The sequence below is a fragment of the Lutra lutra genome, chromosome 2 (assembly GCF_902655055.1).
Source record: "Lutra lutra chromosome 2, mLutLut1.2, whole genome shotgun sequence".
NCBI lineage: Eukaryota > Metazoa > Chordata > Mammalia > Carnivora > Mustelidae > Lutra > Lutra lutra.
The window spans coordinates 174,618,464-174,757,491 of NC_062279.1; the positions used below are offsets into that span (position 1 = coordinate 174,618,464).

The window sequence follows — 139,028 nt, forward strand, 5'->3', positions numbered from 1 at the left end:
CCTGCTGGTCAGACTGCCCGGCGGCCAAGGTTTACTCAGATCCCTTCCCTCGCCACTTCTGGGAAGGAGGCGCCTCGCATCTCGTAGGATGCTGATTCCTGTCATGACGGACCAGTTCGGGCCTCCGCCCAGATTCCTGGGAGGAGAAGCACGACACCCACGCCCTCCAGACATATTTTCCAGAGCTGCTCCTGCCAAATTCGGGAACTGGGTTGTCTGTGCTGAGAGTTTGCAACATACAAGTTCCGTGTATGAGGAGTAAAATTACTGTATGGACGCTGCCCGTTTTTAATGAGGAAGGCAGCTCTGTTCCCTTTTTCCTCTCCCACGTGATCTTAAGTCTCAGATCTGAAAAAAGAAAAGCGGTCTGGACTTTTTTGTGTGTGTTCCTCATGGAGAATTACATCAGGTCACATAATCTGTAGTTGAAGTCAAAGACCATTTTTAAATACGTCATGAGGAACGTGATTAGGAGTTTATAAAGACGCATTAAAATACCTCATAGATGATGGGTTTTTTTTTTTTTTTTGAAGTTTTATTTAAGTAATCTCTACACTCAACATGGGGCTCCAACTCACCACCAGATCAAGAGTCCCATGCTCCTCCGAATGAGACAGCCACGCACCCCAAGATGATGGTTTTCTTTTTAAAAAAATATTTTATTTGAGAGATAGAGAAAGCAAGAGTGGGAAGGAGGGGGGAAGCAGACTCCCCGCCGAGCGGGTAGCCCCATGCCAGCTGATTCCACGACTCAGGATCATGACCCGATGGGAAGGCAGACGCCCAACCTACTGAGCCATCCAAGCGCCCGGAGATGATGGTTTTCTTGACAGGATCATGACAACTTCAAGAAAGCTGTTGAATATTGATTAAACCGTTTGCTGTTGAGTTGTAAAAAGTGTGATATGTTATGTGGGTGTTGTACATTCTAAGCAGGTAAATTCATTAGTCCAACAAATATTTAGTGCCTGTTGTGTGTTAGACTTTATCCTCGAGAGCAAAAATGTAAAATGGATTAAGGCCCAATTCCTTCTTCCAAAGCTCACAGTTTAGTGTGAGAAATACGTGAACAAATAATCGCAATACATGTGACAAATACTGTGTGCTATAGTAGGGTTATCTTTTTGAACTTGGCATATACATAGATTTAAATTACCTATTAGTTAGCTTTGTAATAAAAACCACTTTTCTGTTATTCTTCTCCTTGTTTTGAATTAAACATTTTTTTCTACCTAGAATTCATTTCACACTCTTAGTATTTTGATAACCAAATCGTTTAAACAGTATAATTGCAGAAATTAAATCAAAATATCAATACTAGTTTTGGATCTAGGACAACAGTTCTCAAAATGTACTGACAATCCCTGAGACCACTTCAAGGAATCCAGGAAGTCAAAACATTTTCATAATAATACCTATTATTTATTTTTTTACTCTCATCTTCTCAGGAGTATACAGTGGAATTTTCCAGAGGCTGTATGACATGTGATATCATAACAGATCAATGCAGACATTATAGATTTATAAAAATGCAAAACAATACAGTCTTCTAATTTTTAATTTGGAAATACAGTAACTTTTCATTAAAATATATGGTTAATGTTAGTGTCATAGAGTTATTATTGTCAACGTTAAGGAATTTATGTATGACTTGTCAGTTTTCATTTCTAATAATGTAAATGCCAATATCTATAATCAACATGAAAAAGCTTTTTGGGGCCTTCAAATTTTAAATGTGTTAAGGAGTTCTGGGAACAAAAAGCTTGAGAACTGCTTGATATAGACCAATTATTTTCAAATTATGTTTCTTGGAGCTCTAAGTTTCTCTGGTGGTGTCACTCTGTGAGAAAGAGAATGAGTGGATGAGTGGAAGGTTAAAACAGACAGGGCTCTGAGACTCTAAATCAGAGCAGTTCTACTTTTATCTGTTTAATCTGCTTTATATATAAATTTTTTATTAATTATTGTTATGAACATATAATGTATTATTTGCCCCAGGGGTACAGGTCTGTGAATCATCAGGCTTACACAGTTCACAGCACTCATCATAGCCCATACCCTCCCCAATGTCCATAACCCAACCACCCTCTCCATACTATATATCAATTTTTTTATGTATGGTTTCAATTTATACATGGGCTCCTCTTCAAACTTAAAAAACATTGTTTCATTGGATAAGTATTTCTCTCCAAGTATTTCCAACGTGCTAGTCACTAGGAATATAATTGAGTAAAGAATGATACATTCCCTTCCTTCATAAATTTAATTCTATGGGGAAACATCAATCAATCACACAGATAAATGTAAAATTACAACTTTATTAAGGTGGGATATATATAGTCTTACGAGAGTATACAATAGGACTATTAAACATAGTATTAGGGATGCTTCCTCAAGTTGTGATAATTGAACACTTAAAGGAAATATGGGAATTAACTGGGGGGGAATGAAGAGGGTAGTTATAGGAATAAATAGAGTGAATGTGAAGAGAGCAATTCAGAACTAATTACAGTAATTAAGAATTAGAAATAGCATATCCAGGGTAGTAGCCATGGAGATTCAGAGCAATGAACAGATTCAAGAGATGATTGGGAAATAAAAGCAGTAAGACTTTGATAATGTTCTCCAACACTCCCCCCACCCCCAACACCCACCAAGGGTGACACTATCCTGATTTCTGACAGTTTATTTTAGTTTTGCCCTGCACAGATATATTTAAGGAAATCAATTTCCAGCTCAACTTCCACAGGTGCTCTTTCCCCAAATTGATATGCCTAATAACAGTCCATTTTATAAAAGAAAGGCTTAACTTTCACCCAAGTAAAACCTTACTACCATCCATTACAGAGGGGTAAACTTCTCCTGAGTACCAAAGAAGTAAACTGGATTATTGTTTGGGGGAAGTCCCCTAAGGTGATCAGTAAAGACACCTCAAATCCATCTTTCTTCATTTTATACTCATTTTTGCTAAGGCTGAAGTCCAGAGTTAGAAACAGGACATGTTGGTCTATGTTGGGATGTTCTGAATTCCAAACAGAAGATGCCATATAAATTAGTGACCTTGATTCTTTAAAAAGCAACTTGAGTATTGGGGTGTCTGGGTGATTCAGTCAGTTAAGTGTCTGACTCTTGGTTTTGGCTCAGGTCTTGATCTCAAGGTTGAGACAGAGCTTTTGCATCGTGCTGAGCATGGAGTTTGCTTGAGATTCTTTACCCCTCCCTCTTCCTGTGCTCCTCCCCGGCTTCTCATCAGCCCCCCAACACCCCCAACTCTCGAGCATGTGTTCTCTCTCTCTCTCTCTCTCTCATACATAAATAAAATCTTTTAAAAAGCAACTTGAGTATTTTGCAGGACTACTACATTTTTCTAAAGATATTGAATAAAACTGAAATGGAGAAAATTTACAAGATTACTCAGTAAAGTAATTTAATTATATCAAATCTTGAGATGTTTTTCACTTATAGTCTTCATTTATACAATGTTTAATACTTTTTATTAACAAAATTAAACTTATACCTAGGACCATATTAATGTTAACTTAAAAGGTGTGGAGCATGACTGAAGTCAGAGCCACTCTCCAAAATTTCCACGCGGTTGAATCACATGGATTCTGGCATTCTGGACAGCAGCTGGGTTTGTGGTTGTTTTCATGCTTTGGAGCTATCCAGTTTTGTGTACAAGTCTTGCAAATTCTCTTGTAGTTTTTGCATTGTGATCTGGCTGTCATTAGGTGTCTTTTCCCCAAAATTGCATTAAAACAAATGGAGGTAATTTTGAATGTGGAATAGAGATTCCACTTGGTTTGTTCACTGATGGAGTCAAGTGAGTTTAGGTGAAAAGGTACAAATCAAGGCTTGGTTAGATCCCATTCTGCCTCCTTGTATATTTTGGCCAAATAGAGTGAAAAGAATAAATGACACCAATGGTATGGTTAGTTGGGCAAGAGACTGAAATAGAAGAAATATATATGAACCTTTATTAGGGTTCATATTGCAATGCAATATGAATGCAAAGATTGCTTTGCATTCTTCTTTTTTTTTTTTTTTGCATTGTACATCTAAAAGGGAAAAAATGTGCAAGACCATACATTGTTTTTCAAAATTCTTTTAGGAATATACAAGCAGCAAAGTTGGAAATTACAGGTCTAGGACATAACAATGGGAGTGGGTGGTTGCAGCTGTGTGGAAAACAAGATGGCTGGAAGAGAGGTTAGGGGACTTAGTAGTGGAAGAATTGTCTACCTGGATATTGATATCCCCAAGGGTCACAACAGGAAAAGTGCTGAAAAGGCAGGCACAAAGTTCAGTGCTAAACGAGTTGTCCAGGAGTCTATGACTTTGGAAGATGAGTATCATATGGAATGCTTTGCCAGTAGGAACTTACAAAGAGTTGGAAAGTTTTAAGGAAAGTTTTAAGGAGGAGAGAGGGATAGTCTGGCAGCCAAAATGAGAAACTGGGATGAAGCTCCCTCTTCCTCAACATTCTTTGGCTTTATGGGTCTGGAAAAGACAACAGCTCCCATTTGAGAGGGCAGTGGGAGAGTCAGTGTGCATAAAGAGATGACAAGTTTGGTGAAGGGGATGTTCAGAGAAAAACAGTGAAGGTATGGGGCTTTTGCTGCTTATAGCCTTTGAGTTTAGGATGTTTGAGGCATAAGGAAGGGTATAAAATTGAATCAGCTAAGGGTGATGGCTTAGTGATGACCTTGGGAGTCTTGGACTTCTAGTGAACACCATGTAGGATGTGACTGGATTAATCATGATAGGCTCTGAGACCAATTATCATAGTGAGGCCATGAGCATAGGGAGAGTACAGGAAGGCAGAGTTGAGGGCACCTTTGCAAAAACATGTGGATCTCAATAGGTCTTCCTTTCAGACACGAGGATAGTGGGATTGAGGTCAACAAAGAGGTGACCCCAGTATGGGGAAGAGAGGGGGCTCTGGGTATTAACAATTCTGTAGATAATCTTTTCTCCCATCTCAATAAAACAATATGAACATCTCCATCACCCAAGACTCAGCTCCCACTCAAGTAACTGCCCCATTGCTCTGCCCCCATTCATTGTAAAACTCCTCCAAAGAACCGCTTGCACTTCTCTCCTTCTGTACCCCCAGTTCTTTCTTTAGCTACTACAGATGGGCTTTCATCCCCCTCGCTCCATCAAAACATCTTTCAGCAAGTTCACCAATGAATCCTTTCTGCTAAAATGTTCAATTCGCCGTTCCCATGATTTGACTTATCAGACATGGTTTCCTTCTTTCACTGGATGTTCCTTCCCGGTGCGGTTGGTTCCTCTTTCTCAATCAGAGCTCTAAATATTGCAGTACCTGGAGTCCCAGTCCTGGGATTTCTTCTTTTCTGTCTTACTATCTCTTTTTTTTTTTTTTAAAGATTTTATTTATTTATTTGAGAGAGAGAGACAGTGAGAGAGAGCATGAGCGAGGAGAAGGTCAGAGGGAGAAGCAGACTCCCCATGGAGCTGGGAGCCCGATGTGGGACTCGATCCCGGGACCCGGGGATCATGACCTGAGCCGAAGGCAGTTGTCCAACCAACTGAGCCACCCAGGCGTCCCTGTCTTACTATCTCTTTAAGTAACTTTATCCAGTCCCCAAAATTCGAGTATTACCTGTATTCTGTTGGCTTTTAATTTTTCTCTCTCTTAGTGATGGAACCTTACTTAGCTCTACACGTCTCTTACTTAACCTATTCAAGAGCTCCATTTGCATATGTCGTATGCACCTTAAAATCATCACAGCCAACACATGAGTATTGTTTTTCCTCTGTGGTAGCAACTGCCAGATGACTCCAATAGCCACACTTCACTTATTTGGTAATAGAATTCCCAAATTTTAACTGGGCGGATATTTTCCAGGATGAACATCAATGACATCTAGCCTTTTTTTTTTTTTTAAAAGATTTTAATTATTTGATACAGAGAGAGAGATCACAAGTAGACAGAGAGGCAGGCAGAGAGAGGGGGAAGCAGGCTCCCCACCAAGCAGACAGCCCAATGCGGGGCTCAATCCCAGGACCTGAGCTGAAGGTAGAGGCTTTAACCCACTGAGCCACCCAGGCACCCCAACATCTAGCCTCCTTTGGGTATGGTCATGTTACCAAGTTCTGGCTAACGGAATGTGAATGGAAGGGAGATGAACAACTTCTAGGACAAACCCTTAAATGAACAGGTAGGCCCTCCATGTTTCGTTCACCACCTCCCCTCAGGCTGGAGCACTGACCCAGTAAGTATTGTGGTGACCTTTGACAATGCAGAGGACAACACCGGGTGGACAACAGCAGTTTGAGAAACACTGCTCTACGGGTCAGTGGAGCAAGTTAGTTTGAGTTCTGAATACCTAAAGCAAGCTTTCAGCCCTACACTGCTTATATTTTTGAACTGTTACCTGAAAGAGAACTTAAGTCGATCTGGGTTAAGCCACTGGAGTCTGTCTCCTTATTCCAGCAAGTTAACCTGTATCCTAACTGATTGCTCCCAATCTGCTCCTTCTCATTGGCCATTTTCCTTACCATCAACTTTTCCCATCTCAATTTCAATCATCAACCATCCAGTGGCTAAGACCCCAAAACTAGACTTAAGTCTTGTTTTCTCTCTTCCCTTCCATTCACTATCAGGCCATCCACGTGGCCAGTTGGCTTTACCTCCAACATATATTGCAAATCTGATCTCTTCTTCTAATTCACGTTACCACAACTGTTTGCCAAAGAGATTAGCACCTCTTCTCTGGACCACAGTGCCTTCCTAGCTTCCTACCTTCCTTCTTGATGCACACAGTTCATCTTCCATATAGCAGCCAGAGTGAGATTTTAAAACCATAAATCAAATCATGTATCTCTCATCCTCTGTCCCAAGGGCTTTTATACTCATAATAAAACTCGAATTCCTTATTTTGGAGTTCAAGATCCTCTAAGATGTAGACATACCTCATTTCTTTGAGAGAGAGAGAGATCTTGCATAAGTGCATGAGTTGGGGCGGGGGCAGAGGGAGAGGAACAGGGAAAGGGAGACTGCATGCTGAGACTGAGCCCAAGGCTGGGCTCAATCTCATGGCCCTGAGATCATGACCTGAGCCAAACTCAAGAGTTGGTCGCTTAAGCGACTGAGCCACCCAAGCACCTCTCTAGACCATACTTCTGATCTCAACTTGTACAGGTCATTTGGTCTTATTCTGGTCCCTTGAAAATGCCAATTATGCTTCAGTCTCATGTCCTTCGTACTTTTTTTCTCTTGGAAAACTGCCCAGATCTTTACATATCTGCATCATCAAATCTCACCCCAAATATCATCTCTCTCTCTTTTTTAAAAAGACTTTATTTGGGGCGCCTGGGTGGCTCAGTGGGTTAAGCCACTGCCTTCGGCTCAGGACATGGTCTCAGGGTCCTGGGATGGAGTCCCGTGTTGGGCTCTCTGCTCAGCGGGGAGCCTGCTTCCCTCTCTCTCTCTGCCTGCCTCTCTGCCTACTTGTGATCTCTCTCTGTCAAATAAATAAAATCTTTAAAAAAAAAGTATTTATTTATTTGAGAGGGAGAGTATGAGTGGGGTGGGGAGGAACAGAAGGAGAGGGAGAGGCAGACTCCCTGCTGAGCAGGGAGCCTGATGCGGAGCTCGATCCCAGGACCGAAGGGACTGAGCCACCCAGGCGCCCCTTCAAATATCATCTCTTCAGAAAGCTCTTTCACCATTATTTTTTAACTTCACTTTAGCAGTTAGTTCCTGAAATATTAGCTTATTTGTTAGCTTTTGTATTTGTCTTTCCCTGGTAAATACTATATAAACTTCCTGAGGACAGGGACTAAAAACAAATGGCCTTATCACCACAAGAATTCTTGTTTTCTGAGACCATTAAGTCTATTATGTGAAGAATTAATATTTATCCTATTAACATTGTGATCCAAGTCCTTGCAAAGTAATAATCCTAACTTTATTCCTTATTTTAACAGTGGTGTTTTTGTTCCCTTGGCATGCTTTATTATTTCTTTTCCTTCCTCCTCTCCTTTTTCTTTGTTTCTTTTTTCTTTCTTTCTCCTTCCTTCTTTCATCTTCTCCTTCTTCTTCTTCTTTTTTTAACATAGAGCCTTCTCATGAACTGAACAGGCTTCTTTTATGGCCATCCATGAAGAAGGATATCTCCCTTCCTCATCCCCGTAAGAAAAAATTAAGAAAATAAAAAAGCATTATTTTTAAGCATTAGGAAAAACTGTGAAATATCACTATTAAAAATAACTCTACTGCAGGAGAATATAAGATTTCACTTAGTTCCCTGCCCATATATAGAAGTCAGCTAGTATAAAGGAAATTGATCTATGCTTTTGTTTAGTTTTTCATCTCTAGAACTAAAAACAAGCTTTAGCACTCTTTTTCAAAAGATTTGTTGATTTTAGAGAGAGACTGTGGGGGGCAGAGGGGCAGAGAGAGAAAGAGAATCTTGAGCAGACTCCCCACTGATCCCAGAGCCTGAGGTGGGGCTAGACAGGGCTTGCAGGGGGGCTGGACCTAAGCTTGATCTTACCACCCAGAGAGCATGACCTGAACAGAAATCAAGAGTCAGACATTTGGGGCGCCTGGGTGGCTCAGTGGGTTAAGCCGCTGCCTTCGGCTCAGGTCATGATCCCAGGTCCTGGGTTCGAGCCCCACATTGGGCTTACTGCTCAGCAGGGAGCCTGCTTCCTCCTCTCTCTCTGCCTGCCTCTCTGCTTACTTGTGATTTCTCTCTGTCAAATAAATAAATAAAATCTTAAAAAAAAAAAAAAAGAGTCAGACATTTGACCAACTGATGCACCCAGGTGCCCCAAGGCATAGCATTCTTAATGCCAAGAGTTCTTACCCTTAGCTGCTATTGGAATTACCTATAGATGCTTAGGTCAAACCCTATACCACGATCTCTGAGGTGTGGGGCCAAAGCACCACGTTTTTAAAGCTTTCAAAGTGCTGCCAACGTTGAGAACTATTAAGTCTAATTAGTTTGCTCTTTAGCTTTTACTGCAATGGATTTATTCACCTATTAGTCAAAATGTATTTGCTTTCCAGTTTACCTTTCAAGGATTTTAAAATATTGATTGGACACTGACATTCTATTTAACGTTTTAATCTTTTTTTTTAAAGATTTTATTTATTTGACAGAGAGACAGTGAGAGAGGGAACACAAACAGGGGGAGTGGGAGAGGGAGAAGAAGGCTTCTCACTGAGAAGGGAGCCCGATGCAGGACTTGATCCCAGGACCCTGGGATCACGACCTGAGCCAAAAGCAGACGCTTAACTGACTGAACCACCCAGGGGTCCCTAATGTTTTAATCTTTAATGCTTTTCTTATGCCAGACTCTGGCCTAAATGTGCCATTGTCCATTCTTAGTAGTGTGAATTCTTTCCAACAGAAATTCAATGGAAGTGCCCCCCTAAATACCTAGTATCTGTACAACTTAAGGTTTTGAAAAGGGACTGTGTGTGTGTGTGTGTGTGTGTGTTGGGATGGTGAGGGCCTTTATATACAGTATTTATTTAGGACTTAACATTTTTACAAACATTTCATTTGATATTTACTTCAGCATTCTGTAAAGTGGTACCATATTTGATAAGTAAATGAGGAAACTAATGCTCCGAAGTAAGTAGGCAGTCCAATGGTTACATAATTTGTTTTCCTTAGTACAGGCTACTCAAAATACCATTAGTCATTTAGTTGCCAAAAACTAATATTCACACAGTTTCACAAGAAGGGAACTAACATATTGAATGTAAAAGTAGAAATATAACCTGGGGCACCTGGTAGTTCAGTTAAGCATCTGGCTCTTGGTAATGATATTGGAGTCATGAGATCAAGCCCGCCATGAGGCTCCCTGCTCAGTCCACAGTTCTGCTGGAAATTTTCTCTCTCCCTCTCCCTCTGCCCCTCCCTACTCTCTCTCAAATAAATACATCTTAAAAAATAATAATAATAACCCAGACTTCTTTTAAGCCAACTATTGAAGAGATTTGCAAAAAATGTAAAACATGCCAGTCTTCCAAGTTTTCATTTTGGAAAATGGTTTTTTCACAAAAACCTTCATGTTAACATGTATTGGGTATATTGTTATTTTAAAATACTTAATGCTTTCAAATGTTCTGTTTTAATTTTGGATACAGTATATATTGATAGATAAAACAATGCATATAAACAAAAATTCTTTGGGGGTCTCCAAACCAGAAAGTGTGAGAATCACTATAAGCTATATGCTATAAACTATATGCTATCTTTTAGATGTAAGAAAAGCTAAAGGTCTGAATGAATTACTTACCTTAAGCCCAGCTCACACAAAGCTACTTGAACACTTTTCCTCCAAAGCTCAACACTATTAGCAATGCTAAATATTTTTACTGCACATGAGACAATTATTATAATTACATGACTACAGGTCATGGATCTCAGGGTCCTGGGATCAAATCCTGCATCAACTCTCCGCTCAGCTGGGAATCTGCTTCTCTCTCTGTGCTCCACCCCCTTCAAATAAACAAATATTAAAAAACAACAACAAAAACAGCAAAATAGTAGACTTTTTCCATAATGCTGAATCTTCTATGTAGTACTTGTCCTCTTTGAGAAACTGTGCTCAGTTCTTCAAAATGAATAGAGGCAATGCAATTCAAATCCATTCATCATCAAAACATAGCCTGAGTGTCTGAGGTTATGAGCAGTATGGGAACTAAATATTTAAGAAGTAAGAAGGCCTCTAGTATTACAGGGGTTATATTTTTTTCTCATTCCTAAACTTCCTGGAAATAAGCAGAGTGTTATAAAAGGGAATATGGTTTTTTAAAAGATTTATTATTTTAGAGGGGGCAAGGCAGAGGGAGAGGGAGAGAGAATCCCAAGTAGACTCCCCACCAGCGCAGAGCCCAAAGCACAGCTCAGTCCCACATCCCCGAGATCATGACTTGAATGGAAATCAAGAGCTGGATACTCAACCGACTAAGCCCCCCAGGCACCCCAGGAATATTCTTTCTTGACATGATAGTTGCTTTATTCTTAAAACTACACATAGGTGCACCTGGATGGCTCAGTGGGTTAAGCCTCTGCCTTTGGTTCAGGTCAAGATCTCAGGGTCTCTGGATTGAACCCCCCGCATGAGGCTCTGCTCGGCAGGGAGCCTGCTTCCCCTTCTCTCTCTGCCTGCCTCTCTGCCTACTTGTGATCTCTCTCTGTCAAATAAATAAATAAAATCTTTAAAAAAAAAAAAGCTACACATATTATTCTTCATCCCTATCTATTCCCTGCTTCCCAAACATCTTCTACCTCCCCTTCACAAGACGTCTTAATCTGGCATCTGATGGTTTAAAATGTTTTCTGTAACATAATTCTGAATAACACACATTTTATTTGGGGGGGGTGTTTTTTTTTTTTTTTTTTTACAGATTTTTAAAATTTATTTATTTGACAGAGAGAGAGATCACAAGCAGGCAGAGAGGCAGGCAGAGAGAGAAGGGGAAGCAGGCTCCCTCCTGAGCAGAGAGTCCGATGTGGGGCTCGATCCCAGGACCCTGAGATCATGACCTGAGCTGAAGGCAGAGGCTTAACACACTGAGCCACCCAGGCACCCCTGAATAATACCCATTTTATTTTTTTATTTTTTTTTTTAAAGATTTTATTTATTTATTTGACAGAGAGAGACCACAAGTAGACAGAGAGGCAGGCAGAGAGAGAGAGAGAGAGGGAGGCAGGCTCCCTGCCGAGCAGAGAGCCCGACGCGGGACTCGATCCCAGGACCCTGAGATCATGACCCGAGCTGAAGGCAGCGGCTTAACCCACTGAGCCACCCAGGCGCCCAATAATACCCATTTTAAAGCAGAAATAAATACACTGTCGAAAAGTTTATTGAACTGACATAGTCTATTTGTATGAGAAAAGATATGCAAAGTTAAGTTGCCCAGGGGAAAAGATCACTTTGATAACTCCAGTTTTTAAAAATGTGAGAGCATCATAATCTCAGTTGGTGTTTATGGAACTTCTTGGTGGTGAGAAAAATCGACTCTTATAAACAGATTTGGAACTGAGACAACTATCAGATGAAATGGCAGGAAGCAAAAAAACTTATGAGAATTCTACTTTCTGAGAGGAAAACTAATATTGCAGAACCATTTAATGAAAACTTAGTTTTACAGAGGTTCAGGTATATATTGACATTCATGACAAATTTTAGATTGAAATCATTAATAATCTCCAGAAAATTGTATGTCTCACACATTTTGCTATTTTAAAGAACACTTAAGTATCACACAGACACTGACCCATGCCAGGGCAATTTTACCATTTTTACGTGTATGTGGGGATTAATGATCTTTGGTATCTGGGTGCATTCCAGGTCACAAGACAAAAAACAGATCTTTACTTGTGTGTGTGTTCGTACAGTTACACATCTTGCTCCCTTGAAGTAACATAGGCCTGCTCAAATACATAATTAACATTATTGAATATTATTCCTTCAAAGCATAGGTCTATTAACACTGTATTCTAGGAAGAAATTAAAAAATAAAAAAGTAAAGAAATGTAATTGTGATCTAATCTCCTAGAGATTCTCAGAATCCCTACTTCTGAATATTGGCCCCACTGCTATTACATACATATTTTTCTTGTAACTTAAAGTTCTCTCTGTGGAAGGTCTTCGGTTAGGGGTAAAAAGTCTTACAAAGAAACCGTTTAATAAAGGATGTAAACGTTCTACTAAGCAAAAGATTCATTTCCCCCCAAAAAAACAAAACAGTTACTAATGTTTTCTATTTATTCATTAATAAAAAGTGCATAGTACAAGCCCTTTATCCCAGTCCAAGTACTCAGTAAAAGATTACAATAAACCCTGGATGGCACAGACATGATTTGTTTGGCATGATTTAAACACTGAAAAACAGCAATTCATACTTAGTACATCACATGACCACTTTCGCTTTTAACAAAGTAATCATTAGACATGGTAACAAATACATATGCTCTTCATTTAGAAATATCATGTTAAGACTACATCTACTATTGCAACAACAAAAATTTAAACTTATGTGTAAACTCTTCGTTTCTCCTCAAGTTGCTGTTTTGTGTCTTAAGCTGATAAGCTGGTCAAATTTTAGCATGTTTATTTAGAGTGACAGGCTTTAATTCAGAGTGATACATTTCCAAGGTTCCTTTGAAAAGAATTCAGTCATTCTATAAACACTATCACATCACATACCACGATGACACTAAAAGTAACCATGGACTAGCTGAACCTAATAGTTACTTTAGAAAATCTCTGCAAGTTTATTTAAAATATGACTTGCTGGCCATGGGATAGTGCTTGGATAGATACATGATAAACTCTTTTACTATACACGGTTCCAATGTTAACTTTTTCCATATGGAAAGCAAGAAAACTTTATTTTGCATAAGGGACATTACATGACTCTAAAACAAAATAAACTTAACGTTATTTGTGGAACATTTAAGAGCCCAAAGTGATTAAAATATGAAGCTTTATCTTTTCTTTCTCCAGATTATTTAAAAATGAATGTAGCCACAGTTCCGGTGAATGTAAGCCAAGTAATGAGTAAGAGTGTGCTCAATAAAAAGGCCACATGTAGAAGCTTTAAGAATTAAATAGAGTAATATAAATTACTAGTTGGGTTAACAGGAATACTTTATAAGCAGTAGTATGCGGTCTTTCTCAGAAATGCAGAGAAATTTTACAAGCAAAAAAACCCCAAAACTAAGTATTTCTCTAGGAACTTTTGTTCCTAATTAGATGGTCCATATAGAAAAGGTTAATATACTAGATGTACTGTCAATTAAGTGTATGTGACAGAAATGAAGAACCAGGAATAAGAATCTAGATTTGTAGGTCTCTAGCCAACTAACACTAGACACACACTGTTTCCTCATCAAGGCCAACTGGCTTCAACCAAAGCCAATTCTCAATTACTTGTGAGCCACAGATTCAGTGAATGCATCAGCATCTCTGCCAGAGGTTGGCTTTCTAGCAGCTTAGAGAACAGACTGCTAGGATGTAGGTGCAAGCCTTCAAAGTCCAGGGGCCAAGGGCAGAAAAAGGAATGCTTATAGAGATTTAACTCCAACCTATGCCATCCCTGCCCTTTCCGCATTGAATACTCTAACAGCTATAAAGCTGAGAACGCTTCCAGTAGGCCACAGCAAGAGGAAGATTTAAATCTATGGTGCTCCCTTATCTAAGATTTGACTTACCTGTGTTATGATACCCCTCAATTAGCACAAGTAATTAAGAATAGATGATATTATGTCAAGAAGTTGAGCTCAAAGCTAAGATCCACAGAAGGAATGCAAGCAGTCAATACTGGATTATATAATGAAATGAAGCCCTTAAAAAGTTTATGGCCTAAAATGTAATCATAATAAAGGGGGAAAAATACCCTAGGAGCATCACACAATTTTATCAGAGACTCTATTAAACAGTACAATGATATAGAGAAGTTTATTAATTCATACATGTAATTTCTCAGATCGATACAGTGAAAAGCTAGACTGATCTGGGGGGGAAATCCTTACATCGATAGCAAAATATCTTCTAGCCCCCATAAACCATCTGTAATCACTTGCTAAGAAAAAAATTCCATAACCACATAGGTCATGCCAGACTTGTATTTATGCCATTTGTATTCATTTTCTTTCAAACTGAGCAAAACAATGCAACCTTTTACTTTTTATACATTTCAAAATTTTACTTATAATAATGTTCCTCCCCACCCCAATCCATCTTATTACTAAAAAAGAATGAGATAAGGGGTGAGAAAAAAGATCCTTGATTGCTTTTTCATTTTCCTCTTTTTCCCTTGGAGTAAACCATCAAATATTTTCTGAAGTCAGAAAGGTAACAAAAGACTCAATTTTTTCTTCACAGAAAAAAATAGGCTAAATAAGTAAACAGCATTAAAATGTCAGCAACCAAATAGGCCCCAATACAGCTTTCAGAGTTCCATTTAACAGGGAAGTGTTAGAACAGAAACGGTTCCTGAGAGGCACCCATTTAACAAATAAATTATAGCTTAAATTATTACTGTATAGAATATACCTGGCAAAGGCAGAAAGCGTTAACCTTTTTCCTCCTTTCATGAACCTCGTAAGGCTATAATGGACTGTAAATCACCCACCATATTTAAATCATGCTTATTTAAAGTTCTCCTAATATTAGACATTTTTGTGGGAATAGAAAACTTAGTAAACAACTATTTCATTTCTTCTCCCCTCTTTTTTCTAGCCACATAAGCCAGTTGTAGTGGATAACATAGGTCTGCAAAATATTCCAAAGGCTGCCACAGTCTCAAGAACTAGAAAAAACTGCCACCCACAAATAAACTATTAAGGTAAATGTAAATACAGTGTGGTTCTAATTTTTTTCATACAATCTCAGAGAACACCAAGTAACTTTATAAATACCTTATGAAAAAAAAGCAATTTTAAAAACCTATCAAAACTATTTAAAATATTTAAAGGCAGGATCTCAAATTTCCTTCAATCAGGCCAGAAATCATCACAAAAAAATTATGATCACAGTTACAAACAGAATGAGTGGAATGTTTAAGTTTAGGATAACCAAAAAAGCCCATGTAAATTTTTTAATATAATCATTTACTCAAATATACTGTAAAAAGGAATGGTGATAACACAGGAAGCAAAAATAAGCTTGCGAGTGAAATTTCTAGAAGCTCATGAAAACAATACCATCCCATATTGCAGATGCAAAAGGAAAAACAGTCTAATGGGGTTAAGAGTACTCTGGTCATCTTCGTTCATTTGGTCGTGCAAGGTGTTAACTATTTTCACTTCCCATATCACAAAGTTAGTCCACAGGAGGGGCTGGTGGATCTTGTCCCTGGCATTAGAAAGACAGAAATTATGGAACCAACTTCTTGAATCCCAGTGCAACCGATCTAGCACATAGTAAGAACTGAAGGCATGACCCCCACCCTCCAATCCCTAATCATATACTTATTTGGACTTTTCATGTTGCTGTTACACCAGGGAACGCTAGATTAACACTATAATTCACCAACGTTTGTCTCACTCCTCCCTGTGGTATGGAAGAAAAGGAAACTATGTAACAGTAAAATGATTTGGATGACACTGCTCTCCCTGATAGCTCCAGAGGTGACATTTACACCAATAAAGATGGCACCATCCCTCTGGCTCAAGGTGACCGAGCACATTACAAAGTGAGGTAGAGACTCTTGCTTCTCCCTACCGAAGGTCAATAAGGAAGCATGTGGCCCCTGTTGCTACTGGCAGGCATTCTGTGACCACAAAGGGAGCCCACTTTGGAGAGAAGCTGATGGTTGAAGAAAGAAAGTAGGTCTTTGATGATACTGTTTTTGGTTTTGTTTTTTTAAGATTTTATCTATTTATTTGACAGATCACAAGTAGACAGAGAGGCAGGCAGAGAGGGAAGGGGAAGTAGGCCCCCTGCTGAGCAGAGAGACTGATGTGAGGCTCGGGATCCCAGGACCCTGAGATCATGACCTGAGCAGAAGGCAGAGGCTTAACCCACTGAGCCACCCAGGCGCCCCCTCTGGTGATGTTGTTAAACAATCCAAACACTAACCCTACCTCTCTGGATAGCCTGATGCGTGAACCAATAGAGCCACTTGTTTAAACCAGGCAGAGCTGGTCACTGTTACTTGCAAGAGAAAGTATGTGAACTGGAAGGGAAAGTTCAGAGCTTTTAGGAATCTTCAGGGAGATGCCATTTATTTATTCTGACACGTTACAGGAGGTGCTGGTGGAGGCTGGTCAATTTTCTACTTGAAATTAGTATGTTTTCTTGCTTACTCCTAGGGCAGTGGGCCTACTAGCCAAGAACTGCTGAATGATGAAATAAGGTTTTGGGGCTGTCATCTTAAATTTCTGTCCCTTTCGATGGCTTCTAGGCTGGCTTAAGTTGGATTTCTTTAGCTGCAAATGTTGAGGAAGTTGCTCTCTGATATGAAAGTAATAAAACTATACCTAGAAAGTAAGAAAAAATACCAAGGAGAAAGCATCTTACCAGGATAACATATAAGCTATTCTATGGATACCTTCTTCTCCAAAAGAAACAAAGAAAAAAAAAATTTAAGGCTTTTTATATAGAGCTAATGATGCCTTCTTTCTTAAAGTCGACATGGCTATGTATCTAAATGTTCCTTTCCTAAACAAACCAAAGCACTGACCAATTATCATTCCACATTGGCTTTCTCTCACGTAAGGAGTTAGTTTAACTCAACTTCTAACATTAGCAATACAAGATTGTGGAAAAAAAAGAAGTTATTTTAGGAATTCCACATGGTGAAGATTGGAGAAGGGAATCAGTGGGATAATTTGGTGTTCAACAAGTGAATTCACCATGTAAATATCTTTAAAGAAGTAATATCCAAGACAAATAGAAAAGAAAAAACATAAATACCCATTCTCCAAACGATTAAAAGGAATCTTTCCATGAAGTTTCTGTTAAAGACAGCACCAAAAACTCCCTGTTGGGTCACTTTATTTATCATTTTTTATTTAGAAGGTTCTAAAAATGGTAGTTATCAGGACTATCAAGATTTGCTAACATGAATGATCCTACCTCTCCTTCGTCAGTTCAGTTGACCTATTATGCAGAAATAGAAGAGTTTAAGAGAAATTGGATGGGAAAACAAGAGGAAAAGGGGATTTCACCAGACAGGCTCAGGACCTCTATTGTATTTAATAGCTAAGAAAGAAGGGGAGAAAATGAAGTAGAGGGAAAAACATTTGAACTGTAGCTAATGAGAGAATTTAGGAAGCTGAAGGGACTGTGAGGAACTGGGGAGTGGAAGACTGAGATTTGAGAAATATTGCTGTGGTTTATTACAAACTGGATTTTTTTTTAATATTTAGAAAGACTGGAATGCGAGTGAAGATTGGAATGTGTTTTAAAATTCTCTTTGGGCTACTGGTCTGTGCTTTGCTACATAACTCCTTGAAGACTAAGCTATTTGGTGTTGCAAGATTTATAAGGACCCCACGGCAAGAACTTACTCCGTGAGTTAAATCTTCCTTTTCCTAATTCTGGTATTTCAGTCAAAACAAATTCCTCCCATTTCCAGGCCATACCCCTCCCCTATCCAAATGAATTTCTAATCCACAACACTTACATTATGAGGACTGGTTGGCTTGCCCGTTAGGTTGGATCCTCTTAGATTAGGAGGTCTCAGTAGAAACAAGATCACTGCAATAACCATCCAGGCCATCAAGATCATGGTAATACTGATGCCGTTATCACCAGAGGGCCCTGGTACTAAAGACAAACAAAAAATATATTTGCAAAAAAAACTGTAGCGTGGTTATAACATTGTTAGATAATATAAAAGGAAATTCTAATGTTTAAATGCCAATTTCAAAAATTGTATCAATATTAAAAATTGTATAAATAATTCTAAGAAGACAATTATGAAATACATCTTCAACTTCCCTTTCCTCTTGTGAGAAAATCTAAATGGTTAATGGTATAAAACAGTCATAGGACAAAACCTGTATTACATAAGGATTTTAATAGTCTAGTGGTTCTTAACATTTTGGTGTGATAGAATTCTTTGAGCATTTAGAAAAATTACGAATTCTTTCTACTCTAAGAACTCATGTATACACATTCAATTTTGCATATAATTTGGAAGGTTCATGAACGCACAAAACCACCAATCCCTAGATACATCGAGATCTACAAAACCCAGATTAAGACCACCTGATGTACAGTAAAAACACTCTACTTCAGGACGGGAAAATTCCACATTTTAATTATAGAAGCAGCATGAAAAAATAACAGAGTATAAGGAAAAGGGATTATCTGGGTTGTATAATATATAAATGAATTTCATGATATTCCCAAAGAGATAATAATTTGGCCTTTTTTGCAAAAAGAAGTTGGATTCAGATCTAGATATTCTAAAGTCTATGCATTTATCAAGATAAAAGAAAAATGTCAGGGCTGTGTGTGTTGGTCTCTCCCAGCCGCCTGAGGCATCCGTATCTTATTTAATCCATTATAACAAGTACCTAGCCTAGTGGTTGGCCCACAGTTTGAGCTTAACAAATTTCTGATAAATAAAACAAACTTATCGTTGAGGTACATTAGAGAACTCAGTTGTCAAAAATGAAAATTAAAGATTAGATTTCTAAAGAAAAACAGGATATCTACATGGTTACTAAAATAGCTTATCAGGACTGTAACTGTTTAGTTTAGTCTACCCGCCTGGAGATAAAGAAGAAATCCGGACAAGACACTGAAACTAAGCTGATGCACGAAATTGGGGTACATGGGCCCAGGTCTCACTCCCAAGCAAGGGAAGGGATGGGTAGCCTTACTGAGGCCGAGAGTTAAGTGACCAAAAGGAACAACAGCCAAGCAATTGCTCGGTTGGCCCAGGCTGGAGAGGAATGTGGCCTCTTGACCAAGCCCCCATCACTTCCCCAGAAACAGAAAACACAGGACTCCAGGTCACCAAAACTGTGTTATCACACAATGCATTAGTATTTTTTTCCTCTGTATCATACCCATTCCTTTCTTTGTTCTCTCCAACTATATTAAACGTGCCTCCCTCGTAACTAAGACAATTTCTCCACTTGGCTTTAGATCACATCTCTCTTGCAGAGATCTTATCCATTACCCACTCTTATGTATTCAACACCGCTCCCCGTTGCAGCCATCCTGTAAATCACTTAAACACATCAACTTTCCCCACTTGGGGGAAAAAAATCCCTCCCTCAAACCCTTTCCTTGCCCAGCTATCAAAGCTAACAGCTTAAGAAATGACTACATTTCACTACCTCCCATTCACCCTTCAGGTGGGTACCCACCTCCATCCTGGAAACAGCTCTTCAAAAGGTCGCCTATACATCTCCATGCTGCTAAGTCTCATGGATAATTATAGAGCTCATTTTCCATGACCATTCTCTCCTTTTTAAAACACTTTCTTCCTTTGTCTTGCCTGACTACTGCCTAGTTTTCTTTCTTACACTTACGACTTCATATATGCTTATTCTCCTCTTCCTGGCTTTTATTTATTTATTTTTATTATTTTTTTAAGATTTTATTTATTTGACAGAGAGAGAGAGAGAGAGAACAAGTAGGGGGAGCAGCAGGCAGAGGGAGAGGGAGAAGCAGAGTCCCCGCTGAGCAGGGAGCCAGATGCGGGGCTCGATCCCAGGACCCTGAGATCATGACCTTTCATGACTAGAGATACTAGGAATCTGAACTGACTTGGACTTGCTGAAATATTCAGAAACAGAGATGAATGGAGTCACTGAAGGCTTTCTGTGATTATTTGCAGTCCCTTATGACAAGACACTTCATAAAGTCTCAAAACGGGTATGCTACTCAAATTCCCTCAGACTACATACATGCAGTGAATGCAAACAACTATAAGGAACAGCTTTTAAAAAAACGTTTTTTTTAAAGTTTTAGTTTTATTTAAGTAACGTCTACATCCAAGATGGGGCTTGAAAGTCACTATCCGGAGATGAAGAGTTACATGCTCTTCTGACTGAGCCAGCCAGAAGCCCTAAGGAGCAGCTATTTTAAAGTCAGTAAAGAGAGGTGGATAGGCTCTGGCCACTGTGTGTGTGTGTTTTTGTTTGTTTGTTTGTTTGAAGTCAGTTTTCTTTTTTTCCCCCCCTTTTTTGGAGATTATTTATTTATTTATTTGACAGAGAGAGAGATCACAAGTAGGCAGAGAGGCAGGCAGAGAGAGAGAGGGGGAAGCAGGCTCCCTGCTGAGCAGAGAGCCCGATGCAGGGCTAGATCCCAGGACCTTGGGATCATGACCTGAGCCGAAGGCAGAGGCTTTAACCCACTGAGCCACCCAGGTGCCCTACCACTGTGGTTTTTATTGTGATAACTCTTTGGCACTTACAAATATCAGGGGCACAATCACATGGGAGTTACAAAATCTGTTCCCTTACTGTCTAGAAACTTTGTCTTAAGAGAGTAAATGCTTTTTACTCTATGGTCTGGAAAGACATGAAATAAAAAAATGTAAAAGGACTCCACATGAAAGTACAGCATTCTATTTTGCTTAAAGTTTAAGTCTTTAGTTACAAGCAAATGTATTACAAATAGCTTACAAATGGAATATTCACAATAAAGCCATTAACTTAGCTGGATACCAGGAAGATGAAAGAGTAAAGAGGGAAGCTCTAAGAGCTGGTAGATCCCAAAGGATTATTTCTATAAACTGATACAGGTTTCCAGTGGAAAAGTAGAAAAAGAACAACAGTGAATGTGGCACAGTAGCACCAGGAGGTTTTCACTCCATAATTTAGGGGTTGTACAGAATAATTACACTATCTCCAGCACAGCTACCTGTTTTCAAGTTGATTTACTCCAGAATCACGTTAGTGATAGAGCCGGTTTCCATATAACGCTTTATCTGAAAGGCAGTCTTTTGGAAGAGCGAGCAGACTTGCTCTGTACTGCTCTAGACAGCAAAACTATAGGTGAACACCACAATGAAGCGGAGGTTAGCTCAATATAAAGAATCATGCGGCAACTGAATCTGCTAACACATTGCAGCTAAATTCTGCTACCACACAAAGTCATGAGCTCCATATTCAATTAAATCATCTCAAATACATGCAATATGATACCATGGCAGGCACAATGGGTACTGTGATCTAATAAGAAATACAGATTTGGTTTTCATTCCAGTTCCTGGCAAAGAAGTCCTAAAACCCTTGGAATTTCCTGAGAGACAGGAGAGAAATGTCATTTGTTGTTACTAATAATAAACTTGAGTCTATGCTAATGAGGTGACCTTGATGGGCCTCTTGAGAGCTTCAGGATGGGGTCTGCTTGCCAGAGTTGGACCATATAGTTGGAAAGCTGGAACTTTCAGCTCTACTCCTTAACCTCCAGAGAGGAGAGGAGCCGGAGACTGAGTTAATCGCCAATGACAAATGATTTAGTCATTCACGTCTACAGAATGGAATCTCCATAAAAACTCTAAACAATGGGGTTCAGAGAGCTTCCTAATTGGTGAATACTTAGGAGTGCTGGGAAAGTGGCACACCCAGAGAAAACAGGGAAACTCTGCACCCCTCCACCACATACCTTGCCCTGTGCAACCCTTCTGTCTGACTGTTCTTGAGTTGTACCCTTTATGATACACTTGTAATATAAGTAAACTGTTTTCCTGAGTTCTGTGAGCCATTCTAGCAAATTACTGAAAATGAGAAGGGACTGTGGGGACTCTTAATTAATATATATTTTATGAAAACAGCAAAAACTCACTGGAGAAAATTTAGAATACAAAGAAAAGTAATTCTATTGCCCACAGGAAACAACTGCATAAACTGCTTAAAAATACAGCTTTCAGGCAGGATTTCCACCAAATGCTGAAGGAAGCAGTGGAGAAAAACTGGCCAATATAACTAAATTGATACTTAAGCTCTAAAGTTTTGTCTTTATAGGTAGATTAAGAAATGAAATCTCACTCAAAGAAATAAAGAGTTTATTTGGTTTAAGGGGTGGCTGGCTCGAGCATGGTAAATACCACAAATGTAATACATACTTGTTTTTCCATAAGGAGTTCAATAAGATTATTTTCAACTAGAAGAACAGGTTTTAACTTAACCTGCTAGGGAAAAATTTTGAGCTGCTTGTCAGAGGGCATAGTGTAGATTAATGAATGCTACTGAAAAAATACCACAAAGAAATCAAGACTGGAGGAACCACCACCCAGTATCCCAACAATCTAACACAAAGTCCGCACATGACCATTACCTTCTTGTTCAGAGGCTGCACCAGTGGACGATGATCTGACAAAATTTCTACTTTGGGCGAAGCACTGTACTAGCTCCTATTTCTCTAAGTTGTTGTATTTACAGAATTTAATGGGCCATCCGGTTTACACAGCAGCAACAATAGTTAATAATGCAATTAAAGTCCTTTTATAATAGCACTTACTGTATTTAGTGTCAGATACAAAATAAAGTGGAGCTCAGCTTCAAGAATAGTAAGTATAAGCAACAAGCCTATTAATAAATGTGATTTGGTAATACGCCAAAAGCCTTAAAATGTACATAAAATGTAGCAGGGGGAGTTAAAATGTTGGGATTTGGAATGGGATCACACTTTAGTTGTTATCAACTTAAAATAGACTCTTTTATGTTGTTTTATGTAAGCATCATGGTAACCACAAAACAAAAACCTATAGTAAATACACAGAAGATAAAGAGAAAGAAATATAAGCATAACACTAAAGAAAGTCCTCAAACCACAAAGGAAGAAAGCAAGAGAAGAAAGGAACAGAAAGGAACTATAAAAACAGCCAGAAAACAATGAACACAGTGGCAAGTATATATACCCATCACTAATTATTTTAACTGTAAGCAAACTAAATTCTCCAATCAAAAGACAAAGAGTGGTGGGGTGCCTGGCTGGCTCCGTCAGCATGTGACTTTTGATCTCAGGGTCATGAATTTGAGCCCCATGTTGGGTGCAGAGCTTACTTGGAGGGGAAAAAAAAGCACAGAGTGGCTGAATGGATTAAAAAAAACAAGACCTATCTATATGCTGCCTATAAGAGACTCACTTCAAATGTAATGACATACACAGGCTGAAAATGAAGGCACGGAAAAAGATATTCCATGCAAACAGAAACCAAAAGAAAGCTGGAGTAGCTATACTCATATCAGATAAAATAATTTTAATACAAAGACTGTAAGAGACAAATAAGGGCATTACATAACGAAGGGGTAAATCCACTAGGAGGATATGACATTTGCAAATATTTATAGGAACACCTAATATATAAAGCAAATATTAACAGACCTAAATGGAGAAACAGACAGCAATACAGTAATAGTAGGAGACTTTAATACCTCACTTACATCAGTGGACAGATCACCTAGACAGGAAATCAATATGGAAACATCAGCCTTAAATGACACACCAGACTAGATGGACTTAACTGTCCAGCCAAAAGCAACACAATACACACTCTTCCCAAGTGTACACAGAACATTCTCTAGAACAAATCAGATGTTGACCACACTGAAATCATACTAAGCATCTTTCCAACCACAGCAACAGAGAACTAGAAGTCAATTATACAAAGAAAGTTGGAAAATTCACCAATATATAGAGATTAAACACACTACTGAACAGTCAGTAGATTAAAGAAGAACAAAAATTTTTAAAGACAATATTCACCCACTTTTATTTTATTTGTTTATTATTTTTTAAAGTAGGCTCCACACCCAACATGTGGCTTGAATTCAGGACCCTAAGATCAAAAGTTACATGCTCTACCAACTGAACCAGCTAGGTGCCCCAGAAAAAATTTTTTATAGAATCCAAAAATATCCCAAATCAAACAAACATGGAAATATAACACCCAAATTCAGGGGATGCAGCAAAAGCAGTTCTAAGTGGGAAGTTCAGAGTGATAAATGTCTACCTCAAGAAATAAGAAACGTCTCAGTTTAATTTTACACCCCAAAAGCTAGAGAAAAAAAAAAAGAACAAATGAAGCCCAGAGTCAGTAGATATAAGGAAATACCAAAGACTAGAGTAGAAATAAATGATACATAAATTAAAAAGGTAACAGAAAAGATCAATACTGAGTCTCTGAAAAGATAAAACTGACAAACCTTTAGTCAGACTAACCAGAAAAAAGAGGGACAGGACTCAGCTAAAATCAGAAATGAAAGAGGAGATGTTACAACTGACAGTACAGAAATATAAAGGATGAAAACAGACTAGTATGAATCATCATATACCATATTCTTGGTATATAATCATATACCAAGAAATGAATAAATTCCTAGAAACATGCAGCCTACGATAAAACAGAAAATCTGAACAGACTGATAACTAGTAAGGAGAAGAATCAGTAATGAAAACCTCCCAATAAACCAAAGTCCAGGACCAGATGGCTTCACTGATGAGTTCTACCAAACTTTTTTTTTTTTTAAGATTTTATTTATTTATTTGGCAGAGAGAGCCAGAGAGCACAAGCAGGCAGAGCAGCAGAGGGAAAGGGAGAAGCAGGCTCCTCACCGAGGAGGGAGCCCGATGCAGGGCTTGATCCCAGGACCCTGGGATCATGACCTGAGCCGAAGGCAGACGCTTCACCAACTGCGCCACCCAGGCACCCCAAACTAAAAGACTTCTGCACAGCAAAGAAAGCAATCAACAAAATAAAAAGGTAACCTACCTGATACAAGAAAATATTTGCTCTTTAAAAAAAGATGGGGGTGCCTGGATGGTACAGTCAGTTAAGCATTCAGCTCAGGTTGTGATCTCAGGGTCATGAGATCGAGCCCTGCATCGGGTTCCACGCTCAGCACAGAGTCTGCTTTGGACTCTCCCTTTCTCTCTGCTCCTTCCCACTGAGCTCATGCTCAATGTCTAAAATAAATCTTTTTTAAAAAAATTATTTTATTTATTTGATGGAGAGAGAGATTACAAGTAGGCAGAGAGGCAGGAAGAGAGAGAGGAGGAAGCAGGCTCCCTGCCAAGCAGAGAGCCCAATGCGGGGCTCGATCCCAGGACCCTGGAACATGACCTGAGCCGAAGGCAGAGGCTTAACCCACTGAGTCACCCAGGCGCCCCTAAAATAAATCTTTTTTTTTTCAAGATTTTATTTATTTAACAGAGATCACAAGTAGGCAGAGAGGCAGGCAGAGAGAGGAGGAAGCAGGCTCCTCGCTAAGCAGAGAGCCCGATGCGGGGCTCGATCCCAGGACCCTGGGATCATGACCTGAGCCGAAGGCAGAGGCTTTAACCCACTGAGCCACCCAGGCGCCCCCTAAAATAAATCTTAAAAAAAAAAAAAAAAGAAAGAAAATATTTGCAAATCATAGAAGTATTCAAATATTTGAATATTTTTTGTGTTAATATTTTGTGTTAATATTCAAAATATATAAAGAACCTATATAACTCAATAGCAAAAAACAATCTGGTTAAAAAATCATCAGAAGACTTGAATAGGCATTTTCCCAAAGAAGACGCAGATGGCCAACAGATCAAAATCACTAATCATCAGGAAATGCAAACAAAAGCATAATGAGTTATCATCTCATACCGGTTAGAAAGTCTATCACCCAAAAGACAGGAAATAAATGTTGGTGAGGCTATAGAGAAAAAGAGCCCTTGTGCACTGTGGGTAGGAAGGTAAACTGGTGCAGCCACTATGAAAGACAGTATGTAGTTTTCTCAAAAAATTTAAACAACAATTACCATTATAAGATCCAGCAATTCTACTTCTTGGTTTTTTACAAAGAAAATGAAAACATAATTCAAAAAGATATATGCACACCTATGTTCAATGTAGTACTATTTACAAGAACTAAGAGCTGGAAACAATCAAGTGTCCATCAAGGAATGAACGGATAAAGAACTTGCAGTGTACATATACAAGAGAATATTTTTCAGCCACAAAAACAATGAAATTTTGACATTGTGACAACATGGATGGATGTGAAATAAGGAGGACAGAGAAAGACAAATGCCGTATTATCTCACTTATATGTGGAATCTAACAAAACAAAACAAGCTCACAGACACAAAGAAACTACTGGTGATTGCCAGAGGGAGGTGAAGGGTGGGAGAAAGTGAAGTGGAAGGAGAAGGTAAAAAAACAACTTAAAAATGTGCATACAGGGGCGCCTGGGTGGCTCAGTGGGTTAGGCCGCTGCCTTCGGCTCAGGTCATGATCTCAGGGTCCTGGGATCGAGCCCCGCATCGGGCTCTCTGCTCAGCAGGGAGCCTGCTTCCTCCTCTCTCTCTGCCTGCCTCTCTGCCTGCTTGTGATCTCTCTCTGTCAAATAAATAAATAAAATCTTTAAAAAAAAAAAAATGTGCAAAGGATGCTTGTTCAACTATTATTTGTAATAGCAAAAAATATACCAGCAGCTTAAAATTTCAATGAAAGGAAATAATTTAAACACTGGTATATACCCGGGCGCTTGGGTGGCTAAGTCAGTTAAGCATCCAACTCTTGATTTCGGCTCAGGTCATGAGGTCACGGTCATGAGCTCAAGGCCCAAGTCTGGTTCCACACTCAGCAGGGATTCTGCTTGAGATTATCTAGCCCTCTCCCTCTGACCCCTCCCCGGCTTGTATGCACAAGCTCGTATTCTAAAATAAATAAATAAATAAATAAATATATATATATATATATATATATATATATATATATATATATTTTTTTTTTTTTTTTTTTTTAAACAAACAGAGGGGCGCCTGGGTGGCTCAGTGGGTTAAAGCCTCTGCCTTTGGCTCAGGTCATGATCCCGGGGTCCTGGGATCGAGCCCCCATCAGGCTCTCTGCTCAGCAAGGAGCCTGCTTCCACCTCGCTGTCTCTCTGCCCGCCTCTCTGCCTAATTGTGATCTCTGCCTGTCAGATAAATAAATAAAATCTTTAAACAAACAAACATACAAACACTGGTATATCCCCATAAAGTATTATTATTTAGTCAGTTACTATTTTTTAAGATAAATATATACTGATATGTTTATAATACAGTAGTGAAAACACACACAAAGTGATTCCATTTTCCCAAGTGTTTTAAAATTAATTGTACCAGGTTTCAGCCTCCCATTAATGTCACACTTCTGTTCTTAGTCAAATTATTATGGCCTACTGTGACAGTATGGCCTATTATGACAGAACTGGCTTAAATGTTAGTTATTAGTTCCCCTCAAGTCATTTGTGTCCTGAAAAAAAAAGATGTCTCACCTAATAGCCAGTCTAGGGGCACCTGGGTGGCTCAGTCGGTTGAGCCTTCAACTCTGGGTTTTAGCTCCCATGGGTTGTGAGATCGAGCCTCAAGTTGGCTTCGTGCTCAGTGGGGAATTTTCCTTTCCTTTCTATTCCTTTCCTTTCTCTCTCCCTCTGCCCCTCCCCCTATTTGTGTGCACCCTCTCACTCTAAAATAAATCTTAAAAAAAAAAAAAAAAAGTCACCAAGTCTCTCTGCTATATTCACAATGCAGGATCCATCTTCCTGCTCACATCTCACTTTATATACCAACACTGACATAAAGCTACACTGAGAAACCTCCCAACTGCCTATGCTCTCTTGAAAATGCCAATGTCAGAACCAAAAGGCCCCAAGTTTCCAAACCATAGGAAAGAATGGCTTCCTCCCTTCATTCAGAGGTTCCCAAAGCTGCCAATAGATGCAAAGAGATTATAGAGAAAGGGTGAGGGGTTTGTGCTAGCAGCCTTGATGGTCTGGTAGGACCAGCCAAAAGTGTGCTGTTACACGTATGTTTGCCAAGAAAAAGGTCTGAAAGGTTTTGCACCAAGTTGTCAATACTGGTTATCTTTTAGTATTCTGGAAGTCTTTTCTTATCTATGATTTTAAAATTTTCTTCAATGACCAGAGTTTGTTTTCGAGGCAAAAAAAATTTTTAATTAAAAAACGAAATATTTAAGTAGGAAATACATTACTGAGAACCATTTCCTTAAACAGTAAACTGTAAGAAATTCTGACAAATATTCACAGTTCTCTGTCCTCTAATTCTGCCCCCAATGCTAAGGTTCTTCCTGTCCCATCATTACTTACATTCCTGAAGACATTCCGTGTCTGTGCAGTAGGACTGGGACTGCCTCAACTATAATGAATAAGAAGAAAGGAAAGTTAGCCATTGGACTTAACCAAAAAGGGATAATCTTTATTAGAAAAGTCATGTTTTATTTTTTAATGAATGTTACCATACTAGATATACTGTACCAGCAGAATCAAATACTAACATAGACCACACTGAAGAGCAGTCCAGCTTTGGGGGCCTTTTTTCTACTAAAAATCATTTTCAAATACACTGTGATCTAGTGCAGTTCACTTATCTAAATTAAGGAATTTTTTTAAAAAGCACCTCTGACAGGGGCACCTGGGTGGCTCAGTGGGTTAGGCCTCTGCCTTCGGCTCAGGTCATGATCTCAGGGTCCTGGGATTGAGCCCCACGTCGGGCTCTCTGCTCGGTGGGGAGCCTGCTTAACTCTCTCTCTCTCTCTCTATCTGCCTGCCTCTCTGCCTACTTGTAATCTCTGTCAAATAAATAAATAAAATCTTAAAAAAAAAAAAAAAAGCACCTGTGACAGAGACTCCTATTGCACGTTAATAGACTTCCCAAAGGAGAAGCTATAAACTGTAGAGGAAGACGACTAGAAAGAGAGTAAACTCTGTTAGATTTTTTTCTCACTGAAAATTAGAAGCAGATTGAGAAAAAAACAGATTCTATTTGTAGAAAATGTATCTTTGAAAGGGAGCAATCTATTTTTCTCCCTTTTTGCTTGTATTTGCATAGGCAGTGGCTGAATAAATAAGAAACTAATAAAAATGGATACCACAGGGGTTGAGAAGGGACGGAGGAGCAGACTCTGACAGAGATGAAAGCTGAAGTTTCCAATGTCTCTTTTTCCACAATTTAATTTGGGAACCATGTGCTTATCAATTTTCAAAAAATGTAAAAAGAAAAAAACGATCGTAAACATACATCATCCTTTTATGTTCACCCTATGCTGAGACATTTTAGGATGTTTAGAAACGATAATATGATAAGCCTTAAAATAGAGATGACTATATAGTAAAGAGAACGAGAAGCATAGAATTTTTCAAATCAGCCTTGTTATTTTGTAATAATACCCTTTCTGCATTACAGCAATAACTCAAGACTTGCAGTTGCTGGGGGAAAAGCAACAACAGAGTCTTTGCGCTTAGCCGGTTAAGTATGAGCTCTGCAGAAAGACCTGGTCTTTAAGTCTGGATCTGCAACCTTCTAGAGTTTCAAGGTCTTGTGAAAGGTCTTTAATACTTCTAAACTTGAGTTTCCTCATCTGGTAAATCAGGTATACTGCTACCTATATTTGAGTACTAGTGAGAATTAAAACAGATAATGCATGTGAAATGTAGTAACAACCCAAGGAATGTTAGTGATTATTACGACTGTGCCACACCAATTACAACCTCATCTAAGCAATTACTGCAATTAACTACACAAATCATTTTGTAATTTGTTCTCTAAGAGGACCGGACTTGCTTTGGTGTGTACCTCTAGAAGTCGTCCTACTTGAACTAAAATGGGAAAACAGATCATAATGTAAAAATATGCTGTATATCCTAACCCTAAATATGAAAGGAATTAATCAAAAAACTCTTCAAAAATTATACATACTATGGCCATTATCAAAAAGACAAAAAACAACAAGTGTTGATGAGGACATGGAGAAAAGGGAGCCCTTATGCAATGCTGGTAGGAATGTAATTTGGTGCAAGCCACTATGGAAAACAGTATGGAAGTTCCTCAAAAAATTAAAAATAGAATCACCATATGATTCAGCAATTCCACTTCTGGGTATTTATCTAAAGAAAAGGAAAGTTCTAGTTTGAAAATATATGCACCCCCCCACTTCACTGCAGCATTACTTACAATAGCCAAGACATAGAAGCAAGCTAAATGTCCACGAGTGTACAAATGGGTAAGGAAAACGTGGTAAACATACACAATGGGATATTACTCTGCCATCTGCAACAACAAGGATGGACTGGGAAGACATCAGGCTAAGTGACGGAAGTCACAAAGAAAAACATAAATACTATATGATCTCATTTATTGTGGAATATAAAAACAGAAAGCAAACAGAGTTTATGGATATAGAGACCAGATTATTATTTTGCCCGGATCCATCACAGAAATCACTGTGTGTGGCAGCCCTGGACTGAGGAAATGTATTTCTTAAGTAACAAGACCTGAATGTTAAAACGATTCCCTGATCCATGGGCTACAGACTCCATGGTGTGTTAGGAGGCATGAAAGCAACATTCACCTTGTTGGAGATCATCATCACAGCTCTTGAGTAACCAGGTACGTTGTCCAGGAGCAGTAATAATTTGAAAGGAATCTCTTTTTTTCTGAGCAATAAGTCTCAGCGGGTTTAAAATATTCAGTAAACCATGCTGTAAACAGATGTGCTGTCATGCAGGCTTTGTTGTTCCATTTACAGAGCACAGCAGAACAGAATCAGAATAATTCTTAAGAACCCCAGAATTCGGGGAACAGTGAGCACTTGACTTCAACTTGAAGTGACCACCTACATTAGCCTCTAATAAGACAGTCAACTTGTCCTCTGAAGCCAAGTATTGACATCTCCTCTCTGGCTAAGAAAGTACTAAATGGGGTCTTCTTCCAGTAGAAGCTGTTTCATCTTCGTTGAAAATCTAGTGTTAGGGACGCGTGGGTGGCTCGGTCGTTAAGCGTCCGCCTTCCGCTCAGGTCATGATCCCAGGGTCCTGGGATGGAGTCCCGCATTGGGCTCCCTACTCAGTGGGAAGCCTGCTTCTCTCTCTCTTTCCCTGCTTGTGTTCCTTCTGTTGCTGTCTCTTCTATCAAATAAATAAATAAATAAATAAAATCTTTTAAAAAAGGAAAAAAGAAAATCTAGTGTTTGGTATGGTCACCTTCATGACTATCTCAGCTAGATCTGGTTAACTTCTGGGTAACTTGGGTAACTTGCTGCAGCTTCAACAGCAACACTAGGGGCTTTACCTGGCACTTTTTGTTATGGAGATGACCTCTTTCCTTAAAACTCATGAATAACCCATTAGCTTCCAACTTTTTCTTCTGCAGCTTCTTTACCTCTCTCAGACTTCATGGAATTGAAGAGATTTAGGCTCTTGCTCTGGATTGGGCTTTGGCTTAAGGGAAGGTGGTGGCTGGTTGTTCTTCTATCCAGACCACTCAAACTTTACCATTATCAGCAATAAGGCTGTTTTGCTTTCTCATCGTTCATGTGTTCGCTGGAATAGAAGTTTTAGTTTTCCTTCAAGAACTTTTCTTTTGGGGCACCTGGGTGGCTCAGTGGGTTAAAGCCTCTGCCTTCGGCTCAGGTCATGATCCCAGGATCCTGGGTTCGAGCCCCACATCGGGCTCTCTGCTCAGCAGGGAACCTGTTTCCCCCTCTTTCTCTCTGCCTGCCTCTCTGCCTACTTGTGGTCTCTGTCAAATAAATAAATAAAATCTTAAAAAAAAAAAAGGAACTTTTCTTTTGCATTCACAGCTTGGCTAACTGGTACAAGAGGCCTAGCTTTCAGCCCATCTCCGGTTTTGACATGCCTTTCTCACTAAGCTTAATCATTTCTAGTTTTTAAATTAAAGTATGAGATGTGGGACTCTTCCTTTCACTTGAACACTTAGAGGGTTATTCACTGACCCAATTTCAACACTGCAGTGTCTCAGGAAATAACGAGGACAGAGGAGAAGTAGAGAGATGGGGGTAGGGGAATAGCCAGTTGGTGGAGTGGTCACGACACACAACATTTATGGATTAAGTCTGCCATCTTATATGGGTGCAGTTCATGGTGCCCCCAAATCAATTATAATAGTAACATCAAAGACCACCAACATAAATAGTAATAATGATAAGGTTTGAAATATTACAAGAATTACCCGAATGTGACAGAGAGACACGAAGTGAGCAAATGTAGATAGAAAAATGGTACTGATAAGACTTGGCTCAATGCAGGGTTGCTACAAACCTTCAGTCTGTAAAAAAATGCAGTATGTGAAAAGTGCAATGAAGTACAATTAAAATAGGTACACCTGTAGTTTAACTGAAACATAGCCACACTCATTCGTCTACAGATACTTTCACTACAATAGCTGAGGTGAGTATAAAGACAGCAAGCCTGAAATATTTACTGCCTTGCCCTTAAATCACTGAACCTAGAAAATAACACATGGGATAAGAGGAAAAAAACAAATATTTCTGTGTAGCTATATAAAAATGTCCATTTAGAAATGTGAGATGCTCATGAATTACATCTACCTTATAATAATAACACAACAGGGGCACCTGGGTGGCTCAGTGGGTTAAGCCTCTGCCTTCAGCTCAGGTCATGATCTCAGGGTCCTGGGATCGAGCGGGGAGCCTGCTTCCTCCTCTCTCTCTGCCTGACTTTCTGCCTACTTGTGATCTCTGTCAAATAAATAAATAAAATCTTGAAAAAAAATAATACAACAATCATTTGTTCACTTACTCATTCAAAATATTTAACGAATGCCTACTATATGCCATGTTGAGTTCTAGGTACTGAGGATATGGTATGAAAAAGGCAAAGTTTCTACTGTTATGGATCATAACAGTCTTGGGGGGAAAATCAGACAACTGACAAATAAATATATCATAAAAATGTCAGAGAGCCTTGCAGAGAACAAAAACAGGATGGCATTATATCTAAATCCGGCAGCAAGACAGAGGCAGTGACTCTTAAGGGGGTATCTACATGATAGTGAAGGTCAAGGGGATGAGCATTCTGGGCATTCCAGGCAAAGTGAACAACAAGAATGGTGATGAGGGGGGGCACCTGGGTGGCTCAGTGGGTTAAAGTAAAGCCTCTGCTTTCGGCTCAGGTCATGATCCCAGGGTCCTGGGATCGAGCCCCACATCGGGCTCTCTGCTCAGCGGGGAGCCTGCTTCCCCTTCTCCCCCTCTCTGCCTGCTTGTGATCTCTGTCAAATAAATAAATAAAATCTTAAAAAAAAAAAAAAAAAAGAAGCGTTCACTAACTCATTCCAGCTCACCTAGGAGGGGTTGGGCTGGCAAAGCAGTCACCAGATTACATTCTGGGCAGATGCTTTGAGAGTACCACCCCAGAATGGGATTGCTTAGAAAAAAAAAAAAAAGAATGGTGATGAGGAACCAACCACAAAGCTAGTGTGGCCAGAGCATAAGAGCCATGCTACTTATTAGCTTTTGTATTTAACCCCAGAACCAAATGCTCTCTACACTCAAATCATCACAGTATGCTACTGATGTCATTTGTCTGACTGCCCCCAAGTTGGAGACATATACCAATATACAACAGATACCTACATCATTCAACAGTGTGCAATTGCAGTACTTTCTCAATACTCAGTACATTTCTCATTACTCTCTCATATCTGAGATATATTTAAATAAAAATATTTTTATATGTTAAAATTTATAAATTATTACTCTTAAAGTGACTTATTATCATTTAAATAACATAATTTATATATTACAATAAAACATTAAGAATACTTAGAAATTAATGTGGATTAACTCACTGCCCCATGTATGCTTTTCTAGTCTTAAAATATGCACACTTTCACATAATCACAATTATGACAACAAATATTAGAAACTTGTATGTACTAAGAACTTTAACTTGTCTTCTTTAATCCTCAACCAAGGGCCGGAGGCAGGTTCTATTTTTGCTATTTTATGAATGGATGAAACCTGAGTTTGTGGAAGGTTAGCTACTTAGTGTGAACTCCAAATTATAAATTTTTTTTTCCAAAGTCTAAATTCTTTTTTTTAAGATTTTATCTACCTATTTGAAAGAGAGAGAGAGAGAGAGCATTAGAGAGAGAAAGTACCAGTGGGGGGCAGAGGGAGAGGGAGAAGCAGGCTCCCCGTCAGCAAGGGGCCTGATGTGGGGCTAGATTCCAGGACCCAGGGATCATGGCCTAAGCTGAAGGCAGAGTTGATTTAGTTGATTTAGTTTAACCAACTGAGCCACCCAGGCACCCTAAAGTCTAAATTCTTAACACAATTTCATTCTACTTCACAATGTACAAAATTCTGTGTCATAATTTTAGTTAACATATCATTACATTCTCTCAAGCACAATTCTGAATAGTTACAAAATACTTCCGTGAACTGATGTACTATATAACTGATCTGAAGCAAATTCAGATTAAAATGAAAATAACCATAGGTATAGTTAATTAGTCTCTAAGACCAACATAGCCAACGTTTCCCTTCTGCACTAAAAGAGATTGCTCTGGAGGCGCTGGCTGGCTGAGTCCATACAGCAAGTGACTCTTGATCATGAGGTCATGAGTTTGAGTCCCGTGGAGATTTCTCAAAAAAAAAAAAAAAAAAAAAAAAAAAAAGTGCCACAGGAAGAAAGAGCAGGCCTCCCTTTGGGACTATGATTAAAAATAGTAATGTACAGGGCGCCTGGGTGGCTCAGTTGGTTAAGCAACTGCCTTCGGCTCAGGTCATGATCCTGGAGTCCCAGGATCAAGTCCCACACCGGGCTCCTTGCTCGGCGGGGAGTCTGCTTCTCCTGCTGACCTCTCTACTCATGTTCTCTCTCTCTCTCTCAAATAAATAAATAAAATCTTAAAAAAAAAATAGTAATGTACAGGGCGCCTGGGTGGCTCAGTGCGTTAAAGCCTCTGCCTTTAGCTCAGGCCATGATCTCAGGGTCCTGGGATCGAGCCCCACATCAGGCTCTCTGCTCTGCAGGGAGCCTGCTTCCCCCTCTCTCTCTGCCTGCCTCTCTGCCTACTTGTGATCTCTCCCTGTCAAAGAAATATTAAAATCTTTAAAAAAAATGTAATGTACAATTTGTCCCGCTATATAAAAGTTTCTAAAAAATTAATTCACATATAATTGGTAAAAAGAGAATTTCTGCCAGTTTAATGTGGAAGCTATGTTGGTTCATAAGAAGTGATTTTTCCTAGGCAAAGGCAGCCAGAAGAGTGGGAGTCAAATGCTCTTCAGCAAGAAAGGATAAACCCTGTGGCTTATGCTGTGCAGACAGGAGCTCCCTGAGCTTTAAGAAAAAAATGAGTGCCTGTGGGCATGTGCACAAGCTCACACACACATACCCAAGAATGAGAAGAATTTATTCACTGGGAGCCTGGCTGAGTGCCGTGAATCTTTGGAACATTACACCAAGAGCTGTGGTGGAATCCTGCTCTTCTGACCAGTCTTCTTTGAGTTTGTGGTGACACTCTCCATGTTCACAAGGAGGCAATGCTGTAGGCTCTGAATAATGAATGAGGTGCCAAAGAATCATGACCACATTCCTAGTCCAGCACTTAGCTGCTTCCAAAACAGGGTTTTGGAATATATTTATATCTATACCTATGTCTATAACCAGTGTTCAGATTCAAACACCTATGATGAATACATTACAGTCTTTAAAAAATTCAAAAACCATGAATTTAGTACAACAAGAGAATCTCACTGTTTTGATGGAATTCTGTTTAAACAAAGGCCTAATTTACAATACATCTCAGTTTTCTTTTGACTTATTTGAAGAACATAGTGGTACTATTGATGCTAATTTTGGCTACTCCAAAAGGAAACTATTTGTGAAAGCAAATAGAAGGAAACCAAGGATAATATGTGAAGGAAATAGAAATGCCAGTATCTATAGGATGGTCACAGACTTCAATTATTTTCTGTACTACAATGAGGGGGATGAGGAGGGAACCACGTGTGGATTATCTATAGCCAATAGTTGCTGTCCTGGTATACTTTCATGTTAACATTGATCCCAGGATCCCAGAAAAGAATTAAAAGTAGATTTAGATCTCTCCACCTAACTAGGATGGTCATGGAAAGTTCTTGAAGTGAGTTAGCTTCAAAATCACAGACATCACAGTTATGAATACAATAAATATATTTCTTCACTGGGGAAAAAAGCGGAAAACAGGGATTAAGAGAGACTGAAAGAGGAGCATCTGGGTGGCTGTCGGGAAGTGTCTGTCTTTGGCTCAGATCATGATCTTTGGGTCCTTGGTTCCAGCCCTGCATTGGCTCCCTGCTCAGCGGGAAACCTGCTTCCCTCTCTCCCACTGCTTGTGTTCCCTCTCTCGCTCTCTCTGTGTCAAATAAATAAAAATCTTAAAAAAAAAAAGAAAGAAAGAAAGGAAGAAACTGAAAGAATAAAAAAGATACCTGGCACACAGATTTCATGTTAGGGAACATTAAAGAATCTAAAATAGTTGTTAGGATATCCCAGAAGCCTAATAGAATACCTTCGCTGTTGGAGGTCTATGAGAAAAATGTAGATCAAAGAGAAGATTCTAATGACAAAAAGCAGGTAAGTGGATCTTCTATGAGCAATCTTACTTTGGAAAAAAATTATTGAAAAGAATTACAAAGAACAGTCTCTTTTTTGGAGTTATCAAAATGTACCTGTTACGGAGACTTGGATGTACCCCAACTTCATAGGCTGAAGCCCTAAATCCCCAATGTGATGGTATTTGGAAGCGGGGCCTTTGGGAGGTAATTAGGTTTAAAGGAGGTTATAAGGGTGAAGCCTCCATCATGGGATTAGTGCCCTAGAAGAAGAGGCTAGAGCCCTTGTTCTCTCCATGCTATGTGAGGATACAGCAAGAAGGCAACTGTCTGCCAACCAAGTAGAGTTATCACCAGACACCACATCTGTGTGCACTTGATCTTGGACTTTCCAGACTCCAGAACTGTAAGAAATAAATGTTTGCTGTTCAAGTCACCTGTTTGTAGTATTCTGCTATAGTTGCCCAAACTAAGTACCTAAACAAGAAGTTATTTACTATTTTCCTATGTCTGCTCAGGAACCACACACATACTGGAAGTCCCCTCCCATCGGATGGACAGGAGCTGCCTATGCACTGGTAAATAGAAGAGTGGTTAAAAGTGAAGCTTTACTTGAAGTCAGAGATATTCAGGTTCAAATTCTATGTCTGTTACTTTCTATAAAGTTTCAAACTATAAAAGACGTAAATATGACCTACTGATGTTACTGGGTTACTTCGTTACTGTCCCAGATATGCCAAAGAATTAGAGACCTCAGACCAGAATGGGGAGACAGAGTTTACTGAGGATACTAAGTATAGCACATTTTCAAGAGAGAAAGCAAGCAAGAGTGGCAATGGCTCCAAGAAGCTCTAGCTGCATTAAGCCTGCTTTCTGTATATGGCTTGGCTTTGACTGGCATTTTTGACTGACAGCTGGTGGTTATATAACATTTTGGCTTCTGAGCATCCGCCTACCCATGATGCATTCTGTTATAACTCTATTTACTTATGTCTTCCATATTCTTGAGTTTCTAATGAGTATTTGCCTGGACCTTAGGGCAAGCTATACCTTCTGTGTGCCTGCTCAGCTCCTGGAGGTTCTCTTGTCGCTTCTGGGCCAGCTCCATGGCTAGGCCTCTCCTGCTCTGTTAGCCCGTGGAGGTGGCTGTGAAGGTGTGGCTGTTAATCCTTAGGGATGGCTGCAAGGGTGTGGCCACCATGGGCTTTCTCCCTCCTTGCTCAGACCTAACTACCCTAACTACCTTCCTAACATTATGAACCTTAAGGCATCATGAGGATTAAATGATATAATTAAACATATATAAAGTAAAATACGTATATAAAAAACCCAGTTCATGGCCCATAGGATAATGTTTTTAGATCACAGCATCACAGGCAAGAGAGAAATGTCCTTTTACTATACAACAGGGCTGCTTGTTTGTGAAATAAGCATGCTCAAATTCATCACTACTATTTTTTAAAAAAAATGAAACTCTAAAACCAACAACAAAGTACTTTCAAAGCAATGACTAAACAGTTGGGTCAATGTCTTCTCTAGCCAGACCTCACCACGGCTCGCAGTTGTAAGGTTGGCTTGAAAATATCCACGCAGGGAGATTCCTGTGGCTTTCCTCAAAGTATCAATACAGAACACTTCCTACATCCTAGTGGGGCTCAGTAATGTTCTAGTGGTTCTTAGGGAAAGAGCAGTGACCAAAATGGGCAAAAGCCTACCATACAATAACTCTTTTTTAACATTACACATGCATTTGTAATACAGTTTATCCTTGAACACAGTGAGTAGGGATGTTGGCCCCCTGTCAAAAATGCGTGTATAAGTTTTAACTCCCCCAAAACTTAACTATTAATACACTACTGCTGACTGAAAGCCTTACCCGTAACAGTTGATTAACACATATTGTGTATGCTATCTGTATCATATACTGTATTCTTATAACAAAGCAAGCTAGAGAAAAAGAAAACGTTAAAATAATGACAAGAGAAAACACAGTATGGTACTGTATCTATCAAAAAAAAACCCGTGGGTATATGTGGACCCGCACAGTACAAACCCCTGTTGTTCAAGGATCAACTGCATATATGTATGTGTATATAATCTTACAAAACAACCCTCTCCATGTTATCTTGCTATGTTTTTTTGCCATATTCAACAATCAGTCACAAATCTTCTTTTAAAAGATTTATTTATTTTAGAGCACACATGCGTCGGGGGGAGGGACGGTGAGAGGGTGAGAAAAAGAGAGAGAAGCAGACTCCCTGCTAAGTGTGGGGCTCAATCCCATGACCTTGAGATCATGACCTGAGCTGAAACCAAGAGTAAGACACTTAACCAACTGAGCCACCCAGGTGTTCCTAGTCACAAATCTTTTAATGTCCAAAACCAGCTCTATATTACTTTTAATGTTGCACAGTATTCCATTTAATTACATCATTTCCCAATTTATACATGAATGTTCCTATAAATACATTCTTACTCACTTAATTAATCTCTTTAGGATAAGGAGAGAAATTGTTAGAATAAAGGTATACACATTTTAAGTTTTCATACACATTATCCAATTACAGGAGGGGTACTTTAAAGAAATGACAAAATACAAAAAAAGAATATTCAATTCAAATATTTCTATATAATCACACCACTGCAGAAGTCCAATGTTTCAACTGGGAGATCATCTAAAACCTAGTATTTTGATCATACTTAGTTCTTTTTTTTTTTCCAGGATTTTATTTATTTATTTGAGAGAGCATGAGCAGAGGGAGGGGAAGAGGGAGAAGCAAACTCTCCAGTGAGCAGAGAACACATTGCAGGGCTCCATCCCAGGACTCCCTGATCACACTAAGTATCATCTCTACATATTTTCCTATAACATTAACAAAAATAACTTGTGGCAACCACAATAATCCATGCACCTTTCAAGCTTGAAGACTTCAAATAGCTGGGTTAAAGGGAAGTCTGAATATTTTGAAAATATTTTTTTAAATGTCTAAACACTAATAGGTTGGGTTTCTTTGCCCAAATGATATACATATACTTTCTCCAAGCCTACAAAATACCTTCTGATTTTGAGTTTAATTAATTTATTGAACCAAAATCAATACACAACTTAAAGCCACAGACAAGGGAACAGGGAAATTCATATGCTATACCCTGATGGTACAAGGGATTTTGATTTTATACCTATATAAGGATAGTTAGATAGATATGTATATCTGTAAAGATATATAAATGCATAAGATATGTGACTGGGAAGTCCACAAACTAAATGCAACCTCTGGCCAAGCAAGCAATAGTGACCACGGAGTCAGAGCTGAGGGTTAGGCCACAGGAAGTTGCCAAAGTCAAAAGATTTAGACTTTTTGCTCTATTTTTCTATATTATTTCAAGTATTCAGAATTTTAATATTTACCTCTTACTTGTGTTTCTGAAAGAGAAAATTCTAATACCATTACACTGTTAAAAATGTTGAAATCTTAAACCTTAATGTGCTAGTATTTGGAGGTAGGGCCTTTCAGAGGTGATTAGATCATAAGGATGGAGCCCTTATGAATAGGACTGATGTCCTTTTTTTCTTCACTTTTTTTTTTTTTATTTGAGAGAGAGAGAGTGCACATGAGCACTGGAAAGGGGAGGGTCAGAGGGAGAAGCAGACTCCCCACTGAGCGGCGAGCCTGACGCAGGCTTGATCCTGGGACACTGGGATCATGACATGAGCCGAAAACAGACACTTAACCAACTGAGCCATCCAGGCACCCACAACGGATGTTCTTTTAAAAGAGACCCCAGAGGGGCGCCTGGGTGGCTCAGTGGGTTAAAGCCTCTGCCTTTGGCTCAGGTCATGATCTCAGCGTCCGGGGATCGAGCCCCACATCAGGCTCTCTGCTCAGCAGGGAGCCTGCTTCCTCCTCTCTCTCTGCCTGCCTCTGTGCCTGCTTGTGATCTCTGTCTGTCAAATAAATAAACAAAATCTTTAAAAAAATAATAATAAAAGAGACCCCAGAATACTCTTGCACTCTCTCTACCATGGGAAGATGCAACCAGAAAATAGGTCTGCAAGCAGTAAGAGGGCTCTCACCAGTACCCAACGATGCTGGCATCTAATCTTGGAACTTCCAAGTCTCCAAAACTGTTAAGGATAAACTGCTGTTGTTTATAAGCCACCCAGGCTATAGTATTGCTGTAGAAAACTTTTAAACTAAGACATTTGCTAACATGAAAAGATATACAAAGTAAGAAAAAAACAGTTGCAGAAATGTATGTGTACTATGGATCCCTCCTATGTAAAACAAATTTCTAGAATGGTGTATGTAGCAAACTGTATTTTCCAAAACCATCCATACCCTTATTTCCAGTCAGATATGATCTTCCAGATCTTTCTACTTCCTATTAAGAGGTGGAGGGTCTTAACTAAGAAATTGATTAACATTAATTAAAATTAATCAAAATTAACTCAAAATGGGTTAAAGACTTGAATGTAAGATCTGAAACCATAAAAACCCTAGAAGAAAGCACAGGCAGTAAGCTCCTTGATACGAGTATTAGTGGTATATTTTTGATCTGACTCCAAAAGCAAAGGCAACAAAACCAAAAGTAAATAAGTGGAACTATGTCAAACTAAAAATCTTCTGCACAACTAAGGAAACCATCAACAAAATGAAAAGGCAACCTACTAAGTGGAAGAAAATATTTGCAAATCATCTGTCTGATAAGGGATTAATAGCCAAAATATTTTTTATTTTATTTTTTTTTAAAGATTTTATTTATTTATTTGACAGAGATCACAAGTAGGCAGAGAAGCAGGCAGAGAGAGATAGGAGGAAGCAGACTCTCTGCTGAGCAGAGAGCCCGATGCGGGGCTCGATCCCAGGACCCTGGGATCATGACCTGAGCCGAAGGCAGAGGCTTTAACCCACTGAGCCACCCAGGCACCCCCAAAATATTTTTTTTAAAACTCCTACAACTCAATAGCAAAAAAAAAAATTAAAAAATCTGATTTAAAAATTCTAAATAGACATTTACCCTAAGACGACATACAGATGAAACAAGTACATGAAAAGATGTTCAACATCACTAATTATCAGGGAACTGCAAATCAAAACTACAGTGAGACATCACCTCACACCTGTTAGAATATCCATTACCAAAAAGACAAGAAATAACAGGCATTAGTGGGACTTGTGCACTACTGGTGGGAATATAAATTGGTGCAGCCACTATAGAAAATGATGTAACTTTTCTCAAAAAAAAAAAAAAAAAAAAAAAAGTAAGACAGGAACTATTGCTACATGATCCAGCAATTCCACTTTCAGGTATTTATCTGAAGAAAATGAAAACACTTATTTGAAAAGATCTACGCATACCCATGTGCATTCTGCCACATTATTTTCAAGAGCCAAAATATGGAAACAACCTAAGTGTCTACTGATGGATAAAGATGGTGTGTACACACACACACACATACACACACACACAGAGGAATAATATTCAGCCATAGAAAGAATGAAATCTTGCCATTTGTGACAACCCAGATGGACTCTGAGGACACATGCTAAGTGACATAACTCAGAGGAGACAAATACTGTATAATCTGTCTTATATGCAGAATTTAAAATGACAAACCAAATAAATACAGAGAACAGTCTGGTGGATGCCAGAGGTGGGTGGTAGAGGGCAGGCAAAATGGCTACAGGGGTCAAAACTTCTTTGTATCTACATATGACGATAGACGTTAACTAGACTTACTGTGGTGATCATTTAGTAATATATAAATATCAAATCATTTTGTTGTATACCTGAAATTAAATGTTATTTGTCAATTATACTTGAAAAAAAAAAAGGAGGTGGAGTCCATTTCCTCTCCTCTTGAACCTGAGCAGGCTTGTTGACCATTCTATCAAAAGTATAACAGGGGCGCCTGGGTAGCTGAGTCAACTGAATGACCAACTCTTGACTTTGGCTCAGGTCATGATCTCCGGACTGTGGGATCAAGCCCCACACTGGGCTCTGTGCTCGGTGCAGGGAGTGTGCTTGACGTTCTCTATCTCCCTCTGCCCCTCCCCCACAGCGCTTGCCTGCACACACTTGCTCGCCCTCCCTCCCTCTCAAATAAATAAATAAATTAAAAAAAAAAAAAAAAAAAGATGCCGCACCTGGGTGGCTTCGTCAGTTAAGGATCTGACTTCCACTCAGGTCATGATCTCAGGTTCCTGGGATGGAGACCCACTACGGGCTCCCTGCTCAGCAGGGAGTCTTCCTGTCCCTCTCCCTCTGCCCCCTCCCCCACTCGTACTTTCTTTCTCTTAAATAAGTTTTTTTTTTAAAAGAAAAGTATAACAACAAAAAAATTTAATAAAGAGGGCTTCTGGCTGGCTTAGTCGGTAGAGCATGTGACTCTTGATTTCAGGGTGGAGAATTCGAGCCCCACATTGGGCACGGAGCCTACTTAAAATGAAAATTTTTAAAAAGGGGCAGCTGGGTGGCTTAGTCAGTCTGGCATCTGCCTTTGGCTCAGGTCATAACCCCAGGGTCCTAGGATTGAGCCCCACATCAAACTAGCTGCTTAGTGGGGAGCCTGCTGCTCTCTCTGCTACCACTCTGCCTACTTGGGCGCGCTCTCTCTCTGTGAAACAAAAAAATAAAATCTTGAAAAAATTTTTTTAAAAAAGTATAACAGAAGTGCTGTATGCAACTTTTTAGGCCAAGTCGTAAAAAGCATCCAGATGCTGGGGTGCCTAACTGCCTCAGACAGTAGAACATGCGACTCTTAATCTTGGGGTTGTGAATTTGAGCCCCATGTTGAGTGTAAAGATTACTTAAGGAAATTTAAAAAAAAAAAGTATCCACCTGTTGCCTGGTTCTCTCCCTCCCACATCTTCCCTTGGGATGGATACTCAACCTTGGAACCAAGCCACCGTGCTGCGAGGAAGCCAAGCAACCACACGAAAAAGCCATCCAAGTAGGTGTTCCAGCTGACAGCACTAGATAGGGTTTCCGTCATCTACCAGTATCAGCTGCCAGACAGTAAGTAAGTGAGCCTCCACATACTTCCTGCTCCCAGCCTCTGAGTCTTAACAGCTAAGAACCCAGACATGATGCAGCACATGAGCTATCCCCACGATGCTGTGTGTGAACTTCAGACAGACTGTCTGTCAGCTTAATAAAAGGTTCTTTTATGCTGCTAAGTTCTGGAGTAATTTGTTCTGCAGACATACAACTGGAATAATATAAAAGAATCAGTGACTAGTTCATATTCAGTAAAGAAGCAATGAGGGGTGGGAGAATATAGGGAGATTTTTACTTTCTCTTTCAACACTTAGTATACTGCTTGAATTATTGAATTAAATATACTGACATGTTGGGCGCCTGGGTGGCTCAGTGGGTTAAGCTGCTGCCTCGGCTCGGGTCATGATCTCAGGGTCCTGGGATCGAGTACCGCATCGGGCTCTCTGCTCAGCGGGGAGCCTGCTTCCCTCTCTCTCTCTCTGCCTGCCTCTCTGTCTACTTGTGATCTCTCTCTGTCAAAATTAAAAAAAAAAAAAAAAAAAAGAAAAAATTAAAAAAAAAAAAGAAAAAAAAATAAATATACTGACATGCAATCACCATTTTACCTTTTAAATAAAACATAACCTCACTTCCTAATTGGTAAAGTGAATTATACCTCTAATCACAGGAGGACTAACTAGTCTTCCAGTGTCTGGATGATACTGATAGAAAGTATTAAGATTTGAAAGAAAAAAGTCAAAAAAATTTCCTTTTTTGACTAAAATAAAACTCAAAAGTTAATCAGATGATTTAAAAGGCTTTGTAGCCACATGAAAATGGTAGATATCAGTATTAAATTGGGGAAATATATATATATACAAATACACACACACACACCACAGTATCTAAATATATATTTGTTAAAAAGATCTGGGAAAGTGCACCCCAAATTCATTTAGGGAAGTCAAGAATAAGCCACATACAGAGATGTGAGTGACAAGTTTAGTCTTACTTTTAATGCACTGATTTTTTTTTTTTTGGAAGAACATATTCATATATTATTTCAGTAACTAAATATTTTACAATTTAAGTTTACAATTAAATAAGAAAAAGATACTATCGGTAGCCATATTTGCTAGGTGGAGAAGTTTCTCAAGAAATTTTTCAGGCATACATATTATTCTTCTGGGAAAGAGGCCAATCAATCTTGATGCAACTTATTTAAGTACAGTGAACATTAGCCACAATTTACAGGGTCTTTGGGCCTATTAAGAGAAATCTGACCAAGGATCTCCCAGATCACATGCTCATAGTATTTTAATATGAAAATAAAGTTAAGTAAATTAAAAATGTAGAAGTTTCAGTTATACTGTTTAGACCCGAAATATAAAGCTTGACAAACCAAAAAAAAGGGATTATGTGTATTCCAAATCTTAGGTTACAACACAGAACAGGAAAAACACAGAGCATAATCCAAGTTCACATTACTAAATCTGTTCTCTCTTTCTGGAACTTCTATAATTAATAGAAGAAACTTTATGCCAAGAGGCAGCTAGTCAAGGAGAAGAGAAGGAGGGGTCGAAAGGGAGCAGAAGAGGGTGCAGCCGGAATAATTCTGCAAAAGGCTTCAATGAGAAGAATGGAAAAAGTCCCTCTGCAGGCCATTTTTATTGTTTTAAGGAAGTAGTAGTCATTAAAAAAAAACAACAAAAAAACACTATACCCAAAAACAACTAAATATAGTTGTTATAAGGATTTTTTTTTTTTAATACTAACCTCACAAGGGACAAAAAAATACCAGATAACTTAAAAAAATGATTTATGGGGCACCTGGGTGGCTGAGCTGATTAAGCGTCCGACTTGATTTTGGCTCAGGTCACCATCTCAGAGTCATAAGACCGAGCCCCGTACTGGGCTCCATACTCAACATGGGGGTCTTCTTGTTCCTCTCCCTCTGCTCCTCCTCCTGCTAGTTTTTTCTGTCCCTCTCAAATCAATCAATCAATGGAATCTTTTAAAAAATGATTTATAATTAGATTACAATTTTATGTGGGCATCTTTCTAAACATGTAGTAGTATTCTACTATCATATCAACAAAAACCCATATTCATCACTGGGCATATTCCCATATTAAATCAAGTAATGAAACAGAAAAACTTGATATAGATGTCTGATTTTAATTGCAAGAAACTCACTGTATATTCTTATCCCCTTCTTTGAGTCTTATCAGCCAGTATTTGATGAGTAAAGCACTAACTAGAATAGGCTAGAAATAGACTAAAATCTCTGATAATGCCTCTATTTGTTAATGTTTCTGAACATTCCTAAGACTAATAGAAACATACATGCACCCAGCAAAATACAACTATTATGAACATGTGTGTAACTCAATGATGTAATTAAATCACTGGAAGGAGACATGCCAAGTGAGAAAGCAAAGCTTTGTCATGAGCACCCCAAAATGGGCATTCTTTGTACTGCAGTCTTACCAACCTTACACTTAAATTCTGTTTACAATGTATCATCTAAAACACTCCTATAACACAGTCAGAAATACAGTCACTTGCTTTAAGGTCTATAGTGCAGACAGACAATAAAATGAATGAAAATCATACTTATGTTCTTTGTACTAATACAGCTTAGCAGTTAAAGAATCAAAACTTACATAAGCACTGATGAGGCAAGGCAACAGTTAAGAATTTGAATTGCTGCTTGTGTCCGTTTTGCCGTAAGAAACATTTAAGTGTCTTCTATTTTTTTCCTAAGGTTTTATTTATTTGAGAGAGAAACGGAGAGCATGAAGCGGGGCGGCAGAGGGAGAGGGACAAGCAGACTCCCTGCTGAGCGGGGAGCCCAGGGCAGTGCTCAATCCCAGGACCTGGATATCACGACCTGAGTGGAAGTCAGATGTTTAACTGAGGGAGTCACCCAGGTGCCACTAGCTTTTTCTATTTTTATATATATATTTTTAAATACTGATGAGAAAAAAAAATCTACCAATTTAGAAATCAAAGAATGTAAGAAGAGAAAAAAGTCTTATTAGAATTATTGGAAAGCAGGGCACCTGGGTGGCTCAGTGGGTTAAGCCTTCTGCCTTCAGCTCAGGTCATGATCTCAGGGTCCTGGGATCAAACCCCACATCTAGCTCTCTGCTCAGGAGGGAGCCTGATTCTCCTTCTCTCTCTGCCTGCCTCTCTGCCTACTTGTGATCTCTCTCTGTCAAATAAATAAAATCTTTAAAAAAATAAAATAAAATAGAAAATGAGAGATAAATTAAATTAAATTAAATTAAATAAAAAAAGAATTATTGGAAAGCTAAACATCATAGAATATATTTTCTTTTCGAATAATGTAACAGTGCATTCAAAAATTTTATTCCTTAGTGAAAAAAGTCTGTCTTAATTATTGTATATTATTTTACTGCTTATAATGTCTCTGAAGTAGCTTACAAAGTTTTATTTTTAGGGGCGCCTGGGTGGCTCAGTCGGTTAAGCCGCTAATTCTTAATTCTGGCTCAAGTCATGATCTCAGGGTCATGGGCTCGAGCCCCACATCAGGCTCTGAGCTCAGCAGGAAGTCTGCTAAAGACTCTCTCTCTCTCTCCCCCTGCTTCTCCCACGGCAGCAGCTCTCTTTCAAATAAATAAATAAATAAATAAATAAATGTTTTATTTTTAAGATTAATTATTTGATTAGGTAATGCATTCACATAGTTTTAAAATGTGAAATACAGTGAAGAATCTCCCTTACTGCTTTCTCCTACCGCACCCCCGCCCCCAACAGGGCCCTTGATCACAAATACAGTATATTTAAAGGTGCTTAAAGGAGACCACCAGGCAGCAGAACTGTGCACGGCACTACAGAAACCACCCAGGGCCTAGAGCTGAACTGCCAGGGTTGAATATGCCTCCGCCACTCTCTGGTCAGCTCTAACACCTGGGAAAAGTGACTTAACCTCTCTGTGCCTCAGCTTCCTCATTTGCAAAAGGCAAATTTACATCAGAGACTTTCTATGGGTACTAGTAGCTAGACTAGCTTCAAATTCTCCTTAGCGAAACCATTATTATAAGCCCAAGGTAAATCCCTTGGAAACCATTTCTACATATTTACAAACATATTATACTGACATACACACACACCTCCCATACACACACTCATACTCCAATGTGCAAAGGCATCTCTATGGCTTTCACTATCACTTCTCAGATACTTCTAAAATATGTTTCTTCTTGTATTTGTAATAGTTTGTGTGCTCTCTCCCCCAATAAAGCAATTCCCATCCCCCCGCCACCCACTTCCCCTCCCACAGAGGCAACCACTTTCAACTTTTAGGTGATTATTTTATATTTATCTCCATGTCTTTATATATGAATACACGTTGTTGCTTCTTGATTTTTCAGGTTTTTTTAAGATTTTATTTATTTATTTGGCAAAGAGAGAGAGATCACAAGTAGGCAGAGAGGCAGGCAGAGAGCGAGGGGGAAGCAGGTTCCTGGTTGAGCAGAGAGCCCGATGTAGGGCTCAATCCCAGGACCCTGAGATCATGACCTGAGCTGAAGGCAGAGTCTCAACTCCCTGAGCCACCCAGGCGCCCCTTGATTTTTCAGTTTTAAACAATATCCATTGATTCACCAGTATAAAATATGAAAGACCAGGATGTTGCACTGGAAGTGAGAGAAATGTCTGGATTCTGGATATATTTTCAAGGTTGAGACAAAAGGATTGTTTCTGCATTAGCTCTGAGGCTGAAAGAGTAAACATTGACACAAAAGGTATGGCTTAAGCAACCAGAACAATGGAGTGAATAGAGAAGTCAAGAAAGTTTAAGCTTGGGGGCAAGAAAAAAAGTTTGGTAATGTGCATATTAACAGTAAGACACTCACTACTTATCTAGATGGAGATGCTGCATCAACACTTGGACATAAAAAGTTCTGGAATTCGGGAGAAAGCAGCGTCTTGGCTGCTCTTGTTCTACGGCACGACTTTGGCTCTTTCTTGTTTTGGCAATCACCCTCCCTTTGATCCTATTCATTTTCTGTGCCAGGCTCTCCTGTGTGAGCCACATGATTTCCTTTTAATACGTCTTTTTCTGCTTAACTCAGCCAGAACTTCTATAACCTATAATAAAGAACCTTAACTGATATTGTTACTAAACTAGGGAAAGCAGTTAGCTTAAATTGTGAATGAATAGAACTTTATTGAAATAGAAAGGAAATAATGATAAAATCTTAACTGCTCCTAAGCTGAATACCTCCCTTGGCAAAGCCCATCTATTCCCCCAAAACAGCAAAACTAAACTGCAGACCAGCATCCAACTAATAAGCTAACCATAAACGCTCACTGGAATCCTCAAGTTTCAGGGTGCCTGGGTGGTTCAGTGGGTTAAGCCTCTGCCTTCAGCTCAGGTCATGAGCTCAGGGTCCTGGGATGGAGCCCTGCATCGGGCTCTCTGCTTAGCGGGGAGCCTGCTTCCCCGGCTCTCTCTGCCTGCCTCTCTGCCTACTTGTGATCTTTCTCTGTCAGATAAATAAATAAAATCTTAAAAAAAAAAAAAAAAAAAAAAAAAGAATCCTGAAGTTTCCCCAGGTTTTTACTTGCTATCAGCACTTTAATCCTTAGGAATTGGTAATACTCTAACCTACAAGAAAATCCAATTTGATTATATGAGGTAAAAAATAACAAAAATTCCAAATTAGTACCTAAAATTAATAAGATATTACCTATTGCAAAGATGAAGTAAATGTCCATTTTTAGAAAGATGAAAATAAATTTCTGCTCTATCATCATACTGTAATACCTTATTATTATATCCATGAGTTTCCTGAACATGTAGACATCTAAATCATGGTGGTTATAACTAATACAGAAAAATTATACCCTCGGATAAACTGCTTTTAAAATAAAGGCTGGGGCCAGGGTGCCTGGGTGGCTCAGGGGGTTGGGCCTCTGCCTTCGGCTCGGGTCATGATCTCAGGGTCCTGGGATCGAGCCCCGCATCGGGCTCTCTGCTCAGCGGGGAGCCTGCTTGCCCCCTCTCTCTCTCTGCCTGCCTCTCTGCCTGCTTGTGATCTCTGTCTCTGTCAAATAAATAAATAAAATCTTTAAAAAAATAATAATAAAATAAAATAAAGGCTGGGGAGTTAGACTTCCAGAGTAATAAGATAAATATACTAAAAAGTATAAGAGTAGAAGAAACAGAATGAGTGAGAGGTAGAAAAGCCTAGTATGTTATAAGCTGACAACACTTGAATGAAAAAAAGTTTTCATTAAATAACCTTCTTCTGATTATAAGATATATTATCACAGAAAATACAGAAAACTATTTTTTTTAAAAATCCTCAGTTTATATTCTACAATCCAGAGATAAACAATGTTAACATATTGACATATTTTCTTCAAGCCTTTTTTTCCTGTGTACACATATATATGGTATATGTGGGTACAGAAAAGCAAGACCGTACTAAATGCCATTTCTTTTCTTTTCTTTTCTTTTCTTTTCAACATTTTATTTATTTATTTGACAGAGACAGAGATCACAAGTAGGCAGAGGCTGGCAGAGAGAGGGGAGGAAGCAGGCTCCCTGCCAAGCAGAGAGCCTGATGCCGGGCTCGATCCCAGGACTCTGGTATCATGACCTGAGCCGAAGGCAGAGGCTTTAACCCACTGAGCCACCTAGGCGCCCCCTAAATGCCATTTCTGTATCTTGCTTTTATCCACTCCATATATGAATTTCCCTTATGTTATTATATATTCTTTTTTTTTTTTAAATAAAGATTTTATTTATTTATTTGACAGAGAGAGATCACAAGTAGACAGAGAGGCAGGCAGAGAGAGAGGGAGAGAGGGAAGCAGGCTCCCTGCCGAGCAGAGAGCCCGATGCGGGACTCGATCCCAGGACCCTGAGATCATGACCTGAGCCGAAGGCAGCGGCTTAACCCACTGAGCCACCCAGGCGCCTTGTTATATATTCTTTAAAGAAGTAATTATTTTGGGGGCGCCTGGGTGGCTCAGTGGGTTGGGCCGCTGCCTTCGGCTCAGGTCATGATCCCAGGTCCTGGGTTCGAGCCCCACGTCGGGCTTTCTGCTCAGCAGGGAGCCTGCTTCCTCTCTCTCTGCCTGCCTCTCTGCCTACTTGTGATTTCTCTCTGTCAAATAAATAAATAAAATCTTTAAAAAAAAAAAAAAGAAGTAATTATTTTGGGCCGCCTGGGTGGCTCAATGGGTTAAGTAAGCCTCTGCCTTCGGCTCAGGTCATGATCTCAGGGTCTTGGGATCCGATAGGGCTCTCTGCTCAGCAGGGAGCCTGCTTCCCCCACCCCCTCTCTGCCTGCCTCTCTGCCTACTTGTGATTTCTCTCTCTGTCAAATAAATAAATAAAATATTTAAAAATAAATAAATAAAGACATAATTATTTCAAACATCTGTATAAGATTCCATCATATGAACATACAAGATATAACCACTGCCCTCCTGGTAGGCAGTTAGGTGTGTTTTTAACTATTCACTATCAGAAATAATGCTACACTAAAGACTATTACACATTACTGAATTTAGAGAAGTTAGACCTTATTTCTGAATTTCTGAAATTAGAGATCTTATTTCAAAAGATACTCTTTCAGAAAAAAACATTTTGAGGAAGCACTTAATAGCTACTAGGTAGTAGATGGAACTAGAGGGTATTATGCTGAGTGAAATAAGTCAATCAGAGAAAGACAATTATCATATGATATCTCTGATATGAGGAATTTGGGGGATCATGGGGGAAGGGAGGGAAAAATGAAACAAGATGGGACTGGGGAGGGAAACAACCATAAGAGACTCTTAATCTCAGGAAACAAACTGAGGGCTGTTGGGGGGTGGGGGAGAGGGGGAGGGTGGCTGGGTGATGGACACTGAAGAAGGTATGTGCTATGGTGATTGCAGTGAATTGTGATTCACAAACCTGTACCCCTGAACTAAATAATATAAGTTAATAAAATAAAAAACAAAATAGCTACAAGGTAGATATGGCCCCCAAATGCTGCCTGATTAGGAGTTAAATAAAAGAAATAAAAATTATAAAGCACAATTCAAATAAAACAAATGTCTATCAAGCCTAATCTGCAAGTTTCCTTATTGAATCAAATGAGTTTCTCCTCCCTTCTGGCATCTTCAACTCTGCTTATCAGCATGTTATACACCAGCAGATCACCCATCCAGGATCACCCATCACTGATTTATAGCATGTGAAAATATGCAGCACAGACTAAAAACTGTAAACTTTTAAAGGTTTGTAAAATCTAAAATCTATATTCACATAAAGTACTTTCCGCTAGGATTGCTATAAACAATGTTCCATCAAGCATGAATGTATGCATTAAAGATAAAACAAAGCAAAAGCTAAGTATGGTTTCCTTGGCAGTCTACTAAAGAGGACAGAAATGTACAAGGAATCATAAAAAGTAGGGCTTAGTTTTAGCTATCTCTAAGAACAAAACAAAACAAAAAAAAAAACCCCAGCAGAGCTAAGAGGAAAAAGCACGATACTATGTTAACAATAAAAATACTATACTAAGAAAAAAAAGAGGTAGTAATTCTTATTAAAAACTGATCTCCTGGGAAAATTTACCAGTTAAATTCAAGTTATTTTTTTGTTCCTAGTATCACAGTAATTTGGAAAAAAAAAATGCCTTATGTTTAAATTTAGACATAAAAACTATCAGCTATGTAACATCATGAATAGGAGAATATATTTTAAATATTCTCTCCTCAGACTCATCTATTTTCACATCAAGTTATCAGAGATATGATTCTGCTGTTTTATCTCTATAGCCACGAGTCTAATTTATAAGTTCTTATTTTATTGATTTCCCTCTAAGACATTCTTTAGGATCATAAGTCCCAGCACATGCTGACTCTAAGAGGAATATCACTCACAAAAATCACACTTCTGATCACTATATATAGACACTGAGTCAGCAGAAAATCTGCTTACTAACCACCAAAAACTCAAATATTTGAACAAATGTTTATTCCTGGCTTTATTAACTGGTTTAGGATAATATACCTCTGTACAAGAGTATTCTAGAACAATAAAATGTTGTCTGACATAATAATAATATATCTTACTGCTAATAATAGTTAATTTCTTCTTTTGCACATAAAAAGTATAAAGTATAATACATTAAAAGTCCTGTATTTAAGGGACGCCTGGGTGGCTCAGTTGGTTGAGCGGCTGCCTTCGGCTCAGGTCATGATCCCAGCGTCCTGGGATCGAGTCCCACATCGGGCTCCTTGCTTGGCGGGGAGCCTGCTTCTCCCTCTGCCTCTGCCTGCCATTCTGTCTGTCTGTGCTTGCTCTCTCTCCCTCTCTCTCTGACAAATAAATAAAAAAAAAAAAAAAAAAAAAAAAAGTCCTGTATTTAAGATTCTAGAGACTTAGGAAAGTCTTAAAAACCCTATAAATTCAAACCTCACAACAATCAATTCAATGAGACTATCTAAAGCTTGTTTGTTCAGAACCTGCCTCTATAGAATAACTGATTTGGATTTGGAAATGTATATAGAGATTTTTATTGTTATGTCATTTTTAGAGTAGGATCTGAACCATGTCACAATAGGAACTGTGACTTCATATAGCAATTTCTCAAGTAAACAAGCTCCATATAGATAAAGACCATATTCCTTAATACAGAACAGAAAAGGTTATACAGACGTTTTACTTACCTATGACGGTGATACCACCAACATAAATCTACCATAAACAGATAACAATCTGTTTTTATCTCTAATAAAAGAATTGCTGGCAGGCACTTTGACCATTATAACTTAAACTGCTGTGGAATTTTAACTATGAAATAATTTTAGTGACCATCAAATGAAAATTCTCTAATAACCCATGCCCACAAAAATAGGACAGAAGGGGTACACAGTTCAATTCTGAATAGGACTATCCCATTCATCTCACCAGATTGATCAGCCTTCTCATTGCATGTTCATGAGAGCAAACACATTCACAGGGATCGAATCCACCTTCTGCCATGATTGCCCAGCTTGATTTAACTCGACTGTTTAAATCTAGGAGCAAGAAAAAAAAGTGTAAGACAACTACTGAGCTTTACTCTTTCTGTTGAGCTATGAAAAATTCATATTATTGTACAGACTCATAGTAATTCTCTTAAATTAAGGCTAGTTTACTTATTAATGACCTACATTTACAAATTTATACTAACATATAAATTATGAATTAATTATATAAATTATGAATTTATAGAAACAACTGCCTACCCCTTCTACCATCAGACTGATTTCCTACAAATTTAACTACCTTCAGATGCTCTATCCTGGCTCTCTTGTGTGGCAGATGATGCTAGAATCCTACTCTGCTTACTTCTTTAACTTTGTTAGCTACAGTACTGCCATAGACCAAATGCTTATGCCACCCCTTAAAATCCTTATTGTTAAAAAGGAGACAGCAGGCCCAAAAATGGGAGTCACTCATGCTAAAGCCCATGTCAGCAAACCAAGACCTAATCACCCAATCTAATTGCAGTTTCAACTCTAAGAACCATAACCTTTAGCCAATCAGCACGAAATTACCCAGTCAGCATTAGTGAGCTAACCCATCCATACATCCCTACCATTCCCCTTGGGAAGGTGATCTTGCCTAAAACAATATATTCTTTGCTAATAATTTCCTTTTTCCACCCCCTTTCTGCCTTTAAAAACCTTTTCTACAGCTTGGTGGAGCTCCTTTCTATTTGTTAGATGGGATGCTGCCCAGCTCATGAATTGTCGAATAAGGCCAATTTGATCTTTAAATTTACTGCTTAAGTTTTGTTATTTAACAAATTTGGTGAAAGCGGCAGGATCATGTGAGACTTCTGACAGCTTTGGGGACAACAAGAAACACAGGTGTGGTACCCCATGAACTGTTCGAGTTCTCTTTTTTCCTAGCCATTTCTGGGGGCCACTGGGAATTGGGAAGTTCTTGTCAGTTTTGAGCTCTGCTATCTTTGTGTTGAACTTCTAACCAACCAGCTCTTTTTAGTCTCGGGCTTAGTGGGTCAGTTTGAGCTGACATACAGTTCCATCTGGAAGCTGAGTCCCTACCTCTTGGTTCAGTCCCACAATTCCCCAGTTGTTTGGAATACCTTTCCTCAGTTTCGGTCACAGTACCCACTTACTGGGATATGGTGGTTTAGTCCTTTCCTCAGTTCCAACCCACAGTCCCACTTATTGGAGTCTGCTGGTTGAATGCATGTTGAGAACTGGTGATGGTATGCAAGGCCTTTTCTTAGCCAGTCCACAGTAACACCTTTTGGTTGCTGCTGGTATGTTAGGGTGCATGTTCATTTGTCTTATTTTGTCTAGATAAAGGGTTATAGCTAAAAGAATCTCAGAAGAAGAAAAAAAGCCACAAAAGCTGGTGGGCACCAGAAGAACACTTATGAGCTGTTAAGAGTATCCATCACGCAACTCAAAAACTCCCGCATTAAGTGGGTCACTGAACAGGTTAGGTTGACACTAGGCCACCTCCAACCTCAAGAAAATTCCTGTGCAATGAGTGAACTGTAACGCTGCACAATTCCCAACCCAGAGGCACATCCCCCTCAACTCCCAAGAAACCCAAATGCTTACTTCTGGCACCCCTGCTTATTTTATGCCTAAGATATATTGACAAAGTGGCAAAATCTTACTAAGCTCTATTATGTCCTCACAACCGGGCTTGGTAACCATCAGACTGGCAGCCCCAAAATGAAGCCAGACAGAAATGTGGATTACACCCCATTTACAGTTAGATATGCTGCACAGAAAGGCACATTAAATTCTAATTGTGGCTAGGGTCCTACCAAACTTCCTCAAAGGAATTACAATGTCCATTACAAGAAACATTCCAATTAGATAAGATCATTTAAGAAGGGCACTTAAAAGCAAGGCTTCAAATCAAACAGAATGGGATGACTATTTTAAACGGTATGCAAGAGACTTCAAAATTCCAAAATATCTTCATTAGAAGATTTGCTGTAAAAGGCTAGTGAAAAACTAAAGTTGTAAAAGGTACCTAGCAAAAAGCTTTCATTCTTACCACTTTCTCGTATGTTCCTTTATTTGAGGACTCATTCTAGTACTTCTCTTTCTAAGGGGGGTTATTTGATATGGCCAGAAATGTTTGCTATTTGTCCTAGGCGAAAACCAACAAGAAACCTAAAAGAATTTTTGAGTAGCTCTGGGACCAGCCATTGGCCAGACTGAAAGCTGATACACACATCCTGATAAGAATATTTTTTTAGGCCTCCTCCCATAAGCTAAAAATGAAACTAGGTACCGAGAAGGAAAGAAAAAAATCTTCTGAAGCCTTTGTAAAAGTATTTAGTTTAAAAAAAAAAAAAAAAAAAAAAGGCAATCAGATGGGTGGACCCACCTATGACGTCATTCAAATTATAACCCGATTCTTTGAGGAATTGAGAGCAACTGTCTGCATTTTACAAATCTTGGCAAAATTAGAAATGCAGCCCTAGAGGCAATTCAAAGTTCACCTATTCCTTTTATTACCAATTCCAAAACCTCTATTTATCTCAAAAGGCTTAATGACCTTACAAAACCAAAGTCTCAGAGCAACCTGCATTCTTCCCCTGTGCCTTTGAGATGTAAATATTGACTCCTATCTAGACCACCCCAATTCCTAAGACTGAAACTAAAAGCAGTGTGTATGTGAGGGGTTGGGGGGAGTTAAAATTCAAATTGCAAATGAGCCTCTCTCGTCCAAACTCTAGGCCAAGCCTCCTTAAGCTTTCCTGTCTCCCATCCAAGTACTAACCAGGCCCGACACTGCTTAGCTTCCAAGATCAGACAAGATCTGGCACATTCAGGGTGGTATGCCTGTCTCTACAAATACAAATCTTTTTTTTTTTCTTTTCTTTCTTTAGTAATCTCTACACCCAACGTGGGGTTGGAACTCTGACCTTAAGGATCAAGAGTTGCATGCTCTTCCTACTGAGCCAGCCAGGTGCCCCAAGAAATAGAAGTCCTGAAAGTCTTCTCCACGGGGCGCCTGGGTGGCTCAGGTGGTAGCGAAGGTATCCATTGATCTCCAGTTTTGAGTTCGACCTCCATGCTAGGCGTAGAGCTTACTTTAAAAAAGAACTGTTTAATTGGCTTAAAAACAAGTGCTTATGAAGTATTTCTAAACCTCAGAAATATAACAGACATGAACCCAAATGTTTTTCAAATTCACATGATGTAGGATAACTTTCAGTATAAAAGCTAGTTTAAGTATGTTGGTTAAACTAAAACAAGACATGTCTTTTGGGTTATCAGATCAAATACAAAACTTTTATAAGCTCATTTTCTCTCTCATAAAATCTGTCAGCCAAAAAAAAGGTTTGCGGCAGTGGCCTAATGTCTAAGGCTTTTGTGTGTAATCTAAACAAAATTGTTAAAAACAATTAAAAAGACTAAATAAAAAGGTTTTAGGTAAACTTTAGTTTCCTCCTAATCTTTTTGATAACCTGAAACTTTAAAGTTCTGTTAATTTAGATAATGATTTAAATTCATTAAACAGCCATATCATTTCTAAATAAGATAAAATATTGAAACTCTAATTACTAAACACAGGTTTATCAATTTTGTCTTCCTTTTACAGAGGAACTAAAGATATTTGGGGAAAACACGTTTCTAGAATTATAGAAAGTATTTAAAGTCTGCTAAGCCACAGGATGCTAAAGCAATGTCCATTCACAATTGTTTTACTTCTTTACTTCCATTAGAAACTAAGGTTTCTAAAGGTTAAAAACTTCAATATATAATAGGGGAAACATCTCCCTATGCAAGGAAAGTAGGATGTGTGTTTTTGGTAAAGAAGGCCTATAAATTGGGACTGGATCCTGAATTCTAAGTTTCCTCAAGTATCTGGCTGTGACACACCACACTGTTTCCAGTTTTCTCCCATTCTTCTGATTTGGAGTCACTAAGAACAAAGACTGCCCTGGAATTTCCTTGGAAGGGATTATATACCAGATCCTCTTCACCACCCAGAGGAGAGGGACTCGAACCCTGGACACACATCCCACCACTGACAGAAACTGCACCAGACATCCGGTCCTATGCAAACACCAGAGACCTCCATATCAGGTTGACTAGGAAGATTAGCTGACATCAAGGCGCTCCTCCAAAGACACTGGATCAAGACTTCGTATTTTAACTAAACGTGAAACCCTTTCTTTTTCCCTTTTTTTACAGTGGTACTTGCCTGGAAAGATGATGCTATCATCCATACCTCCTAGGCCACTGCTACAGAGAGGTGGGGTGGGGTAAGTTACGGAACTTAGAATATTTTTTCAAGCTAAAGAGAAAACCTAACTGACCTGTGTCTTGAACGAGCAAACACAATATTCTCTCTGAATCTACCTATTAACAGTACTACCTTAACAGGAATGGTTTGTGCCCCAACAGGGTTTATCTTTGTTGATGGTGGTTATCCATCAATGCCTAGACAGCTGGCAATGCCTCTTTGGTTATCAAAGTGTGCCTGTAACTGTTTCGCCTCACTGGTTAACTCCCCTGAATTCACACTGCCAAGTTAGAAAAGACCTAAAAGGAGGCTTTCATGATTCAAGATTCACCTTCTTTGGCAGGGCCCTAGTTTAGATTAATAAATCTAAATGAGGCTACGATCAGAAACCTCTCATTAACCCTTGAAAGTATTACAAAATCCACAACAGCTGTACAACAAAAATCTTAGACTGCCTGGCCAGCTGTTTTCTTCTGTTTGTTTCTTGTTTTGTTTTGCAGTTGTTTTTGTTATTAGGATACCCCTTATTTATGGTTTAACTGGGCAAGGAGGTGTCTGTGCTGTGACCACCACTGCCTGCTGCTCGTGGATTAACATTTCCAGGAAAGTTGAAACTCAATTATGTAAGATCATTGAGCAAGTCACTTGGCTTTAAAAAACGACCTCCTTCAGCAGGGTCTTTCCTCGACTTACTTGATTTTGATTGGTTTTGGTCCTGGGAACCACAGGCTCTGAAGTGCAATGGGAAATCATTCTGAATATAATAATCATAATAAGCACACTATATTCTCTCAAAAGCTTTACATGCATGTTCCTAGCTCTTAAGCACCATGCAAATGATCTCCCTAAAATGGGAATATCAGAAGAGGACCGAAGAGGGGTGCCTGTGTGCCTCAGTTTTTAGGGCATGTGACCCTGGATCTTGGGTGTAGAGAGCACTTGAAAATAAAAGATTTTTTTATTTTTTCTTAAGATTTTATTTATTTATTTGACAGAGAGATCACAAGTAGGCAGAGAGAGAGGGAAGCAGGCTCCCTGCTGAGCAGAGAGCCTGATGCAGGGCTCGAGACCCCAGGGCCCTAGGATCATGACCTGTTGAAGGCAGAGGCTTTAACCCACTGAGCCACCCAGGAGCCACCCCACCCTTTTTTTTTTAATGTATTTTTTTTCTTTTCTAAGATTTTATTTATTTATTGGCGGGGGGGGGGGGGGGGGAGCGAAAGCATAAGCAAAGGGAGGGGCAAAGGCAGAGGGAGAAGCAGACTCCCTGCTGAGCAGGGAGCCCAAGGTGGGGCTTGATTCGAGAACCACAGGATCATGACCTGAGCCAAAGGCAGATGTTTAACTGACTGAGCCACCCAGAGGCCTCAAAATCTTAAAAAAAAAATTTGTGGGAGCCTGCTTCTCCTGCTCCTGCTCCTGCTCCTGCTCCCACTCCCCCTCTTATGTTCCCTCTCTCACTGTCTCTCTCTCTAATAAATAAATAAAATCTTAAAAAGTAAATATATAAAATAAAATAAGGCCACACAAAAAAAGTCAACTAAACCAACTAGAAAAATGGATTAGAACACCCACAAACTAACCCAAGCTTTTTAAGGGGCATTTAGAATATGATAAAGGTGCCACTTTCGACCATCAACCATCTAATAAATGGTAAGATAACCCTTTTCTTTTTAATTGAAGTATGATGCACACATAAAAGATTGGAAAAATATATACCCAACTTAGTAAGTGGTTAGCTCTAGGGAAAAGAATATAATTTAGAGACAGACTTTCACTTTGTCAATTTTTGAACACTTCTTACAATGAATGTGTACTCATATATTAAGACTTTCAAAGTACAGAACTTTGGGCGCCTGGGTGTCTCAGTGGTTTAAAGCTTCTGCCTTCAGCTCAGGTCATGATTCCCGGGGTCCTGGGATCGAGCCCCGCATCGGGCTCTCTGCTCCACGGGGAGCCTGCTTCTTCCTCTCTCTCTGCCTGCCTCTCCACCTACTTGTGATCTCTGTCTGTCAAATAGATAAATAAAATCTTAAAAAAAAAAAAGTACAGAACTTTAATTTTTAAAAGCCAGAAATGTATAACTACAAGAAGACTATTGGAATACTTGCAAAGCAACATAAATCCAAGAAACCATATAGGACCAATAAATCTGGCAGCCAAAAATTACAAAAGTTTCTATAAACCAAAAATATACTGTAAAATAAAAAGACAAAGAGCTTGGAAAAACGTTTGCAACACACATCTGGTTCATTTCCTTAATTTACAGTGAATTCTGAAAAATCATTATAGAAATGGCAACCTTACAAAAAATAAGCAAAGATCATGTTTACAGGGAAATACAGAGCCAATAAACAAAACATATTAAGAGATGCAAATCCAATTATCACTTTCATCTACCCGAAGATCGGTAAAAATTAATTTATCTAGTTAACTTGGATATCCATATCCAAATAATCACATAATGTTGTTGTATAAGGATGTTCACTGTTTATGAAAGAAAAAAATTATAAAGCAAAGTGTATATCCTTCCCTGTGGTTCTGATTAAATAAATGATAGTATGAGTACATGAAATCCTACACAACTGTTGAAAACAGTGAGGCATGGGGCACCTGGGTGGCTTAGTCAGTTAAGAGGCTGACTTCGGCTCAGGTCATGGTCTTAGTGTACTAGGATGGCGTCCCACAGCTGGCTCAGAGCTCATCGAGGAATCATCTTGTCCTTCCCCCTCTACCCCTCCCCCAGCTCAGGCTCACTCTCTCTCTCTATGTCAAATAAATAAATAAAATCTTAAAAAAAAAAAAAAAAGAATGAGGCAAATTTCTTTGTAATGATTTGGGGAAATATCCAAGATAGACTGAGATGAAATTAAGTTTCAGAACAGTCAAGGCAAACCTACTTCCCATCTAGTATCTTTGGAGATCTGTATGCCTGAGCTAAGAGGATGTGGGAATTAGAAGGGAAAGAGAAGTCTCAGGCCATCTAAGCTGGAGAGCCTCTTTCAGAAAGTAGGAAATACCTAATATGAACTACTTCACAGTATGGTCTGAGCCCAATTTTTTAAAAAAATGATTAGCCTTCATGTTAGAGAACTTACTGTACATACCCAATACAGAAAGCCCTGAAAGTAAATGTATCCCATTCTTACAGGCAGATAAAAATTCACCCCTGAAAGCCTGTTTTTCACCTGTCTTTTCAAATCCATAAGCAAATCTCTACTTACAATTGTGGTCCCTCCTTCCCTCTTATCTGTGCCTCCCCAGGCCAATAAAATGTCAGCTGAAATTAAAAGATAAGATTTTTTAAAAGGAAATTCAAATACTGAAATGCCTAATACCTACCCAGTTCTGTACCCTCTGAACGCAGAAATGCTAACAAATCGCCTTTTATGAAAAAAGGGAGACTTGTTTTTATCACCCACAAAAATTGCAAAACACAGGGACGCCTGGGTGGCTCAGTGGGTTAAGCCACTGCCTTCGGCTCAGGTCATGATCCCAGGGTCCTGGGATCGAGTCCCAAATCGGGCTCCTTGCTCAGTGGGGAGCCTGCTTCTCTCTCTGCCTCTGCCTGCTTGTGTTCTCCTGTGCGCGCGCTCGCGCTCTCTCTCTGATAAATCTTTAAAAAAAAAAAAATTGCAAAACACAGATATTTTTAAGTTTTTTTTAAAATCCATTTGATTAATAAGGCCAGATTCCACCAATACCACCATCACCCTCCACCTCCAAAAAGCCTCCACCTCCGAAGAGCCCATAGCTTCTTGAGGGCCGGAACCTATCTTACTCACTCTGTCTCTAAACACCTCCTTCACTGCGTAAGCCACAGCAATGAATAAATATTTGCTGAATCTTTGACGTTTATTTTCTCTCTATCTACATATGCCAGAAGCACGTAAATCAACTCATTTTTTTTTTTTAAGATTTTACTAATTTGTCAGAGAGAGCACAAGCAGCAGAAGCCTCAGGCAAAGGGTAAAGCAGGCTCCCCACTGAGCAAGGAGCCTGATGTGGGACTTGATCCCAGGACCTTGTGATCATTACCTGAGCTGAAGGCAGGTGCCTAACTGACTGAGCCACCCAGATATTCCAAATCAACTAGGATTTTAAAGTGTATGACAGTACTACTTAGCCTCCAGTAAAATGAGAAAATGTATTTATACCCAGGACATTCTTCAATAGTACTATGCCTCTGTGGAACTTTTCTTCACATAAACTTGAACTATTTTAAGTACTATGCAGTTTTCAGTTAGTAGTTTCCACTTTAAAATTACCTGGTTTTTTGTTTGTTTGTTTTTTTAAACAGAATGGAACAGCTCTTTTTTGGCAAGAACTTCAGAACAAGCGTCAATGCATAACAGCAGCTAAGCACTAGAGCAAAGAACTTAACCAATCCTACCTCACATTTAAACCTCATGCGTCCACAGACATTAAATAGCTGCTCTTTCATGGGCAAGACAGAACTCTATCATTACTGCATCAGAATTCTGGTACATCAGAATTTATTTGGGGTGTTTTACAAATACCTAGAATTTATTTCAGGGTACAGCAGGGTATTTTACAAATACCTAAGGATATTAAAACAATGGTTTTGATGTCTTTGTTGCAGAGTTGTTGTTCACCTCAATATATGTCCCTAATACGAGAACAATGCTAAATAATACCAAAGCCATGGACTGGACTCTTTTTTTTTTTTTTAAAGATTTCATTTATTTATTTGACAGAGAGAGAGATCACAAGTAGGCAGAGAGGCAGGCAGAGAGAGAGGGAGGAAGCAGGCTCCCCGCTGAGCAGGGAGCCCAATGCGGGGACTCAATCCCAGGACCCTGAGACCATGACCCGAGCCGAAGGCAGAGGCTTAATCCACTGAGCCACCCAGGCGCCCCATGGACTTGACTCTTGAAGACAACCAGCTTTATTGCAATTGGTCATAAAATGCCTAAGTCATGAAAACATGAACAATACACTGAAAAAAATCAAAATCCGAAAAAATCCAGGGGAGGAAGGAAGGAATTAAATGTGGGCATAAATAAAATAGATGAAATAAAATGGGCCATTCGTTGATAATTACTGAAGTTGGGTGACGGATACTAGAGAGTTCCTATACAATTCTTTTCCATACTCTGAAATTTTTAATAATAAGCATTTAATTTATACATCAGTATTTTCCTATTACAATTAATATTTGTGACAGAAACCTGTGGGCATAAATTAACCAACAGTTTATGGGTTGCTTTTTATGCCACATAAAGGACAGAACTGTGCACACATCTAAAGCTCTCAAACCATCCACTCTTAAACAACTCCTATCATAGAAGTCAAAGAGTTCACTCTGAATGTTGGGAGGGCAAATGCAATTCCCCATATCCCTCAGATTCAGGTCATTTCCTCCTTCCACTGCAACTAGCAGACCTGGTAGAGTTCAGTGGTAATAAGTCAGTTGACTCATCCTGTTTCTATATGCTGACGGAACTTCCCAGTGCTGTTAACCAGGTTATTATCTGCTGTTAGAACCTTAAACACTCCAGCTCATGCTGGGTGGGTTTAATTTACCTTATTTCACCTTCAGGAAGTCAAATTTAATCTCTTACTTATAACTTTGGAAAAGGTGAAAAAGTAGACATTGTAGTTTCACTACCCTATTTTGTAGAATTATGCCATAGAATTACATGCTTATATACAAGATTTATTACTTGGGAAATTAACTTTTTAAAAGAGGTTCTTTTTTTTTTTTTTTTTAAAGACTGTATTTATTTATTTGAGAGAGAGCATGAGTAGGGTGAGGGCAGAGGGAGAAGCAAACTCCCTACTGAGTGGGGAGCTCAATGCAGGGCTCAATCCCTGGACATCAGGATCATGACCTGAGCCAAAGGCAGATGCTTAATTGACTGAGGCACCCCTTAAAAGTTGTTTTTAATGAGGCTAAACATTTTTTTTTAAAGATTTTATTTATTTATTTGTCAGAGAGAGGGAGAGAGAGCAAGCACAGGCAGACAGAATGGCAGGCAGAGGCAGAGGGAGAAGCAGGCTCTCTGATGAGCAAGGAGCCCGATGTGGGACTCGATCCCAGGACGCCGGGATCATGACCTGAGCCGAAGGCAGCCGCTTAACCAACTGAGCCACCCAGGCGTCCCGAGGCTAAACATTCTTAATAGCAAATAACTGTGAAGTTATCAGTGTTACATAATTTTATCAAATCACTTGGTATCAGTGGTAATGCCAGAAGTACACAGAGTAAAACGGAAAATGTCAACTTTTCCATTCCTCTTTGCCCAAGTCTCCTCCCTTTCCCCAGAGGTACCACTGCTGACAGTCTGCTGTGAATACCTGCAGGTTTTTTCATATGCATCTATGTACACCCTTATAAATACATACATATGCATCTATGTACACCCTTATAAATACATACATATGCATCTATGTACACCCTTATAAGTACATATATACAAATATCATTTTGGTTGATCTTACAGATCATATTATACATATTCTGCAACTTGCAGTTTTGTAGCATAAAAAACCTTCAGACCACGGCTCCTGGGTGCCTCAGTCGGTTAAGCCTCTGCCTTCGACTCAGGTCATGATCCCAAGGTCCTGGCATCAAGTCCTGCATCAGGCTCCCTGCTGAGTAGGGAGTCTGCTTCTCCCTTTGCCCCTTACCCTCCCCATGCTCTCTTTCACATAAATAAATAAAATCTTAAAATAACAACAACAACAAACTTTCAGACCTTTCAATACATAAAGCTCTACATCATTCTTTGTAATGTCTACATAATTCTCTAAAACATGAACATATTTAGCATTCCTTCAGTAGAGATTACTTAGGGACCTGCCAATGTTTTTTTTTAAGTAAACCCTACCCCCAACAGGGTGCTCAAACTCATGACCCTGAAATTAAGGGCTGCATGCTCTACTGAGCCAGCCAGGCCCCCACGGACTTTCCAACCTTTTATTAGTATAATACTGCAACAACCATCTTTGTGCCCATATTTTTGTGGGGTGGAGTACAAAAAAAATTAATATCTAGGCCTAAGGTCATTCACAAAAAGCCTTTGCCAATTCTATCAACAGCACATAGTACATGTTAGTGTGTAACACAGTAATTACATATAGTATTATCATCACTGATAGTACAATAACATATGGATATACTCAAGATATATCTATACCAGAATGTCTGATCCCCAAAATGTAACTCATTGTTTCTATTTCCTAGTTCCAATAAGGCTGCATATCTTTTCAAGTTTATTGGCATTTATATTTCTTCTTTTTCAAAATTTTGTCTGATTTTAGCAGCTCTTTATAGCTGCTTTTTATTTATTTATTATAGTTTTTTATGCAGTATTAATCCATTGTTATATCATAGTAAGATTAAGAACTTTTTATAGGTTATTTGTGTTCCTTCCTTCTAGGTGGTTCCAAAGCCAGATTCATAAAGGTCTATTTTTACATATTTTTCTATTTAAATATTTATCTATCTTAGACTATTAAAGAGTTAATAAAATTACAAACCATAAAAAATAGATCTAGGGGCACCTGGGTGGCTAAGTCAGTTAAGTGTGTAAGTGTGTGCCTTCAGCTCAGGTCATAATTCCAGAGTCCTGGGATGAAGCCCTCCCCATCAGGTTCCCCGCTCAGCAGGGAGTCTGTTTCTCCCTCTCCCTGCCACCTGTTCTCTCTCTCTCAAACAGGTAAAACCTTAAAAAAATTTAAAAAAAAAAAAAAAAAAAAGGATCTAAAATCCTAAGACAGTAATTGAAAATAACATCCAATGACAATATGAAATAATATTTAGAAGGTATTTTAATTTTCTTTAATGTTTTAACTAACACACTAACAATAAACCCTAGATTATCTTTAGGTAATTTTACTTAAGCTCTTTCATTTTGGAACTATTTTTTGTTGCCATAGAGGTTAAGGACTCACATGAAGGCAAAAAATGTCTTCCAAGACATTAAAAATTTAGGGAGAGGCGCCTGGGTGGCTCAGTGGGTTAGGCCTCTGTCTTCGGCTCAGGTCATGATCTTGGGGTCCTGGGATAGAGCCCTGCGTCAGGCGCTCTGCTCAGCGGAGAGCTTGGTTCCCTCTCTGTCTGCCGCTTCTCTGCCTACTTGTGATCTCTCTCTCTCAAATGAATAAGATCTTAAAAAAAAAAAAAAAAGATTTAAGGAGGAAAGCATTTCTATGTTAGTATGTGTATGTGAGTGTTCATTTTTGTTCCTCTTACAGAAGAAAATACTTGGTTTGGTTAGATCCTTTTAAGAAACTATTATATTCTAAATTCTTTCAAAAGATAATTTTGGGGCGCCTGAGTGGCTCAGTCGTTAAGCATATGCCTTGAGCTCAAGTCATGATCCAGGGTCCTGGGATGGAGACCCGCATCAGGCTCCCTGCTCCGCGGAAAGCCTGCTTCTCCCTCTGCCACTCCCCCTACTTGTGTTCCCTCTCTCCACTATGTCTCTCTCTGTCAAATAAATAAATAATTAAATCTTTAAAAAATAAAAGAGGCGGGCGCCTGGGTGACTCAGTGGGTTAAGCCGCTGCCTTCGGCTCAGGTCATGATCTCAGGGTCCTGGGATCGAGGCCCGCATCGGGCTCTCTGCTCAGCAGGGAGCCTGCTTCCCTCTCTCTCTTTCTCTGCCTGCCTCTCCATCTGCTTGTGATCTCTCTCTGTCAAATAAATAAATAAAATCTTTAAAAATAAATAAATAAATAAAAGAGGCAATTTTACAAATACCTAGGAGTAACAAAAATTTCCAAAATGTAATAAAATGTTAACATAGGTTTCAAGGTTATAAACGTCATTTTCAAATGAGTTAGCAATTTCTATAGCACACTGCAAAACAGTAAATATTTCAAAAATGCTTTTAACACAAAATGGTTGGGAGACTCAGTCATGAATTTTTAAAGGAAATAATCTGGTCATATGCTAAATTAACCTGCAACAGTTCTCACACTAAGTTGGAATGGAACTACTGGTACATGACCTTTACCTATAAATGGCCTTAAACTGTTTACTTCTTGCTTTACCAGTGGATAGCAAATTTCCTATGAGTAGGTAGGTAAATGTAACAGAAATAGGGAAAAATTTTTTAAAAATTCAATAGGACCGAGAAGGATGTGGTCATGAAATGCAAATAAAAGACAAAACCCTGAAGATCATTAAAAATTAGGAGCCAGTAAGCAAAATGGTAGATAGATCTAAGTCTCTAAGAGACAAAAGAGCTAATAAAATAGCCATCAGAGTCTCTAAAAAATTTCTGGAATAGGTAAAGCCCAAGAGAAAAGACAATTCCCAAAAAAGCCACTATTGCTCATTAACAAACAGAAGAAGTCACCCTGGGACACCTGGCTGGCTCAGTCTGCAGCACATGCGACTCTTGATCTTTAGTTCAAGCCCCAAATTGGAAGGTAGAGTTTACTTTAAAAAAAAAAAAAAAAAAAAAAAAGGTCACCTTAACTAAATCATCAAATACATGCAAACTAATGTGAACTTTCACTTAAAAAACAAAACACAGAAAGTACAAAAGTACACTGGAAGTTTACTCATACACTAATAGTCCTGCAGCTAACTGCTGCAAAATTCTGAAAAGTAATCTGACAATATGTATCAAGACCAATAGGGGTGCCAGGCTGGCTCCTTTGTAAAACAGGCAACTCTTGAACTCTAGATCTAGGAGCTGTGAGTTTGGGTCCCACACTGGGTGCAGAGTTACTAAAAAACAAATTGGAAAAAAAAAAAAAGGACCAAAAAAATGTTCATATCAATGATGTGTGTTATTTTTTTTTTAAGATTTTATTTATTTATTTGACAGAGAGAGATCACAAGTAGGCAGAGAAGCAGGGAGAGAAAGAGAGAGGGGGAAGCAGGCTCCCTGCCGAGCAGAGAGCCCGATTCGGGACTCGATCCCAGGACCCTGATCTCATGACCTGAGCCGAAGGCAGCGGCTTAACCCACTGAGCCACCCAGGCGCCCCGATGATGTGTGTTATTTGTGGTTTATTTTTAAATACTCCCACCAGAGGAGGGAAAGCAGAAGGATGGAAAGGAATAAATCTTCCACAAAGAATTCCAAATAATTTAAGTAGATTTAACCCCTTTAAGAGGTAAAGCTTAACTCTCCTCTGACCTTGAATGTGTCCTGGACTTAGTGACTTGACTTCTAACGGGTAGAATACAGAAAAAGAAGGTGACTTTATAGTGGAGAAACCTAGCAAATATACCTTAACCTAAAGATCAAAGTATACATCATTAGTGATAAATCATGTTGCTGTCATGTACCCTTTAATAAGATGTGATGAGAAAGGTAGTTCACCTCTGTGGTATTCTTCCCCCAAAACATCACACTAAGTCTAATCATGAGAAATATCATCAAACCCAAATTGAGAGGAATTCTATAAAATACCTAACCAATACTTCTCAAAACTGTCAAGGACAACAAAATACAAGGAAAGCACACAAAACTGTAACAGAACCAGAGAAGACAAAGCAGACTAACACTACTTCCAGGTGATCCTAGAAGTCCTTGCAAATGATAAAAAGAAACAGATTATTACTGACACTCCATCTTAAATGAGCAAAACTGGGCAACGTACTATTAATTCCACAATTATCCACTGTTCTCCAGAAATTTTTTGGAGTACCCTCCCTGTAATTCTACCAAGAGACTAATAAATTAATTTTTACTTAAGGTAGAATACTATGTATTAGGTATTTCTGACCTTCCAAGCAAGCACTTAATCACTTTATATTTTATGACCTGAAGTCTGGCTTCTGCTGCCCCTGCTCCATTGAGGTTCCATCATGAACCGAATTCATGACTTGGAAAGATCTTTTCCTTTCCTTTTTTAAACAAATCCTCCTGGTACCTACATCAAAACATAACAAAATGGCAACTTATCCTCTACACATCTCATATCCATTCCTTAAAAAGAGGCGGGGGGATGGGGGAGCGGCAAGAGGGGAGTGGGCACCTGGCTGGCTCAGTCAGTAAGGCATGTGACTCAATCTTGGGATCATGAGTTCAAGCCCCACGGTGGGGGGGGGGGGAGAAAAGGGGAAAGGAAAGGGGGAGGAGGGGTGGAGTAGTAGTAAAGAAAAGAGAAAGAAAAGAAGAGAAAAGAAAGAAAGAAAAAAAAAAGGAAAGCCAAGAAAATCAGGTCTAAGAACCCAGAATTATGGGACACCTAAGTGGCTCAGTCATTAATCAACTGCCTTCAGCTCAGGTCATGATCCCAGGGTCCTGGGTTCAAGCCCTGCATCAGGCTCCCTGCTCAGTGGGAAGCCTGTTCTCCCTCTCCCACTCCCCCTGCTTGTGTTCCCTCTCTACCTATATCTATCTCTGCTAAATAAATAAAATCTTCCTATAAAAGTAAAAAACCAAGAATTAGTATAACTTGATTTTTCCCTTATTTTTCCCAAGACTGCATTATAATATGTACCCTTATTTAACCTCCCTACTTTGTTGCCAATCTCTAGTTTTCTCTCTTCTTCAATAAAGATTAGTTCCCTGCCCTGCTTCCAAGAGCAGTATTACTGAAAATTCATTTCCCTCATAAGAAATGAGTACGGAATCCAGAATGCTCAATGTGAAATTCTTGTGGTTAGGGGGGAAAAGATTGTAGAATTACTATATGCCCAGAATTTAAACACAGGGAAGAATTACACCACGTTAAAATGACTGTACGGGTTCTGTTAACGTGATCAGATGACATCTTCTCATTTTCAGAAGTTGTCATACTACATTTTACTGCTCAAATCAATTATGTATTTACATAAGGATATGTAAACTTGTATATACACGTAAACATTTGTACATTAAATAAATGATTCTACCCAAAATACTAAGGACTGATGCCAAAACTCCCACAATAAAAACTTAAATATAATTCTTATCTATAGAGATAAAAATTTATCTATGTTCACAAATGATCTAAAACCTTAAGAATTTAGTATGTAAAAATAATTACATAATTGGTTGCCTCTGGAAGGGGGCCTAAGTGGCTAGGAGGCAGTAGTAGTAAGGACACTTCACTATATACCATTTTGTGGCTTCTGAACTGTTCAAAAAGTATTAGCTTTTATTATTATTTTTTAAAGATTTTATCTATTTGACAGAGAGACACACAGTGAGAGAGGAAACACAAGCGGGGAGTGGGAAAGGGAGAAGCAGGATTCTGGCCAAGTTGGGAGGCTGATTCAGGGAGCCCGATGTGGGGCTCGATCCCAGGATTCTCATGACCTGAGCGGAGGGTAGAGGCTTAATGACTGAGCCACCCAGGCACCCCCCCAAAATATTTACTTTTTAAAACAATAACCATATAGTAAGGTTTTTATTCTTCCCCCTACCAGAACTATTAGCTCTAGGAACAAATAATTGCATCTCAATTTTCTCTTGGACTGAATATACTAAATCTTCTTAATCCTCATCTGACCCTTTGTCATCGCTGAATTTGTTGGCTAGAGTTTATATAATAAAAGGTGGGACACCTGGGTGGCTCAGTTGGTTAAGCATGTGACTCTTGATTTTGGCTCAGGTCATGATCTCAGGGTTGTAAGACTGAGCCCCATGTTGGTTTCCATGCTGGGCAAGAAGACTGCTTAAGATTCTCTCCCTCTCCCTCTTCCCCACCTCCCTCTCTCCCTCTCTCCAAAAAAAAAAAAAAAAAGTGTGTGAGCGCATATGTATGTGTGTGTGTATATATATGTATACATACATATATATAAAGGTTTGTATATATATATGTACGCATATGTATGTGTGGGTATATATATGTATACATACATATATATGTGTGTGTGTGTGTATATATATACACATAAAGGTTTCTAAACTTAAATAAATGTATTACAAAATGAACCAAATTCCATCATCAACAAGAAATGAATGACTAAGTATATAATGGACCACACAATGGGTACTTCTAAAATCAGCCTCTCCCCTAAATGTGGTGTAATCATTCTTTGCAAACTCAGTTTGGAAAAGTTTACCTTTCCCTAAAGAGTACGTTTATCATGATGAGCACTTGTATCACACTGCTGAATCACTATATTGTACACCTGAAACTAACATATGCTGCATATTTCCTATACTGTAATTAAAATTAAAAACTTAAATTAAAAAAAAAAAAGTTTACCATTCCTTTCTCCTACTCACCCTCCGGTGGAAGCTTTAACAAGAAAATCAAAATACTGAAACTGTAAATACCACAAACTACTAATGTTGATATGATGTTTTGTCAAATTGAGTTTAAAATAAAGGCAAATGGGAATTCACTTTTAAATTCATTTCTAAAATATACATTAAAAAAGAACAAGAGGAAAAAGACAAGGACTGGACTAGTTTTGTTACAAGGCATTTTCCGAAGGCACATGCAGAATCAAAGACATCTGGATATACACAATAGCTGGGATGGTAAGGAGGAAAAGAGAAGGTGGAGGAAGCAGAAGGATAAGAGATAATACGACCTAGTAAATAATAAATAAATTCTTACAGAATTTTCTGAACATACCAACCACGAAATGTATTTATTTATACATCAAAGTCTGAATTACAAATAATAGGATCAATATTTTAATAAATGGTCCTAGGAAAACCTCCTAGCAAGTAAAAAGGAAAAAAACCTATCAGTAACTCTAGAAGACAATTTAGTTGAATATTTGATCACTGTGGAAGAACTACTACATACAATGGAAAATACCAACAAATTTACAATATAATACCGTGTGCATTAAAAAAGAAGAAGAAAATCCCAAATAAAATAAAAAGAGCAAAAGAACTGGGAAAAAAACACATCTGACTAATATGGCTGGCAAAGGCATTTTAATAACATAAGCATATGCAAACAGATTCTTAAGTAAGCTACAGACTGTATTTGAGATTAAAAATTATAATAACTATTATGGCAAAATGAATCCAGAAGTTAAAAAATATTCATGCCCTCTGAATTATTCTGCTTCTATCAAAAAAAAAGAAATCTAAAATACAAAGATTTATGTACAAAGATGGTTCTCATAATTTTATAAGAGTCAAAAATTGGAATAATCTAAACGTCTGGGTAAAAGGGAATGTTTAAATTATGATACATACTGCAAAGTATCATGCAGCCAAATGTTTCATTTTCTTTCATAATGACATGGGGAAATGATCACAACACAATATTAAAGTATATCAAATAGGATATAAAAATAAGCATAGCACATGCACATGGTTAAAAAGCACAGGAAAACACATGCTCAAAAAAGTTGAAAGAATGTATACCAGAAGTTCAACACTGGGTGTCTCTGGGTGACAGGAATTTACTTTCCACTTTATTCATTTCAAGTATCCTATAATGATCATGTATCAACTCTTTGAATAAGGAAAAAACTTTGGATGCAGCACCTAAATTCAGGAAAACTAAGATTTATCAGTAAATAAATGGCAAGAAGTAAATAAACAAAAATATGGCAGGGATATGGTGAAGAGATTTAGGAGACATTAATCAAATTGCAATGTACAGACCTTGCTTGAATCCTGATTCAAACAAACATTATAAAAGAACATTTATGCAAGAACCAGAAACTTTGAACAATGACTGGATCAAAGGACATTTAGGAATTACTAAAAAAATTTTTTTAGCATAATTACAATGTCAATTAGCACATCTAAAAAGAGTCCTGATCTCTGAGAGATCCCTCTAGGTATTTTCAGTCAAAGAGAGATAATGCCTGAGATCTAGTTGAAAATGCAAAGGGAGAAGTATAGACAAAATAAAACAACCATGAGTTAAATAATTGCTGAAGCCAAGTGATGAGTACACAAGGACTCATTGTACTATTTTATCTTTTAGCACCAAAAATTTCAAACATATTTAAGATCTTTTTAAAGTAATTTTATACAGGGCACCTGGGTGGCTTAGTGAGTTAAGCATATGCCTTCAGCTATGGTCATGATCCCCAGTCCTGGGCTTGAGTCTGTTATTGGGCTCCCTGCACAGTGGGGAGTCTGCTTCTCCCTCTGCCCCTCCCCCACCCTATTCATGTTTGCATGCACACTCTCTCAAAAACAGATGGATAAAATCTTTTAAAAAAATTAAAATGTAAATATAGTGTTACAGAAAAACAAAGCATTCTTCTGTTTCCCCCCAGGCAAACATAGGGGGCTCTTCTTGAAAAAGCATGGGTAACCAAGGTTGATTCAAGGTCAGAGGATGGAAATTATCTTCTATTGTGATTTTAAGAAAGTGATTTATGATGAAATCATCTTTTCAAATAGCCAACCAAATCTTTACAGTGATCAACAATGGTATCAAAATTCTTTCCATTTAAAAAATAAAAACCCACAGCAAGAGCAAAAAGCAAAGTAACAATTTAGAATGCATATAATTTGTTTTTTTTTTAACAGAAAATAGAGATGATGGTCAGTGAAATGGGGAACTCAGAATAAGCATTCTATTTTTTTTCTAAAAAGCAACAATTCTACTGATGAGAGCTCCAAAGTTATAAAACCGAGAAAGTGAAATATGCCAGAAACTGCTAGAACTGCCTCCAGGGCACTTAGGGAGCCTACACCTCAGTTTGCTTTCTACTCTATTTTTAACCTTATTCCCAATTATATCACAGAGATAACTGCTCACCTCTAAAAATAATTTTCTTCTAGAAACACCTTTCTGACCCCAAGTTTTTATGCAGAAGTTTTTATCCAGTAGTAAATCAGACAATGGACCAAATGAAAGGGTAGAGATATCCCCAAACTTTGGCTACCTTTCATATTAAACATGGAGAACAAAATATTTGTCTATCACTTAGTAATACTAACATTATGATGCTACAGACTAATATACTACCATTTGGGATTACTTTCATCTGATGACCCAACATCTCAATGTAATAAGATGTTCAAGTTCACTCAAATACAACACTTCTTTGTAACACATTCGCTTGCTCTATTCTTTTATTGTAAAATGATCTCAAACATAGCCATACCTATAGTTTATATCTGCCTGTATAATGGCTAAGTACTTTTACATGCTACCAACAGTCCTTCTGACAAAGTCAAAGCAGAATTATCCCTGTTTTTAAATGAGGAAAATAGGTTCAGGGAAGCTAGCAATTTGACCATGGTCACACATCTGAGATAAACTCTGCACAGGAAGTCACAATGTAAATTCCTGATCAGGACTCATTCTACATCTGTCCAATATGACCAATCCCGCTACCAACATTTGTTTCACTCTTACAAAGATCCCTTCGGAGCAATACAGAAATTACATAACTATCAACTGACTTCCTATTACTTCTTACTAATGACATACTTTTAAACACATTTGCATCTCTGATGGGAAACGGGAAAGGAAAGGATGCAGACACGAGTTCAAATTAGTCAATCATTTACTAAAAATTGTGCTAAAGCTATGCCTGGGAGAAGTAAGACATTTTAAAAATTTAAATGTTGAAATAAACCCCATTATATAGCCTAAATAGTCACAATTCTTTGTTCTTAGGAGTTAAGACTCTGTGGATTCTATCATGACAAGTTCTAAAACTCAAATTAATAGCCAAGCAATTATAGTTACAAATTCCTTGTATTTCCTGTACCGATCCCAACAGGGTGACCCTATACTGTTCCACCAAGAGCCATTTACAAGAGAAAATACAATTAAGACCAAACTCTGAAATTCTTACAAAATATTTTTACTATAACAAAACCTTTAAAACACCCTTTCAGAGAGAGCATACTATTCAAAAGGAAAAAACTAAAGCAGGCTAGAAAGGATAACAACAAAATACTTACTTTCCACAGAGTGGAATGCTAATGTATACAAGAAACAAGATGAATGTGACTAACAGGCTTATTACGTAAGACATCACTGTATGGATAAGATATATATTAGAGAATGACAAGTCTTTGCTTACTCATAATTCAACAAATCACAACCTGACAAGTTGTACTATTAAAACTTTGGGAGCGCAGCAGTTCTCACCTAGTCATTTAAAAACAAAAGAACTGAGGCCCAGACAGCTTCAGCGACTTACCCAACATCACCAAGCAGACATGGGATTCAAACCCATGTCTTCTCTTAGTTCTCCTTTCCTCGGAAGGATATATCTAACAAGTTTCAGGGGACTAAGTAACTGGAAGAGGAATTTAGAGGAGGATATAAAAGAAATAAAAGGCATCCCCTACCTCTAAGAGCCCGCAATCAAGTTAATTATTAATTATAATTAACTCACAGAATAATAATTACATACCAGCATATAATTAACAGCCAAAATAAATGTCACAGACAAATGACTTCTCAGGAGAAAGCTCAAAATCGAAGAAAAGAACTACTCTCCTCAACTAACCTTCTATCCCATTGCTTCTGAAAGCTTAACACTTGGAGGTCATCAAGAATTTCCTCAGCTCTTCAACTACTCCACATCTCCGCAGCATGCGACTCTGTTATAGGTCCATCCCCAGGGCTGCCACCACTCTTCTGGAAACTCAGTTAATGTGACCCTATTTTCCTATGTCTGAGACGCTACCGTCTCTTTCCTCAGTGACCTTTTTCCTCCCTTACCTATTTGACTGTATTCTAGGAATCACCTTAGGCTAAAACATCATGGGATAGCAGAAAGAGTTCATCTTAGATATATGATTCAAGTTACGGCACTACTGAGAAAAGGATAAATTAGTTTCTCTGTGACTTCAGTTTCACTATCTATAAAACAGGCATGATAACAGAAACTTATCTTTTTAAAGGGTTTTTTTTAGGGTTGTTTTGAGGATCAAATGAGAATGTGTAAGAGTGCTTTTTAAGCTATAAAATGCTCTAGGCCAATTCAACTCTAAGCCCTTAGATTTGAAATTTATCCTCAAATCTCAGCCCAAGATCTCTGTATACTGCTTTGGTATGTTTGTATTCCCGTGAGGCTCAGCTATCACTCTTCTGCATAAAAGAAAAAGAGCAGAAAGAAGTCTTCTGTTCTGAATCTTGGTCCCTCACCTATGAATTTCCTTTTCTGGCTGTTTTTTACTTTTGTACAATCCCGAAGATTCTCTCAAGGTCTGGGGTAAGATTTATCATGAATGGTCAAACAAAGAAAACTTTTCAAACAAATGATCTTTGTTTATATTCATATCATATATCATATCATAACCAAATACCATAACCAATATCATAACCAAAATTTTCATACTCTGAAATGTTTTTTAAAATTTCTATTCAAGGGCGCCTGGGTGGCTCAGTGGGTTAAAGCCTCTGCCTTCAGCTCAGGTCATGATCCCAGGGTCCTGGGATCAAGGCCCGCATCAGGCTCTCTGCTCAGCAGGGAGCCTGCATCCTCCTCTCTCTCTGCCTGCCTCTGCCTACTTGTGATCTCTCTCTCTGTCAAATAAGTAAATAAAATCTTAAAAAAAATAAAATAAAATAAAGTTTCTATTCAAAAGTACGGAAGTCAGATTCTGAATAAGAAAATTTTAAACTAAGGAAAAAAGACTGTTTTTCCTAAGTTAGAAACAAAAATTCAACAGAAGATGACATAAAAATTCCATACGATGTCATCCCAAATCATAGTGGATAGAAGTTACATAGTTAAGAAAACAGTTTTCAGTAGCTGTATTACAAAATATCACTGTGTTCTGAAATTGTGAAGTAAATCACAAGTAATAAGTTTGTGAATGATTTACATCATTCAAATAAGAGTGGAATCAAGATTTTTTATCTCATTCATCAGCTTGCCTATATGATTTCTTGAACAGAAAGGAGTTCTCCCACCTCATGTAACTCCTCTCAATAATGTTATGGCAAGATAACATTTCTATACATAGATGCACATAAATGCCATTCACAATGACAGGAAAAATGCTCAGAACCACTGAGATAAAGAAACCAACATTATCAAAAAATGAAATTTGAATAAACATCACAGTTTTTTTTAAAGTCTTCAAAATTTTAAGCAGGTCACGTTCTTTTATATTACCTTTGCTAAGAGTAAGAAATAAAATACATACTATGCCAAAAAAAAAAAAAAAAACTTGTATTCTTAAAAGTATGTTGTAAGATAAAACAAGATAGCAGCCAGAACACTGACCTTTAAGTCTGGTGCACATACCATGAGGATGTTTACTGCACTCCTATCCTGACTTGAAACATCTATATTAGCTGTTAAATTCTGGAAACACTATACATGTAGTACTTGTCAATGAGTGCAGTCAAGCAAAAACCAGCTTCATTTTGTATTTTTACAAAGCTGAGACATCTGTGCTTTGATCTAAATTTAAAAAAGGAAATGAAAAGTCAATATGAAAATAAGCAATGAGAAGGTAACTTTCTCCAAAACAAAGCACTGAAGTTTAAAATGTTATAAACAAAATATAAACCCTATTATATATTTTTAAATTGAGTATTAGTTTAGAACCAAGATTTTAATTTTTCAAAGAAACAATTTTGTTAAAAGCAATACACATTTACAGTTTTAAAATTCAAATACAAAAAGGTTAAAAAAAAAAAAAAGGCAAAGTAAAAGGTACTTGCCTCTCCTCTGAGGCAATGTCTATTAAAAACTCTCATGTAAATTTTCTAGGAAGTATAAGTACATGCATGTGGTATACACCTGTCAAGTTATGATTAAAGTCATTACATTTCAAATCACTAAAATGTCTTAAATATAACTTTTTAAAAATTATTAGACCGGTTACTCTAATTATTCAGAGCTGAGGTTAACTTTTAAAACCAATGTTCATCACAATATCATTTATAATGGTAAAAACTGGAAACTACATACATGTTCAACATTAACTGAAAACCTCCAGTAATCAGTTTATTCAAAATATCTTCTAAAATGTAGCCAGTAAAGGGATGCCTGACTGGCTCAGTCTGAAGAGCATGTGACTCTTGATCTGGGGATGGTGAGTTCAAGCCCCACATTGGGTGTAGAGGTTACTAAAAAAAAAAGCTCATTAAGCTAAATAAACAAACAAAAAAAAAACCTAAAACAAAACAAAATGAAGACACAAGCTTATGTGAGTACTGTATCTCATTTACACCAAAGATACATCTTAAATAAATAAATAAAACACTGGAAGAAAATACACATACAGAGTTAACTTCTGAATTAGATTATAGATTTTGTTGTTTGGGGCTTCATATACTACTATCTCTTGCAGCTTTTCAGTAACAAGGATGTCTCGTGTTAAGAGAGGCGATTAAAAATCCATATCCAAGGTGCCTGGGTGGCTCAGTGGGTTAAGCCTCTGCCTTCGGCTCAGGTCATGATCTCAGGGTCCTCGGATAGAGTCCCGCATCGGGCTCTCTGCTCAGCAAAGAGCCTGCTTTCCCCTCTCTCTCTGCCTGCCTCTTTGCCTACTTGTGATCTCTCTCTCTCTCTCTCTCTGTCGAATACATTGGAAAAAAAAAAAAAATTTTTTTTTTTTTTAAAGAAAAAAGAAGAAATCCATATCCAGTTCAGGTTTAAATAGAACAAATCAATTCATGAAAGTAGTTCTACTAGTGTATTCTGACAGTTATAACAAGTAGGTTTACTTATTATAACTTCTAGGAATCTGTAAGACAAAAGACTAGTCAATACCGTTACAACAAAGTCCAAGGTCAAGGGAAAATTGGGTTTGAATCCCAATAGTACCAGGGCCTTTACCCTGGGCAACTTACCTAACTCGCCAGAGCCTATTTCCTCTTTTCCGTGTAAATTAGGGATAACAATCTGATTTAGAGAACTGATGTGACAGGTAAACATAAAGTATGCAAAGGAACTCAAGGGACTGGCAAATATCGCCATAAATAGTCAATGCCATTATTACTGATATTCAACCAGGTAACTGTATTTTAATTTCAGACTCAAAATAATTTTCAGCCACTTTTCAAAATGGCTTTGAAAATGCCCACAATGCCCTTTACACAGATGCAAGATCTACTCGTATGTGCCCAACTACAGAAACAATTATTCATATGGTTAGTATTTATTATGTGGACCAAAGCATGAATATACACATAAATACAAACCAAAAGAATACCGTTAACTTATAAGCCTATAGCAGTTAATAGTCTCAGAAGTTTTATGATTTTTTTAAATATTTTATTTATTTAGTTGAATGAGCAAGTGAAAGCGAGCAGCCAAGAGGAACAGGGAGAGGGAGAAGCAGACTCCCCCCCTGGTCTACCCCAGGACCCCAGGATCATGACCTGAACCTAAAGCAGACGCTTAACTGAGCCCCACCCAGGTGCCCCAGAAGTTTTATAATCTTAAAAAAATCCTAATATATAGCCAAAATATAACAAAGAACAGTTGGGAGTGCAAAACTTTTTGCAGAATCTTTACACTCCATATACTAATAGAGCACTATTTGTCAGTACCAACTTAGACAATTTAGTATCTTATATTGAAGTTTTGTTCTAACTCCTATTAAATTATATGGGAAAAGATCACAAATAATTCCTTTCAGCAATGTACCATCTTTTACAAGCATAGATTAAAGTTGTGATCTTTCTTCATTTATTTATTCCATCAACAAGCCTACAGATTATCTAATTGGTCCTCCCTGACCTCATGGGCCTCCCAATGAAATAGGCCAGATAGCCACCGACAATTAAATACAAAAGGTGAAGTGATGGGAGCAGACATATGGCTATTTACAGAAGCCTGAGGTGGGCAAGGACAGAGCTCGGGTAAAGGTCATGTGCGACCTGAGCCTCCACAGATAACAGCCAGGCTTAAAAACTGGGAAGAGACTAAAGACAGACAGTATTTCTCTAGATTAAGTTCCCCCACCTTAAAAAAACCAACACACCAAACAAATTTAAATTTTTTTAAAACTCATTTGGAAAGGGGTCTTCCAGTGAGAAATCTATTCAGTTTACGATGATCAAGTAATAGTCCCAAGTAGTAAATCACCCAACTCAATGGAGAAAATGTAGGAAAAATTCAAATGACTATACAAGCAGACAGAAAGTGACAGGTTTCTGATGTGTGGAACACAAGGTAATGCACAGGAAGGAGAAAACACTTCAAATACTTAAAATTTAAGCCTGATAGGCTCTCAATACAACAAAGCAGGAAGACCTAGGAGTGTTTGCAGAGGTCATCTTCTGCAACTTTGCCTGTGAAACTTCAGTTAAAAAGCCCAACAAAACAATGGACTTCATTAAGGACTGGATTGGAAATGGGACAGAATACACTATCTCGCCCTTAACAAAAAGATGGCCCTTCAAACCAAAGTACTGTGTACAGTTCTAAACTCTAGTTCAGAGGCAGTCAAGTACAGTGATTAACAGACGTATTCAAATCCAACTTTCTGCCACTTACTATGTCACAGTTCCTTCACTTGTAAAATGGGAGTAGACCTACCTGAGTTGTTCTGCAATTAAATGAAAAAACATGTAATTTTTTAGCATAGTACTTAACATATAAAAGTGTTCCCCAAAATGGTAGCTATCATTACTACTATAAAGCATGAAGTAATCTCCCAGAGAAAAGCCATTACAATATCAAGAGACATTCTTAAACGTTAATATGCATTAAAATCACCTCAAGGGCTTGTTGAAAATGCAGATTCCTAGGACCCTTTCCTCCCAGGGATTAATTCTACAAAACTAAAGCAGAATGTGGGGGGAATAAAAAATTAAACATAAAATAGAATGTGGCCATTCTCTAGCCCAAACATCAAGTAAGAGAATCAAGGTACTACCCTATTTAAAGAAAAAAAAAAAAAAAAGGTTGAAATCAAGGGTTCTCCCATTCAAAGAACTTATCTAAAACAGTATGTTCAAGAGGAATACACACCTGTTCAGCAAGTTCATTCATTCAACTAACATACACTGAGTTCCTACAGTGAGAAGGATAGACAAGGTCCCCATTCTCTCAGATGAATTTCTAGTATAGGAAACAGAATATATAAATAAGGAAATTCCAGATAGTACAAAATGTTATGAAGAAAATAAGAGAATGGAGAGATAATTAGGGAGTAATCTTCTCAAAGAAACATCTGGGGGCACCTGGGCAGCTCAGTCGTTAAGTGGCTGCCTTCAGCTCAGTTCATGATCCCAGAGTCCTGGGATTGAGCCCCACATCGGGCTCCCTACTCAGCGGGAAGCCTGCTTCTTCCTCTCCCACTCCCCCTGCTTGTGTTCCCTTTCTCACTGTATCTCTCTGTCAAATAAATAAATAAACTCTTTTAAAAAAAGAATTAAAAAAAAAAAAAAGAAACATCTGAACTGAGACTTGAATGACATGATAGAATCAGCCACAGCAAGATCTGGAGAATATTGAAGCCACAGGGCACAGCAAGTGTAAATGCCCTAAGGCAGGAACAAGCCTGGCAAGTTCCAGCGACAGTGCCAGTAGGGCTGGAAAACAGGAAGAAACTGACATGGCCAGGCTCCGGGATACTAATCTAAGCAGAGGGATATATGGTGAGTTAAGGGAAGGAGGCAGGGCCAGAACATGTAGTGTGGATTTTATTCTGAACATGATGGAAGGCTTTCCAAAAAAAGGGTAACATAATCTGATTTGCACTTTAACAGATCTCTTAGGCTGTGGTAAGGGGAATGCACCACAAAAAGACAAAGTGGAGGTTAGGAGACCAGGAGGTTAATACAGTAGGCCAGGTAAGAGATAGTGAAAGCTGGCAAAAGTGGAAGCGGTAGCAAAGGGAAGTAGTGGCCAAATTTAGAATACATATATTAAACACTATAATTAAATGCAAATCAGAGAAAAAGAACTAAGTTGCAAAATAAGTAGTAAGCATCTGGGATTCATTATCAAAGAGATACAGAATAAAAATTGAGATTTAAGGTTTTAGGTATGTTTATGATTAAGGAACGTGAACGGTTAATAGCATATTTAGGATACTTTCTAATAAATATTTATCCTCTGAAGTTGAAGTGAAGGGGACATTTCCTTTTCTTTTGGCACCACCAAGAAGGCACTGGGCTAAACAGGTATACACCCAACACCCTCAAGTGGGATTCATAAAGTAAAATCTTTCGGGACTCACGGACAGAGGCCTGGCCAGGTGGTCAGCATTTGGAGCATAGTGTAGCTATGGAACAGAACTAATGCTTTACCTGAATCAAATCACTAGATCAGTAAAACCCTTTTAAACTTTCTATCGTCAGCTTAGGCTATTCTGTCCCTGCTCTCCCACGAGTTAAACAAGAAAACATTACAGTGACACACAATGCACGTTAACTTCTTAATGTTATCAAGGAAGTCTGGGAGGAAATCTTTTAAAACCACGATTTTAGAGACGCCTGGGTGGCTCAGTCGGTTAAGAGTCTGGATAGGGTCATGATCCCTCCTGGGATTAGTCCCCTATCAGGCTCCTTGGTCCGAGGGGAGCCTGCTTCTTCCTCTGCCTCTCCCCACTGCTCATTCTCTTTCTCTCTCTCTCTCAAATAAATAAAATCTTTAAAAAAAAAATAAAACAATTATTTTAATCATTAGGGATTGGCAAACACACAATGAATATACCCTAAAATTTAAGGCCCAAAAGTCCCTCTCCACCAAAACATAAATTCTTACTCCAAAGTACTACCACGTAGTTAGAACAGGTTACAGAAAAGCATATGCAGTATAATACCACTTTTGTGTAAAATGTATAACTGCAAAAAAGAAGTCTGGAAGGATATAAATCACTGCGAACATTTTGATCATCTCTGGATGGCAGGATTATCAATAACTTATTTTCTTTTTTTCCTTATTCACTGTAATAATTCTCCAATTATAAACTATTTCATGTAAACCAGAATATTCAGTTCACATTACATAAAAGGTTAAAAAAAACAAACAAACCCACTTCAAGGAAACCTAATTTCATTTATCTAAATCAGCAGGATTCCAACTGTGGTATTAAGAAAAAAGATCTGAACTGCACACACAGCACACAGGAGAAAGAAATCTGTTAAGAGGCCCAGGATCTACCACACAAGGATACACTCTTCAAGGAAGCGGGCTAAATGCCTAAGTACTCTTCCTGAATTTCATAAGGTGCAATCAATTAGCACATACTTCTGCTGTTCTTTCTTGCCATTTACTAAAGGAACACCTCAACCAGTTCTCTGGGGACAAAAATAAAGGGGGGTGGGGTTTCCAAGTTAGGGCGAAAAGGAGGTTCGGCCCTTTGGTCTCCTTTGTGCAGTCCAGGGGTGCAGAGGACCGCAGGGCTTGAAGCAAGCTACACCAGAGGAATCTGCGTGGCAGATCACCTGAAGTGGAAGGGAACACAAGCTTTCTACAATCTCCACTGAACTGGGCCAAGAAACCGCCTCCTAAGTCTCAAGGCCAAAACACCTGAAAGGGCTTACACCATCCAAGTTATTGTGTATGTAGAGCTGCCAACGGTTTCTGACAATAACACAAAAATTGGAAGGGCTCTTCAACAAACGCAGGTATTACGGGCGTGAGGCTCACTCGACTCGCAATGCAAAAACCAAGACACCTTCTCTTATTAAGGCCAGATCTTCGATTCTGCAAACTAGGACAACTCAAAACACCCTACTGACTTTCTACAGCTAACAAACATCATCTTGGCTAAAATCCAAACACACGTAGAAGCAGCCACTTTGGAAAACTTTGGCTTTAAACGGCAACACTGGACTTCAAGTGCTCCGGTAACCAGTTTATCGCACATTATGTCTTATAAAGTACCTCTGTACTGTCAGCTCTGGTTCCACTTACTGAACAAACAGAAATAAGGAATACTTTCAATTCGCACAATAAGGACTAAAAAAGCTCCCGCTTTCTGGAAGGCAGCTTTCCTGTCTCATCAATCACAACAAAGGACGCATCCTAATGAATTCATCAAACCTAGAGAAAGAGAGGTAAATGATACAGTGTGGATTTCAGGGTTTGTGGGTTCTTCCTTCCAGCTACGACTCTCTTCTTTTTACTCCATTATACGCCTCCACCCGAGCTGACTGTCTTGCCCTAAAAATAAAACCACCCGTGGCTACCGTCCACTTTCCGGCTAAGCCCCGACTCTGGTTTCCTGCAGAGAAAGCCAAATTGCAGGCTCTCTGCCTCGCTCTTCGCCGGGGGGGGCAGCGGGCTCAGCAGCAGCGGGCTTCTCCCGGTGCAGAGTCACCAGACCGGCCGGAGAACCACGGAGCCCGAGAAGCCAGCCCCGCTCTGCCGCAGCCGCCGCAGTCCCCCAGAGCCTGAGGAGCCCCCAAGAAAATCAGGGTGAGGGGAAGGTGGGCCGGAAAACGGCGGTGGTAGAGGGGGAGACACTCACCCGCCCAGACAACAACCGACGGGGCGGGGAGGATGGGGGCCGGGACCAAGGTTCGGCAGAAAGACCGCCTGAAGCTTCCGGAACGCTGCGGCTGCTCGGGACGCCGCGGCGGGTGCTGCTCCTGGCCGCTGGCTTCCTCCCCTCCTCTGTTTTGATTCGATTGACCACGTCACTCTAAGCCACGAGACCCGGATCTGCCGGCTCCCGCGGGCGGCGGCGCAACAGATTGCAGCGACTCGAGACCCCAGCGGTCCGCCTGCGGAGCATGCGCGCGCCCTGCGCCTGCCCAGTGCGTCGGGGTAGGCGGGGCGGGCGCGCTCGCTACGGGCGCGAGCCACACGCTATTCGTGGGGGCGCAGAGCGCGGGGGTTGCAGTTCCGGTTGGGAGGGGTGGGGCCGAGCGCAGTGAAGTGAAGAGGGCGAGGCCCCGCGTCTGTTGAACTGGCCGGAGTAACCTCTGTTTCGTCTTTGGTGAACGATGTCCTTTGCTGTGCGTCTCCCTTTGCCTGGTTTGCTGGCTCTCTCTGACCCGAGCCCTTAGAATAGCGAGGGGAGAAGCAGAGGTGGGCGCAAGTTCGTGTCTGCTAAGAAAGGGTACCTCTGTAGAGTTGTGGGGTTTTTGTTTTGCGTGTGTATGGTGTAGTGTTTGGTTTGGTTTGGTTATGTGGGGGGAAGGGGCTGGGGGGTTTTTTGGCTCACTTAGGCCCGGGTGAAAATTGGAGATGAGAATTTAGTTCGATGCACAAATGTATGTCAAATATAGCAGTTATTGAATCCCCTTTACCCGATCTAACGTTTTTGCACCCAAAAAGCTATCCAAAATCAAGCTCAAGAGAAATATTAAAGGGAATATGTCACCAACCATAGCTTGCTGCTGGTCGGGAGATGGGGAATGGGCAGCGGGGGAAGCTCTGTTGGACAGCAGCCCTTAGCCTTTGTTGCCAGAATAAGGATACTATTTGGGGGGTAAAAACCTCGCTTCTTTGGGAACTAGTTTGGTCCTTCCTCCATCCCCATTCTGGCCTTCCTAGTCTCCCAGCTAAACCTTTGGTGCCCTGGAAATTTCCCAGAATGGCAAAACCTAGGGCTACTCTGTTTTAGGTCCACGAATGAACAAACTTTAATTAGAACAGGACCAGAGGCAAAATAAAAGCGAAAGTTCCAAACAGGTTTCACAGAGGCATATCCTCCACCTGTCTTGGAGAAGAGGTGAAAGTTAGCTGTAAAAAACTGTCTTCCTTACTGTGACTTGATCTTTTCACCTCTCTGAATTTCTACGCAGCCACTCTGTAAATCCTCTCGCCTGAGTCACCTTCAGCAAGTTAGTAGTATAGTCTGCAAGATCTTTTTAATGCACGCGGATATTGCACACAGATAAAGATGTCTAGAAAATTAAAAGTTTTTGGTAAAACTCAAAGTGTTTCTTCATTAATTTACAGATTACCAATAAGTAGAAGTCAAACTTCTTGGCCTTAATCTGCCATCTTGAACTCTGTTTCCTCAAAGTTAGAGAGCTTGAGGTGGGATCTAATGCTCTAATGAAGTTCATGTGCTGATACTATATAGCAGAGGGTTTTTAATGTGTGGAATTTTAACTGTGAAACAGAAAGTCTTAAATGCTTAGGTGTACTCACGTGCACAGATGTGTTTGAGAACACTGTTTAAAACAACAGAATGGCACAAAACTAGAATTAAACAGGTTGTTGCAAAATTATCAATACCTGCTTTATGAACTATATTACAGGAAAGTTAGGATGTTAGGATCCTTGGTAGGCAGCTTCCAAGGTAACCTCCAGTGATTCTCACCTCTGGAAATGTAGTCCCCCTCCAGCCCTTTGAATCAGTACTGGTCCCATCCATAGAATACAGCTGAAGGTGTGTGACTTCTGAGGCTAGGTCATAAAGGCACTAATTGCAGCTTTCCACTTCATTCTTTTGGATTGCTTGCATTGGGGGAAGCTAATGTACACACAACTCCACTCAAACAGCTCTGTAAAGGGACCACATGGAGAGGAACAAGAGCCTCTACCAACAGCCTCACCAACTTGCCAGCCATATGAGGGAACTGCTTTGACTGGGCTGATCTTATAACCTTAGCCAAGCATTGGATGACTGCATCCCTGCCCAGCATCCTCTTGCAATCCGTGAGAGAGAGAAAGGGCCAGCTTTATTCCCAGACAGTGATACGGGGTCTTACATGGTTTATGCCCAATTGTAAAGTTCAACCTTTCTAAACTTTAAACAATAGAAAGACAAAATGTGTGTGATTCTATACATAAAGTAATTTGAAGAATAACATAGAATTCCTACCACAGTACCCAGAACATAGTAGATACTGAATAAATACTTCTTAAATTATTTTTTATTTATTTGGGGGTGGGGAACAAAGGAAGATTTGAGGGATAGTAAATCAAAGTTTATTGACAGTACAAAGCCCCCAAAGAGGTAGAGGACCCAAAAGAGTTACCCAATAAATACTTTTCTTAAAGATTTATCCATTTTAATCCAAGCTGATTCCCTCTCCAGGGGGCCTGCTTGTGCCCCTCTTCAGGAAAGCAGCAACTTGGAAGAAAATCTGGCATGCCTGAGGTTGCTGGGAGAGAGGGCATGTCTGTTTCCTTTGACTTCCTTTGGCTGCCTACACTCAACTCCAGTCCCTTCTAGCTCAATTGAGTCCCCTCCTCGCGCTCATGCTGTCGTGTCCTCTCCCCTGACCTAGGCCAGAGGCATTGTTGTGAAGCAGGTTTTTTTAGTCATCAGCTATGACCTTCCCACGAGCAAGGAAAACAATATCCACAGAATTGGTCAGTGGACGATTTGGCCGTAAGGGTGTGGCTATTAACATGGTGACAGAAGACAAGAGGACTCTTTGAGACATCAAGACCTTCTACAACACCTCCATGGAGGAGATGCCCCTCAATGTCACTGACCTCATCTGAGGAGCTGTCCTGCTACCTAGCCCCACCCAGGGTTCAGTCTGAGGGACTGAAGAGGAGCAGGAGGGGGAAGGGATGGTAACCAAGGGATGGATATTTTTTCATTTTTTTCTTTGAATAAATGTCACTTTTTGAGGCAAAAGAAGGAACCGTAAAAAAAAAAAAAAAGATTTATCCATTTTAGAGAGACCATGTGTACAAATGCATGAGTCAGGGGAGGGGCAGAGGGAGAGACTCTTAATGAGGATTCCCTGCTGAACCCAGTGCTCAAGGCAGGGCTCAATCTCAGGACCCATGAGATCATGACCTGAGCAGAAACCAGGAGTCAGATACTCAACTGACTGAGCCACCCAGATGCCCATGGACACACAAAATTAAAAGACACAACATTAGGAAAATACTGGGAATAAATACTGATAAAGGAGTAATACCATAATATATGAAGAACTCATACATATCCATACGGAAGAAATCAATGCCGCTAATACTTGTATAGGTATAGAGTATGAACACAACAAGAGTTGACACACAAAAAAATACAAATAACTAATACTTGAAAATCTTTGATCTCGTCAAAATGCAAATTAAGGTGTGCTTGGGTGGCTCAGTCAGTTAAACATCCAACTCTCGATCTCAGCTCCGGGTCGATCTCAGGGTCATGAGTTCAAGCCCCACATTGGACTCCATGCTGCGTGTGGACCCTACTCTAAATAAATAAATACATAGGGGCGCCTGGGTGGCTCAGTGGGTTAAGCCGCTGCCTTCGGCTCAGGTCATGATCTCAGGGTCCTGGGATCGAGTCCCGCATCGGGCTCTTTGCTCAGCGGGGAGCCTGCTTCCCTCTCTCTCTCTCTCTCTGCCTGCCTCTCCATCTACTTGTGATCTCTCTCTGTCAAATAAATAAATAAAATCTTTTAAAAAAAAATAAATAAATACATAAATAAATGCAAATTAAAGTAAATTTCCTTTGTAAACTACTACTTTATAGAGATTTTTAAGATTTTTTATTTATTTTTTTTTTAAAGATTTCATTTATTTATTTGACAGAGAGAAATCACAAGTAAGCAGAGAGGCAGGCAGAGAGAGAGGAGGAAGCAGGCTCCCTGCTGAGCAGAAAGCCCGATTCGGGGCTCGAACCCAGGACCTGGGACCATGACCTGAGCCGAAGGCAGTGGCCTAACCCACTGAGCCACCCAGGCGCCCCAAGATTTTTTATTTTTAAGCAATCTCTACACCCAACATGGGGCTCAAAATTCACAACACTGGGGTGCCTGGGTGGCTCAGTGGGTTAGGTCTCTGCTTCGGCTCGGGTCAGGACTCAGAGTCCTGGGATCAAGCCCGGCATCATCGGGCTCTCTGCTCAGCAGGGAGCCTGCTCCCCCCCCCCCCCCGCCTGCTGCTCTGCCTACTTGTGATCTCTCTCTCTCTCTGTCAAATAAATAAAATCTTAAAAAAAAAAAATTCACAACCCTGAGATCAAGCGTCTCATGCTCCACTGACCAAGCCAGCCAGACAGCCCTGGAGATATTTTTAAATAGGAGTATCTAATATTGGTATTGTTAGCTCTACTGGTAGAAATTTTTAGTTGGCAGTTAGCTTTTTGAAGATCAATTTGGCTGTGTATAAGAAGTTCTATAAAAATCACATCCATTAGCTCGATTTCACTATTAGGAACTTAAGTAATTTAAAAGTTAATAACAGGGGCGCCTGGGTGGCTCAGTGGGTTAAGCCGCTGCCTTCGGCTCAGGTCATGATCTCAGGGTCCTGGGATCGAGCCCCGCATCTGGCTCTCTGCTCAGCAGGGAGCCTGCTTCCTCCTCTCTCTCTGCCTGCCTCTCTGCCTGCTTGTGATCTCTCTCTGTCAAATAAATAAATAAAATCTTTAAAAAAAAAGTTAACATTATAAAGATATTAATTGCAGTTATATGATGAAATAAAAATATGGAAATAACCTATGTGATCACTGGTAATGGAATAGATAACGTTGTTGCATTGTGTATTAGGATCTAAGAAACTTGAGTATAGAAGTCATTTATTTTTATTTTTATTTTATTTTATTCATTTGATAGACAGAGATCACAAGTAGGCAGAGAGGCAGACAGAGAGGAGGAAGCAGACTCCCCGCTGAGTGGAGAGCCTGATGCAGGGCTTGATACCAGGACCCTGAGACCATGACCTGAGCCAAAGGCAGAGGCTTAACCCACTGAGCCACCCAGGCGCCCCTAGAAATAATTTAAAATAGATTTTTAAAAAGTTAACCACGTTTTATATAATGGAGAAAAAAAATCAAGAAATCGTCTAAACGTATAATGGTAATGGAATGAATGGATGAATATGTTAAATTATGTGCTAGGGATTAACAAACTTGAAAGTTTCTTCCCTTTCTGAACCAGACCCTACTTTGATTCTTGATCTAGAAGAAGAAAGTGTTTGTAAATAATATATGCTTTATATATTCATAAAAGCATTCTGGAAGATATTCCTAAAACTACTGACATTGGTTACTGGGGGCAGGGAGTGCGGGTGAAGAGGAGTAGGTGATGAGAGACTTCCTTATGACTTTTTACACTTTTGTCTGGTTTGAATTTTTACATATCTTTGCATTCCTTTTGCGATGAAAAAATTATTAATATTTTTTAAAAGATTTTATTTATATATTTGACAGAGAGAGATCACAAGTAGGCAGAGACAGAGGGGGAAGCCGAGCAGAGAGTCCAATGCGGAACTTGATCCCAGGACCCTGAGATCATGACCTGAGCCAAAGGTATAGTCTTAACCCACTGAGCCACTCAGGCGCCCCAGTTATTAATATTTTTTTACCTTTTTTTGTGGTTGTATCAGGCTGCCTGTTTCTACACAGGCTGCCATAACAGAATACCACAGACTGGATGGCTCAAGCAACAGAAATTTATTTTCTCAAAGTTCTGGTGGTAGGAAATCCAAGATTAAGGTGTCCGCAGGGTTGGTTTCTGGTGAGATCTCTCCTTCTGGCTTATGAATGACTACCATCTGGCTGTGTCCTCACATGGCCTTTCTTCTGTGCCAGGCCCTCCTAACGTCTCTTCTTATAAGGACGCTAATGCTGTTGAATTAGTGCTTACCCTTGTGACCTCATTTAACTTTAATTACTTCCTTATAGGCCCTCTCTCCAAATATAGTCACATTGGGTGTTAGGGCTTCAATATATGAATCTGAAGAGACATAATTTAATCCAAAAGAGTGGTTTTATGTGTGTGTGTGTGTGTGTGTGTGTGTGTGTGAATGCACATATACATATGTATATATACACACAAATATACAGATAGATATATATATCGTGAAATTTACCGTTCTAACCATCTTTGAGAATACAGTTCTATGGTATTAAATACATTCATGTTGTGCAAAAATCACCAACATCTATTTCCAGAACTTTCTCATCTTTCCCAATTAAGACTCTATGCCTGTTAAACACTAATTACCCATTCCCCCTTCTTCCAGTCCCTGGCAAACACCATTCCATTTTCTGTCTCTGTAAATTTGGCTACACTTGGAACTTCATAAAAATAAATCACAGAGGGTGCTTGGCTGGCTCAGTCCAGAAGAACATGTGACTTTTGATCTTAGGGTCATGCATTCCATCCCTATGTTGGGTGTAGAGATTACTTTAAAAAGGCTTAAAAAATGAATGAATCATACAATATTTGTCCTTTTGTGACTGATTTATTTCACTTAGCATAATTTCTTTTTTAAAGATTTATTTATTGGGGGGGGGTGGAGGAAGAAAGAGTCTTAAGCAGACTCCACAGGACATGGGGTCAGTTTCACAACCCTGAGATCATGACCTGAGCCAATACCAAGAGTCAGATGCTTAAACTGATTGGACCACCCAGGCACCCCTCATTGAGCATAATTTAAAGTTACCCATGTAGCTTATAGCAGAATTTCTTTCCTTTTTAAGGCTCAATAATGTTCCACTGCATGTGGTTGCCATGTTTTGTTTATTTGTTCATCCACTGATAAAAACTTGGGTTGCTTCCACCTTTTGGCTTATTGTAAAACTTCCATGAATATGGGAGTACAAATATCTATTCAAGTCACTGCTTTTTCATTCTTTTAGACAGACACCCTGAAGTGAAATTCCTGGATCATATGTTTGAGGAACCATCATACTGTTATCCACAATAGCTGTACCATTTTACATTCCCACCAGCAGCGCATGAGGCTTCCAATTTCTTCACATCCTCACCAACACTTGTTACTTCCTTTGTTTTCCATATTATTCATCCTAACGGGTGTGATTATAGCTTTGATTTGCATTGTCCTGATAATTAGGGATGCTGAAAATCTTTACATGTATTTACTGGCAATTTGTATTATATATCTTCTTTAGAGAACTGTCTGTTCAAGTACTTTGCCCACTTTTTAATTGGGTGGCTCGTTTTTCTGTTATCAAGTTATAGTTCTCTATATTCTGGATATTAACCTCTTATCAGATATATAATGGGCAAATATTTTCTTTCATTGCATGGGTTGCCTTTTCACTCTGTTGACAGTGTCCTTTGCACAAAGTTTTAAATTTTGATGAAGTCCAATTTATTATTTTTCCTTTTATTGTCTATGCTTTTGGTGTCATATCCAGGAAGTCATCACCAAATCCAATGAAGCTTTTCCTCTGTTTTCTTCTCTCTCTCTCTTTTTTTAACATAAGATTTTATTTATTTGACAGAGAGAGAGCATGCATGTACAAAGGGAGAGGGAGTCTAATGCTGCTTGATCCCAGGGCTCTGAGACCACAACTGGAGCCAAAGGCAGACACTTAATAAACTGAGCCACCCAGGGCCTCCCTCCCCCCTGTCTGTTTTCTTCTGAGAGTTTTATAGTTTTAGCTATTAAGTTTAAATCTTTGATCAATTTTCAGCTGATTTTTTTATATAGTGGAAGGTAATGGTCTAACTTCATTCCTTTGCATTGGATATTCATTTTTCTGAGCACCATTTGTTGAAAAGACTCTTCTTTCCCTATTGAATAATCTTGATACTCTTGTCAAAAATCATTGGACCTGGAGCGCCTGGGTGGCTCAGTGGGTTAAAGCCTCTGCCTTCAGCTCAGGTCATGATCTCAGGGTCCTGGGATTGAGCCCCACATCTGGCGTTCTGCTCAGCAGGGAGCCTGCTTCCCCCTTCCCTCTCTGCCTGCCTCTCTGCCTGCTTGTAAAATTTTACTTTAAATTTTTACTTTAATTTACTTTAAAAATAAGTAATAAAAATAAGTAAAATTTTACTTTAATTTACTTTAAAAATAAGTAAATTTTTAAAAAATCATCGAACCACACGTGTTTACTTCTGGGTTCTCTATTCTATCGTATTTGTGTGTGCGCATGTCCATTTTTATGTCAGTACCACACTGTTTGGACTATGATTACTGTGGCCCTATAGTAAATTATGAAATCTAGAAAAGTGAGACCTCCAACTTTTTTCTTCATATTTAATTTTTTTTTTTTTAACTACTCAGGGTTCCTTGAGATTCCATATCAATTTTAGGAATGATTTTTCTATTTCTGCAAAAAATGTCATTGCAATTTGATAGGGAATGTGTTGATCTATAGATCACTTTGGGTGGTATAGATGTCAAAATGATATAAAGTCTTCCAATCCATGAAGACAGGATGGACGTCTTTTCATTTACTTGTATCTTTAATTTCTTTCAGCAATGTTTTCTTGTTTTTGGTGTAGTGATTTTTCACTTCCTTAAGTTTATTCTTCAATATTTTATTCTTTTTGATGTTATTGTAAATTGAATTTTCTTAATTTTTCTTTTCTTTTATTTAAAAGATTTTATTTATTTATTTGACAGAGAGAGAGATCATAAGTAGGCAGAGAGGCAGGCAGAGAGAGAGGGGGAAGCAGGCTCCCTGCTGAGCAGAGAGTCCAATGCGGGCCTCGATCCTAGAACCCTGAGATCATGACCTGAGCTGAAGGCAGAGGCTTAACCCACTGAGCCACCCAGGAGACCCTGTTTTCTTAATTTTTCTTTTGGATTATTCATTATTTGTATATAGAAATGCAAACTGATTTTTTAGTGTTGATTTTGTATCCTGCAACCTTTCTGAATTTGTTAGTTCTAACAGTTTTTTTGTGGAATCTTTAGAGTTTTCTACATATAAGATAATTTCATCTCCAAACAGAGATAATTTTACTTCTTTTCCAATTTGAAGGACTTTTATTTATTTTTCTTGTCTAATGGCTTTAACTAGGACTTCCAGTATAATGTTCTATAGAAGTCATCAGTGAATGAATTATGACTACCGTACAGCACACAGAAAAATGCTTATGGACCTATTGTTAAGGGGGAAAATGAGACAACATGCTCACTATGATTACATCTGGGTAAGGATTATTACACAGATGAATAAGCACTAAGAAAAGGAATGTTAAAAGGTAAAGATGGTGGTATTAAGAAGTGAGATAATTCTGGGGCACCTGGGTGGCTCAGTGGTTTAAAGCCTCTGCCTTCAGCTCAGGTCATGATCTCAGGGTCCTGGGATCGAGCCCTGCATCGGGCTCTCTGCTCAGCAGGGAGTCTGCTTCTTCCCTCTCTCTCTCTGCCTACTTGTGATCTCTGTCAAATAAATAAATAAAATCTTTAAAAAAAAAAAAGAAGTGAGATAATTCTGATCTTACCATGTTTGAAAAAAAAATTTTTTTTAAAGAAGATGGTTTCTTTTTTTTTTTTTTTTTTTAGATTTTATTTATTTATTTGACAGAGATCACAAGTAGGCAGAGAAGCAGGTGGGGAGGGGGGAAGCAGGCTCCCTACCGAGCAGAGAGCCCGATGTGGGGCTCAATCCCAGGATCCTGGGATCATGACCTGAGCTAAAGGCAGAGGCTTTAACCCACCAAGCCACCCCTGAAAAACATTTTTTAAAATATTTTATTTATTTAGAGAGAGAGTGTGTGTGCATAAGCCAGGGGAGGAGCAGAGGGAGAGGGAGAGAGAGTCTCAAGCAAACTCCACACTGAATGCAGAGCCCAACATGGGCTCAATCCCAGGTCACTGAGATCATGACCTAAGGTAAAATCAACAGTCAGATGTTCAACCAACTGAACCACCTAGGTACCCTTCATGTTTGAAATTTTAAAAATACTGCAGCAGCTGGATTGTAGTCTGAATTGAGCATATTGAGAATTGCTTTGTTTTTTAATATTAATATTCTAAGGATATTGGGCTTTGTTCTTAAAATTAATCCATTCATTCCAAACAGTAGTTGAGATTGATGTTTTATATCAGACCTGAAGGTTTTGCACCTATTAAAACAGTTTACCGACTGTTAAAATGCCTGAGATAACTTGAAATTCAGAGACATCTATGTTTTTATGTTTTATCTTTTTTTTTAATGTTTTATCTTTTTTTTTAAGATTTTATTTATTTATTTGTCAGAGAGAGAGAGGGAGAGAGAGCGAGCACAGCAGACAGAATGGCAGGCAGAGGCAGAGGGAGAAGCAGGCTCCCTGATGAGCAAGGAGCCCGATGTGGGACTCGATCCCAGGACGCTAGGATCATGACCTGAGCCGAAGGCAGCTGCTTAACCAACTGAGCCACCCAGGCGTCCCTAATGTTTTATCTTTTTAATAAAGATCTCTACTCTTGGGCACCTGGGTGGCTCAGTTGGTTAAGCATCTGCTTTTGGCTCGGGTCATGATCCTGGTATCCGGGATCCAGCCCTGCATCCAGCTTCCTGCTCAGCAGGGAGTCTGCTTCTCTTTCTCCCTCTGCTCCTCCCCCTGCTTGTGCTCACTCTCTCTCTCTCCAAATAAATAAAATATATTTTTTAAAACCTATCATATTTACTTCCAATGCTTTTACAGTTTGCAGTCTTCTTTGCATTAATTTTTAATGTGCTGAAATTTAAAATTTTAAATTTAATTAAATAGTTCCTATTTTCGGGGCGCCTGGGTGGCTCAGCGGGTTAAGCCGCTGCCTTCGGCTCAGGTCATGATCTCAGGGTCCTGGGATCGAGCCCCGCATTGGGCTCTCTGCTCAGCGGAGAACCTGCTTCCTCCTCTTTCTCTGCCTGCCTCTCTGCCTGCTTGTGATCTCTCTCTGTCAAATAAATAAATTAAAAATCTTTAAAAAAAAAATAGTTCCTATTTTCCTTTGAGCTTTTTTTTTCCTTCTAAGCCTAGTTTATCTTCAGTTCAGCAGGTGTTTGTTGAATACCTATTATGTGCTGGGACACTATGGGCACATTTTTGAGTGAAAATCATGTGGGCTACAAAGAAAATACAGATCCAAACATTTAATGAATATTTATTCTAATTTCTTCTAAGTTCTCTATTTTTTATTTTATTTTATTTTTTTTAAAGATTTTATTTATTTATTTGACAGAGAGAGCTCACAAGTAGACGGAGAGGCAGGCAGAGTGGGGGGGGGGGGGAAGCAGGCTCCCTGCTGAGCAGAGAGCCCGATGCGGGACTCGATCCTAGGACCCTGAGATCATGACCTGAGCCGAAGGCAGCGGCTTAACCCACTGAGCCACCCAGGCGCCCCGAGTTCTCTATTTTTTATATGTAAATTCTTAATTTACTCGGGATTAATTTTGGTCAATGCTTCTATAGTAACTAACTTTTTTTTTTTTTTAAAGATTTCATTTATTTCTTTGACAGAGAAAGACACAGCGAGAGAGGGAACACAAATAGGGGGAGTGAGAGGCAGAAGCAGGCCTCCACTGAGCAGGAAGCCCGATGCGAGGCTCGATCCCAGGACTCTGGGATCATGACCTGAGCCGAAGGCAGACACTCAACGACTGAGCCACCCAGGCACCCCAACTAACTTTTTTTGAAAGTTAGTGAGGCACTTCAAATTCATATTTGAGCTGTTTTATTATTCAGTGTAAAACTTTCACTGTTAGCCAGTTGAAGTTAATTATATAACTTAAATTCAGGAGAATTAGATCTTGAGAAAGTGTATTCACTTTTATAGTCATCAGAATAAATTAAATTACTCTTATATTTTGAAAAGTTTGCTGTCTCATTACTGTTGTGTGCTTTCCTCAGATAGAGAAAATGAGTTGTATCTTCATAATTTAAAACAGCAAAGGGAAAAAAAAAAACTGCTAAAGAAACCAAATAAGATTTTGGATGTTTGTCTTATTCTATATAATAATAAATAGATAATATTCTATTTGCTAATTTTTAGAAAGTAATAACATTAAGATAGAACTTATAGAATGATCTTTCAAAATTTTGTGTAACATATCGAGGAAGGGGATGTGGTGAAGGAATATATTTGTTTCATGAGTAGAAATTTGAGTAAGAAAGACATTTATTTGGGTTGGGAAAAAAAAGGCAAATTATTTGTCCCTGACATTGAGGATAATGTTTAATAAGCAAGTATGGATAATATTTAATAAGTGTGGAGAAGCAGTATGATAGCTTCAGTACAGTTGCAATTTGCCCTTCCACATTTCTTCTTTTTAGAAGATATTGTGAGTGCATGCTTGGCTCAGTGAGTAGAGCATGCAACTTCTTTCTTTCTTTTTTTTTTAATTAACATATAATGTATTATTTGCTTCAGGGGTACAGGTCTATGAATCATCAGGCTTACACAATTCACAGCACTCACCATAGCACATACCCTCCCCAATATCCACAACCCACCACCCTATCCCTCCCCTCTCAGCCCCCAGCAACCGTCAGTTTGTTTCCTGAGATTAAAAGTCTCTTACGGTTTGTCTCCCTCCTTGGTCCCATCTTGTTTCATTTTTTCCCTCCCTTCCCCCACCCCATGACCTCCTGCCCTGCCTCTCAAATTCCTCACATTAGAAAGATTATATGATAACTGTCTTTCTCTGATTGACTTATTTCATTTAGCATAATGCCCTCTAGCTCCATCCATGTAGTTGCAAATGGCAGGAATTCAGGTTTTTTGATGGCTGCATAGTATTCCATTGCATATATACACCACATCTTCTTTATCCATTCATCTGTTGATGGACATCTAGATTCTTTCCATAGTTTGGCTATTGTGGACATTGCTGATATAAACATTTAGATGCGCATGCCCCTTTGGAGCACTACATTTGTATCTTTAGGGTAAATACCCAGTATTGCGATTGCTGGGTTGTAGGGTAGCTCTATTTTTAATTTTTTGAGGAATCTCCACACTGTTTTCCAAAATGGATGCACCATCTTGCATTCCCATCAACAGTGTAAGAAGGTCCCCCTTTCTCCACATCCTCACCAACATCTGTCGTTTCCTGACTTGTTAATTTTAGCCATTCTGACTCGTGTGAGGTGGTATCTCACTGTGGTTTTGATTTGTATTTTCCTGATATCGAGTGATGTGGAGCACTTTTTCATGTGCCTGATGGCCATTTGGATGTCTTCTTTGCAGAAGTGACTGTTCATGTCCTCTGCCCATTTCTTGATTGGATTATTTGTTTTTTGGGTGTTGAATTTGATAAGTTCTTTATAGATTTTGGACACTAGCCCTTTATCTGATATGTCATTTGCCAATATCCTCTCCCATTCTGTCAGTTGTCTTTTGGTTTTGTTGACTGTTTCCTTTGCGGTGCAAAAGCTTTTTATCTTGATGAAATCCCAATAGATCATTTTTGCCCTTGCTTCTGTTGCCTTTGGTGATGTTTCTAGGAAGAAGTTGCTGCAGCTGAGGTCAAAGAGGTTCCTGCCTCTGTTCTCCTCCAGGATTTTGATGGGTTCCTGTCTCACATTGAGATCTTTCATCCACTTTGAGTCTATTTTTGTGTGTGGTGTAAGGAAATGGTCCAGTTTCATTCTTCTGCATGTGGCTGTCCAATTTTCCCAACACCTTTTGTTGAAGAGACTGTCTTTTTTTCCATTGGACATTCTTACCAAGCTTGCAACTTCTTGAACTCGGGGTTTGTGGGTTCCAGTCACATGCTGGGTATAGAGACCACTTAAAAATAAAATCTTTAATCTTTATATTACTTATTTCATTCTCTGGAACACATTAAACACACACACACAAATAAAACTAGGGGTTATTAAGTTCTAACGTTTATTAAGCTATGTCTGTTTTGATTCCACAATCTCTATCTACTTCCTCATCAAAGTATTTCAGTCTCTTTAAAGCTTAAAAGATACCATCTTTGAGGCACCTAGGTGGCTCAGTTGGTTAAGCGACTGCCTTCAGCTCAGGTCATGATCCCTGGGTCCTGCTTCTCCCACCCCCTGCTTGTGTATGTGCATTCTCTCTCACTCGTGTGCGCACAAATATATAAATAAAATCTTTAAAAAAAATTAAAAGATATCATCATCTACTATAGGAATATTCTTTCCCCTAAGGTGATATGTAGAATTGTACATCTTAAAGGGACCCCAAAGCATTACAGGAGGATTTTAAGTACCCATTTCCCATTCCTGGCTATTATTACTTACCTTTTTGTCTGACTAAATCCACAGACTTTTAGCTTCAGCCACATTCCAAAATGCCACCTATTTAACTTTCCCTTGCTAGTGGAAATCAACTTTAAGTTGTTAAAAGGAATCTAAATGCCAAATTAATGGGAGAATAAAACAGATGAAAAGATGTTCCTTTTCTGAACAGGATTTAATCTAGGATCAGCTATGACTAGAAAACCTTTGGCTCTCGGAAGGAGGCTGTGGACCTTGAGCAAGAAAGATAATTAGAAACTAAATGGGATATTAGGATGCTCTGGGATGTTCATAGATTCAATCCCATAGGACTGTGGGTCAGCAACAACCCACACATTTAATTAAATGGTATAATATATATTAAAATGCTCTGTAAACAATAATGAACTAGACTATTAAAAAACCAGGCAATTCTGAATGATTTGTAATATTAGTCTTATATACATATTATCAAGTCTCTACTTCAAATGATGCACTTATGCTTCTAATTATATAAAATAGAATTTGAAAAGCGTGCAGCTCAAATCACTGTATCAGGGATTGTTTCATTTCAAGTGAAAAGAGGTTCTGTTTTTGGCCCACAGCTAAAAATACACAATACTAAAGACTACCTTCCCCTGGGATACCTAGCTGGCTCAGGCAGTGGATCATGGAACTCTTGATCTCAAGGTCATGAATTCAAACCCCACATTGGGTGTAGAGATTACTTAAAAAAAAAAAAGAGGAAAAAAAAAAGGGGACTATCTTCCCCTAACCCATTTGGTGTTTGAAGAAGCATCAGCTTTTATTTATTTATTTATTTATTTATTTAAAAGATTTTATTTATTTATTTGACAGACAGAGATCACAAGTAGGCAGAGAGGCAATTGTGGGGAGTGGGGAAGCAGACTCCCTGCTGAGCAGAAAGCCTGATGCAGGGCTCCATCCCAACACCCTGAGATTATGACCTGAGCTGAAGGCAGAGGCTTAACCCACTGAGCCACCCAGGCACCACTGACTTTTATTTATTTATTTATTTATTTAAGCATCAGCTTTTAGATTCTATCCCTTCCCTGTTGGGTCCAGTGAAAGGCATCAGTTAAGAAAAGGAGCACAACCCCCACCATTATCCTCTTCCTCATGTAAGGAAGACAGGAGTAATGAAAGCTGCCTTTTAGAGGGAATACGGTGTTCTAAAGAGAGGGCCTTCTCTCTCCTTACATTGTGAGGGAGAGTAAAGAATTTCCCCCTTCCCTAAGACCAAGAAGGGAGGGGTGCCTGGGTGGATCAGTGGGTTGGGCCTCTGCCTTCCTCTCGGGTCGTGATCCTGGGGTCCTGGGATTGATCCCCACATCGGGCTCTCTGCTCAGCGGGGAGCCTGCTTCCCCCTCTCTCTCTGCCTGCCTCTCTGCCTACTTGTGATCTCTCTCTCTGTCAAATAAATAAATAAAATCTTTAATAAATAAATAAATAAATAAATAAAAAGACCAGGAAGGGAGTTACCAAAAGAATCATTCATGAAGTAGAGGTGCTTGAACCCTCTGAACCATTACCTGCCTCAATAAATTGAGAATCAGAGATTGCCTCTGGTCTAAAGATTGCTAAGCTGTGCTCGCTTCGGCAGCACATATACTAAAATATAATAAAGATTGCTAAGCCATTTACCTGATCCTGCTCGGGAATAGAAAAAAGAGACATGAGAGGGGTGCCTGGCTGGCTCAGTCAGTAGACCCTTGATCTTAGGGTCATGAGTTCAAGTATCACATAGGGCACATAGCTTATTTAAATACATAAATAAGATTTTAAATATTTAAAAAGACATGAGAAAGTGGGTAAAGCTGAGAGGGGGGTGTCAGCTGAGTAGCAGGGCATTCTGCACACCTACTATTTGGAATGGCAAGTTTCCAAGTTGTACTACATGGTGTAGCAGGGCCCTAGACAAATGCCCCAGCACCACACATGCCCAAATGTACATGCAGTGCGTACCCATACCAGCTATGTATTCTCTCCCACTCAAGCAGGCAAAGAAACTTCAACTCCAAATTCTGAGGAGAGAAAAACCAATTAGCCCAGGTTAGTCCACTCCTGGTCCAGCTGGCTAGGGACTGAAGAGCAATATTATGTGTGAGCCAACTCTTGGAGAAATAGGCATGGACAATCTCATTTAAAGAAGTGGATGGAAGGTGAATGACAGACATCACAGCAGAATTATCTGCAACCGATATTTTGATGATAACGAAATTGGGAAACTGGCCCATTGTAAGAGAAGATATGTTCCATTCCCTGACTAAATCTTGCATTTTGAGGTAAAAATATCTCAAAAAGAACGATGTCATTGACCTATAATATTGAATAATGTTTAATGGAAAATTTAATTGTCATTATTACATGCCTGTAGTTGGCAAAAGTGGTCACATATTTTATCTCTCCAAATTATTTATGGAAAACACCCAATCCCCCCCACCCCCAAAAAACAAACCTCAAGAACAAAAAAAGAAAGTACTCATTTGGAATAACTGTAATTTTAGTTAATCATTACGTTCCTGACTTCCAGGCAAAGTGTTTTTTGGACCATAAGAAGGTTCACAGTATACAAGCAGTCATCATTATCAGCAATAATAACAAATACCTATAAAGCACTTACAGAAGGTGAAGTTTTTCTGCTGCTCCAGTCATGGTTAAGTTCAAATAAACTGAGTGCCTTATAAAAGGAAATCAGATTGTGTGGAGTACTGGTGCTGGAACAATTGTGAAACCATATTAAAAATCTTAAGTACAGACTGGGTAGCTCAGTTTGTTGAGCGTTCGACTCTTGAATTCAGCTCAGGTCATGATCTCAGGGTCATGAGTCAAGCCCTAAATCAGGATCCATGCTGGGTGTGGAGCCTACTTGGAATGATTTCTTTCCCTCTCCCTCTGCCCCTCCCCCCCACATGCTCACACATGCACTCTCTCAAGTAAATAAAATCTTTTTAAAAAAGTAAAAATAGGGACGCCTGGGTGGCTCAGTGGGTTAAGCCGCTGGCTTCGGCTCAGGTCATGATCCCAGAGTCCTGGGATCGAGTCCCACATCGGGCTCCTTGCTCAGCGGGGAGCCTGCCTCTCTCTCCGCCTCTGCCTGCCTCTCTGCCTGCTTGTGTGCTTTCTCTCTCTCTCTTTCTGACAAATAAATAAATAAAATCTTTAAAAATAAATAAATAAATAAATAATAAAAATAAAATAAATAAAAATAAAAAAGTAAAAATATAGGCACAAATATAACAGATCAGTGGTTGCCAAGATTAAGAGTGGAAAAGGATTATAGGGGCAGCAGGAGGGAATTATTTCAGGTGTTTAATCGTTTTGTAGCCTGTTTGTGGCTACAAAACATGCAAAAAAAAATCTATACATACATAAAATACCATAGATTTGCACATTACACTGAAAACATGACTTTTATGTATTTTTTATTTGACAGAAAAGATCTATATGAAGAGCTTCCTTGATGCTTTAAAAAATATTACCTTGAGTTAACATATGTCTAAACATAAGTATTAACATATGTATACATCTGTGAAGCTAGCACCACAACCACAACCAAGAAAACTAATTTATTTATCACACTCGCGTGTTGCTTTTGTAATTCCTCCTTCCTCTTTATTCTACCCCCTCTTCCCTAAGCCATCACTACCTAGATTATTTTGCATCTTATAGACTTTTATACAAATGTATTCACACAGCATGTACTTCTTGTCTAACATCTCTCACTCAGCATACTTATTTTGAGATTTATCCCTGTGGTTTCATGTATGAATAGTTCATTCTTTTTTATTGCCGTGTAACATTCCATCTGTAGAACATACCCTAATTTGTTTATCCATGAACTTGTCTGGGTTTTCGGTTTGGGCTATTTAAAATAAAGCTACTAGGAACATTTGTGTATATGTCTTTGTAGGATAATATCTTTCATGTTTGTTGTATAAATACCTAGGAGTGAAAGGTTGCGTCATATGGAAGGCACATATTATTTTAAGAAGCTTGCCGAACTGCCAAGGTACCATTTTATATTCCCATCAGCAGCATGTAAAGGTTAATTTCTTCTAATCCTCACCAATAATTGGTATGGTCAGTGTTTTCAGTTTTAGGCATAGGTGTGGAGTGTTATCTCATTGTGGTTATTAATTTGTACTTCTCTAATACAGTGTTGAGCATCTTTTCATGTGTTTATTTGCTGTTACATACCCTCTTTGGTCAAGTAAATCTAAAGATTTCAGTGAAGCAGCTTTCAAGAGGTATAAACATAAAATTTAAACCTCCTAGTATTTACTATTGGTTAAATATCTGCCTTCAGCTCAGGTCATGATTCCAGGGTCCTGGGATCCAGCCCTGCTCAGCAGGGAGCCTGCTTCCACCCAACACCTCTGCCTGCCGCTCCCCCGTTTGTGCTCTCTCTCTCTCTCTCCATATCTCTCTCTCTCTCTCTGGGCCAAAAAAATAAATAAATAAAATCTTTAAAAAATAATAGCTTTATTGAGATCTGATTCATACACCATAAAATTCACCCATTTAAAGCACAATTCTGTGTCCCTCTCTGTTAAATAAATAAAATCTTTTTAAAAATAAATAAAACATACAATTCATAGTTTTTAGTATACTCATAGATTCATGCAACCACTACTACTGTTTACTTACAGAATGTTTTCATCACTGCCACAAGAAACCTCATAATCAGTAAGAATTATTTTCCATGCACCTCCTTCTTCCGGCTGCCAGAACCCACTACTATATTTTCTGTTTCTGTGGATTTGCCTGTTCTGGCCCAGCAGTGGAATTGCTCGGGCATATGGTAACTCTAGGTTCAGCATTTTGAATAATTACCAAACTGTCTTCCAAAGTGGCTATACCATTTTACAATCCTACAAAAAATGTATGAGAGTTCCATGAATTCCACATACATTATTCTACATTTTTTCCAACTTGTTACTGTCTTTTGTGTTTTAGCCATCTTATTGGGTATGAAGTGGTATGTCACTGTGATTTTGACTTGCATTTCCCTAGTGACTAATTATGTGGGGTATCTTTGCCTGTACTTATAGCTATTGGGAAACACGTCTATGCAAAACTCATGCATCACTTAATTTCTAAGCTTAGTATCATCATACTTATTTAATGTCTACCAGAATTATCTGTCATCTTGTGACCTGAATATAAATAGTCATAGTCTTAGTTTTAGTTTTAGTTTAGTTTTAGTTTGCTTTGACATCTGAGAGATTTCCAGGAAGTAAGCTAAATTTGCTTTTTAAAAAAAACATGTTTCTGGGGTACCTGGGTGGCTCAGGCGGTTAAGTGTCTGCCTTTGGCTCAAGTCATGATCCCAGGGTCCTGGGATCAAGCCCCATATCGGGCTCCAGTACGGAGCCTACTTCTCCTCTGCCTGCTGCTCCTCCTACTTGTGCTCTCTCTCTCTCTCTGTGTCAATTTAAAAAGATCATATTTATTTATTTGACAGAGAGAGAGAGCTCACAGGTAGGCAGAGAGTCAGGCGGGGGTTGGGGGGAGAAGCAGGCTCCCCGCTGAGCAGAGAGCCCGATGAGGGCTTTTAGAGACAAGAAAATGTAACTGTTTACAATGTTATTTAGTCCTATGCTTTCTTGTATAAACATATCATTTTTTAAAAAGATTTTATTTATTTATTTGACAGAGAGAGACACAGCAGGAGAGGGAACACGACCTGGGGCAGTGGGAGAGGGAGAAGCAGGCTTCCTGTGGAGCTGGGAGCCCAATGTGGGGCTCCATCCCAGGACCCTGGGATCATGACCTGAGCCAAAGGCAGACACTTAACAACTGAGCCACCCAGGCACCCCTAAACATATCATTTTTTAAACTGCAAAGATATTGGTAGAACCTTTACTTATATCCAGTGATGCTTCCTTAGAGCTAGAATGTTGGTTCTCCATCTAGCTTAAAAGTTTACTTTTTAAACAAAATTAACACAGTTTAACAGAAAATATTTGTCGTGGTTTTGTACTGCGTTAACTCAGTTAAACAAGAACTGAGTCCCAGAAATTTTCTTCCTTACATAGTTACAGGTTAACCTGAACCACAGTGACATTTTGGGCAGGGGAGAGATTTGGAAGGCAGAAATGATAAAGGAGGAAAGGAGCGATTTTTAAAAAAAAGAAGAAGATGATTTATTGTGACATAATTCACTCCCCATCTGGTTAGATAAACTCACCCATTATCATCTTTTTACACTCGATGGGTCAATGCAGCACACCACGTACTGTCGCAGCTTGCACACATTGTCAATGATTTGTTGGCTCACTTTGGTGGTCTACAGCAGCAGCGGGGTCCAAAGCAATTCTGTTTCCTGTTGGATCCCCTCCCTTAGCTTCTCCAACTCTGACTCCTTAGTCAGCTTCCCATTTAGCTTCGTAATGAAGGATACCAGCTTCTCTTGTTAGTTACCTGCATCACTGAAATTAAAGGCTTAGAGGTCGGGTGCCTGGGTGGCTCAGTGTGTTAAAGCCTCTGCCTTTGGCTCAGGTTCTAGGATCAAGCCCCACATCGGGCTCTCTGCTCAGCAGGGAGCCGGCTTCCTCCTCTCTCTCTGCCTGTCTCTCTGCCTACTTGTGCTGTCAAATAAATAAATAAAATCTTAAAAAAAAAAAAAAGGCTTAGAGGTCATAAGGGACCAAAGCAGGTTCCAGCCTGTCCCCATGGATTCCAGTTTTCCTTTGCTCTCCCCCACTTCGTGTCCATTTTTCCTTCCGGACTTCCCGCCATGCTGGCTTCAGACCCAGTACAAGACACAGAACCGAAACCCATACATAAACTATTGAACCAGTTTCCACAATTGCCTAAGTCAAATTCCTATAACAAATCCTCTATCATTTGCAGTAGTACTGCTTCTCTGATCAAATCCTGTTACATCATTATACACTTCCAACTTGGAGAATCCTCCCTGTCAATAAGCCATCTAAGTATATAATTAATGAAGAGTCAACTGATCTATGCAGCCTTCACCCCTAATTCCAAAATGCTTGTCTAGAGAGTGTTTTATCCGATCATCTTTTGTGAGCTCTCGTCTCTTACAATATTCGGCTCAAGACTGTCACTTGGATATTCCCCCATGTCCACTTTAGTATATCAGATGACCACCAAGACTGGATGAAATGCCCTGGGGGTAAAAAAGAAAACTTTAGGTCTACTGAATACAGGAGTACAATGTACAAGACTGGTTAAGCTTGCTAATCAGTCTCTTAGGGTAATGGAATAAATTTAAGGGATATGGAATGCCACTACAGAAGGGATAAAAACTAAAATGTGGTTAAAATTTAGAACTATGATTTAAAAAATGTATGTCATCAAGGTATCTTTTTTACTTTAATGTGTAATTTGTACAGATAAAGATTTTAAGAGAAATTTCTCTCCTTACTGAGAAAAACTTAAAAGGGAATGATGTATTAATTGACTCTTTGACCAGTACTAGTTGGAGATGTGAAATGAGAACCTTCAGAGTTAACTTAAACCAGGTCTTCCCTGCTATTCTTGCAGAATTTGGTCCCTCATTTCAACTGATTGTTCAAGGATATCCAGCAATCAACCTGGTTCACTGATAGCAATTCCAGAACACAAGGTCATGGAAAGCAGTGGCCCAGAGTCCAGTAGATGGCAAAATTCTTTTCTTTTCTTTGTTTTTCAAGATTTCATTTATTTATTTGACAGAGAGAGAGGGAACACAAGTAGGGGGAGTGGGAGAGGGAGGAGCACACTTCCTGCTGAACAGGGAGCCCCAGTGGGGCTCGATCCCAGGATCCCGGGATCACGACCAGAGCTGAAGATAGATGTTTAATAACTGAGCCACCCAGGTGCCCCAGATGGCAAAATTCTTGTGAAAGAAAAGAACAAGTTGGTCCAGGGGGCTGGCTTATAAGCACTATTCCTGGCAGTGATAGAATTAGATAGAAATAGAAGTCCTACTCTCTGAGTGTCTACTGACTCTTGGGCTGTTACCAAGGGATTTGCAATCTGGCCTAGAAAGTGTGCCAAAAACCATTGGATGATAAAAGGGGTACTGCTCTTTGGAAATCTTTATGTAAATTCCAAAAGCAAACAAAAGTGAAACAGGTTGCTGCTCACCAAAGAAAACTTTATGCAAGGGATCAACAAATTTGATCTCTCTTTTTTAAAGATTTTATTTATTTATTTGACAGAGAGAAACAGAGACAGACAGCAAGAGAGGAAACACAAGCAGGGAGAGTTAGGGAGGGAGAAGTGGGCTTCCCACTGAGCAAGGAGCCGGATGTAGAGCTCGATGGGGAGCTCAATGTGGGGCTCCACGTGGGGCTCAATCCCATGACCCTGGGATCATGACCTGAGCCGAAGGCAGATGCTTACCAGCTGAGCCACCCCAGCACCCCCAACAAGTCTGATGTCTTGAAGTGGCAACCTGGGTCCATGAAATGAGTTGACATTAAGGAATTCAAGCCACGTAGCAATGGACCGCATGACAAAATGTACCAGTGGCTTTTACCGAAACTCAAACTGTTAATAATGTTTCTGTTTACTATTAGCCTTTGGAATTATTCCCAGGGGAGAAGGTCCAGCACATAACTGGCCAGTAGATAATATTGACCCTTTATCTACTGCTTCAGGGGAACTTAGATGGATATTGAACTTGATACATACTCTGGGTTGGGTTTTGCCTATCTAGTGACTGAAGCCACTGTCTTCAAAACTACCAAAAAGCTGGAACAAGAATATTGTGCCCATTTGGCTCTCTCACATTTCCTCAGATCAAAGCACTCACTTCTCTGCCCACATGGTACAAACAATGGGCAAATAAACATTGCAGTCAATGGGCTGGGCTTATCATACTCCTTATCACCCTCGAAGGAGTCCATTAGGAGACAACTAGAACTGGACTAAAACCAACGACTACTTAAAAAGATGCAGGGGTGACGATGGTTTGAAGGATTGGTCTACAAACCTCTCGTTTGTGTTTTGCAACTTAACAGGAGGGAGACGGAAGTTGGGTCTCAGTGAAACAAATTGTTAAACTTTTACAGTAGAAGTAGGGGAAAGAGAGTGGGGGATAATAGAGGAACATTAAGAAAGGTCTTTAGTAAAAAAAAAAAAAAGAAAGGTCTTTCGTGGTTTATGACAATTTCCTTTTTTTAAAAAAGATTTTATTTATTTATTTCAGAGAGAGAGAGAGAGAGCACAAGCAGGGGGAGGGGCAGAAGGAGAAGCAGACTCCCTACGGAGCAGGGACCTCTCCTGCCCCCCACCATGTAGGGCTCCATCCCAAGACCCTGAAATCATGACCTGAGCCAAGGGTGGGTGCTTAACCGACTGAGCCACCCAAGTGCCCGGACAATTTTCTTTTTTTAATGCTGTCTTAGTCCTTTTGGGGTGTTAAAACAAAGTACCATAGACCGGGTGGCTAGTGTACAACAGAAATTTATTTCTTACAGTTCTGGAGGCTGAAAGTCAGAGATCACAGTGCCAATATGGTTGAGTTCTAATGGGGGCCCTCTTTCAGTCTGCAAAACACTGATTTTCTCATCGAGTCCTCACAAGGCACAGAGAAGACACAGTCTCCCTCATGACTTTTAAAGGGGCACTAATCTTATTTATGAGGGAACAACCTTCATCTAATCCTGATCATCTCCCAAAGGCTCCACTTCCTAGTACCATCACATTGAGGGGAGGGTTTTGACATAAATTCGGGAGTTAGGGATGGACACAAATAATCAGTCCGTAACAAACACACTGGAACAGTAGTCCCTGGCCTGGGTTTACATTCAAGGGCTCCCGAGGGTGAGAACGTAGAACGGGCTAGCATCCACTAATTTGAACCTAACGCAAGAATTTCGAAGAGCTTGATGGGATAGACTAATTATTAATATCAACGAGACCAATGCTTTATGGCTGGTCTCAGCTCTGCTGTTGAGACTGGCTATTCAGCAGGAATACACCTACAGTACCAGTAAAATGTAACAAACGCCTGCAAGACACCATCTTGGGCTTTCTGCTTCTATGATATTCTGTGCACAGGTCAGTGGTTCCTGATCTGAGAGAGAAAACAGCCTCTGGCTTCAACCCTCACATAAGGCAAACAAAGCAGCCTACCCTGGCCTCTCCAGACTCCTACCAGTGAGGCAGACTTTGTTGTGATACAATCTTTACTTTAATGCCATTGAGATGCATATATATATATGCATATATATATATATATGTATATATATATATTAAACAGACTGTAAATTTGTAAGCACTGTCATTTTGAGTCTTGTGAGTCTTCTTGAACAATAAAACCCTGTTTGGCTATTACTGTCAGTGCATGTGTAGATATTACACATTAACTAAAAATATCCTAAGAAAATAAGGACACGTAGTTTAGGTTATCATCAGGGACGCTTTTAAAAGATAAGAAAGGAAATAAAAGATGACAAAAAGATGCAATATTACTTAATTTAGGAGGAACATAATAAGCAGAATATTTTGACACCAGAACCCCACTACTTAAGGGGGGAGGGACAAAACTGGCTGCTCCAAGTCCAGTCCAGTTAGAACCATCCTCAACACATAACAGTTTATTTGAAATTAAAACACTTGACTAAACATTCAGCTGCTATGATATCATACTGAGGTTGGCCAAGAGCATGGTCAGACTCCAGAGAATGGTTTTATGATATTTGAACTTATAATCCTAGAGTTTTCCCTAACTCCAAGCTAAGGGCACAATGTTTCATGCCTAAAATGAGACAGTGAGGAAATTTAAGGAGAGGTATTGATGAATAAGTTGATTTGGTGAAATACTTTGTAGCATCCCACGTGAGTTGAAGTGGGAATCATTTGGAAACACAACCATGGGCAAATTTTCATTTCTTTTTTTTTTTTTTAATTTTAAAGATTTTATTTATTTATTTGACAGAGAGAAATCACAAGTAGGCAGAGAGGCAGGCAGAGAGAGGAGGAAGCAGGCTCCCTGCTGAGCAGAGAGCCCGATGTGGGGCTCGAACCCAGGACCTGGGATCATGACCTGAGCTGAAGGCAGCGGCTTAACCCACTGAGCCACCCAGGCGCCCCCAAATTTTCATTTCTTAAATATAATAGTTATCTAGGACTAGAGCAAAAGTTTTAAGGAGTATAAGATTAGTTAGGTCCACCAGATAAGCATGAAAAAGAGACGGTATTTGACAATGTTTTGAAAGCACGGTGTAAAAGCAAAGAAATATTACCCTAAAATTATAGAAACCAAGGTATTTGTAGGTGAACTAGGGATAAAATCTAGGACAAGGTTTTCCCTAACAGAATGATCTGTATGGGTGGAGGCCTGCTTTTCCTACTGGAAGACTGACCCTACCTTCAAATATAATTTAGGACCTGATATCATTTTCAACAATTAAATCATAGAACTACTGGGTAACATAAGACAGACACTGTGGTTATTTCATGACTGAATAAACATGACACAAGAAAAGAACACACAGTCCTTGGCTCAGATAAATAGTTCTCCACCCAAATACTGGAAATCACATAAGGAAAAACTGCCATTAAATTCTGGATGACTCCGTCCACCAATTACTTGTAAGAGTAAATAGATCATCAGGGACAGTCTAAAATAAAACCTGATGGTGGTTAGCTAGCAGTAGCTGAACATTTTAGAGATGCTGGTTCTTGTGCTATGTGTTAAGTATAGTATGTAACTCACAGTAATGCCATAGATAACACTATTATTACCTTTTCACAGATGAGGAAACTGAGGACCATAAAGCACTCCAGTTTTGGGGCCCTTGTTTAATGACCTGTGCAGAGAGGCTATATGCAGCAATGGAGAAAGGCTATCTGAAAGGACCAGAAGTGATTACTTCAAATGAAGAATTAATAAGAATTTATTCTAGCTCTTCTTCTGTACATCATGCATAACTTATACAAATCATAGCACCAATTAAATTTCCACTTTTATAAAGAATGTTCTTTTATTCTTCATTCATTCATTCCTTTCTTCTTCTTCTTCTTCCTCTTCATCATCATCATCATCATCACTCAGTATTAACTGTAAACTGTGCATTGCCCTAATATACTAAACCTTAATCAAAGAATCAACCAAGGGACGCCTGGGTGGCTCAGTTGGTTAAGGGTCTGTCGTCCTCTCAGGTCATAATCCCAGGGTCCTGGGATCAAGTCCTGCATCGGGCTCCCTGCTCAGCAGGTAGCCTGCTTCTCCCATTGTTTGTGCTCTCTCTTTCTCTCTCTCAAATAAATAAATAAAATAATCAAATAAAAATAATAAAAACTTAAAAAAAATAATCAACCAATAAAAAATCCTTACCTTCTGCTTCCTGGTATGCAGAGGATTTTAACAGATTCCCACTCCCCTTCAGTAAAGCCAAACAATCCCTCCTACTGAGAAGATGCTGCACAACACAGAAGGATGTAAAATAAAAATAAGCAGGGGCGCCTGGGTGGCTCAGTCAGTTGGGCGTCTGCCTTCGGTCAGGTCATGATCCCAGGGTCCTGGGATCGAGCCTGGCATCGGGCTCCCTGCTCAGCGGGGAGCCTGCTTCTCCCTCTGCCTCCACCTGCCACTCTCCCTACTTCTACTCTCTTTGTCAAATAAGAAAATAAAATCTTTAAAAATAATAAAAACAAATAAAAATAAAAGTATGTAAAATAGAGACTGAGCTGTCTGGTATAGAGGTGATTCTTTGATTTTCTCTTTCTTATATTAAAAAATGTGCACATTTAAACTCCTACTCTGCGAGGAAGAAATTAACAAGAGAACCACTCAATTGGCATTATGTAAGGTAGACTTTCTCAAACACAACAGAGAAGCGTCTAATACTTTTAACTGAAATTTTATATTTGGACCATTTTTGTTGTATTAATAGTAAATACGCTTCAAACAACATTTCTAAAGCCACCAGTGTACTCAGGAGATACTTCCGGTGGTTTTACTAGCAAAAAATTAGCTTTTACTTTATAACTTTTTTTGTTAAGTATGACACCAACACTTGAGTTTAAGTAAGATCACAGTTCTTCAAGTGTTCTTGCTTTTGGTTCTACTCTTGCATATACGTTCATACAATGTGCTTTATTAGTCAAATTTCCCACCCTAATCAAGCGACAGATAATTACTGAGCTTTGGCCATTTGTAAGACTTTGATGGGTATTGTGAGAGAGAAAAGAAATAGATGACACGGCATTTGTCTTTGAAGAACTACACTGAGGGGCGCCTGGGTGGCTCAGTGGGTTAGAGCCTCTGCATTCGGCTCAGGTCACGATCCCAGGGTCCTGGGATTGAGCCCCGCATCGGGCTCTCTGCTCAGCGGGGAGCCTGCTTCCCTTCCTCTCTCTCTGCCTGCCTCTCTGCCTGCTTGTGATCTCTGTCTGTCAAATAAATAAAATCTTAAAAAAAAAAAATTGTAAAGAAGAACTACACTGAGTGGGAGAGAAAAACAAATGAATTCCTTTGGAAACATTCATTCCATGCCTACAGGGAGACTGTTACCACCTTGGTTCCACAAATACCTGCCTCTCTGGCCACCCATCACTTTCTTCTGCTGGCTCCCATCACTCAGCATTGACCCTTTAACGTAACTCTTCCTCAGTGTTCTCTTGTTCTTCTCCCTACACGCGGTCACCCTCCATGACCTCAATTCTTCCAAGTCTTCAAATGAACATCAATGCAAATGACTCCCCAATCTGTAAGTCTTTGTGCTGTGGAATCACATTTCCAACTGCCTGCGGGATTCATTCCAGCGGACTTTGTGGTTATCTCCTCTACGTGCAATACCTTCCAGGTCCAGAGGCAGGCTTCACAGGGCTAAGAATCCTGTCCAGCCTCCTTGCTAGTTACTGGTTTAACTGAGCACAAAGCATTCTTTTTGGTCTCAGGGCCTGAGTCAGTGCTGGGTTTGAGATTCAATCTAGGTGTTGACAAGTGAAAAAACAGAGAGTCCCACATGGAGAGATAGCCTCTTTTTTCTCCAATAGAGTGTAACGGAGGAAAACTTTTTTTTCTTTCTTTCTAGGTTCTTTGGCTTGTCTAATACTGAAATTGACATGAGACAGATGAGCAGGAGAAAAATTTAATTTCATACTTATGGGAGCTCATAAAAATATGAGACTCGAAGAGGTGACCAAAGCAGAGAGTTTTTATACCTTTTAGGCAAAGACACAATAAATCCGTGAAGAACTGACAAGACAAAGAAGTTTGGGCCTGAAGTAGAAAGTTCATGAAGTAACTAGGTTTGCTTATGTAGCCTTCTCAGCCCTGAATTTCTTCTCTCTGGCAATAAGGATGCTTTCTACCCCCCAGGTGCAAGGAGGGCACGCTTCACATGGGGGATTTATTTTCTGTCTTCAGGGGGACAGAGTATGAGAGTGTCTTTGTGGTAGTGACTGTTCCTTACGTAATTTTATTTTATTTAGTTATTTTTAAAGATTTTATTTATTCACTTGACAGAGATCACAAGTAGGCAGAGAGGCAGGCAGAGAGAGAGGAGGAAGCAGGCTCCCCGTGGAGCAGAGAGCCAGATGTGGGGCTCCATCCCAGGACCCTGGGATCATGACCTGAGCCAAAGGCAGAGGCTTTAACCCACTGAGCCACCCAGGCGCCCCCTGTTCCTTAAGTAATTTTAATTCAAAAGAATCAAAATCCCAAAGAGGCATATTTGGGGGCACCCTGCCCCAAACTATCAGATATCTTGTGCAGATATGAGGCCAGAAAAGTTCAAGAATCTTAAAAAGCAGCCTAAGGAAAAAGCTGACACAAGGAAGAGAACAGAGCGAGAGAAGGGAAATAGAACCGGAGGTACTTTAGGTTAGCCCTAAAAGCCCGTCACACCTCTGGATTTCTGATCTGTGGATCCAATACTTTCCTTATTATTCCAGTCCATTTGAGTAAAGGCTTATGTCCCTTGTTGCAAAAAGCATTCCAATGGACATACTCACCGTTGGTTAATGGACTTATCATGGACACAGCCTCTTACACTAGAAATCAGAGTCACTGGAGATGCCTTCTTCTTTCACAATCACACTGTTCTGTGGTTTCTGCATCCACAATCTATCTCCTTTCAGCTCCTTCTTTTCATTCCCTATTGTCAACCCCATAGCCATTACCTCTGACCTACAACACTGCAACAGTTCCTAACTGGAGTCTATTTTTTTTTTTTAAGATTTTATTTATTTATCTGACAGAGAGAGATCACAAGTAGGAAGAGAGGCAGGCGGGCGGGGGGAGCAGGCTCCCCGCTGATCAGAGAACCCGGTGTGGGGCTCCATCCCAGGACCCTGGGATCATGATCTGAGCTGAAGGCAGAGGCTTAACCCACTGAGCCACACAGGCGCCGCAATCTTTCCTCTTCTTTTGTTTCATTTGACGTGTTTCTTTTTGCTAGTAACTTTTTAGATAGAGTGGAAAAAATTTTTTTAAATAAAACATAGATTGATGCTGTAACTTGGCAGAAATTCCAACAGATTTCCATGACCTATGACAGCGTTTCCTGAATGTGTTCCATAGAATAGTAGTCCCAGGAAAATATTAAAGAAAGGGTTTTATGATCAAATACATTGAGGAATTTCATCTTTGGTAGCCAGATTTTGAGATAGTTCCCAATGATTCTTCCTATCTCTGGGTACTTACTCTCTTCTATGGTGCCTTCCCACACTGTATCAGGATTGGTTTATGTGAGCACCAGAATATGGCAGAAGTGATGGTATGCTACTTCAGGGTGAGGTCATAAATGTTAGCTTCTGTGTTGGTCTTTCTTGGATCACTCATTGTGGGGAAGCCAGTTGCCATTTCATGAAAAGAGATCCATGTGGCAAAGAACCAAGAACTTCTGGGGCGCCTAGGTGGCTCAGTGGGTTAAAGCCTCTGCCTTGGGCTTGGGTTATTATCTCAGGGTCCTGGGGTCAAGCCCCGCATTGGGCTCTCTGCTCAGCAGGGAGCCTGCTTCCCTTCCTCTCTCTCTTCCTGCTTGTGATCTCTGTCTGTCAAATAAATAAATAAAATCTTTAGGAAAAAAAAAGAACCAAGAACTTCAGCCAACAGCCAGAGTCCACCTGATGGGCTTATAGCTTTTCTCTACTGGAGTGCTTAAAAAAACAATGATGAAAAGAGCCCTTTCCTTGTTAGTACCCTGTCCCTTGAGCCTCCACAGATTAACACGACAGACTGTGCTGGAATAGAAAAATAGTTATTTACAAAGGAGAACTATAATATACAAGAGACAAGAGTCAACATTATCAACAACTTGAGCTTTCCTTTGCATACCTGAAGGGAAAGTATCCAAAGACTTTATTGGGAGGGGCCCTCACCAGTCCCTTCCCTCCATTCCTAACAGGACCGTCCAGGCTCTTGCCCTGCCTCTGCTCCAAACATCTTCTCTTCAGGATAGTCCTACAACCCCATACTATCCTTGGGAAAAAACCTGGTCCTTCTCCTTCCATAGGAAAAGATTTCTTCTTCTGGATCTTTCTCCCAACATCTGCCCAAGCCTAGGGGCCTTATTATTTCATAAAGAGACTATAAGAGAAGAAGGAAGTCAGCACAAATAACTGTAAGAAGTCTGACAATATAATCTGCTTCTGCTGGGGAGGAATTTTTCATCAGTGGGGTACCCACTCTTAGTGGCTCTGGTCTCAAGTAATTTTCTAAACTAGGTGAACAGCAACACTGCCAGTCCTTTGGTCATTTGTAATGTAAGTATATCTCCCATGGACTTGCATTAATGACTTATCTTGAAAATACTAAAGTCTAAATTCATACTGAAGAAAGAATGTGTCCTCTGTCATCAAGATTCCCCGTTGTGCCGATGAGTTTCCAATGGTTTCTTTCCTACTCCTCCAAAGAGCTTAAGGCCATTACAAAATTACTTACTGCCTTTTAAAGTCTCCCTTCTCTCTAACTCCGAGATTGGCACCAGCCTCAGTTGTGCTCTTTAGACTCCGACACTCCTCCTGCTAATAGGTGAGAAGGAAATTGTTGATACTTTCCATCACTAGGGCATGGTCCAGTGAAAACAAGAATTGATAAAGATCAGGGAAATGGTATCTGGTTGGCTTGGTCGGAAGAGTGTGTAACTCTTGATCTTGGGGTCATGAATTCCAGACCCATGTTAGGTATAGAGATTACAGAAATAAACTTTAAAAAAATCAGAGAAAAAGTAGTCGATAGCTTGAATGCGTAACTCCAAGAGACTGTTTTCATGTTTATTCATTCAGCTACTATTTGTTGAGTGCCTGTTATATGCCAGGCATGCTGGTTACAAAGACAAGTAAGATGTGAAGCATGTAAAACATGATTCTCTGAGAACTCATAGCTTGAGAGAAGATTGATGATTGGGAAATTGTTTGGCCAGATGTTTTAACCTTCAGTCTAATCTTCAATTTGCTAAATGAACCATTTTGATTGCCTTGTCCTCAAAGTGCAATTAGTAAAATTTCCTCCAAGTATTGAAACATGATTGCCTAGGTTCCTAAGTGTACAATATTTGATTTGGACAAGTATGTGATCTTTTAACTCCTGTTTCCTTTCCTAAGTTGATTTCAAAGATAGACTAATAGAAGTCAAGCTCAAGATCCCTCTTTACAACTAGATCAAATCCTAAGCAGCCGGCTCTGTCGTCTTCTCCTGGTTGCTTTTAGTTGCCAAGACTTAAAATGTTTAGAAGGCATTCTTTCAGAGAAAAAGAGAGAAAAAGAAAACAAAATAAACCACAAGAACGAACAAATCTCAGCTATTGTGGAACCTTGAGTCCCAAAAGCTTAAGGGAAAAAAAAAAAGGCCTCTAGGGGGCGCCTGGCTGGCTCAGTTGGTAGAGCATGCAACCCAGGTTGTGGGTTGGGGAGCCGTGTTGGGAACAGAGCTTTCTTGAAAAAAATACGAAAAAACAAAAACCAAAAAGCCTCTAACCAAATAGTCTGGAACAGTCTAATCCTCCAGCATTCACACTCCCTTCAAATCCTTTGTAAGTCTCAACCACGTGTTTAGACAATCATTTAGGGAGGGAGAAGCAGGACATTTGTCTACTTCGGTACCTACCAGTATCAAATAGTATTTGCATTTCCATGGTAATTCAAAACCCCTCCCCCTCGTCCTCCTTTATTATGGATTCTGATTCATTGTCAGTTTCTTTCTTGAAAAGTACAGTTAAGAGAAATAGGGTAGCTGAGATTGAAAAGAGGAGCCAGTGCAGTCCTACAGAGCCACTGATTAATTATAAATTAGCATTTTCAACATAACTGATGGAGAACTTCGACATGGAAAACAGTTCCTATATATTATGTTATATTAAAAAAAAAAAAAAACCAGTTGCTTTGACCTCATTTTCTTCTCATTATCTCTTTTCTCCTTAATCGCTTTTTGCGGGTTTTTGTTTCTGTCTTCTTTTTATTGGATTTACATTTTTCATTGCGTCCCTTATCTCACTGGCTCTCCATTTCCACTTTTTTTTTTTTTATACTGCTTAGGACATTGTAGAAACGTATACTTCTAAATTTGTTATGCTGTACTTTTTGTTCTTGAATAGATACTGGGCAAAAGGAGGAGTTCAGGATACAAGAAATTTGTGTTATATTCATTTTCTGCCTCAGTAGAGAAATAGTGCCTTCTAGTGTTTGCATAACGTTTTGTATTTGCACCATTTCCATTCCGAAAAGTCAAATGATACTTTTACTTTTTGTAGTTCTACCTATTTATTAAATATATTGATAATATTTTTATTTTAGGGACTTAAAAGACAGGATGATAAAACATATTTAATGAGCTTATGATAGCACTTAGTCCAAATACGTGAAAGAATTAGCAAAATGTATTCTACTTAATGCATTCCCCATTTAGCTGCCAATGGTCACCAACTGGTGAGGAAACAAATCACAAAAATGTGATTCATGATACTGCCAAGAGTGCTAAAAAGATGCCGTAAATAGAGAATTGAAAAAAACTGGTTGCTTGAAGGCACCATGACGGAAATGTTACTGGAGAGTTGCTCAAACTTTCTATCCCTCAAGGTATCCCTTTTGGGTTTTGACTTGGGTTTTGAAGGGATTTGATTGATATGTCTTTTTCGCTTCTGCTGTCCTAAATCACTTCTATTTCTTCTAGAAGTGGCCATGTTCTTTGGAAGAAGAGCTGTTCTCTCAGAGAAGCAGATATATTCCTTACACAATTTATCAGTTGTGAGAAGTTAGCTGTTGTCCAGTACTTCCCAACTTCCTATGGCTGGATAAGCATTCCCTATACTGGATTCTCACTTGTTGACTATTATGAAAACACGAGGAATAACTTTGTGCATGTGCATATCTGTGTACTATCTTAGGGTTCTCTAGATATACAGACACAGATAAAGATATAGATATAGACATAAATATAATTATGTACGTTTCTGTGTTTTTTTGTATCTACACATACACATATCCTAATGGTTCTGTTTCTATATATTTCTGTATATTTATTTTTATAAAGAGATTTATTATGAATGTAAGGATCTATTTAGCTAGAGGCTTTCATCAAGGTTAGAACAATAACATTGTTTAACCCTTAAACTATCCCTGCTCCCCTTCCCCCAGGGGACTTACTTAAAAACAAGTCCCGGAAACCAGCTCCAGGTAACAAAGCCCAGATACAAGGGTGGGTCAGGCCAGGTGGAGACGTCTGATCAATGGGGGGGGGATGCATACTGTCTCCCTAGTTACCAAGGAGTATGGGCCCCGCCCTTTGGGCACCTTTTGGGCGCCAATTCTGACCAAGGTGATAGGCTGGTTCAAATGTCTACTAGGGTAAATTGTAATTCAATTGGTCACCTAGCATGACTGTGCAGCTTTCTGTGTGTTACAGTTTCATCGGCCACCTGTGCGTGGCCAGGCCCAACCACACGGCCTTTGCCCTTAAAAGCTAGTCCGTGAAACAGAGAAAGGTCGCCCTCTCTGTAAGAGGCGCGGCCCTGGCCGGTCAGTTTGATTCTTGATGCTTGGCACGAAATAAAGCTTTGCTTGACCTTCACTTTATATCAGTCTCGCTCCTTTAATCACGGACCCATTGGGGGGGGGGGCATAACAATGAGCAATTTGCTCATGCAGTTTTGGAGGCTGACAAGTCCCCAGATCTGCAGGGTGAGTTGGTAATCTGGAGATGGAGGGCTGATAGTACAATTCCAGTCCAAGTTCAAAGGCCTGAGAACTAGGAGAGCCAATATTCAGTTCCAGTTCCAAAGGTGGGCAGTCTTAAGACCCAGCAAGAGTTGATGTTTCAGGGGCGCCTGGGTGGCTCAGTGGGTTAAAACCTCTGCCTTCGGCTCAGGTCATGATCCTGGGGTCCTGGGATCGAGCCCCACATCGGGCTCTCTGCTCTGCAGAGAGCCTGCATCCTCCTCTCTCTCTCTCTGCCTGCCTCTCTGCCTACTTGTGATCTCTGTCTGTCAAATAAATAAATAAAATCTTAAAAAAAAAAAAAAGAGTTGATGTTTCAGTTTGAGTCTGAAGGCAGAAAAAATTCTCCTTTACTTGAGGGAACATTAGCCTTTTCTTTCATTCAAGCCCTTCAACTCATTGGATGAGGCCCCACCCCCATTTGGTGGGGGAATGTGCTTTACTTAGTCTATTGATTCAAATGTTAATCTCATCAGAAATAGCAAAATAATGTTTGACCAAATATCTGAGCACCCCGTAGCCTAGTCAAGTAGACTTAAAATGACAGGTTTTATCAACATGTACAAATTAAAATATTTCTTTAAAATGTTTATAGCATCATTGTTCTATAACAAACATATTGTTTCAGTATTCATTGAGTCTTATGAATTTCTTTTTTTTTTTAATTTTTTTTTTTAAGATTTTATTTATTTGACAGACAGAGATCACAAGTAGGCAGAGGGGCAGACAGAGAAGGGGGTGGAGCAGGCTCCCTGCTGAGCAGAGAGCCCAATGCAGGGCTCGATCCCAGGACCCTGGAATCATGACCTGAGCCGAAGGCAGAGGCTTTAACCCACTGAGCCACCCAGGTGCCCCGAGTCTTATGAATTTCTTTCTTCAAAGCAGTAGACTGTACAATGTCTAAATGAGTTATTGTAGGCAGTGTCTTTACTCCACAAATAACTGGAAAGAATATGGAAATAATAATATTTACTGAGCACCAACTATTTATTCGGGATTAGCTGTTAACACATTTAATTTTTACAATAATCAATTGAAATAGGTAAAATTACTATCATTTTAGAGATGAGGAAGCTGAGACTCAGAGAGGTTAAATAACTTGCCCCAAGTAGCAGACTATGACTCTAGAAATAGAAACAAATCTTAAAAGCTCATATTCTTTCTACTGCAATTTGTTATCATGAACAAGCTATATCACTGAGGCAAACTAATTAACTTCTTCAGACCTTGCAAATTTCTTGCATTGCATTGCATTTCAAAATGACTATGAACTAGATTTCTTTTTTTAATTTTTTTAATTTAATTTTTTTAAAGATTTTATTTATTTATTTGACAGAGATCACTAGCAGGCAGAGAAGCAGGCAGAGAGAGGAGGAAGCAGGCTCCCTGCTGAGCAGAGAGCCTGATGCGGGGCTCTATCCTAGGACCCTGGGATCCTGACCTGAGCTGAAGGCAGAGGCTTTAACCCACTGAGCCACCCAGGCGCCCCTAGAAGATTTCTTTTTTTTTTAATATTTTATTTTTTATGTAATCTCTACACTCAACATGGGGCTCAGACTCACAACCCCAAGATTAAGAGTTGCATGCTTTGCTGACTGAGCCAGCCAGGTGGCCTTGAACTAGATGATTGCTTAGGTCTCAATTGTTAGAGTTGATAGCAGAGATTTTCAATTATCTACCCAATATGAATTAACCTATTCTTTCTTGCCGATAGAATAGAGACAAACTCATTTAGCATACTTCCTTTGCCCTTCACCTTTACCCTTATTCCTACCTGAATACAGACATGCTGCTAAAAGAGAAACAACATGTCCCAATTCCTTGGTGCAATGTTTGTTTTCTACTGTTCTAGCTAAGAATCTTTTCAACTTCATTCCAAGATCTAATGTTGGCCTTCAAAGTACAGTGTGTTCCCCCAGGGTAGAAGCAAAATGATTGTAGGTGTGCCAAATAAATATACATATATTTTAAATGATAGGTTTTTCCTGAATACAGGGAAAATTTTGTCATTGAAGTAATTTGGAAAATGCAGAAAAATTGGAAATTAAAAATATGGGAAGCCTGCTATTCCATAATGAAGAGAAAGAGAAAACTATTTTTGAAATTTTGCTGTATTTTTCACTTTTGGTCATAGTGGAATGATCAACTGTAAAACTGCCTTAAACATATTCAGCAACTATTTTCAGACAATTAACAGCATAGATTGCAGTTTCTTGAGAGAAAGAAAACTCATGAGGTGAGTCTCATGACTGATCAGCTCTCTGCCTAAGGAAAATTTCCTAACCGTAGTGCCAAGGGCTTGAATTTTAACAGAGCACAGAGATCTTGCTGAACTGAGGAGATGGGCATGAGAGTCTGTGGCCTCTGAGTTAGCTAAAATCTCTGGGGCAAGACACTGCAGAGGAATTAGCTGTACAGAAGGGGGGCGGCTCCGGATATAACTATTTCTACATATCCAGATCTATGTATATTTTATTCCATTCATCTATATAGCACCACACACACACACACGTAGAGTGAGAGAGAGAAGGAAAGGTCTAGATAAAGATATATAAATATAGATAGTTATGTATCTCCTGTCTATCAACAAGACAAAGCATTTGCTAAAATAACCATTCGTGGCATAAATTCTCATCAAATAAGAATAGAAATTTTCTTAGTCTGCGTAGAAACGTGTACAAAAACTACAGCTAGTATCACTCATGGACGGACAAAGGAATGCTTTCCCTCTAAGATGGGGCATAAACTTAGGATATCCACATTCAACACATTTAGTATTATTGTACTGGAGGTCTTAATTATGCAGCAAGGCAAGAAAAAAAGATACAGAGATTCAAAAGGAAAATGAAGGGGCGCCTGGGTGGCTCAGTGCGTTAAGCCTTTGCCTTCAGCTCAGGTCATGATCCCAGGGTCCTGGGGTCAAGCCCTGCATTGGGGCTCTCAGCTCAGCAGGGAACCTGCTTTCCCCTCTCTCTGCCTGCCTTTCTGCCTACTTGTAATATCTCTCTCTGTCAAATAAATAAATAAAATCTTTTAAAAAATAAAAATAACATAATTAGGAGTAAATTAAACAAAAGGTGTCCGAGACTTCTTCACTGAAAAAATGTAAAACATGGCTGAGAGAAATTAAAGATCTAAATAAAAGAAAATTAATTCATATTCACAGACTGAAAGATCCAAAATTGTTAAGATGTCAGTTGTTGATCTATATAATCAATCCAATCTTAATCAAAGTCTCTGAAGACAAGCCAATTTTTAAATTTGTTTGGAAAGGTAAGAAACCAAAATAGCAAAAACAGTTTTGGATAGCTTGTTATTTCAACACTATTTGTTGAAAGAATTTCCTTTCCCCGTTGCATCCCTTCAATGCTTTTGTCAAAAATAAACTGATCTTCTAAGTGTGGACCTATTTGGGGGCTATTTTGTTCCATTGATCTGTTTATTGATTTTATTCCAGTGCTACATTATCTTGATTGATCTATATCCCTGGTGTTTGTGTGACTGGTTCTAGAGTCTGTAGTCCTCTGGGAGAGTACTCAGGAAAGGAAGATGGATGTGAAGTGACGGAGGAAAGAACAAAATGAAATTTGTGAGGTTGAGCAGGACGTCCGTTGGATGGGCCTTTCATCACCTCGAAGCTTCCAACTTTGATGATGGGGGTGTAATGCAAGGAATCCAGTTGACTCATTTTATCTAAGAATCATTTAGGCACCCTCCCCAGGAGGCGAAGAGCTGCAGGGGGAGATCTGGCGGGAGCCAGGGCTGCAGTCCTGTCCACACTAGCAGGTGAGCAGGCAGATAAGAGACGACTGTAACACTTGCTGGTGCTCTGCACTGACGTTATAAGTACAAGAAGGAAATGGCTGTTATTTCACTTCTGTCTTCTAAAAATCCTGCAAAGAAATACCTCATGGCCCTGGAACTATAGGCTGGGCAACCGTTCTCCATAGTTCTCTCACTTCTCTGTACACTTTTAGAGCAAAAGCAGTGTCAGACTTTATTTTGGAATATCTTTTTTTTTAAGATTTTATTTATGGGGCGCCTGCGTGGCTCAGTGGGTTAAAGCCTCTGCCTTCGGCTCAGGTCATGGTCCCGGGGTGCTGGGATTGAGCCCCGCATCGCATCCGGCTCTCTGCTCTGCAGGGAGCCTGCTTCCTCCTCTCTCTCTGCCTGCCTCTCTGCCTACTTGTGATCTCTGTCTGTCAAATAAATAAATAAAATCTATTAAAAAAATAAAGTAAAAAAAAAGATTTTATTTATTTATTTGACAGAGAGAGAGAAAGAGAACACGTGAGCAGGGTTAGCGAGAGGGTCGGAGGGAGAGGAAGAAGTAGAACCCCCACCCCCGCCGAGCAGGGAGACTGAAGTGGGACTCGATCCCAGGACCCTGAGATCATGACCTGAGCTGAAGGCAGATGCTCAGCCAACTGAGCCACCCAGGCGCCCCCATTTTGGAATATCTTTTAAAAGATACTTGTATAGTGAACAGCCTTGAAAGAAAGAGATAGCGTCGTCCTCTGGGACAGAAGGTGCATTTATTTCCTCTGCAATATCATAAGACAATAATGTAATAATGACGCATTCCAAAGCAAAGGTTGGGCAGGTTTGCTTGCAGCCCATTATAAAAGACTGGGAGTTTTCCCAAGCTCAAAGTCCCTCAGCTGTGACACAAACCCATTACATGGGTCACACCCACCCAAGTCCTCCTCCATGTTGCCCCTGTGGGACTTGGTAGGGGTGTGTGTGAAGGCAAAAGAAGCTGTGTGAACATGAAGCTCATGCCGACTGTTTATGCTGTGAGAGATAAAGTCCTCTATCTCTAATCTGGGTATCTCATGTCTTCTGCCAGATCCATGAACTGTGACAGGACTTTAAAAGGGTAAAATCTGGAAAATGTGAGGTACCAGCTTGGCTAAATTCACCCAACAAAAATCCGTTGCAAAGAGACAAAGGGAGAGAGGACACGGGGGGGCGGTGAGGGAGGAAGGGGTAAAATGTTTGCAATTTGTAAATCTAGATGAAAGCTATGTGGGTGTTCATTATATTCTTTTTTTTTTTTTTTTTTTTTTTTTTTTTTTTGAGAAAGAGAGAGAGCGAGCAGGGGAGGGGCAGAGGGAAAGGGAGAGAAAGAATACCAAGCAGGCTCCACACTCAGCACAGAGTCTGATGTGGGGGTCAATCCCAGGACCCTGAGATCATGACCTGAGCTGAAATCAAGAGTCAGATGCTTAACCGACTGAGCCACCCAGGTGCCCCCTACACTATTCTTTCAATTGAAATTTTATAAAGTAGAAAGTCAAAAGGGAAAAATCACCCAGGCCGCTATGGGAGACAGGAGAATGGGAAGAGCCAAAGCTGGGATATTAGTTTGGAACTTAAGCAGCTAGCCAAAATGCAAACCAGGAATCTAGATGCCATTTTGTCATCCTTTCCCACATCCAAACCATCACCAGATGACCTCCTGGTCATCTTAAGCTTTGGCATAACCTCTTTTTCAGTACCAATATCTGGATTAGGGCAAGACTAATAAAATAACCTCCTAATTGGTGGTCTTGCCTCCAGTCCAGCCCTCTCCAAGTCACCCTCCAAATTGCTACCGGGATAATCTTCAAAGATCTTTTCTGACCGTGTCATTTCCCCACTCAAAGCCTTCTGCAGCCCGGACAACGTTCAAATTCCTTTACACAGCCTACATGGATGGCATCATGATCTGGACCCCGCACTTGACTTACCTACACATGCACCAGAACAATGGTCACATCTTTGTTTTCCCACACACATCACGCTCTTTTCTAGGTGGTATTTCTGCTGCCTGGAATGTCCTTTTCACCTTGACTTCTTGCTGCGTGCTTATTCATCCTTTCCTATCTGGTGGCTGCAGCACTCACTGGTGCTGAGCCACTTTCTGAACCTCACACTCAGTGAGAACTTCCTCCTCTGCGCTATTTCACAGCCTTACACATGCTTCAGTTGTTTCACACGTTACATACTGTTATATTATTTATTGACGTGGCTTTCTTCCCAACCAGGCCGTGAGGGTCTTACAGGCAGAGACTGAGTCATAGCTGTAATCCAATGCAAAGGACAAAGATTACATGTGTCAGGTGTTCTAGAATAGCTCATTGAAGTGGACTGAAAATCCTGACACCTTAAGAAAATTTAAGGAGGGCAGGGAGGAGATGAAATCCTGAAAATGCCAAGCATAAACTTTTGCGTGGCTGAATTCTAAGATGCCCACCCCAAGAGTCAGCCCTGAGTCGCCTCTTTGAGGTTTGAAAACACGTAAATGAAGCAACTGAATGGGGAATTGTAACCACTTTCTTTGAAGAGTGTTTCTGGCTAGCTATTTGGGGAAATACAAAATGATGGCCAATATCTTTTTTTTTTTATAGGAAATGTATGGAAATTCAAATTGAGTATTAAAACATAAGGCTAGTTCATGAACAGAGAGAATGAATAACTTGGAAGAGGGAAAATGGTTTAAACAAAATTTCCTTTTTTTTAAAGATTTTATTTATATATTTGAGAGAGAGAGAGAGAGAGAGAGCACCAAAGTGGGGGAGACGCAGAGGGAGAAGCAGGTTCCTCCACTGAGCAGGGAGCCTGATGTGGAACTTGATCCCAGGACGCTGGGACCATGACTTGAGCCAAATGCAGATGTTTAACAACTGAGCCACCCAGGTGCCCCCAAATTTCTATTATTAATACAGTATCTCTTCCCCACATCCCCCTGCATCATCATTTTGTACCTTCTGAGAGAGAGAACTCAATCTCTATTCCTACCATTTGAAAGGTCCTCCATTTTAATCTAAAAAAGCTGAACTCAGAGAAACAGAGAATAATGTGGTGGTTTCTAGAGACTGCAGGGGGATGGATGAAAAGGGGAGATACTGGTCAAAGGGTACAAAATTCCAAACTTACAATGATTATAGCTAATAATATCATTTTATATATTTGAACGTTGCTAGGAGAGTAGATCTTAAATGTTCTCACCACAAAAAAGAAATAGTAATTATGTGACAGGATGGAGGTGTTTGCTAATTCTTTGGTGGTCATCATTTTGCAATATTTAACTGTATACCTTAAAGTTATGCAATGTTGTATGTCAATTATACCTCAATGGGGCTGGAAAAAAAAGATCTTCATTTGAACAATAAAGTCGTTGAATTACTGCCTGAGACTCTACATTTTTGAAGAAACATTGCAAATAGGATACTTTATAGCTATTATTTTTTATGTAGCAGAATGGCTCAAAATGCTTTGAAATAGAATAATTTTAAAAGCAAGGTTTTTGTACTAAACCATCTATGATATATTTTCACAGATTAATCCCAAAACACCACCTCGTAATACCAGTGTTTAATAGCACCAATACATAAAGGCAGCGTCAGGAAAATTGATGTCCTCAGCAAGAAGAACAAGGAGCAGAAGGTGTAATGATAACAGATGACAGAGGAAAAGGCAGAATGCATCACCTCCTACTTTGCCTTCATTTTCCATCACAAAGAATTATCCTCAAATTAGAAAAGGTAAGAGCTGCACGTGAAAGAGAATTTTAGGCCAAGGCAGGTGAGGATATAAGAAAACATCCAGCCCTTTAGTGTAACTTTACCTCTCCGGTTTTACTGAGAGAATTTGAAATGTGGTCCAACTTTGTTGGGAACCGGAGAGGTGCCAGAAGACTGGAGATGGACAAATGTCCTCATTTGCTAAAAGAAGAAACTATATAAGCCTGTGAACACATTTTTTCCTTGGCAAAATTCTGGAATGGAAAATTAGACAAATGGTTTGTGAATCCTTTAAAAAGGGGTGGAAACAAGACACAGCATGAATTCACTAAAAAAATAAGTGGGTCTAAATGAAGTGTTCCTTTCTAACAGGGTTCCTGCTCTCCCTGGTCTGACCCCTACAGGGTAACACAAGGGAAGAAGGTGGGCCTGGGAGTGGAATGAGGTTGAATTCCCTTCCTGGCCCCCTCACTTACCAAAAGGGAGACTTGGACACTCAAATTCTCAGAGCCTGTCTTGTAACCCAAATGTGATGCAGCTTCTTTGGACTAGATCTGCTCTCACCCAGATGCTTACCTGAGACCAATCCCACATATGTGGTCTTATTACAAAACAACAATGACTTAAACTTTGAAGGCATTGATAAATAATGGGGATTATGTTACACATGACACAATAAAACTTCTTAGAAATCCCTTTATCTAATCTGACTCTCCCTAAAATTCTTCCCCTTGGGAATCTACATCATTGCTCATCTACTTCATTTCTAACTCCCTCAAAACAAACAAACAACAAACAAACAAAACACACAAAAAAACCCCACTCTCTACAGCTTCTCCAGGTATACTTCTGCTTTCAGTAAAACATCAATATTTAGAAAATGAATTTGTGGGGGAGCCTGGGTGGTTCAGTTGTTAAGCGTTTGCTTTTGCTCAGGTCATGGTCCCAGGGTTCTGGGTTCGAGCCCTGCATGGGCTCCCTGCTCCGCGGGAAGCCTGCTTCTCCCTCTCTAACGACCCTTGCTTGTGTTTCCAATCTCATCTCTCTCTCTCTGTCACATAAATAAATAAAACCTTTTTAAAAAAATGAATATATGTTAGATAAAACCAAACCATACCTACATGTGCCCTATGGAGCTTGAATTCTTCTGTCATGTCAAAAATTAAAATAATTAAACCTATGTCAGAAACTTTTTGAGAGGACTAGCTTAAAGATTATATGCAAAAAGCTTTGGTCTCATCTCTCAGTAAGTAGTAGCCATTATTCTTCATCACTACTCTCACTACTGTGATAGAGCAAGAAAATGGTATGGACCCTGTATATCCTTAATTTTTCAAGGCATTTGACAAATCTTCAGGACAAGGAAGTTTGGATGATAGTACAGTTCATTGGAAGTTGAAACAGTTTATACAAAGGTGAAATAGAAGTTTCTAGTACTTTGTCAGAGGCCTCTAGTACTTTAACAGAGGCCTATCCTGTTAAACATTTTCATGACTCACTTAACATAAAGGAGCATATTGGACATGCTAATCAAATTTGTAGTTAATACAAAATGGGATGTGATTAATAGACAAGCTTAAAGACCAAACGATTCCAGAAGATCTGAGAAAGCTGATGCAAAAAAGTAATGCAATATGGCTTAATGTAAAATCAAATTTCCCCCAATGGTTACCTTTTACATAAATATAGTACAGTAACAAAACCAGAAATTTGACATTAGTACATGTGTGTATAATTCTGTGTCATTTTCTCAGATGTGTAGATTTGTGTAACCACTACTATAATCAAATCTACTGGTGTAGACATTTTACCTTACCTTCATTTATGTTCCTTTACCGTCCCACATTTATAATATAATTGTCTTAAGTATTTCCTCTATATACAGTGAGAACCACATTAGACAGTGTTATAATTTTTGTTTCAATGGCCAAATGGAAACTCAAGACAAGAAAAGTATTGTATTTAGCTGTATTTTTGCTCTTTCTGTGTTCTTTCTTCCTTCCTGATGTTACAAGATTCTTTCCCTTATCATTTCCTTTCTGTTTAAAAGAGAACTTCCTTTAGCCACTCTTTGAGGGCAGGTCTAATTTGGTGAATTTGATGTCATATTCTCTTAGTTTTCCTTCATCTGAGAATGTCTTTTTTTTTTTTTAAGATTTTATTTACCTATTTGAGAGAGAGAGAGAGAGAGAACACGAGCAGAGGGAAGGGTAGAGGGAGAGGGAGAAGGGCTTGACAAACTCAGGAATTCTGACCCGAGCCAAAGGCAGACGCTCAGCCAACTGAGCCATCCACGTGCCCCATATCTGAGAATGTCTTGAATGATCCTTCACTTCTGAACGATATTGTCTCTGGATAGAGAATTCTGGTTTGACAGTTCTTCTCTTTCACAACTTCAAAAATGTTATGCCATTTTTTTCTGGCCTCTATGGCTTCTGATGAGAAATCTGCTATTATTCCAATTGTTTTCTCCTTATAGTAAATTTCATTTCTCTCTGAGTTCTTTCAAAAATTTCCCATGTCTTCAGTTTCCAGAAGTTTGACTATTATGTGCCTTGACATGGATTTCTTTAAGTTTATCCTGTTTGGTGTTCAGTCCATTTCTGGCAACTGCTTATGGGCTTTTCAGTTGATCGGTTGGTTTGTTGGTTCGTTGGTTGGTTGATTGGTTGGTTTTGCTGAATTTGGGACCTTTTCAGTTTCGATTTCTTCAAATACTTTTTCAACACTGTTCTCTATTCCTTGGTCTAGGACTCTAATAATATGACTATTAGACTTTTTGTTGTAACCCTGTAAGTCCTTAAGATCTTGCTAATTTTTCTAAAAATCCAATTTCTCTTAATGTTCAGATTGTATAATTTCTACTCTTCTATCTTCAAGTTCACTGATTCTTTCCTCTGTCCTCTCCATTCTTCAGTTGAGCCCAACCATTAAGATTTTTACTTTGGTTATTGAATTTTTTAACTCTAGATTTCCATTTGGTTCTCCTTTATTTATCCTCTTTCTCTTCTAAGACTTGGTCTCTTTGCAAAACTTTCTATTTTGTTCTTTTTCTTTATACCTGCTCAAATTGCTTGTTGAAACACATTTATGATATCTTCTTTGAAATCTTTGTAGAATAATTCTAACATTTGTGTCATTTTGGTGTTGACATCTGTTAATTGTCTTTTTTCCATTGATTTTGAAACCATCCTGCTTCTTCCTGGTTGCAGAAGGATATGCTAACTTTTAAAATCTTCATGTCAGTCCTATGAAGTAATTCCTATTAGATCCATTTCAGAAGGGGAAACTGACTACAAAGAGGTTAAGTCATTTGCCCAAGATCACACAACTAGAAGTGGGGATGAGATTCAAATCTGAGGCAGTCTGGTGTCAGAGACCATGCTCATAACTGCCACATGGGCTTATAACAACCATTTATTTATTCATCACTACATTTCAGTCAAAGTATCATCACATTTAATTTCATTCATTAATTCAAGAAATATATATTGAGCGCCCATTATGAAGCACCTTGTACTAGATATAAAGAGACAACGTTAAAAAGACATGGTCTCTGGCCATAAGATGATTACAGTCTAGCAAAGGGTATAGAAATATAAATAAATAATCAAAATATAACATTATGAGTACAGTAGTGGATATATGTGGTAGATACAATGCACCAAAGAGATTGTAAATTTGTTTGGAGAAGGAAGGAAAGTGTCACAAATGTTTAATTTGGATCTTGAAAGAATAGTAGGTCAGTCAACGGATGAGGTAAAAAAAGGAATTCCAAGCAAAGAGAACAGCATACACAAAGGCACGGAAGCATGAAAATAGCATCACGTATTTGGGAAGCGGTAAATAGAGTGACATAGCTATTGTGCATGGTGACTGTTGTGGGGTGGAGGGTAGCATTGTTTTTCCCAAATTATCCTGATGCTGCTTATTAAACAATTAATTATTTCTTTACCAATTCGAAATGCCACATGTATCACACACTAAATCTTTATAAACTGTTGGATCAGTCCATTCTCGCTATACTATCTACTCAGAAAATGATTTTATTTTCAACAGCTTTAAAGTATATTTTCATATCTAATAGTGTCTTTCTTTTTCAAAGATTCTTAGATTTAGGATGAAATGGTTCAGATCAGGGGGAACCCTTGAAATTTTAGTTGGAATAGCATTAAATTTATAATTCATTTTGAGCAGAAGGGAAAATCATTAAAATTTTGTCTTCCAATAGAGGTGTCTTTTTATTTGAGTCTTCTGAATAAAGCTGCATGTTTTTTTACATGCTGTATAATTATAATGTTTATTGCTAGATAATTATTTTAGTTTTATTTTGTGAAAATGATTCTGAAATTGATTTTTTAATTATTATACAAATATATAGTGAATTAAATTTTATTTAATGCATTAACAAGATAATCAGTAAAATTCTGAGCTCCTTCAGAGAAGGAGAACTAGGGGTACCTGGCTGTAGGGGCAGAGGGAGAGGGAGAGAGAGAATCTTAATCAGGTCCTGAGATCGTGACCTGAACAGAAATCAGGAATTGGATGCTTAACCGATTAAACCACCCAGGCCCTCCAGAGCATGCGAATCTTGATCTTGGGGCTCTGAGTTCGAGTTCCACATTGGGTGTAAAGATTACTGAAAATAAATAAAATCTTTTTTTTTTTTTTTGACAGATAGAGATTACAAGTAGGCAGAGAGGTAGGTCGGGGGCAGGGTGGGATGGGGGGGCGAGGGGGAAGCAGGCACCCCGCTGAGCAGAGAGCCTGATGCAGGGCTCAATCCCAGGACCCTGGGATCATGACCTGAGCTGAAGGTAGAGGCTTTAACCCACTGAGCCACCCAGGCAACCTCCCCCCTTTTTTTTTTAATCTTTAAAAAAGAAAAGGAAGGGTGGCTCCATCGGTTAAGCGGCTGCCTTTGGCTCAGGTCATGATCCCAGGGTCCTGGAATAAAGCTCCATAACGGGCTCCTTGCTCGGCGGGAAGCCTGCTTCTCCCTCTGCCTGCTGCTCCCCCTGCTTGTGCTTTCTCTCTCCTATCTCTCTCTGTGTGTCAAATAAATAAGTAAAATATTAAAAAAAAAAAAACAACAGAAAAAAGAAAAGGAGACGTAGAAGTAGAAGCATATAGTTAGTGGGATAAAGGAATGCTGAAATAAGATTGCTAAATTAAATGCAAAACCGGTCAGTGTCATAAGGGACAAAAAAACATAATCTTGGTCTTTTCTTTACTACCAACAGGAAAAAAAAAAAAGTACATCCTATTCATTTCTATAAATTAAGTTCAACTATTACAGGAAAACATCTGGTCCCTAATCAATTACTGGTCAGAGTTACAATTTCTGAGTCAGAGATGATCCTTGGGCAGCTTATTTTAAAATCCTCTAAAAGAAGGGGCGCCTGGGTGGCTCAGTGGGTTAAAGCCTCTGCCTTCAGCTCAGGTCATGATCCCAGGGTCCTGGGATTGAGCCCCGCATCGGGCTGTCTGCTTGACAGGGAGCCTGCTTCTTCCTTTCTCTCTGCCTGCCTCTCTACCTACTTGTGATCTCTGTCTGTCAAATAAATAAATAAAATCTTAAAAAAATAAAAATAAAAATAAAAATAAAATCCTCTAAAAGAATACTGAAGCATAAAAAAAAAAAGAATACTGAAGCATAGAATAGCCATCACAATACTGGAAAAGAAGAACTAAGTTGGAGGGCTGATACTAGCTGACTTCAAGGTTTGTCATAAAGATGCAGTATATAGTAGTGATGAAAGAATGGACAAAGGGATCAATGAATAGAGCCTAGAAATAGACCCATACAAATGCGTGCAAAATATATATATATATATATATATTTATTATATATTTATAAATATAAATATATTTATATATATATATTTGTATGTATAGTGAATATAGTGAACTGAACTTTGACATGGAGTAAAGGCAATTCAGTGGAATAAAGTTAGTCTTTTCATAGATGGTGCTGGACAACTAGATAAACACATGCAAATAAATGAATCTAGATGCTAACTTAACTTAAACCTATCAGAAAAATTAGCTCAAAATAGACTTCACTAAAAAACAAACAAAAAAACTATAAAACTTCTAGAAGATAATATAGGAGAAAATCTAGAATTTTTAGATACAACACCAAAAGCATGATCTATCAAAGACAATATTAATAAGCTAGACTTAATTAAAGTTTAAAATTTCCTCTCTGCAAAAGATACTGTCCAGAGGGGCACCTGGGTGGCTCAGTGGGTTAAGCCTCTGCCTTCTGCTCCGGTAATAGTCTCAGGGTCCTGGAATCAAGCCCCACATTGGGATCTCTGCTCAGTGGGGAGACTGCTTTCCCCTCTCTCTCTGCCTGCCTCTCTGCCTACTTGTGATCTCGCTCTCAAATAAATAAATAAAATCTTAAAAAAAAGATACTGTCCAGAGAATGAAAAGATAAGCCATAAACTTAGAGAAAATATTTGCAAAATACATATCTGATATAGTACTTATATCCAAAATATAGAAAGAACTTCTAAAATGGAACAGTAAGAAAAATAAAGGTCATTAAGGAGCTGTGAGTTAAAAGAATAAGATGTGTTATTAGAATGGCTAAATTCCCAGATGCTTTTCTTTTTAAAAAAGATTTTATTTATTTATTTGACAGAGAGAGAGAGAGCATAACCAGAGAGAGTGACAGGCAGAGGGAAAGGCAGACTCCCCACCAAGCAGGGAGCCTAATGTGGGACTCGATCTTAGGACCCCAGGTTCATGACCTGAGCCGAAGGCAGATGCCCAACTGACTGAGCCACCCAGGTGTCTTAAATTCCCAAATACTGATGAGGATGTAGAACAACTGAACTCTCATCGTTGGTGGTAATGCAAAATGGTTTAGCAACTTCAGAAGATAGTTTGGTTGTTGCTTTTTCTTTTCTCTTCTTTTCTTCAAAGATTTTTATTTATATATTTATTTGATACAGAGAAAGAGCACAAGCAGGGGGAGTAGCAGAGGGAGAGGGAAAAGCAGGCTCCCCACTGAGCAGGGAACCCAATATGAGGCTCCATCCTAGGACCCCAGGATCATGACCTGAGCTGAAGACAGAGGCTTAACCCACTGAGCCACCCCGGTGCCCTGCCCCCCCCACCTTTCTTAGTAAAGATTTTATTTTTTAGTAATCTCTACACCCAATGTGGGGCTCGAACTCACACCCTGAGATCAAGAGTCATATAGTCCGGGGCGCCTGGGTGGCTTAGTGGGTTAAAGCCTCTGCCTTCGGCTCAGGTCATGATCCCAGGGTCCTGGGATCCAGCCCCACATTGGGCTCTCTGCTCCGCAGGGAGCCTGCTTCCTCCTCTCTCTCTCTGCCTGCCTCTCTGCCTACCTGTGATCTCTATCTGTCAAATAAATAAACAAAATATTAAAAAAAAGAGTCATATAGTCCACCAACTGAGCCAGCCAAGTGCCCCTAAGTGGCACTTATTTTTTAATTAGCATATGCTATGTTATTTGCATGTATTTTAATGAGATATTCTTTTTTTTTTAAATATTTTATTTATTTATTTGACAGACAGAAATCACAAGTAGGCAGAGAGGCAGGCAGAGAGAGAGAGGAGGAAGCAGGCTCCCTGTGGAGCAGAGAGCCCGATGTGGGGCTGGATCCCAGGACCCTGGGATCATGACCTGAGCCGAAGGCAGAGGCTTTAACCCACTGAGCCACCCAGGTGCCCCATTTTAATGAGATATTCTATTTCCCCCAGAGATATTCTATTCCCCCATTAAGTTGATAGTTTCGTGAGCAGGGTCCATATCTTATTCCTCTATGTATCCGTAGCATCTAACATAGTTACTTATATACTCATAAATATTGATAATAGTGCCTTTTCTTCAAATGTAAAGCTTTGCCTGGGAAGAAAGATAAGAATAACATGTGTTTAAAGGTTTGAGATGATCCCTTACATACATGGTCAAAGAATTTTCAACAAGGACCAAGACCATTCATTGGGGAAAGGACAATCTTTTCAACAAATCATGCTGGGAAAACCTGGACATCACATGCACAATGATGCAATGGGACCCATACCTTACACCACATTCAAAAATTAACTCAAAATGGATCAAAGACCTAAAAGTAACAGTTAAAGGGGTGCTTGGGTGGCTCAGTCTGCCTACCTGCTCAGGTCATGATCTGGGAGTCCTGCCATCAGCCCCCTGTAGGGAAATTCCTGCTCAGCGGGGAATCTGTTTATCCCTCTCCTTCTGCCTCCCCACCACCAATTCATACTCTGTCTCTCTCTCTCAAATAAATAAAGTCTTTAAAAACAAAATAAAAAAATAAAAATAACCTTCTGGGGAGGAGGGGAAAGAGAAAAATAAATACAAAAAACTGTCTTTCCTAATGTTAACTTATTATACTAATAATATATTATACTAATAGGTTAAAGATGTGTAAGAATTCACATTGTTAACACATCAAAACCATAAAAAGGAAGATAAAATGTAGTTACATCAAATTCTGAGCACAGTGCTTTTGCTCAGATGTTTATATAAGTCTGTCTCCTGCATTATGCTTTTCATTACAGCTCTCCTATGCAGAAAAGCTTGGCCTCTGTAGGGTCTCCTGAGAGTGCCTACCTCAGTCACACTGCTTGCTAGCTCCAGAGAGCATAGGGAAAATTGTTTGCATGTGCTTCTCTAAACCTCTGGAAAGAGAGACTTAAAGCCAGATCGTTCACCATAGAAAGGAGCCATTGCCTAGGAAAATGCAGTTGAATGTTCAGCTACAGTGATATTCAAGTGACTATGAATCTCTACCCCAGGGAGCATCAAGAAAGGGAAAGATAGTTATCTATTATTCATAGAGCTATACCTACAGTGGTCATTCTCTGTTGGTCCTTCTGGGTTAGGTCATCACCCTAGTGGGGAAAGTTGTTACAGTGGGCTCCACTAATCCTAATGCAGAGCCTATGGAATGGTAGAGAGAGAGTGGTAACTTTCCTCAATGACAGCCACATCCAGGAGACTAAGAAATTATCGTTGTACTGCGGGTATCAGCAGAGCCCTGGCAGGAAGCAGGTGGTTAATCAGAAGGGTTTGTTAAAGAGACTCTAACAGCTATAAGAAGCTGATAAAGGCTAACAGTAGCAGGGACCACTTGGCACCTCCAGGCTTGAAGGGGTAGAAGGAGCAAGATTACCAGAATCCTAAAAGAGCTCTAGCAGTAGCTGAAGCTACAGCTGATGGGGAGAGCTGTTGGACAGGAACTGTAGCCTTTGGTAAGGAAATATAGCATTGCTGATCCTTGCCTACTCATTGGCCACACTCAACCAAATCCAGACAGTAATGAAGTCTTATTGATGTCACTACAACGTTGCAGATCATACTTCCAGAATCCAGGGGGCACAGAGTGGCGGAGAATGTTGGAGAGCGGAGTTGCAGGAACGAAAAAAGACTATCTGACCAACTTGATGAGATTCATATGATTTTTGAAATTCTGTGTTCTAAATGAATGATAAGGGGCACCTGGGTGGCTCAGCAGGTTAAGCCTCTGCCTTCCGCTCGGGTCATCATCTCAGGGTCCTGGGGTCGAGCCCCGCATCGGGCTCTCTGCCCAGCAGGGAGCCTGCTTCCCACCGTCCCCCCGCCCCCCACCGCCTGCCTCTCTGCCTACTTGTGATCTCTCTCTCTGTCAAATAAATAAATAAAATCTTTAAAAAAAATAAATGAGTGATAAATAATTGACATGATTGAGGGGGTCGAGTAGGTAGAAGCTAGTTATGGATTTTATTTAGTGGGAAGTTCATGGCCTCTGAGATGACCAAAGAAAGGGAATTTTAAAGAGTGACTTTAAAGGATTGGGAATCTTTGCATCGGGTCTCATACATAGAGGACTCTGGTTTAGAAGACAGAAAGGAATCAACCAACTCAGCAAAAACAACCAAGATGGTCAGCAGGGGGCAGTCTCTGGGAAACTTGGCTTGTATCTTAAACTTGAAGTGTGAAGGCCCCATAGCCATGTCCCAGTTGTAGCTGCGTATTCCTTTGAAACAGTGAAATAAATTATAAAGTCCTTCCCTCAAAAAGTTCTCACCTAAAGAACTTCTCTGCCTAACAGGTACTAAATCAGTAACTTAAGACAAGGAAACATATTCTATGCTATTAAAATCAACTTTCCACTCCATGCTGCAGATATTCCGAAAGCCACAACAGTAGGAGTTCTGCTCTATTCTCTAAGATCAGAATACTATAATGTGCATTACAATCAATATTGTGGTGCCCAATGGCCTGGACCTAAGTTTAGAAGTTCAACTGTGGATCTAAATGCTGTTTTCCACTCTTGCCACTAGAGCTCCTCAGCAGCTGGGGTGAGTAGGGGAGAGAAGCTAACAAGATGGGAAGGGCAGAATCCAGTAAAAGAAAAAAAGGCAAAATGACCTCAGGGTTATGACTGGGTGTTTAAAAAAAAAAAAAAAAGTTAAATGGGAGGCTTGGGTAGAATAGGCAGTGATGAGAGAAAGAAAGGAAAAAAAGTCTCAAAAAGCTGGCCAATACAAGGTCAGGAAAGGGCAGTAGGGGAAAAAAAATTGCTCTGCCTTCTCTGCCTTCGGAAGAACAAGAAATTTGAATCTGAAGAGCGGTGACAGTAACTGGCAGGAACTACAAAAAAGACTTGCACATTTCAGATTGGCGATTATTATCTGGGGTTAGCAAAGCACTATTATGCCTTGCTGCTTTTTTTTTTTTTTTACATGAATCAAAAGATCAAAACACATTGTTCTGTTGGAGGCAACAGAGGAGTTACCAGATTAACTCCCCATCAATCTAAAACCAAGTTGATAACCTTCACATATATGTTTATGTAAATTATATACTCTGAAAGTGTGTGACCTTTTAGATCTAACCTTTGTGTCTAACCAGTACAGTATATTCAAATGTACTTAGGACTCCTTTACACTCTTTAAAAATATTGAAGATTCCAAAGAGCAGTTGTTTACGTGGGCTAAACAACATTGTGTTAGAAATTAAAACAGAAATTATTGGAACATTTATTTAAAAGTAACTATAATAGGGTGCCTGGGAGGTTCAATAGGTTGGGCGGCTGACTCTCGATTTTGGCTTGGGTCATGATCTCAGGGTCATGAGATCGGGCCCCACATCCACATGGGAGTTGGCTTGGGATTCCCTCTTTCTCTCTCCCTCTGCCCCTTGCTCTGTTTGCTTTTGCTCTTTCTTTTTAATATTATAGTTACTTTAATCAACCTATTATATACTTACATAAATAATATATTATTAGTGAAAAATAATTGTATTTTCCAAGATAAAATCTCTTTTTAATGCCTGCCTTACAGAACACAGCTGGATTTTCTTTTTCCTTTTTTTTTTTTTTTAAGATTTTATTTATTTATTTGTCAGAGAGAGAGAGAGAGAACAAGCAGGGGAAGTGGTAGGCAGAGGCAGAGGCAGAAGCAGGCTCCCCGCTGAGCAAGGAGCCCCATTCCGGAATCAATCCCAGGACTCTGGGATCATGACCTGAGCTGAAGGCAGACATTTAACTGACTGAGCCACCCAGGCATCCTACAGTTGGATTTTCATATATGCTTTTGCAGTTAGTATGTGCATATATTGTTTTGGTTGAAGTAGAAGAAGAAAATCCAATCTCGTACAAATACATAGCTGGAAAGTGAAAACATGTTTTAACAACTTTTTCAGCTAATTGTGGATATTATTTTTCAGTACTGCACTAAATCCAGACAAGGGGTCAATCCTCAAAAGTTAGTTGCAATGTGGAATCTGAAATGTTACCAGTGAATATTTTGTACCCTGTTATGTTAAAATCCATTGATCTGTCTCAAACCTTGGATGGATATTATTATACCCAGGCATGATTTTGTAACATCATGCACTGGTCATTTAGAAAATACTAGTTCACTGGCTTATGCAGATCTTTCGAATGTTAACACATTTCACTGTAAAATTTCAAGTAATCGCATTTATTAATTTCGCCACCAATTTAGTCAAAATGTCTTTAAGTGTTTTGGAAAGCTGTTGAGTCACAGGGGCAGATGTATTTTCTAAAAGTCTAATTTTGGGGGCACCTGGGTGGCCCAGTGGGTTAAGCCACTGCCTTTGGCTCAGGTCATGATCTCAGGGTCCTGGAATTGAATCCGACATAGGGCTCTCTGCTTAGCAGGGAGCTTGCTCCCCACCCCCCCACCCGCCTGCCTCTCTGCCTACCCGTGATCTCTGTCTGTCAAATAAATAAATAAAATCTTAAAAAAAAAATTCTAATTTTCAGTTGGAAGTTTGAGTTTTTTCATTGGCAACAAATTCTGCCAGTAGTTTTCCTTGATGTGATGGGCTCACCTAGTTCATTTGTGATAAAATGTCTGCCAAATACCCAGTCCTTGAGAAACATAGTTTGTCTCAATCATTATTTTAAGTAAAAATAGCGTTCCATGGAAATAGTTGCTAATTTAGCTCACAACTCACCACTTGTGCAAGTGCTTAACCATGTGCTTTGGGATGCAGTAGAAGTGCTTTCTCTATCCTTCCCAAGAATGACACACAATATTAAAAAGGCATGTATTCAAAAATTGAAGTTTAATAAAATCAATTTCCACTGCTTCATCAAACACATTCTAAAGTGAAACTGGTAAAAAAAAAATAATAATAAAAGAAAGAAAGAAAAGAAAGGAAAAAGAAAAAGAAAAAAAAAAAAGAGGGAGCACCTGGCTGGCTCAGTCAGAACATGCGATTCTTGATGTCAGGGTTGTAAGTTGGAGCCGCATGTTGGGTG

At 39.3% G+C, this 139,028-nt stretch overlaps 1 protein-coding gene and 1 non-coding gene across 3 annotated transcripts; one reads left to right on the top strand and one right to left on the bottom strand.

The window, feature by feature from the left end:
• Positions 1-7,639: 7,639 nt before the first annotated feature.
• Positions 7,640-84,558, bottom strand: SMIM14 (small integral membrane protein 14). 2 transcript variants are annotated; one of them, XM_047719138.1, is made up of 5 exons: positions 84,286-84,558; positions 53,754-53,863; positions 28,551-28,599; positions 18,134-18,276; positions 7,640-8,154 (listed from the first exon to the last, which is right to left on the bottom strand). In XM_047719138.1, the coding sequence occupies exons 2-5, from the start codon at positions 53,826-53,828 to the stop codon at positions 8,083-8,085; spliced, it is 339 nt and encodes a 112-aa protein (XP_047575094.1). In that variant the 5' UTR covers positions 53,829-53,863; positions 84,286-84,558; the 3' UTR covers positions 7,640-8,082. The 2 variants fall into 2 exon arrangements, with proteins under 2 accessions (XP_047575094.1, XP_047575095.1); XM_047719139.1 differs by lacking the exon at positions 7,640-8,154 and adding an exon at positions 12,747-15,858 and having other exon boundaries at positions 84,286-84,552.
• A 2,230-nt stretch (positions 84,559-86,788) lies between these two features.
• On the top strand, positions 86,789-86,931 carry LOC125094614 (small nucleolar RNA SNORA67). The gene has a single exon (XR_007125623.1). It is a non-coding gene; the product is annotated as a small nucleolar RNA SNORA67 (small nucleolar RNA).
• The last annotated feature ends 52,097 nt before the right edge of the window (positions 86,932-139,028 follow it).

Bases quoted from the DNA above. Each gene is read 5' to 3' on its own strand.
- SMIM14 (XM_047719138.1), bottom strand. From the start codon at position 53,828: ATGGCAGAAGGTGGATTCGATCCCTGTGAATGTGTTTGCTCTCATGAA. The intron at 28,600-53,753 runs GTGAGATGAATG...TATTCATTATAG, and splicing joins TGAGAAGGCTGATCAATCTG to TTGAGGCAGTCCCAGTCCTA. The intron at 18,277-28,550 runs GTAAGTAATGAT...GTTTGTCTTTAG, and splicing joins CACGGAATGTCTTCAGGAAT to TACCAGGGCCCTCTGGTGAT.